The following is a 118529-nucleotide window of genomic DNA, read 5'->3' as shown; positions in this document are numbered from 1 at the left end:
TCCTACCCTTCCAGAGGCCCCAGGCTCTGCTGGACCAACGAGCTGGAAGAACTGTGGGTAGGCAAGGCTTGTAGTGTCCGCTTGGTGCAGCCAGTCCATGCCCTTGGGTGCACACACCGCATGTGTGTATCTATGAGTACGTGTCCAATACCATTTCCTGGAAGGCCACAGCTATGCCATGAAGAATGAGTGACTCACTGCCCCACGGAAGTCCTCGCCATCTCACGGGCCTGTCTGGAGCTGCCCAGGTCTCATGGTGAAGGATGCTCAGCTCACTGCGAGCCGGCGCCCCGGACCCCGCCCTCAACCATCTGTTTGGCTTTTGGCCACTGAGAAGAAAAACCTGCTAACTCTCCAGGTAATACCCTCTCTCTTTAGCTTCTTAAGTAAATATTTCAGAAGGGGAATCAGTCAGGTCTCAGACAACAGCAGAAGTCTGAGAGAAAACGGGTCCCGTATCTTCCCATCCAGATCACCAATCCACCATCTCCTCTGCATTTCCCCCACCTCTGGCTCTGCAGATAACCTCTCTGTCCTTCTCCTCCTGGCATTTCCTGACTGTTACTCATCATTCACTCAACACTTTAGGAATCTACTACCGTGTTAGATTTTATGCTTGGCCCTGAGGATACAAGGATGGATCAGGCAGCATTCCTGCCCTGAAAGTAAAAACTGAGATCAGCCAGGACAAAAAGCTTGCTCTGAGTCGAGTGTTGGCAGGTGTTGTGAAGAGGAAAAGGAGAAGCTGAGTCCTGGACCACTTCTCCTTGCAGGTGAGCAGTTCAGAGAGGAAAGTCTTCACTGCTTTGGGTCATCCTTGGAAACCGGAAGGCAGGACTGGTATGGGTATCCACATTCCCACACAGTTCTGCTGTGTTAACAGTATGTGGTGGCTCTTTTTCCTAACCACGCACCCCTGGTCCCCCGGAAGTACTCTCTTCAGCATAGAATCGAAGACATGGCCTGTGTGTGGTTGGCCCCGCAAAACCAGACCCCCTAGAGATGGTGAAACCGGACCAGGATGGGACTGGAAAGATCTGACGCCTTTGCGCAGAAGCAGAAAGAACAAGGGGAGGTCTGGAGGCATCCTGAATCCAGTCTACCTTCGTCCTGACTCCTTTTTAAATTTCATGAGCCAAACCATCTCACGGGATGACCTGTACAGTTAGGAAGCAGGGAGAAGGCCTGTGTTCACAATCCCCTTGAACCCACTGGCCAGGATAGAATTTCCTCCCAAGCAGTTCAGGTCTGGGCCGTCAGAAGGATCTGTTTGCTTGTGTGTTTTGTTTGTTCGATGGGAGGGGGAGGTGGGGCAGCCTGGAAACAATCAAGGTGACAGTTGACCTTTCACCAGTTAAGGTCCTACGGTCCCAACACCCAACGTGTGAACAGGCGCTGGAGGGCCCAGTAAGCCAGACACATGCAGACCACCTCCCCACGGCCCCACTGATCAGGGAACAAATGCAGACAAACAGGCAATCTGTGACATCCTTGAAAAACATGTCTCCAGTCCCAGCAGAGAGATGGGGGGAGGCTGGGAGAGGCTTTAATCATTCACAGGCCCCCAACCAGGAAGGTGCCTCTTCAGTGTCCGTCCCCCCTACCCCCGAGACTGAACCTGAGATCCGTCCGGTTCTGTACTCCACCTCCCTCACCCCTGCAAGCAGGACGAACAAAAGAGGCATGAACACAAGGTTGAAAGCTCTCGTCCAAGTGGTTAGGACCACAGGGTTTGCTCCATGCTAGAGCTCCAGGTGGACCCCCGGCTCTGAGAGGCTTTGTAGCTGGAGGGGATGAACCCACAGCTCCAGCCAGTCGGGACCTGGGGTGGCATCCCTGGGGATGCTGGAGAGGGATGCTGGTCCAGTCTGTGCTGGGGTCATGAGGTGCCGGGCTCACCCAGCCCAATGAGCTGCATGGGGCAGGGAAGGTGTACGGAAACCTCGGTGGTCTCTAGGGGCATCACAGGCGAATTCATCAACCTCAAAGCTGCTCCTTGTGATTATGGGGCAGAGGGCAGTGCATCATGGTTCTGGGATCACTTTGTGGAAGTTTTTCAGGAAATCAAGGTCTGCCGGGAGCCAGGAATCTGGGTGTGTTTAGCCCCGCGCCCTGCCCTTGACAGTCATGGAATAGTCCTGAAATCCACATGCCCGACCCACCCTAAGCTCCCTGTTTTGGTTGGGTTTGTTTTGCCCTGTCTCATCACTAACCCTGTGGTTTTCGAATGCCTCCTCCCTGCCCCTGTTCCATGAGGTCCCTCTGTCCCCACAGGGGTCTGCTGCCAGGAGCCAGAATAAATAGTGGGAGCTGGAAAAGAGGAGGGTTGAAAGTCAGCGGCTCCCACGAGTCTCTCTGTAGGGTCTACACCCCACCCAACCTGCGTTTCATCTGCACACCACGGCTGGCTCCGGCACCACCCTGGCCCCAGCTGCTGGGACTCCTCGAGTTTCTTTAGGTTGGCAGCAAAGGGAACCGGATGCTGCTGCCCTGGAGGACGTCGTGTTCTTACATCTGCCTCAGACCACAGCCCTGTGACCACAGAGATGGAGAAATTGATTTCTTCCCTTTCCCCCAACCGTCCCCAATGTGACTACCTCTGCCCCGCAGACACCCTGGTTGCCTTGGATATGAGTTCTGCTTTCCCTTCATCCGTAGAGGATAAATGGCTGAGGTGTCACAGCTCGCAGATTTCACAGCCACAGCTCAGATGCAATCAATACCTTCCTATAACAACCCCACGCAAGATATGGGATCTTCGTTAAGTCAACAAATATTTTTCACAACTGACACTCAGATAGGAGCCTGATTAGCAATTGGTTTTCATTCTTCTTGGTTGTGGTATTTTAGCAATTTCCTTCTATCTTTCTTTTTTCCTTTTCCCCTTCCTTCCTTCCTTTCCTTGCTTCCTTCCTTCCTTCCTTCCTTTCTTTTATTTGTTAGCTCTAATATCCTTATTCTTCAAAGTATTTAGGTAAAGAGAGTTCCAAAAAGCCTTTGGTCATTTATTCTAGTGTCTTTCAATGACCACGGTCAGCAAGTTCTAACTTCAATCGTGTTGGCAGCTAAAATAAACAGGGCTGTTTTCTCTCAAAAACGAGAATGTCTACACTAAAAAGCCTTAGTTAGGTTCCTGTATGAGCCATTCTGTGTTGACGTGGAAGACTCGCATGATTAGCCCGAAGTTTCAGGAAGACGTCGCATCAAAGGAGGGCTGAAAAAACACAATCTCAGGAGGTGAAGCCTGACTCTAAGAGGCTGTCATACACCCAGGGCTCGAGTGAAGCTCATGAAATGACAGTAATTTATTGAACAATTACTCTAGGCCAGTCCTGTGCTGAGCAAGTTTATTCGTTATATTATTTAATCCTCCCAACCGCCCTCTGAAAGAAATATTGTTATTTCCATATTCCAGTCAATGCCTTCAGAGTCCATGTTCTCCCCAAGGTCAGCCACTCACAGGCAGAGCCTGGTCCAGGCGGGGCTGTCCGGCTCTGAGGCTTGGGCTCTAACTGCCGGGACCCTGGGGGTCTGGGTCTTCTTCCCTTGTTCTTTTTTTTTTTTTAATTTCTTTATTTTTATTTATTTTTGGCTGCGTTGGGTCTTCCTTGCTGCTTGCGGGCTTTCTCTAGTTGCGGCGAGCAGGGGCTACTCTTCGTTGCGGTGCGCAAGCTTCTCATTGTGGTGGCTTCCCTTGTTGCGGAGCATGGGCTCTAGGCACACAGGCTTCAGTAGTTGTGGCATGCAGGCTCAGTAGTTGTGGCTTGCAGGCTCTAGAGTGCAGGCTCAGTAGCTGTGGCTCACGGGCTTAGTTGCTCTGCAGCATGTGGGATCTTCCCGGACCAGGGCTCGAACCCATGTCACCTGCATTGGCAGGCGGATTCTTAAACACTGCGCCACCAGGGAAGCCCATTCCCTTGTTCTCATTCTTGGCAACTAGCGACAAATTACTTTTCTTCGGTGGCTTCAGTCTCCTTACTTTGCAATGGCATTATTGGCATTATTGTCAACCATTCACTAAAGAACATCAATGGACAGCTCCTGGCACTGCTCTAAGGGCTGTGAACGGGAATTGCAGCTATACAGCCCCCAGGGTTGTTATGGAGATTATATTATGGGATGGTGTCTAGAGATCACTTAGCACAGAGCTGGCACACAGCTGGTACCTGACAGACAAGGGCTGGCTCATAATGATGGCACATCACAAAGCCTTCCCAGAGTGCCCAGGGCCACCAAACTTCTCTTCTTCTGAGCTGACTCTGCTCCCACTGCCACACGGCCACCTGCTGATAAGGTCTCGCTCTGGCTCATGTATCCTCCAGTGTCTAGCAAAGTGCTAATGGCATAGAAGAGGCTCAGAAACATCATTTAGCTGATGCCCCAAATGCTCTCTACCCAGGCACACAAGCATCTCCATCCACACCACTGGTGTGATTGCTCATTTCATGTGTCACATTGGCTGAGCTAAGCGATGCCCAGTAAACATGATTTCCAGGTGTGGCTATGAGGGTATTTCTGGAAGAGATTAGCATTTGAATTGGTGGATTGAGGAAAGACCACCTTCGCCCACACAGGTGGGCACCATCCAGTCCATCAAGGGCCCAAATAGAACAAAAAGATGGAGGAAGGGGGGAGTTTGCTCGCTCTGAGCTGAGACATCCATCCCTTGGACATCGACCATTATTCCTGGTTCTTGGGCCTTCGAACTTGGACTGAATCACCCCCCACCCCCAGCTCGCTTGGGTCTCCAGCTGGTAGATGGCAGACGGTGGGGCTTCTCAGCCTCCATAATCACATGAGCCAATTTCTATCACAAATCTCCTCTGTATGTCTATATATCCGATTGATTCTGTTCCTCTAGAGAACCCTGAGCAGAGTGGCTGGCCACTCTTACCAAAGCAAATAGACAATCAACTCCCTTGGTACAGAATGAAACAGTTCTCCTTGAATAACTGTTTTTGTTACAGTCATTTTTGTCCTGAGAGATTTCAAGTGCTTTTAAGGGCCCTTGAAGCTTGAGGAAACTTCTGTCGAATCAGCTGTGAGGGGAGTTTTCTGGTCCCTCCGCTGTCAGTGAGGGAACGCCAGGTTCAGGCCTCTTTGGGAGAGTCGGCAGGTGGAGTCTTCTTTGAACTCAGGCCGGGGCAGAGACCCCTGACCCCGGGTTCCCCCAGAGGCCCTGGGGGAGGGGCAATGAGATCATGTCTGCAGAGGTCCCCAGCCACTTGGAAGGCGATACCGCTGTAATTTCTTGGAAAATCCTTCTCCTTCCCATGGTTTCTGCTCACACCAGCTCAGTTTTCCTCACCTAACCGCCGCTCACAGCAGCCTCCTGCTCTTGCCAGATTTCCATCTGCTTGCCCTCCCGGCCTCTCCTCTGGGCTCTCCCCTCAAGGCCAGGTGCCCATCTGTCCACAGGAGCCTGAGTTTAAAATCCTGTGGTCTCCACCAGCCATTTAATCTTCTGGACCACTCTAACAAAGGGTGTTTGGGGGTTGGGGCAACACGTTTCGTTTTGTTGTTTCATTTTTATGCATTCTCTCACTCTGGGTACAGGAGTCTGGGGAAGGAGGAATCCGGGGAGTAGGTTTTCGTGGTAGGAGATGCTCACCTGTTGGAAGCACAGTCATATACGTTTGAGGGGGTGCTCTGCCAGTCCGCAGCTTGTGTGTGATGACCCCACCCCCAATGGGCTCCTTCTCAGTGCCTGGGGTAGAGTTGGGCGGGGAGGCTATGTCCCTCCATAAACAACTCCACACAGGACACCTCGGATCTGGTTTCTGGTTCCGCTTCTTGTGTTGATTTTCTTGGGGGTGGATGGAAAACCCCTCTCCATCCTGAGTTTTGACCCTCTTATCTTAGGGATGGCTGTCGCCATCCAGCATCCACAATTTTCCGTGAGATCATGGGATGCTTAAGTGGAGACAGAGACGTGAAGGAGTTTACGGGTCAGACGGATGTGTGAGCCATGAGTGTGAGGAAGGGTACAGGTGCCACTGGGGAGGGGTGTCCAGGGAGACCCTAGAGCTGATTTCTCCACATGGGATGGAGCAGGTGGCAGGTGGGCAGGGCCTTGAATAGCACTCCGAGGAGAGTGGGCCTTGCCCTGAGGACCAAGTGTTCTTAGCAGGTGTGGGCGGAGCTTAGCAAGACCAGAGCCAGAAGATTCTGCCAACTCATCCCTCGGGCTGGGGCAGCAGGGCACCTCTCGGACACACATAGTGAGTAGAAGGCCCAGTGGAACGCAGTGACTCCAAGTCCTAAAGGAGCCTTGAGATCTCTGGACAGACTCAAGCCAGAGGAAATTTTCTGAAAGCGGCAAGCGTTGTGTGCTTCAGAGCAAGCTCCCTGCCCCACCGCTGGTTAGTCACTTTGCACACATCACCTCTTCATCCAAAACCTGGAGGGTAGGGCTCCTCCAGCTCTGAAAGGAGATGCTAGGAGCTCTAAAAGCAGGGGAGGCTCTGGCTGACGCTTCCACACTGGAAGGTGGGACAGGGTGGTGATTACAAGTGTGGGTTCCCAGGTTGTACATTTCAAACTTCCACTATGTCATGTCCACTATACCATAATAAAGTCGGAAAACAAAGAGCGGGGGTTCTGGGCTACAACGCCCAGGCTGGAGTCTCACCTCCACCACCAGTAGGTGTGTGACATTGTGCACGTTCCTTAAGTCCTCTGGGCATCCGCTCTTCTTTAGCAAACTAGGGATCATGGTGATATCTACCCCACAGACGTAGTCTGAGGATGTCATGGGATAATTCGTGTGAACACTTGGACTGCACCTGACACATTAGAAGACTTCCATAAAATGAGCCTTTATGAGGACTGTTTCTCCAGCATTTTGTTTTGAAACCATCCTGGGAAGACTGAATAATAAGGAGTCTTTTGGGATTCTTGGATGTAGGAACTACGAGGCTCCCCATGTTCCTAGTGAGGAAACTGAACCTCAGAAGGTTAAATACCGTGCAGCATCGCACTGCTGAAAAAGGGGCAAAGCGCAGTTGGGAGGCTGTCCCCACCTCTCATCACCCAGCCTGGCCGGGAGGAGGGACACGCCAGCCTGAGCTTCACAGAGCGTCTAGTTCAGAGGCACAAAGCTGTCTGGCTTCCCTGGTGGCGCAGAGGTTAAGAATCCGCCTGCCAATGCAGGGGACACGGGTTCAATCCGTGGTCCGGGAAGATCCCACATGCCGCGGAGCAACTAAGCCCGTGTGCCACAACTACTGAGTCTGCGCTCTAGAGCCCGCGAGCCACAACTACTGAAGCCCATGCGCCTAGAGCCCGTGCCCTGCAACAAGGGAAGCCACCACAATGAGAAGCCCGTGCACCGCAACGAAGAGTAGCCTCTGCTCGCCGCAACTAGAGAAATCTCGAGCGCAGCAACGAAGACCCAACGCAGACAAAAAAAAAAATGTGGGCTGTCGTGTCCTGGAGGGCATCTCCCAGACAGGGCTTGGGGTTGGGGGGTAAGTGCAGGATCAGAGGAGGCGGTGGTGGAGGCAGGACCCCAGCCGGCCACATCAACCACACAGGCCTGCACTGCTCCACGGGTCGAGGGAGGCACCCTCATCTCCTCTTCCAAGCAGGAAAGACACCTGACCCGAGGCGGCCGAGCTCTCCATACCAGGTAATGGGTCCCAGCTGCAGCCGCTGGCCCGCCAGCCCAGGCTCAGGCCCCGGCTCCCTGTGGTTCTGCAGCCTGGCCGAGCTGTAACTCAGAGCCTGGGTCTCTTCAGCCCAACGTCTGGAACCGCCCGCCTGCGGGTCTACAGAGAGCAGAGTAGGTGCTCAGGACTCACTGAACGCTGAGACGACGCATGCGCGGTGCGTGGGCGCGTGCATGAGCGCCTGGCGTTGTCGGTGACGCCCGCCCCGTGGCCGGGCTCCCGCCGTTAGCCGCGCGGTGCTGAGAAGAGGGGCCTGCGGGGCGGAAGGACCTGGCCCCTGGAACCTCACGGAGCACAGCAGCAACAGCAGCAGCAGGCTGACCCCCCGGAGCCGTCTTCCGAGTGACCGCTCGCGCTTCCCTTGCGCGCCCCACGCCCGGACTCAGAGGCCCCGAGGCCCCACGCAGGGCTGGCTGCTGCCTCCGGGAAGAGGTGAGTAGAGAAGGGAGGTGAGGGGCCGGGGGCTTGGGGCTGTGCCCCCTCCCAGGGAGGGACGAAGGGGCTGAACTGCACAGGCCTGGGGCAGGAACGCTTGGAAGAGTTAACAGGAAACCCACCAGCCAGACTCTCCTCTCTGCTCCCCAAGAGGATGGGGGTCGCTGGGGGGCCGAGGAGGGGGCGCGATGAGAGAGCAGGTCTGACCACAACCCGCTTCTTCCAGACGCCCATTTCCGAGGCGGGGCGGGGGGGGGTGACCCCCCCCGAGGCAAAGCCCTCAGCCCAGATGCGGGAGCCTTGTCACTTGGCTGTTTTATGTGGTTTGGAAGTGAATCGGGTTCTGGGTTTTGAGGCCAAGATACCTTTTTTTTTTTTTAACTCCCCCCCCTTTCCTCTTTGGTGAGCTTGTTATGACTGGTTTTGGAGCCTGGCTTACGGAGCGGGGAGAGTGTGCAGGCTGTGTGGGTGTCGGGGCCCTGACAGGGGGAGGCAGCCCGGAGGGGCCCTGCGGAGGCCCGGCACCCCTGCAGGGGGCGGGGGCTGCCTCCCCAAGGGCAGGAGGAGGGGCGGTGGCGTCGTCCCACCTGGCCGGGGTTGGGGTTTAGGAGGTGGGGAGGTAGTACCCTCAGGTGCGGGTACTTTGCGTCTGTGAGTTAGATTGTTCTCTGGTGCAGACATCATTTATCCGCTCAACTGTTTCTCCTGTGCGGGGGCAATCGAGGCCCACCAGGACGAGAGACGCTTCAGGCGTGCCCTCGGCCAGCCCCAGGAGGCGGCTGGTGGTGGCCCAGCTGCCCTGGGCAGGCGCGGGGGGCTGAGCGCCAGGGGTTTCAGGGGCGCCCGGCGTGCACTGCCACCAGCATTCCACAGTGACCGCAGCCCCGGAGAGGCTGAGGACGCGGTCCCAGACTAAACATGAGATGGGAAAGCCTGACTCTGAAAAATGGCTATTTTTACATCCCTCTTCCCCAAATTCCAAGGTGCTGAGATACGATTTAAAACAAAAAAAACAAACAAAAAAAAAGGATAGGGGGGAAAAAACCCCACCCACTAATGAAAGTTATTCGTTCTTTCAACATTTCTGTGGGGTGCTTTTACCCAGCAGCCCGTTGAAAGAATGCTGATTTTGGGGGGCCCACTCAGACCTACAAAATCCATCACAGGAACAGGCCTGGAACTCTGTATTTTTAACCGGCACCCAGCTGACTCTTGTGCAGCACGTCTGCTCATTGTGGGGCCTGCTGCCAGCCACTGGGCCGGGCACTGGAGACACCGGGTATTCAAATCCCAGGGAATTCACAGCCCCGTGGAGACACTTACCACAAAAAGCAACCATTTAATATCCCTCATCCCAGTGGGACCCAGGCAGAGCCAGTGAAAGCTCTTGTTGGAGGATCTGGGGTTGGTTTTGCAGCCCCAGAACCAGGAGTTCCTCTGGGCCTTGGAGGCGGAAGACAGAAGGTTCTGATTTCCAGGTGTGGGGTTGCCCCCAGCAGCCTGCGTCCAGCCCCCTTGCTCTGCAATGGCCCAGCCCCCAGCCCTTGCTCAGCAAGAGAAGTCAAGGTCACCGGGGACACTCCAGACAGGCTGGTGGCCCACTGAAAGGCCTCTTTCTTACAGCAAGCGAGTGCGAACCAGAGAGGGAAAGTGACTTAGCCCAGGTCGCCCAGCCAGGGTAACTGCAGAGCAGAAGCGAAACCGGCCTTGGGGCCCACAGCTGCGCTTTGGCCCAGCTGTATTTCCTGCAGAATTAAATTTTGAGAGCAGAAGTGACCTCAGAGATCTTTACAGTCCACCTTGAGTGTCTCAGTAAGGAGCCTGAGGCCAGGGAGGTGACACTTCTGCCACACAACTCAGCAAACCTGGGCCAGAAAGGGGGCAGCCAGGCTGACAGGGCTGAGATCCAGGCGGGTAGGGCCAGGCCTGGGTGCCAGGCAGCAGGCCGGACCATCGGTGCCCCCTTGTGGCCAAACACCAGAATGCCAGGCTTTCCCCCATGGCACCTTTCACCCCACAGGTCATCAGCCAGTGAGGCTAAGGGGTCTGTGTGTATGGCGACTCCTCAAGTGGCTGGCCAGAATTTTGGGGTGAACCCTTAGCTCATCCATGAGAGCTGCAGACACACGGAGGACCCCAAGCTTAAGGGAGGTTCCTGCTGAGGTTAAAAAGCTTAAGTCGGGGATCTCTCCTGGCTCAGGCTTCAGTAGTTACAGAGCCCAGGTGCCACTTCCCCCAGAGCAGCCCCTCGGCAGCCCAGTGGCTAAATCCCTGGCCTGCTCGTTAGCAGGCTGACTTTTCCAGGCAGGGGTGCTGCAGTGCTTGGTCCGTGGTGCTTCTAAGAGTCCGTGAAAACATTTCAACTTGAAGTTCTTCCAAAATAAAGAAGGAAGAAAATGAATATAATAATGATGAATATATAATAATCCAGCCTGCAATATGTAATAATCCTACAAACACAATCATGAAATATAATTTGTGTGTGTGTGTGTGTGTTTTTTAATGGGGCAGGAGACCATGAACACACGACATGCGTGACTCGGGCCCACGACAGTCACAGTGCGGCCTGGAGCTCTTATGAAGGCAAAAAAATACATTTCCAGAGAAGGAACAAGATTAGGCCATCCTCGTTTGTTTACACAGAGTGGACTGGCTCATCTGTTCTCTGAGACATGCAGACAATCTTGAATAAATGGTTTAACCTCTCAGAACCTTCTCTCATCTGAAAAACAGAGAAGAAAGGAGTATGTCCCCAATACAGCTCCTGTGATATACAGTAGAGGCTCAAGAAATGGGAGCTTAATAATAATGTCACAGACTGGTAGCTTATGTCCCCCCAGATTCCTGTGTTGATGCCCTAACCCACACTGTGATGGTACGTGGAGGCGGGGCCTTGGAAGGTGATTAGGGGTAGATGAAGTCATGAGGGTTATGGGATTCGTTTTCTTACAAGAAGGGAGAGACCAGAGTTCCCTCCCTCCACCCTGTGAGGACACGTGGAGAAGACCGTTGTTTGCAAGCTGGGAAGCAGGCTCTCACCTGGGCCTGGCAGCGCCCAGGACAGTGAGAAACGAATGTGTGTTGTTTCAGCCCCTGGCCTGTGCTGTTGTGTTGCGTTGCGACAGCCCGAGATGAGAAGAATAACCTCCATCGTTATTCTTTGCAGGACTGACTGCCAGGCGGGAGGAAAAGCAGACTCATTTGCTTCGATCCCAAGGAGAGAATGAAGGCCAGTGAGTAAGAGCTTCACCGTCATCTCAGAGCAAAGCCTGAGTTGTGCAAAGAGGGGACAGACGCCGTCTAGAAGTGGCCAGTCCCGCGTGGCTGGGCGGGTGGGTGGTTAGAGCCTCCACTAAGGGTCGGGCCCAGGCCCATGCGCCGCCGTGGGAGGTATGGTGTGTGGGGGGGAAGGAGGACATCTCCCTCTGCAGGGGAGAGAGGACCAGGCTTCGGGGGAGTCACAGAGGGCCCGGAGGGTCTACTCTGTGTCCCTCTGGGTGGCAGTCTGTCGCCGACCACCAGCATGGCGGGGCTGATTGCTGAAGTGGAAGTTGCCCTGATTTATCTCTGGTTTTCGCCGACTCTCTGGCTTGAGGATAGGGTGCTGTGGCCTCTTTCACCCTCCAGGCACTGTGGACGGGTCGTGAGGCTGGGTCGCTCTGCCAGGACACCCTGATCACTGTTGGTTCAAAGGTCAGAAACCCCAAAGGGCAGCTGAACTTGTGGCAACTGTGGAGACAAGCTGGTGTGGTCTGCGAGCTTAGGAACCTTCTGCAGCACAGGACCATCTTAACCATTTCCCGACCGTTCCTCCCTGGCATCCTCTCTGTTCAGTCTTCCGTGGAGCCAGGGGTTGGCAGACTGTGGCGCATGAGCCCGTTCTGGCCCACCACCTGTTTCTGTAAATACAGTCTTACTGGAACACACCCATGCGATTCACCTGTGGTTGACTCTGCCCTGTAATGACAAAGCAGAGTAGTTGCAGCATACGTTCCAAAAACCTGAGAATGTTTACTATCCGGCTCTTTACAGAAGAAGTTGGTCAACCTCTGCTCTAAACCACAGCAGTACCTAGCTACCCCCAGACTTATTATGTAAAAATAATGAATCCTCCTTTGTGTAAGACAAGAGGTCAGCTTTCTGTTATTCACAGCCTAACTGATATAATAATACTTACACTTGAGGTACATAGAGTTTACACAGCTATGGGAGCATAGCATAGCGACTTTGGGGAAATTAAGAAAAAAGCACATCCCAAATTCTCTTCATTAGAAGAAGGGGCATGGTCATCCAACTGGACATAGTCCTACATAACTCCAGGAGGCTCTATTCACACCGTAGTCTGGGTGGAGTTGTGAAGTACACAGCCTGGGCAGCTGTACATGGCAGCCCTGTAGCCCTGCCTTCATCCATTCATTCAACCAGTATGTGTGGATTATCTCTGTGCCAGATACTGGGGAAGGTGAATATAACATGGTCCCCAAAACAGCTATACTCCAATAAAAATTAACTTGAAAAAAAATGGTCTCAGATCTTTAGAATCTTACAGTACAGAGGAAGTAAACCAAATATTGATGTTAGGGACAGAACTATATCCCCCTTACCCCCAGTTCATGTTGAATCTATAACTCCCAACGTGACTGCATTTGGAGATGGGGTCTTTAACTAAGCTTTGGGGTAAGTGTCCTTGAGATGCAAACATAATTCAGCACGTAGCTTAGCTCTGAGCCTGTGGGACAAGGACATGCTGGCCTGCCAGTCTACATTCAGACGGTGAGCCATGGCTGGCACCTTCCCTAAGTTCAGGCGGGTGCACCCAACCCTGAGATTTTCCTTGACTGATGTGCTGTTTGAGAAGCAGGAACAGACCTGGGAGATGTGAATTCAGTTGCCTGGATTTCTTTCTTTTTTTTTTTTTTTTAATATTTATTGATTTTTATTTTTGGCTGTGTCAGGTCTTACTTCATTGCAGTGCACAGGCTTCTCTCTAGTTGTGATGTGCAGGCTCTAGAGCACGTGGGCTCTGTAGCTTGCAGCACATGGGCTCTTAGTTGTGGCTCGAGGGCTCAGTAGTTGTGGCACATGGGCTTAGCTGCCCCCGCAGCATGTGGGATCTTAGTTCTCTGACCAGGGATCGAACCCGCATCCCCTGCATTGCAAGGCAGATTCTTAGCCACTGGACCACCAGGGAAGTCCCAGTTGCCCGGATTTCTTCTCTCTGGTCTAAATCAAAAGGCCCTCTTCTATCTGGGGGAGTAAAATGCTGACAGGCCCTGACGGGTCTCCGGGCTCACTTAGGCCGCGTACCTGACCTGTTCCAGGTGAAGTGTGTTGGACTTTAAGCTTCCGTCTCCTTTTGAATGCTTGATTTCCTGAGAATATGTTATTTTGGAAAATAGTGTTTTCCTTCCCTCAGCTCAGATGGGAACTCTTTCTGCTGCCCCTCCTGTCTCCCCGCTCCTTAAATGTTGGCCTGAGGCCGTGTCAGAGAAAATGTGGCCTCTGCTCTGCCCAGCGGCCGGTCCTCCTACAAGTCCAGTGTCCTGCAGGGCCAGAACTGAGTCAGGTTAGGTTGTCCCAAAGGAGGACAAGAGAGCAAGGACATGACATCTGGCTCCAAGAGGGACACAGACACGCCTCGGCCCTCATGGCAGAAAGGTCCTTCTCCTCCCTCCTGTATTACGTGCACAGCAGGTGCCCAGGGAGGCTGGTCCAAGCCTTAGATGAGGATGCATCTTCTTGGCCAGCAGAGCTGGGGCAAAGTCTAGAAAGAGGTTGCATTTTGCACACCCTATCCCCAAACCTGCACAGGGTCTTGCTGACGTTTCAGCCTGGTCTTGAGGGAATGCTACAGGTGGAACCAGGGTCCTAAGCTGAGTGAAGGGGGTGGTCAGCCAGCTCCATCTCTTGATCCCTTTACTCTGTGTGTGTGTGTGTGTGTGTGTGTGTGTGTGTGTGTGTGTGTGTGTGAGAGAGAGAGAGAGAGAGACTGCCATTTTCCCAGGAACTCAGGCTTAAAATCACGAGACCACCATCCAGACTTTATGCAGTCATTCTGTCAGTCCAGTTGCTTTTACGTCTGAGCTGGAGGGCACAACCTTCCTCACTGTTGTCCCTCACTGCCACCTCTCCTTACCTCTCCCCCACTCCTCAAAGGAACTTTAACGGGCCTCGCATCTCGTGCCTCCAGCCTCTGCATCTGTTTGTCTGTCTCCCAGCTCCTGTTATTCCCTAAAATCCCTCAGAAGGTCCCCTCCACCTCCAGAATAAATCTCCCTGCCCTCCTTCCTTTCCACTGTATTTCCTGATGCCACGTCGCACATGTCCTAGGCCACAGTAGGTGGTCTTTACTGTATTCCCTGGCGGTCCCTTTGTGGACCCCCAACACCCATTTCACCCCAGTGATTAGTCTAAGCAAATCTCCATCACTTCATTGCCAGCAACTGGTTCAGGAATGAACATTAGTCCACATCTGCCCAATGTCTGCTGAGTGGGCGGTGGGGCAGGGCTGGGGGAGCTGTGGAAAGATGAGGGATGTCTGTTAGGGAGATTTAGGGAAAGTTTCCCCCATCCTAAAAGAGAACCCCAGAAAAGAGATGATATCACTTAGGTCCTGGAGGGGAGCTAAGATCTTTGCTTTCCCCTCCCAACACCCAGCTCAGAACCATGTATTGGACATGTAATACATTTCTACTAAATAAGGCATAGACAGATAAATGATAGACATAGATTGATGGACGACAGATAGATACATAGACACACAGACGTGATGGATGGATGGATGGATGGATGGATGGATGGATGGATGGATGGCTAGGTGGAAGGAAGGGAGGGAGGGAAGAAGGAAGGGAGAAGGGGGGGAAGGAGGGAACATCAATAACATGGACAGCTGTTATCTCTGGCCTTGTGGAATGCTGTTGGAGCCATGTTAAATGTCCTGGCTAGATAAGGGACGAAGATGGTGGAGCAGAAGGACGTGCACTCACTCCCTCTTGTGAGAACGCCAGAGTCACGGCTAGCTGCTGGACAGTCGTCGACAGGAGGACACTGGAGCTCACCAGAAAGGGTACCCCACATCCAAAGACAAAGGAGAAGCCACAATGAGACAGTAGGAGGGGTGCAGTCACAGTAAAATCAAATCCCATAACTGCTGGGTGGGTGACTCACAGACTGGAGAACACTTATACCACAGAAGTCCAACTACTGGAGTGAAGGTTCTGAGCCCCACATCAGGCTTCCCAACCTGGGGTTCCGGCAACGGGAGGAGGAATTTCTAGAGAATCAGACTTTGAAGCCTAGTGGGATTTGATTGCAGGACTTTGACAGGACTGGGGGAAACAGAGACTCCACTCTTGGAGGGCACACACAAAGTCATGTGTGCATCGGGACCCAGGGGAAGGAGCAGTGACCCCAGGGGAGACTGAGTCAGACCTATCTGCTAGTATTGGAGGGTCTCTTGCAGAGGCGGGGGGTGGCTGTGGCTCACCGTGGGGACGAGGACACTGGTGGTGGAGGTTCTGGGAAGTACTCCTTGGCATGAGCCCTCCCTGAGTCTGTAATTGGCCCCACCAAAGAGTCCAGGTAGGCTCCAGTGTTGGGTCGCCTCAGGCCAAACAACCAACAGGGAGGGAACCCAGCCCCACCCATCAGCAGTCAAGCAGATTAAAGGTTTACTGAGCTCCACCCACCAGAGCAACAGTCAGCTATACCCACCACCAGTCCCTCCCATCAGGAAACTTACACAAGCCTCTTAGATAGTCTCATCCACCAGAGGGCAGACAACAGAAGCAAGAAGAACTACAGTCCTGCAGCCTGTGGAACAAAAACTACGTTCACAGAAAGATAGACAAGATGAAAAGGCAGAGGGCTATGTACTACATGAAGGAACATGATAAAACCCCAGAAAAACAACTAAATGAAGTGGAGATAGGCAACCTTCCAGAAAAAGAATTCAGAATAATGATAGTGAAGATGATCCAGGACCTCAGAAGAAGAACGGAGGCAAAGATCGAGAAGATTCAAGAAGTGTTTAACAAAGACCTAGATTTAAAGAACAAACAAACAGAAATGAACAATACAATAACTGAAATGAAAACTACACTAGAAGGAATCAATAGCAGAATAACTGAGGCAGAAGAACGGATAAGTGACCTGGAAGACAGAATGGTGGAATTCACTATTGCAGAACAGAATAAAGAAAAAAGAATGAAAAGAAATGAAGACAGCCTAAGAGACCTCTGGGACAACATTAACTGCAACAACATTCACATTATCGAGGTCCCAGAAGGAGAAGAGAGAGAGAAAGGACCTGAGAAAATAGTTGAAGAGATTATAGTCAAAAACTTCCCTAACATGGGAAAGGAAATAGCCACCCAAGTCCAGGAAGCGCAGCGAGTCCCAGACAGGATAAACCCGAGGAGAAACATGCCGAGACACATAGTAATCAAATTGGCAAAAATTAAAGACAAAGAAAAATTCTTGAAAGCAGCAAGGGAAAAATGACAAATAACATATAAGGGAACTCCCATAAGGTTAACAGCTGATTTCTCAGCAGGAACTCTACAAGCCAGAAGGGAGTGGCATGATATACTTAAAGTGATGAAAGGGAAGAATCTACAACCAAGATTACTCTACCCAGCAAGGATCTCATTCAGATTCGATGGAGAAATTAAAACCTTTACAGACAAGCAAAAGCTAAGAGAATTCAGCACCACCAAACCAGCTCTACAACAAATGCTAAAGGAACTTCTCTAAATGGGAAACACAAGAGAAGAAAAGGACCTACAAAAACAAACCCAAAACAATTAAGAAAATGGTCATAGGAACATACATAGCGATAATTACCTTAAACATGAATGGATTAAATGCTCCAACCAAAAGACACAGGCTTGCTGAATGGATACAAAAACAAGACCCATATATATGCTGTCCACAAGAGACCCACTTCAGACCTAGGGACATATACAGACTGAAAGTGAGGGGATGGAAAAAGATATTCCATGAAATGGAAATCAAAAGAAAGCTGGAGTAACAATACTCATATCAGATAAAATAGACTTTAAAATAAAGAATGTTACAAGAGACAAGGAAGGACACTACATAATATAAAGGGATCAATCCAAGAAGAAGATATAACAATTATAAATATATATGCACCCAACATAGGAGCACCTCAATACATAAGGCAACTGTTAATAGCTATAAAAGAGGAAATCGACAGTAAGACAATAATAGTGAGGGACTTTAACACCTCACACCAATGGACAGATCATCCCAAATGAAAATAAATAAGGAAACAGAAGCTTTAAATGACACAATAGACCAGATAGGCTTAATTGATATTTATAGGACATTCCATCCAAAAACAGATTACACTTTCTTCTCAAGTGTGCACGGAACATTCTCCAGGGGAGATCACATCTTAGGTCACAAATCAAGCCTCAGTAAATTTAGGAAAATTGAAATCATATCAAGCATCTTTTCTGACCACAGTGCTATGAGATTAGAAATGCATTACAGGGAAAAAATGTAAAAAAACACAAACATATGGAGGCTAAATAATACGTTACTAAATAACCAAGAGATCACTGAAGAAATCAAAGAGGAAATAAAAAAATACCTAGAGACAAATGACAATGAAAACACAACGATCCAAAACGTATGGGATGCAGCAAAAGCAGTTCTAAGAGGGAAGTTTATAGCTCTACAAGCCTACCTCAAGAAACAAGAAAAATCTCAAATAAACAATCTAACCTTACACCTAAAGGAACTAGAGAAAGAAGAACAAACAAAACCCAAAGTTAGCAGAAGGAAAGAAATCATAAAGATCAGATCAGAAATAAATGAAATAGAAACAAAGAAAACAATAACAAAGATCAATCAAACTAAAAGCTGGTTCTTTGAGAGGATAAACAAAATTGATAAACCATTAGCCAGACTCATCAAGAAAAAGAGGGAGAGGACTCAAATCAATAAAATTAGAAATGAAAAAGGAGAAGTTACAACAGACAGTGCAGAAATACAAAGCATCCTAAGAGACTACTACAAGCAACTCTATGCCAATAAAATGGACAACCTGGAAGAAATGGACAAATTCTTCGAAAGGTATAAACTTCCAAGACTGAACCAGGAAGAAATAGAAAATATGAACGGACCAATCACAAGTAATGAAATTGAAACTGTGATTAAAAATCTTCCAACAAACGGGAGTCCGGGCCCGGATGGCTTCATAGGTGAATTCTATCAAACATTTAGAGAATAGTTAACACCCATCCTTCTCAAACTCTTCCAAAAAATTTTAGAGGAAGGAACACTCCCAAACTCATTCTATGAGGCCACCATTACCCTGATACCAAAACCAGACTAAGATACTACAAAAAAAGAAAATTACAGACCAATATCACTGATGAATATAGATGCAAAAATTCTCAACAGAATACTAGCAAACAGAATCCAAGAACACATTAAAAGGATCATACACCACAATCAAGTGGGATTTATCCCAGGGATGCAAGGATTCTTCAATATACACAAATCAATCAATATGATACACCATATTAACAAATTGAAGAATAAAAGCCATATGATCATCTCAATAGATGCAGAAAAAGCTTTTGACAAAATTCAACACCCATTTATGATAAAAACTCTCCAGAAAGTGGGCATAGGGGGAACCTACCTCAACATAATAAAGGCCATATACAACAAACCCACAGCAAACATCATTCTCAATGGTGAAAGACTAAAAGCATTTCCTCTAAGATCAGGAACAAGACAAGGATGTCCACTCTCACCACTATTATTCAACATAGCTTTGGAAGTCCTAGCCATGGCAATCAGAGAAGAAAAAGAAATAAAAGGAATACAAATGGAAAAGAAGAAGTAAAACTGTCACTGTTTGCAGATGACATGATACTATACTTGGAGAATCCTAAAAATGCCACCAGAAAACTACTAGAGCTAATCAATGAATTTGGTAAAGTTGCAGGATACAAAATTAATGCACAGAAATCTCTGGCATTCCTATACACTAATGATGAAAAATCTGAAAGAGAAATTAAGGAAACACTCCCATTTACCATTGCAACAAAAAGAATAAAATACCTAGGAATAAACCTACCTAGGGAGACAAAAGACCTGTATGCAGAAAACTATAAGACACTGATGAAAGAAATTAAAGATAATACCAACAGATGGAGAGATATACCATGTTCTTGGATTGGAAGAATCAATATTGTGAAAATGACTATGCTACCGAAAACAATCTACAGGTTCAATGCAATCCCTATCAGATTACCAATGGAATTTTTTACAGAGCTAGAACAAAATATCTTAAAATTTGTATGGAGCCACAGAAGACCCCGAATAGCCAAAGCAGTCTTGAGGGAAAAAAATGGAGCTGGAGGAATCAGACTCCCTGACTTCAGACTATACTACAAAGCTACAGTAATCAAGACAATATGGTACTGGCACAAAAACAGAAACATAGATCAGTGGAACAGGATAGGAAGCCCAGAGATTAAACCCACACACCTATGGTCAACTAATCTATGACAAAGGAGGCAAGGGTATATAATGGAGAAAAGACAGTCTCTTCAATAAGTGGTGCTGGGAAAACTGGACAGCTACATGTAAAAGAAGGAAATTAGAACACTCCCTCACACCAAACACAAAAATAAACTCAAAATGGATTAGAGACCTAAATGTAAGACCGGACACTATAAAACTCTTAGAGGAAAACATAGGAAGAACACTCTGTGACGTAAATCACAGCAAGATCTTTTTTGATCCACCTCCTAGAATAATGGAAATAAAAGCAAAAATAAACAAATGGGACCTAATGAAACTTCAAAGCTTTTGCACAGCAAAGGAAACCATAAACAAGACGAAAAGACAACCCTCAGAATGGGAGAAAATATTTGCAAACAAACCATCAGACAAAGGATTAATCTCCAAAATACATAAACAGCTCATGCAGCTCAATTGTAAAGAAACAAACAACCCAATCCAAAAATGGGCAGAAGACCTAAATAGACATTTCTCCATAGAAGACATACAGATGGCCAAGAAGCACATGAAAAGCTGCTCAACATCACTAATTATTAGAGAAATGCAAATCAGAACTACAGTGTGGTATCACCTCACACCAGTTAGAATGTGCATCATCAGAAAATCTGCAAACAACAAATGCTGGAGAGGGTGTGGAGAAAAGGGAACCCTCTCGCACTGTTGGTGGGGATGTAAATTGATACAGCCACTATAGAGAGCGGTATGGAGGTTCCTTAAAAAACTAAAAATAAAATTACCATATGATCCAGCAATCCCACTACTGGGCATATGCCCAGAGAAAACCATAATTCAAAAAGAGTCATGCACCCCAGTGTTCACTGCAGCTCTATTTACAATAGCCAGGGCATGGAAGCAACCTAAATGCCCATCGACAGACGAATGAATAAAGAAGGTGTGGTACATATATACAATGGAGTATTACTCAGCCATTAAAAGGAACAAAATTGGGTCATTTGTTGAGACGTGGATGGACCTAAAGACTGTCATACAGAGTGAAGTAAGTCAGAGAGAAAAACAAATATCGTATATTAACGCATGTATGTGGAACCTAGAAAAATGGTACAGATGAACCGGTTTTCAGGGCAGAAGTTGAGACACAGATATAGAGAACAAACGTATGGACACCAAGGGAGGAAAGCTGCGGGGGAGTGGGGGTGGGGGTGTGATGAATTGGGCAATTGGGATTGACATGTATACACTGATGTGTATAAAATTGATGACTAGGTCTTCCCTGGTGGTGCAGTGGTTGAGAGTCCGCCTGCCAATGCAGTCCGGGAAGATCCCACATGCCACGGAGCGGCTGGGCCCGTGAGCCATGGCCACTGAGCCTGCGCGTCCGGAGCCTGTGTTCCGCAACGGGAGAGGCCGCCGCATTGAGAGGCCCGCGTACCGCAAAAAAAAAAAAAAAATGATGACTAATAAGAACCTACTGTATAAAAATGTAAATAAAATAAAATTTTAAAATTAAAAAGAAAACAAAACTAGTACTAAACTTTCTTTGGGTTTTTTGTATGGAAATATGTGAATATAAATGTTTCAGACATTACATGAAATTCCTAAAAATCTTATATGTTCTGGTATAATGTCATAATTCTAGTTATTACTTTAAAATGTGTATCTCAGAAATAACTAAATTTCCTTGTCAGTTGCATTATTATGAACTGTCATCAAATCTTTAACCGTGGTCATTTTTAAGTCTTCTGTCATTTACAGACAGTTCTGGGTGTACTCTGATGCTTTCGCAAAAATGTTCCTATAAAAGGGCTTCATCTTCAAGGAATTCATGGAAAAGACTCTGACAAGTACAGGTTTCTGGTAACTGACTACACTGCTGAACTGAATGAATAAGCATTTTCAGAACTCTGATGGAAAACTGATGAATTCATAAAAGTGCTAACAAAAGATCAAGATGAAAAAAATTAATTACATGGGACTGAGTGAACTGATGAGAATGATTATAATTTTTGTGACTTTCTGTTTGAATAAAAAAAAAAAAAACTATAACAGAAAAAAAAAAAAAGTCCTGCCTGCACTGGGCAAGGGCTGGGTCCCCACTCTGGCTGTAGCTTCCTGAGCACCATGAGAAATACTCCTGACCCCAGGTACCTGCCTTCCTCAGTGTCCCCCCCAGGAACCAGCCCAGGTGGGCATTCTGATCTCCTAAGGGGACCAAATGTCCCATTTTGGGCAAAAGGACCTCCTGAGGAAATAAGGTGCCAGCTGAGGGTTCAGTCTGGCAAATTCCCAGAAGGGAGAGAAGCATCCCCATCCTGCCATGCGCTCGGCTGCAGCCACTTCCCAAGTTACATTTTTATTCTGCTGTTTTCAGTGCAGAAAAATGGCAGCACGCCCTCTCCTTTGCTTTATGAAGCTGCTCAAGGGCCAGACTTTACCAGGGGCCTGGATTCACTTGGAAATATAAAAAAACACCAGAGGAAACTCAATCCATGGTGGCCTGCCCTCGTTCACTGGTAAGACAGAGATTTATGCAACATCTCTGGATCTCTTCCAGTCATCTGTCACTTCCTTCAGCCATTGGAAGGAACATCCTGAGGGAAATAATGATTCACACCGGGGCTGTGATCAGAGCCATCTGTCCGCACCAAGTCCATACACTTACAGTGTATTCCTGAGGTTCAGACGCTTGGCTGCATCTGGAAGTCGACACAGACGGCAGCAGAGAGAAAGTGTTATTCTTTGTAGCCAGGAGCTGGGAAGCAACGTTCCAAGGACTCCAGCCTCAGAAGCCTGGCTCCCTGCGATTCCTCCAGAAAGCACGGAGCAGGGTCCACGACAGCAAATGGCCTCGGCTGTGCCTGGCATCGCGAGGCTGCATACATCTCCCTAAAGTACTAGACGTCAAGGACATTTCACTAAACGGGGCCTAGAAGCTAAAATCCGAGAGCCTGGTGAAGAGGAAACCGCAGCAGGCAGAGCAGTGGTCCCCAAAGTGTGGGTCTTCCCGACACCCCTCCAGCAGCAGCCGCGTTCCCCTGGAACCTACTGGAAATGCAGATTTTTGGACCTCACCCCAGACCCACTGAATCAGGTTCTCTGGGGGTGGGGGCCCAGCAGTCTGTTTTAACAAACCTCCCAGGTGACTCAGATCCATGCAAAAGTTTGGGAACCACTGGAACAGAAGCTGAGGAAAGCCCGTGACCACCTTCATCTCCTTCCTGGCAGATCAGGGTGTGGGATTGGATAGTTTAGGTCCGTTTGACCCCAACCCTGGAAATCCCAGCCTAGCTGCTTTCAGGCATTACCCCCTGACGGAAGACAGTGCTTAGTAGGTAGCAGACTATGCTACATATTTTAATAAATGCCGATTTTTAAGCCACATTTTTGCTTGGCAAATGGTGTGTCCTAAGTTTATGTTCAATAGACTCCACCATGTTGAATCACGACCATCAGATTTGCCAAATACTCCTTTCTTGTGTTAGTCAAGGTTCTCCCCGGAAACAGAACCAATGGGATATGCATATCCATGCAGACAGAGAGCAGGGGATTTATCACACAGAGCTCACTCGATTATGGAGGCAGAAAATCCCACCATCTGTCTGCAAGCTGGAGACGCAGGGAGCTGGTGGTGTATTTCAGTCCAAACCTGGAGGCCTGGGGACCAGAGACACCAATAGTGTAAGTCCCAGTCCGAGGGCAGGAGAAAGCCCACGTCCAGCCCAGCAGTCAGGCAGAGAGTAGATGTCCCCTCCTCCTCGTCTTTGTTCTCTCCCGGCCATCGAAGGATTGGATGGTGCCCACACATTGAGGATAGTCATCTTCTTTACTCGACAGTGGTCTTCTTTACTCAGTCTACTGATTCAAATGCTCATCTCTTGCAAAGAGAACCTCACAGACACCCCAGAATAATGTTGAACCTGCTACCTGGCATCCCTTGGCCCAGTCAAGCTGACCCATAAAATTAACCATCACATTCTTCATAGAATCCCTTCCTCCCAATCCACCCCGAGGCCTCCCATCCCTGAATGTTACTCCAGGTAGTAACCAAACTCTGCTGGGACAAGTTTTCAACATCTCTTTCACCCCTAAATTGTTTCTTTCTCATCCGACTTTTGCCCAATAACTTAGAAATTTATTTTCCTCTCTCTCATTATTCGTTTTCTCTCTCCCACTCCTCTCCCATTTTGGGCACCAAACTGGACTTGCAGGTGACTCACAGGAGTCCTGGAGGCATACCTGTGACAAAAGGCACCACCTCCGTTTAAAGTCACATCGGTGGGACAACCCATGTTACAAACTTCTAAAACCAGAAGTGCCTTGGGCATCTCGGTAAAGGTTTCCTCCTCCTGCTTTCTCTCAAGTTCAATATAAACCAAATGCCTTTGAAATTCTGTTTTGTTTAGTCTCGAGTGCATTCAGTCCTCATCCTTCACCATCCAGCCTTTGGACTCCGTCATGCTTCCATTTGCGGGTGACGGCCCCTCCCCGAGCAGTGTCCCCACAGCCCTGAGCAGAGCCCTCGAGTTTGCAGTCAGCTGGCTGCCTTGCTTTGGGTTTTATTCCTCTGTGACCAGGGCAGACCCTAGCAGGATGCTCTAACCATCACAGGCAATCAGTTAAAGCGATTACATGTTTCTAAAACACAAAGGAACACGTTGTTGCAGGCTGGGCTGGGAGCCCGTCATATTTGTTTCTGTAAAGCAATGTGTTCAACTAAGAACAAAAGTCCCCTGTCTGGTTCCCTGTGATTAGTTTCCTTGTGATTAGAAATGTCATTCGGTTTTATCAGGTCTCCGCGATTGTGCGGCCCTTGTTTTAGAGGCATGTGGAGTTGATCCTGGGGCTGCCTTTCAGGTGTGGCTCCCTGGGTTACAGGTGTGGAGGTTGATGTCCTCCAGCCTTGCAGGTAATATTGCTCTAATCGGTGCCCTATATGTCAGAAACAACACCCTACTGTCAGCCTGTTCTGAGAGCTTTGGCCAGTCTTCTCTTGTGAGATGCCACCAAGGGCAGTTGGTAGAACTGGTAATCCCGACAAGCAGGACCCGGTGCCCCACCCATCTTCCACTAGCTCTCTCTTCTTTTCCCCTCGTCCGTGCCTCCACCTTCCACCCTCTCCCTGTGCTACCCTTATCCCTTTTCAGGTGGTTATTAAGTAGAACTAAATCCTATTTTTGCTGTACACTCTTTGCTTTTTTAAAAGAAGCAAGGGACCTCTCTGACTCTCCAGAATAAAAAGGGGGAAAAAAAAGTAATGATTAGATTCTTTGAAGGTAGCTTGTGATGATTTTTTTTCCTACAGCTCAATTAATTTCAGTTTTTTAATCACCTGTTCGTGTTCTGCATGGTATAGATCCCCAGAGGCTCATAGGCAAAATCTCTTGCTCCCTGCGTGGCCCAATCTGTCCCTTTGTAAAAGTCTCCTCCAGGTCTTTGGAAATAGTAAGCATAAGAAGGGATTAGAGTAAACGCTTCACACATGTAAAATTAAACTTCAGTCTCTTGTTTCTGTGTTTGGGAGAAAAGTATGAAACAAAAGAGAAACTGCATCAATGAGTCTTTTGCATCTCCACACTCACTCCGGAAAAGTCCTGCCAATAATTCAAGTCCTTATAAAGCTTTGTAAACTATACAACACCATGGATATAAAAATGAATGCAATTGTATTTATTAACCCCAGACTTGAGAAACAGAAGCAAGGTCATCTCTCTCTTTCCCTCCTAAGAGTAGAGTTGGAGCTTCCTTCCTGTTTGGGGCTCATGACCCTCACCTGCCCTGTTTCCAGTTGCAGTTCCTGTGTCTGCTCCCTGAGAAGTGATCTCAGATCCTTCAGGGCCGGGATTTGTGTTTGTTTGGGGTGTTGGTTTTGGGTTTTGGTGGGTTTTTTTGGTATCCTCAGTGCCCAGCAGAGAACTGAAAATAGAATAACTGGTTAAAACAAGAAAGAAAAAAAGGATAGATGTATGGATGTGGGAAGGAAGGATGGATAAATGGATGGAAAGTTGGATGGAAGGGAGGGAGGGAGGGGTAAGTGGACCAAGGGCTGAGAGAACGTTCTGCTTCTCATCTCATCCAGTGCCCTGCCTCTACCACAGCAGAATGAGCCTCGGGATTTGGTGAACAACGAGAAGCAGTGGGAGTGTTCTCTGCGGATCATGCAGAAAGCAGAGAGCTAAGCTACTTGCACACCCAGCTCAGAGTTCAGTTGCCAATTCTCCTCTCTGAGGTCTGTGGTTCCTGAGAACTACACACCTAGAGACCAGCTGTTGGGAAGTCAAATTCTATATGGGGAAGGAACTGTGTGTGAGAGAGAGACTTGTCACGAATCTCTCCTCCCTTTATTTGTGGTTTTGAGACATTAGGCTTTTAGGAGGCACCCTGTTTAGATGGGGCCAACTTAGGACATATTTGCATTCAAACTGCCAGAGATCAGACTTCGACTCCAACATAACATGGGCTTAGCTGTCGATGCATATGGTATCCACACTGAGGAAAGAGGAAGCAAAGTCTCCAGGATCTGGAAGTCTTTTCCAGGCCATTACAGGGAGAACAGTCAATGCTGCGGGGCTGCCGAGGGTGGGAAAGCAATCAGCCTGCTAGCACTCCCGTGGGACAGCATAGCTGTTCACAACGTGAGCTGGTGAGCTTCGTGCCGGGAGCCAGGTTTAGGCTCATTTTCCCGAATAAAGGAACTCAAATGCTTAAACGTGAGGGGTGTTACCCCCAGAAGGAAAGCAGCCCAGGAGAGGAAATGGGCTTGCAAAGGCATCCTTCGTGTCTGCAAGAACTTGTTAAAAGATAAACTGAGGAATATTAAAAATTGTAAGAGTTTATTTGAGGAAACTGAGTCAAGTCTAGCACCGTCCGTCTAGCTGTACAAAATGAGAGACTTTCATAGGCCAGGGGGAGCCAGATTAAGGAAGTTATTTTAGGCAAAAAAAGCGGGTTGGTTACTGCAAGGTCACTTTTCTTTAGGGAGTGCAGGGGTCTGTCAGGTAGATTGTGTAACTAGTGCTGGTCAGGTGGTTCCTGATTGACTGCTCTGGGTTCAGTTCTGGGAGACTGGAAACTGTAATTATGTCTCGGTTTGGTGACGTGGGGCTTAGTATAAGTGGCTTTATTGGGGTCTGTTGTCTTGCTTTTAACAAATGCCAAAGCTCATCTAGGAGTATCGATGGGTCACCCCATGTAGCATCTCTGTGCAGGCATCAGTGAGGGCAGGAGGGAGGGAGGAGACTTCACCTCCTTTGAGGGGGGGGGACACAGGCAGCCAGGAGACCCACTCTTTCCTGCCCCTCCCCTCGTTTCCACCTGCAGAGGTTGGGCAGTGCCCAGGAACCTGAGGCCAGTCTTCCTGCTGTGAAATGGTTCCTCTGGTTATAGGAACGCACTTTGATCTCTCCAATGGCTGGGATTTGAAAGCTGGGGACTTTGGAAGGTTCACAGTCATCCAGGGAGTAAGTCACACCAAAGCAGGAGAGACCAAGCAATGGAAGGGATCTTACCTGACGTTTTCCTTCCGATGAGATGCAGGCCAGCCCTGGGAGCCACACAGCGCACAGCACGCTCAGGGCCTTTAAAGCCTAGTTTATTTAAGGAAGTAGCTGCAGCCTGTTTCCTCGTCCATGAACGAGGTGGGTCAAAAAGAAGTGTTAGGGACTTCCCTGGTGGCACAGTGGTTAAGAATCTGCCTGCCAATGCAGGGGACACGGGTTTGAGCCCTGGTCCAGGAAGATCCCACGTGCCACGGAGCAACTAAGCCCATGCGCCACAACTACTGAGCCTGTGCTCTAGACCCCGCGAGGCACAACTACTGAAGCCCGCGCACCTAAAGCCCATGCTCCCCAACAAGAGAAGCCACCGTAATGAGAAGCCCGCACACCACAACGAAGAGTAGCCCCCGCTTGCCGCAACTAGAGGAAGCCTGTGCACAGCAATGAAGACCCAACACAGCCAAAAATAATTTTTTAAAAAAATGTCAGCACATATTGTGGAATGAATACAAGATCTTAGAACCCAAAACACGACCTCATCGCCAATAGGAAGCTAAGAGGGATTCTTAAACAGAATCCACTTAATAACAGTCACACAGATCTCTTTTTTTTAAGATAATTCTACCCTTTGTCCCTCCTCTGCATTAAATTTTTGTTATGAATAAAAATGCTGAAACACATGGAGAATAACACCCGTGTGTTATTACATGTGTGTTAACCCATGTGTTATTACATGTATATTAATGCCACATACATATTCACCACCCAACATGAACAAATTGCAGCATTCTGTCATATTTGCTTCATGTCTTTTTTTTAAAAACAAATGAAACCTCACAGAGTTGAAGTTCCCTTTGTCCCCATCCCCAAGTCACATGTCCCTTCCTCACACAGAGGTAACCACTGCGTGACACTGGCATGTGGGTTCCATTATGTGTGTTCACTACACACGGGTATTCTTAGATAGACTGTTTTGTATTTCAATTTATACAAATGGATTCATACTACATGTAAATAAGGTTGGCAACATTTTTTCGTTTGCCGTATAATTTTTAGATCCATTAGTGGTAAGACATGTAACTCTTAATTCATCTTAACTGTCACGGAGTGTAAGCATTATGTGAATACATGAATATCTTGTACAACTTCTCCCCTACTGATGGGGTCTTTCACTGTGACAAACACTGCGGCACTAAACATCCCCACTCATCTCCTTTTGATATATCTGAGCATTTCTTTAAGGTACATTCCTAAAGTAGAAATACCAGGGGGAATTGGATGAAAGCGGTCAAAAGGTACAAACTTCCATTTACAAGTTAAATAAGTACTAGGGATGTAACGTACAATGTGATAGAGATAATTAACTGCTGTACATTGTATGAAAGTCGTTAAGAGAGTAAATCCTGAGTTTTGATCACAAGGAAAAACATTTTTTCTCTATTTTTTTTTACACCTTTATTGGAGTATAATTGCTTTACAATGGTGTGTTAGTTTCTGCTTTATAACAAAGTGAATCAGTTATACATATACATATGTTCCCATATCTCTTCCCGCTTGCTTGCGTCTCCCTCCCTCCCACCCTCCCTATCCCAACCCTCCAGGCGGTCACAAAGCACCGAGCTGATCTCCCTGTGCTATGCGGCTGCTTCCCACTAGCTATCTACCTTACGTTTGGTAGTGTATATATGTCCATGCCACTCTCTCGCTTTGTCACAGCTCACCCTACCCCCTCCCCATATCCTCAAGTCCATTCTCTAGTAGGTCTGTGTCTTGATTCCTGTCTTACCCCTAGGTTCTTCATGACATTTTTTTTTCTTAAATTCCATATATATGTGTTAACATACGGTATTTGTCTTTCTCTTTCTGACTTACTTCACTCTGTATGACAGACTCTAGGTCCATCCACCTCATTACAAATAGCTCAATTTCATTTCTTTTTATGGCTGAGTAATATTCCATTGTATATATGTGCCACATCTTCTTTATCCATTCATCTGATGATGGACACTTAGGTTGCTTCCATCTCCGGGCTATTGTAAATAGAGCTGCAATGAACATTTTGGTACATGACTCTTTTTGAATTATGGTTTTCTCAGGGTATATGCCCAGTAGTGGGATTGTTGGGTCATATGGTAGTTCTATTTGTAGTTTTTTAAGGAACCTCCATACTGTTCTCCATAGTGGCTGTACCAATTCACATTCCCACCAGCAGTGCAGGAGTGTTCCCTTTTCTCTACACCCTCTCCAGCATTTATTGTCTCTAGATTTTTTGATGATGGCCATTCTGACTGGTGTGAGATGATATCTCATTGTAGTTTTGATTTGCATTTCTCTAATGATTAATGAAGTTGAGCATTCTTTCATGTGTTTGTTGGCAGTCTGTATATCTTCTTTGGAGAAATGTCTGTTTAGGTCTTCTGCCCATTTTTGGATTGGGTTGTTTGTTTTTTTGTTATTGAGCTGCATGAGCTGCTTATAAATTTTGGAGATTAATCCTTTGTCAGTTGCTTCATTTGCAAATATTTTCTCCCATTCTAAGGGTTCTATTTCTTTAATGTAACTGTATGAGATGATGGATATTCGCTAAATCTAAGGTGGTCATCATTTCACGATGTACACCTTAAACTTATACAGTGCCGTATGTCAACTATATCTCAACAAAACTGGAAGGGAAAAAAAAATTCCCCAACAAATAGAAATGCTGTGCACATGTGGTATAAGCACTTTTAACAGTACCATTTAATAGCTCTCCAAAACACAAGTACCAGTTTATATCCCCATTGGCAGTCTGTGAGTTCCCATTTACCCATACGATCTATCAATATTAAGTAACTGTCAGACCTTTTCATTTTCGTCAAGATATTGGTATATAACAGTATCATTTTGTTGAACTGTGTATTCACTAATTTGCATTTCTCTCATCATTAGTGACCATCCTTTCCTGTCACGGGACATCTGAGGTTTCCTCTTTTGTAAATTTCTTGTTCATCGTCTTTGCCTGTTTTTTTTACTGGGTTGTTAATCTTTTTCTGAATGATTTATAAAACATCCTTATATATTTCGATCACCATTTATATCAGTGTTGCAAATGTCTTCTCCAAATCTGTTAGCTGCGTGTTGAATTTTTTTTAGTTTTGTTGAAGTATAGTTGATTTACAGTGTTGTGTTAATTTCTGCTGTTCAGCAAAGTGACTCATTTATACACATATATATATTCTTTTTCATATTCTTTTCCATTATGGTTTATCACAGGATATTAAATATAGTTCCCTCTGTGCACATTGAGTTTTAAAATGTAAACTGCGAGGACTTCTGAACCGATTACTCCTGAAATAGGTGGTCCTATCCCAAAGTCAGAAGAGAATCATTTACATGGCTGTAAGATCTACACACATCAGCAAAGCCACAGTACAGGCATACATACAACTTTTACATTTGAGGAGCACGTCTCAGTTTTCAAGGCATCTTCTAATCACCTAATTTTGGCCTCACAAAAACATCTGAGCCTAACGGGGCCTCATTTTCTCATTGCTAAGATTCAGTGGTTGATCATCAACATCCTTTCAATGATCAAAGTCTGACCTTTGATCCCTCTCCTGCAGCTGGGAAGACCCAGGCTCAGAGGGCTGGAGAGATGTCTTCAGCCTCACCCTACGGATGGGTCTAGACTGAAGAATCTTATGTCAATTACATCTCAGTAAAGGTGGGGAGGGGTAGGTACTGGAGGCCCTAGAATCTTAGTCATCTGATCCCTTGGGCAGGGTCTCTCCGCCTGTGGGTGGCATTGAGACCAGCACCAGGGACAGAGAGGCGGGAAGATGGGAATGTGAGACAGACATCACTTGACCATCTAAAACCCAGAGGAGATGACAGTGGCCCCTCTGACTCCCATAGGATGAAGCTCACACACACACACACACCCAAGTAAGAAAAGGGCCATGTGAACACAAGGATGGACTCTCTCCAACAACCTTTATTGAGCAGTGAGTATGGGGACCGGATTCTGCCCTGAGCACTCTGCGTGTGGAAATGTTAGCAACTGTCATGGCTAGAGGCAAGTTCCTGTTACAAAGATGAAAGGGCAGAACCCAACGCTCTTTTTAATTTTATTAGTACACGCAGATACACTGATTTACCCAGAACAGGCATGTACACCTGCAGCCGAATGGGAGGGGCTCTTATCTCCACATACGATGAAGCACCATCGTAACAACAGCCAGAACCAAGGAGCTGGAAAATACCCATGGCTGCCAGCATGGAACTTTCCACCAGATCTGGGCTCCACCCAAGTAGACCTGCCAAGAGGTGCCTCTGGTTGTGAGCACAGCTGGCGTGACCTTGGCCCATCCCCGCTCACTCTACTCCCCACACTCCTGGGGGAGTCTGGTGAGGTCACATTTCTGGGGACGATGGCTTCAGGCTTGACCCTCAAGAGGGTTCACAAGCGGTACCTTCTCCATTTCCCCTGAAACCAAATAGACCTCAACTACTTATACAGAAGTCCTCTAGTTTAACTCCCGGGTTTTGGGTTCGTTTTTTAAACTATGATATAGAATCTTAAGCAGACAGATGCAGTCTAAACATACTACGTCATGTTACCTCCTGGTTTATCATGTAGAATTACTTGTTTCTATTACTAAAGAAACAGATTGTGAAACAGTTTCTTTCCCTGCCTTGATGGTGAGTCACATTCTTAGCCAGTTCAAAACACTGAGCCAGTGCCTGAAGCATAACAGATGTTCCTTAAGTATCTACAAAATGCATAAACCCACGGTTGACAGTACCCACCAGGTGCCAGCGACCTCTTCTGCCAATTGCAATTGCAACTGCAGAGCTTCAAGGAATGAGCAAAACTTAGGGTGGCAATAGGATTCATTTGGCAGCTGTAGAAAGAGATGAAAAACAATCTCTGAAGAGCTTCCTAACAGTGCTTCACATTGGATCACTACCCCTGGGAAGATGTGCTGAGATGCCTTCCTTTTACCTGTTGCTTTAGAGACTTGTTAACGAAACCTAAGTGTTACAGCATATGTGTCTAAAAGTTTTTGCTTTATACACTTTTTAAAAGAATTAAGACCTCAAAGAAAAACTTCCTAAGAAACACTGAGCTTATTGTGGGGAATAAAAAGCCTGAGGCTTCCCCCACTAAGACCCGTATAAAGCCCCCTGAGCGATGGGTACACCTGGGCGCAGGTGGGTCTCAGAAAGTGCCAACTGTGGCTTCAGAAAACAGCACCCAAGTGGCAGGCTGTCCCCAAAGTGGCGTCCAGGCTGCAGTCAGGACCGCCCCCCCCAGGGCCCCACCCCTCTTCAGCACAGGTCCTCCTCTTGAACACCCAGGGCCACCTGGTGATGAAGGAATCAGAGATGGTGCCTCCTGGTCGTGTGGAATCAGCATCAGGGCCCTGGACCCCCAGCCCCGCCGGGCTCCCTTGTGATCCTGGGAGAGTCTTTCCTGACGATCCCTCCAAGGGAGGTCTGTGAAGAGAGACAACTGCACGGCCGGGAGGATGCCAGAGTTAGACTGAAGTCCCAGGAGGGCCAGCCCAGGGCCTTCCCAGGGCCTCAGAAACACCTGCCAAGGGTCTGCAGAGAAGACAAAACAGGACGGCCCGGAGAGACTCCAGTTCTCTACAGCAACAGCATGGCTTCAGGCACCCAGGGCAGAGCGACCCTGTGGCCCAACGCTGGGCTCAGCAAGGCCAGCAGCCCGGTGTCACCGGCCCACCCTGACCCCGTGTCTGCAGCTCAGTTGTAGGAAAGGTAGTCAATGAGCCGGGGAGGGATGTTCAACCTGGCAATTTTCTCCAGCCCCCTGACGCCAGCCGCCCTCCTCAGGCTCACCCTGCAGAGCTGGGACAGGCTCAGAGGTGTCTCTGCAAAAAGGGGACAAGACACACGTGAGGTTAGCTTAACTTAAGGAAGAAGCACAGCATCCTTCAACTTAACAAGTACCAACATGGAACTGAAAACACCTCCCTTTTCCTGAAAAGAGGCTGAACCCTGAGTACCTTCTCTGGAAGGCGACCAGAAAGGACAAATAGGGACCAAGGATGGAAGATCAGGAAATGGAATTCAGGTCATGGCCACTGGGATTTCACTTTGTGAGCTTTTGGCTTTTGGGGTTTTGTGATTTTTTTTTCCCCCCATAACGTTATAACTCAGCACACAGATTTGCCAGCAAAGCACTAATCTACAGCTAGTAGGCTTGTTTGTCAAACTTCCAGACAAATGAGGGCTGGGGGAGGGTTCGGGCGGGCAGTGCTGGCTCTGCTCTGCTCCTGATCGCTGCAGGCCACAGGGACCCACGGAGAACTGACCCACAGGGGCAGACAGTCCACAAATGCACATCCTGGTGGCAGAGGGTCAGGGCCACAGGCCTGAAGATGAAGCCTGGAGCTAACTCACGAGGGATGGACACCAGGGCCAAAGAAGGAAAGTGCCTGGAGGTCCCTGGCAGCTGGGCCACGGGAATGTGTACAGAGCAGAGCCTGGCCTCGAAGGCTGCCTTTAGGACCATCTGTGTTTGATCAAAGTATAAATCAACCAAAGAAAGTATTCTCAACTTATGAAACATTATGAAAGACAAAGCTCCCTGAAAGAAAAATAAACAGAATTACTAGTGACATTTGTTTTCCCATTTACTTCCTCCCCCAAATTATTTGAATGCAGGAAAAGAAACACCTTCTAGGAAATGTTTCCCCAGTAGACGTGGATGGTATTTGCCTCTAAACTCATGATGGATTTTGGTTGGGTAAGGTCGGCAAAATGTGGAATAAATGGGCTCTTTTTCAATTGATAAGTGTTTGAAAGCCTCTTGTGACTGTAATTCTATGTAAACTCATTTAAAAATGTGTCCCAGAGAGGAGGTCTTGTCTTAGCCAGATGGTTTGTCCTTTGTTTCCTGAAGAGTGAGGGCTGCATCTATATCATCGGCCTCATAGGGACCCAGTCTGAGTCAAGAAACGACTGACTCAGAGATGAACTGATAGGTGATCAGAACAAAGCCCTCCTGCACGAGGTTCCCCTGCAGACCTTAGTGCAGGCGTCACACAAACGACACGCACTCACTCTCATAGTGCTCCAGGCACTTGGCGGGGGCACTGCTGCTCCATGTGTAGTCGGATGGCTTCCGCCCCCGGTTGTCCCGGGCATAGATGTTGCCTCCAAACTGGATGAGCATCTCGATGAGGTCCACGTTCTTCACCTTGGCTGCATGGTGCAGCGCCGTCTCGTGGAGCTTTGCCGCGTTCACGTTGGCCCCTGCAGGTCCGGAGCAGGAACAAACGTCACCAAGGAGCACAGGACACAAAAGCGGCAACCCCTCCCCAGGAACAAAATCAAGACTCTGCTGCAGCCTTTTCAAAACCTTCTTCAAAATCCAGAAGCACTGATTCCTTTTATTTTTCCTTAGGAAAAGAGAGCTAAAAAAGAAGTATAACTGGGAACAACCAAAAAGAAGAAAAACAAGACAGAAACCTTCCCTGTGAGTTCAGAGGCTGCTCTAACGCCCTATGCTGTCTGTCCCCAGGTCCTGAGGCTCTGGAAGCTCAGGTGAGTTGCTCAAGCTCTCCTGCCGTCCTCCACGTGTACACACACACACACCATGGACACACACACGCTGACACAGACACACACGCACAGGCACACACATGTGCACACAGGTACACCGTTGCACACACCTCAGATACAGACATGCACTCAGGCACACACATCACGTGCACGCACACACCACGTACACAGGACAGTGGCTCTAAAAATGTGTGTTGTATGAATGAATGAACATTAAATATAAGAAATCTTTTACAAAAGGGAAGCTCAAAGGGAAAATAGGGAATGTTCCCCCCAAATTCCCTGAAGTTCAGATAGAGAGGAAGTATAGTAACTGTGAATTCAGCTCTGCCATCCACCTCGCTCTCGGGATGACAGCAGACATTCAGAAGGATGCAAACAAGTAATAGCTAAACACAGCATTTTTAGACGCTTTTTAAAAATAAGAGATTTTGATAAAAATATGATTTGTGTAAAACACCATTCTTAGGGCACGGCCGTCACCATTCTATACAGTGGGATCCCCTGGAGCCTCAGAATTTTTTTTTAAGAAAATACCAACTTTTTTGAGGTCTGCTCCCAAGTGGATAAGGAGGTTACAAGAGAAAGGGGATGGGAGAAAAGTATTTTCAAGAAGCCAGCAAAGAGCCCAGGATCAGTGAAGATATTCCCTCCAATAACAGATTCAAATCACAATCATAAAATATTATCAAGGTGAGGCTTAAAAAATATCAGATCACCAGTATGTCACTGTGTAATAAGAAATTTTGAGGGTCAGAACAAGAGGAAATGAGGGGGTATAAGGCTATTAGATTTTCTAGTCCCACAGCTCAAAAATACTTGAAAACTTCTGCTCTCTGACTTAAAATCATTTTAATCCCCTAGCAGAATATAAGAACTGTGTTCCTAAAGTGGCCTGTGTGATGCTAAGAAAATAGCAAGCATGCAAGCACATAACACACGTGAAGAAAAGCTCCCATACTTCCCAGAGTCAAAACTCAGACGGCAGTTCAGGAAAAAAATCCGTCAGTTAGGAAGCAGGATAAATTACCTAATTATTTAACTTGGCAGATATGTATTACAAAAATAATAGTAAAAACCAACCCATGAAATAAAAGAAGCATTTTCCCCACAATCTAACCAATCTACCACATCAGGGGTTTCTTCCAGTATTGCTGATACGAATAAGTATTGTTATAGTGTTGCAGTCATAGTGCAAATATGAATTTGAACATTAAACTTGTAATGAAAAATAAGTTGCAAAGTCTGCAGAATCTAAAGTCCCTGTGGCTTCCTCTCAGGTCATTAATTCTCTCAATATTCTTGCCAATCGGGGAGGAAAGAGGCTGTCTCTATTTTAGGGATGGAGAAGGGTGGGTGGGGAAGCAGAGTCACTCTCAAGGTCAAGGAGAACCAGCACTGAACAGCTCTTCCCTCCCGCCCACTGTGGGTTCTCGGTACACAAGGCTTGGCGGGGTGACTGTTCCAAGGGACAAACGGGGTCTGTTTAAAATGTGCCTTGGTATCACTGGATTGGGCGCAGAGAGAGGGCTGGTGATTAAGAAGGGCAGCTGGCATCTCCGCAGAAGCTGGAAACAACGGACCAGAGCTTCCTGGAGCAACACGGGTGGGTCTCGAAAATTCAGGAATGGGTGAGCAAACAGGAAGGAGAGTCAAATCTATAACAACACCATTTACCGTGATGAAAAATTCATGTCTCAACCAATAACACACAGATACTCATTAGAACAGCTGGATGGGGAGGGGGACAGAGGAAAGAAGGGACAGAGAAGCCGGGGAGAAAGTGGCTTTATGGGACTAACGATGACATTGCCTGGAACTGAGGACAAAAGCCAGAGCCAGCAAAACACCTGACGCCACCTAGGCCTTAAAAATTCTCAATTCACGCGTCAGAGAGAAGGGATCAGTGTTTGCTCGTGATCAAAAGCCTGATTTCAAAGCAAAACAGGATTAGAGTGGATTCAGTAAAACCTCAGGGAACAAGGACGGGCTGTCACGCGCCCACCAAGAACCCAGCACGACACTATGGAGAACAGTATGGAGGTTCCTCAAAAAACTAAAAATAGAGCTACCATATGACCCAGCAATCCCACTCCTGGGCATATAGCCAGACAAAACTCTAATTCAAAAAGATACATGCACCCCTATGTTCATTGTAGCACTATTTACAATAGCCAAGACATGGAAGCAACCTAAATGTCCATTGACAGATGAATGGATAAAGAAGATGTGGCACATATATACAATGGAATACTACGCAGCCATGAAAAAGAATGAAATAATGCCATTTGCAGCAACATAGATGGACCTAGAGATTGTCATATTGAGTGAAGTAAGTCAGACAGACAAATATATCGCATATATGTAGAATCTAAAAAAAATGATACAAATGAACTTATTTACAAAAACAGAAATAGAGTCACAGATGTAGAAAACAAACTTACGATTACCAGGGGGAAAGGAAGTGGGGAGGGATAAATTGGAAGATTGGGACTGACACATACACAATACTATATATAAAATAGATAACTAATAAGGACCTACTGTATAGCACAGGGAACTCTACTCAATACTCTGTAATGGCCTATATGGGAAAAGAATCTAAAAAAGAGTGGATATATGTATATGTATAACTGATTCACTTTGCTGTACACCTGAAACTAACATAACATTGTAAATCAACTATACTCCAATAAAAAAAATTTTAAATATACATATATATAAAAATAGAACCCAGCACAATGCCCGGGGTGGGGTGGCAAGCACAGGGTCTTGGGATTCGCTCACTGAGACAACAGCAGAGACGTGAGGGACCAGCACTGCTGGGAAGGTGGACGCCCCTTCTGAACGCTCCCAGCACGGTTAAATATTTACTGCCGGGGACCAGATTAAAAGTTACCTCACCAGAAATAACTGGACTTTCACCCCCTTGGCCGCAATCCTCTGCAAAAATAATCCACAGCTTGGCAGCTTGACCTCGCTGCCAACAGAAAGCCTCTGAGTCCACCCCAGGGGGCACCACGTGGCCCCGACGGCTCTGCTCCTCCTGCGGGGCCAGGACCCTCTCCAAAATCGCGTGCAAAAGAACCTGCACGCATATTTTTCTAGAGATGTGGTCCATAGCTTTCATTAGATGTTCCAGCAAAAAGTGACAAATCACTACTCTAAAAATAAAGCATATGCTGTCCTCTTCTCTCTACTTTTCTGTATATTTGAGATTTTCCATAGTTAAAAAGTAGTTTTCTTTAAGAAGAAAAAAAGAATGCATGTGATCTAGGAAGGAGTGTCAAGGAGACCATGTGAGATTACAACAGAATCAGGGATGAAATCTGGAGCTGGTGGTAGACACTGACACCTCAGGATCCTGCCCCAGGGGAAATCTCCTCAGCCCTCACTCCCAGGGGATGGAAACTCCCTTTGTAACCACCAGATCCCCTGCTTAAGGCCATCATGGACATCATGGCTGCCTCCCACCCAGGAGCTGCACCCTGCGGTGTGGGGCAGGGGTCCCGGGGCAGAGGTCTTGGGGCAGGGCTGGGCCCTGATTGGGTGAATCCCTCTCCTCAACCCAGACCCCAGCCGCTCAGAATGTGGCACAATCCAGCCAAAGGGATGAGATAAGGTTTGGACACGAACCCATTTCAGGCCGATGGGACATGGAGGAGGTGTGAGGGGGGAGTTTCGCTCTTCTGAGGGGAGGAAGCCATCAGAAGCCTCAGGAGTCAAGAATCTGCATTTTAGCCAAACTCTGCTGCTGCAGCCATTTCTCCCCTACTAGGGACGCCAGGCGTGGGATAAAGGGAACGGTGAGGAAGGCAGAGATGTAAGATTCAGAGGAGGTGAGTTCTTGCTGACCTTGCTGAGCCCCCCGCGTCAGAGAGACCCTGAAATCTGCTCTAGTTCTGATCCTTTCGGTTACTGAACTGGGAAACTCCATCACCCAGGGGTCGAGGGGAGCTGCTTTCCTACTTCTTACAAAGGAGTCATCACTTACACAGGGTCCTCAGGACACGGAAAGGACAGTGGGTTATACCACTCGCTTGATCTTCTCCCCTCCAACCACGAGAAAGGAACCAGAGAGAAAACAGATGAAGGTGTGCTGCACACGTGCACGCCAGGCGCCCCGCAGAGGGTGGCTGTGCTATGAAATTTTTATTTTAATAAGCTCAACAGGGCTTCCCTGGTGGCGCAGTGGTTGAGAGTCCGCCTGCCGATGCAGGGGACATGGGTTCGTGCCCTGGTCCGGGAAGATCCCACATGCCGCGGAGCGGCTGGGCCCATGAGCCACGGCCGCTGAGCCTGCACGTCTGGAGCCTGTGCTCCGCAATGGGAGAGGCCACAACAGTGAGAGGCCCGCGTACCGAGAAAAAAAAAAAAAAAAAATCTCAACAGGAACAATAGGTAGATGCCGTTGGCAAAAACGGGATCCAACCATCCCATCATGAGCAACTCGGCTGGAAGACCCATTGTTTCTAATCTAGATATTTAATCTTTGCATAAAAAACAAAAACTACCCCAGTGACTAACCTTACACAAAATGAAGCGTGTTCACTGAAAAGACTTAAGAGTGGCATGTTAAAGTGAATAAGACTCGGTAGTAGAAAACTGTATATAACTGATGCTCAAAAGACCGTCATCCAGAAAGAATTCATCCTCTATTTCTGAACCATTTTGGTTTTTCCCTAGGTTGCCTCCAGAATGGACAAGATGGCTGAGCTAAAATGTTCCCTCAACAAAACATTTAAGTTGGGGGCTTCCCTGGTGGCACAGTGGTTAAGAATCCGCCTGACAGTGTAGGAGACACAGGTTGAAGCCCTGGTCCGGGAAGATCCCACATGCCGCAGACCAACTAAGCCCATGCGCCACAACTACTGAGCCTGTGCTCTAGAGCCCACGAGCCACAACTACTGAAGCCCACATGCCTAGAGCCCATGCTCTGCAACAAGAGAAGCCACTGCAATGAGAAGCCTGCGCAACCGCAATGAAGAGTAGACCCCGCTCACCACAAGAAAGCCCAGGCGCAGCAACGAAGACCCAATGCAGCCAAAAGTAAGTAAATTAATTGAAGAAAAATAAGAATGCATTAGATGTGACCCTACTTTATAAAGAAAATCTTGAAAAAAAAGAAATTTAAGTTGGGTTCATAATAACTCCTTGCCCATAGCCGCTTTGGCTACATTTTAAAACTTCTGTGGTCGACAGGCCCTGACTCTAGCTTCAGTTGGGCAGGTTGTTTGTTTGTTTTTAATAAATTAATTAATTTATTTTTGGCTGCGTTGAGTCTTGGTTGCTGCGCGCAGGCTTTCTCTAGTTGTGGCAAGCGGGGGCTACTCTTTGTTGTGGTGCACGGGCTTCATTGCGCGGGCTTCTTATCGCACAGCCTGGGCTCTAGGTGCACGGGCTCAGTAGTTGTGGCTTGCAGGCTCTAGAGCGCAGGCTCAGTAGTTATGGTGAACGGGCTTAGTTGCTCCGTGGCATGTGGGATCTTCCCAGAACAGGGATCGCACCCGTGTCCCCTGCATTGGCAGGTGGATTCTTAACCACTGCGCCACGAGGGAAGTCTCTTGGTGGGTTCTTTTTATTTTGTTTTTGTTTTTCACCATGGGAACCTCTCTATCCTTAGGACACCTGACAGCCTCCTGGATCCTGACGCAACTGACCCGCTTCCCCTGGACCCCATCTCCTGATTCAGACCAGGCAGGCCTTGGGGACAATCCCCTGCGGCTGCCAAAAATAATCATTCGTGTTCGTTGAGCACCTACCGTGCAGCAAGTACTGTGGAAATGTTATCACGAATCCTCCCAACAGTCCTGCAAAATAAGTTTTATTTGTCCGGTTTTATAGATGCAGAAACTGAGGCCCAAGGACTCAGCTGACAAGTGGGAGAACCAGCTGCAAACCTGGGCTACCTGACTGCACCAGTCAGCTCTCTGCCAGCTCGCAGCACAGGTGAGCACAACGCACCCGCAGTGAGCCGGGCAGGTATAAACATGACGCACCTGCGTTAAGCAGCATTTTGACGCAGTCCAGATGCTCCCGGGCGCAGGCCACGTGCAGAGGGGTCCCAAAGTGGCAGTCGTGCGCTTCCAGGTTGGCCCCAACGTCAATAAGAAGCCTCACACACTCAGAACTTCCTTGAAAGAAATGGAGACGGAGGAAAGGCATCGAATCACATATATTTGAAATAACAGGCTTGGCAGACACACGGCTGCTGGAGCAGGTGAGCCCCGAGCTTGGCGGCAGCAGGAGGGAAGGGAAGTGGGCCTGCATCCTGACCAGGAGCAGTGGGTCCTGGACACGGCGCGGGTGTCCTTCCCCCGGGAGCTCAGTGGCCCCCTGAGCTCACCAGGCAGTGGGAGAAAGGGAGGGAGGGCACGGCTGGCGCCCGTGCTGGGAGAACACAAAGTTGGGCTCACCAGCTGTGGACGCAGAGAAGGCTCCTCACTGCTCTCCAGCCCTTGGGGGAAAAGGAAGGGGCTCCCCACCTCCAGCTGCCCCCCAAGCTGTGTCAGGAAGGCCAAGCCGCCTGGATGAACTTCCCTAAACTTCCCCACTGCTCGGGTTCCCTGCCCCCTCCCAGCAGACGCCTTTCTGGCCTCTTTCCCGGCTCCTCTCCGGCGTCTTTAACTCTGGTTTGGGGTCAGGCTTCATCCCGTCCCAGACTCCATCCTCTCTCACCCCTTGATCATGCTTGGCTGTTGGCACCGACTCTCCACCTCCAGCCCTGAAACCCAGCCCCACCTCCACCACCGGGCGCTGGCCCTTCTCGGGGGGACATGCCCCCCACGACGAGGTCCTCTCCCCACTCCCCAGCCAGCCTCCTCCTCACCCTGAGTCGGTCTTGACGCCGTGCTCTCCTCTCCCTCACGTCAAATCCCATTGATTCTTCCCTCAAAGCTCGGCACATGAATCCATCCCACCTGGGCTCCAAGAGCTTTGCACTTGGGTCACTGCGATGGCCCCCAGCTCACCTCTTCATTTCCAGGATATCGCCCCCCCTTTCATATTGAAGGGCAGCAGAATATGCCACCCTAAAATGTGCCACTTTGGCATAAGGACTGTTTAGAGCTGAAGACAAGTAAGAAGCAGCAGATACAAGAAAAGCTCTCTTGTCTTCCCCCATTTGCCTAAAAGCAGGACATAAATGTATAAAGGTGTCCCCTCCCGTCTATACTAGGAAGGACAGAAGTGAACCACCAGGGACAACTCTAGACCCTGATCAGCCCAGAGCCGGCACCAGAGGAGTCCACACCGCAAATCTTACTAACTGGCCTTTGTCTCCCAGGAGTTCCCCGCTGTATTTGCCTTCATATAACTTATCATCCCTAGAAGCTCATGGTCCTTTTCCTTGGTCTTGTGTCTGCTCGACGGAATTACTCCTCTTTGTTAAGATGCTACACAAACCCCAATTCTAACCACCCTTTGCCTGAGCTCTCCCGTGTGTATGTGCAATGCACACACTAACTTCCACTTGTTTTTCTCTTGTTAATTGGTCCCTTGTCAGTCTCATCGGCGGGGCCCCGGCCAATGAGCCAAAGATAGGTGAAGGAAGAAAGATAAGCTTCCCTCCCCTACGCTGCACAGGGATGGCCACTCACGAACCTTTCAAAGACGTGTTCTTCTCATTCAGCATCCGCTCAAACACCTTCAGAGGCGCCTGTGGCAACTCCCAGCGCCTGCGGGCGGTCAGGGTGACCTAACTGTGGGGTTCGGGGTGAGGGCGGCCAAGACCAGCCCTGTGTGCAGCCGTGGAAGAGCCCACACCCCGCACCCTAACAAATGCAGCGAAGACGAACGCTGCGCCGACCAAAGCACAAGACACAAGTGTGCAAACCTTGCTCAAAACAGTCGAACCCAAACTCCCTGGTCTGTCATCTGAAACACTGCCCACCAGCTGGCCTCCCCCCAAATTTCCAGTTCTGCCTGTTGTAGCTCCTCTGCTGGGCACGTCTGACCCAGCGAGGCTGAAGCAGCCATATCCTCCCACCGTCTGAAATCCACCTATTCTCAGAGGGCAACCCTGAGCCTTGAGGACCAGCTCTCGGCTCCTCTGAGAGTTCCTGCCTGGGGGTGCGTCTGGGCCTCATCTCCCCACAAGATCAGGGGCCTGCAGGCCAGAACGACAGCAGCCACTAAGTGAGCGGCTGCCGAGGGCACCCATTTCCAGGGTTAGCATCTGAAAGGCACCGAATCAGCTAGAAATAGAACCCTACCTTCAGCCCCCAGCCCTGGGTGAGGACTGTATCTCCAGGAGGAAAAGCGTCAGATTCCACGGCTGATGCACCAAGAGCCAGACCCAGCCTGGGAGCCCCGCTTCACCAGCGGATGGCTTCCCCTCCTGGCTATCACCGCTACCTGACTCACCGCTCATGCAGGCCTCGTGCAGCGGGGATGCCGTGTACAGGGGCGGGTTGACCTTGGCCCCGTGGGAGAGCAGGAGCTTCACACACTCGATGCTGCCCGAGGCACAGGCGTCACAGAGCGGGGTGCTGCCATCGATGTTGCGGGCGTCCACCTTGAGGGGCGGAGGAAACGAGCATCAGAGGGCAAGGTGCAGGCCACTCGCCTTCTCATCCTGATGCACGTTCATCTTTGAAACACCACGTAGTTTTTCGAAGTTCTTAGGTTTTCTATTACGTGCTGAGGTGCCGTGCCAGGCAAGGGGGTTCAGAGATAGAAAGTAGGGCATGTCTACTGGCTGCCTGAGTACAGCGGGCATGCAACTGGGGGCTTTTTTTAGCTCAGCCTCACTCTGGCCACCACCCCAACACCTAATAAGCACAGGCAGGGTGTGAACACGGGCTTTAACTCCAGCCTCAGCTAGGAGGTGTGCCTGAAACTGTTTAACATGCCTCCTCTAGTTGGAAAATCATGAGGCAGGAAAAGGCAACTCCCCAAACTGGCAGATTCTGCTGAGAATTTGTCCAAATTCAGCTGTTTACTTGGGTTCACGCTGAAGCCTGTTCCATTTCCTCTGGAACCGCCTTCACAGCCGAGTTCTGGGAAGAGTGTGCAGAACACAGCCTTCCCTTCTTCCTCACCCCCCACCCCTGTCCCAGGGCAGCTCCTACCAGCTCGCCCAACCGACTGGTAAATACCCAGCAATTCTACCAGCCGGATACCAGATACCATATGCTGGGGGCTCCACATGGGCTGTGGTGTGAGTACATAAACTAGGGGAAAGCAGCGAATCAGAATCTTGTTCTTGTTCCTTTTACCTGTCCTTCCAGAGCTAGTTTGCCAGCATCCCACTTAGTCATCCTGCTCTCTGAGCCCAAAAGGCTCCTGCCGCCAAGGCCCCGCCAGCCCGGTAGGCAGCCCGCCTCTGTGTCCACAGCCTGCCTGCCCACGTGCAGAGCAGAGCGTGCCATCGCTTTGCTAACCCGGCCTTCTCTTCCACCACCAGTGACCTCCCAACAGCCAGGTCCACGAGCACCCTCACCGGTCCTCTCAGGGTGTGGTTGCCATGGAGACCAGCCCTCCCTCCTCCTTCAGCCCCCACTACAGCCCACTCTGGTTTCCTCCTTCTCAGCCTCCTGCAGTGGTTTCCTTTCTTCCCATGTGCTGCATAACACAGAACGCTCTTCCCAAGCCTCTTTTTCTCTGGAGCTGGTCCCATCAGTCTGGGGACCACGCTGCAGGTGGCTTACCTGGGCCCCGGCGGCCAGCAGCAGCTGCACGCACTGCGCCTGGCCCTGCAGGCTGGCCGCGTGCAGGGGCGTGATGGAGTCCACCATGACCTGGTTGACGCAGGCCCCGCTCTCGATCAGCTGCCGCAGCTGCCGTGTCTCCCCCCGCTGGGCTGCCTCGTGCACGGGGCTGCGCTCCACCCAGAAACCTGGGAAGAGAAACATGCAGCGCTGAGAGCACGCCACTTCTGTCCAGGTCACATGAACCCCAGGACCCTTTACGAAACCCAAGCCATTGAATACACAATGGTGTAACTGGTCCAAACACCCCTACTCAAAACCCTTGAGTGATTCCCACTGCCCAGGGGTGGAGTCCAAGTCTTTGGTGAGGCCTACAAGGTCCTTCATGATCTGGAGCTTGCTCACCTCCTTGACCCATCTGCCACCACTGCCCTACACAAGCCCACTCTCTCCAGCCACACAGCTGGCTCACTGTGGCCCCCTGTCCTTGCACACCTGCATCTCTGCATATATTCTCTCTGCCTGAGAAGCCCACCTTTGCCCCCACCCCGATCATCCATTCTGCATCTCCTGTTTAGATGTTATGTCAGCCACGTGGACCCATTTGAAATAGCTCCTTCTCCGGAAGACACGTCTCCCACAACCCTGACATCTACATGCCTATAATGCAGCACTTATACTGTCCCCACTCCTGGCCTGGGAGAGCCTTCAAAGTAGGGACTTGATTTAATTATTCAATTTTAGCAGAAATCTCAGGATTTCCTACATACAAAATCATGTCATATGCATTTAGATAGAGGTAGCTTTGCTTCTTCCTTTCTAATCTGAATGCCTTTTCTTTTTCTTGCCTAACTGCCTTGGTTTGAACGTCTAGCCCCACGTTGACCAAAAGTGCCGAGAGGCACCTCCTGCCATGTTCCTGGTCCTGGAGCTTTGTCCTTCACCACGAACCATCACGTGAGCTGTGGGTTTTCATAAATGCCCTTTATCAGGTCAAGGAAGTTCTCTTCTATTTCTAGTTTGTTGAGTCTTTTTATCATGAAAGGGTGTTGCATTTTGTCAAGTACTTTATCTGCATCTATTGCAAAGATCAGGCTGGCTTTTTTCCCTTAATTCTGTCAAAATGCTGTGTTACATTGATTGATTTTCAGATGTTAAACCAACCATGCATCCCTGGGATAAATTCCACTTGGTCATGGTGTATAATCTTTTTATACATTGCTCAGTTTGGTTGGTGCATATTTTGAGAATTTCGGGGTCTACATTCATAAGTGTCATGTTTCTTGTGATTGATGTATTTGTCTGGTTTGGGCATCAAAGTAATACTGGACTCAGAGAATGAGTTGGGAAGTACTCTCTCTTTTAATTTTTGGAAGAGTTTATGAAGAATTGGTATTAAATCTTTAAATATTTGGTCAAATTCATCTGTGAAGACATCTGGGCCTGAGCTTTCATTTATTTAAGTTTTTTTAATAATTCAATCTCTTCATTTGTTATAAATCTATTCAGACTTTTTTTTTTTGAGTCCACTTTGGTAGTTGGTAGTTTGTCTTTTTTAGGAATCTGTCCACTTAATGTACATTATCTAATTTGTTGGCATACAATTTGTTATGGACTGAACTGTGCCCCCTGTCACAAAATCCATATGTTGAAGCCCTAACCCCTAATACCTCAGAATGTGACTGTATTTGGAGATGTAACTTAATTACATAAGTAATTAAGTTAAAGTGAGGCCATTAGTGTGGGCCCTAATCCAATCTGACTGGTGCCCTTATAAGAAGAGGAGATTAGGACACACAGACACCAGAGATGAGTATGAACAGAGGAAAGACCATGTGAGGACATGCAAGAAGGCGCTGTCTGCAAGCATAGGAGAGAAGCCTCAGGAGAAATCAAGCCTGCTGTCACCTTGATCTTGGACGTCCAGCCTCCAGAACCTCAGAAATAAACGTGTTGTTTAAGCCTCCAGTCTGTGGTGTTCTGGTATGGCAGCCCAAGCAGACTAATAAACAATTGCTCATAGTATTCCCTTATAATCATTTTATGTCTGTAATGTCCATAATAACATCCCCTCTTTCATTGCTGATTTTGTAATTTGAATCTTTCCCCCACACACACCCTTGGTCAGTTTAACTAAAGACTTGTCAATTTTGTTGATCTTTTCAAAGAACCAACTTCTGTTTTGTTGATATTCTGCATTGTTTCTCTATTCTCTATTTCATTAATTTTCTCTCTAATCTTTATTATTTCTTTCCTTCTGCTTTCTTTAGGTTTAGTTTGCTTTTTTATTTCCAGTGTCTTAAGATGAAAGGTTATTAGGTTATTGATTTGAGCTCTTTCTTCTTTTTTTAATGTAAACGTTTAGAGCTATAAATCTTCTCTAAGTATGGCATGAGTTGCAGCTTATAAGTTTGGTATGTTATCTCTTCATTTTCATTCATCTCAAACTATAATTATTTATTTTTGCACTCCAACCTTGTAAAATACATATTCAACAACAATGTGTTGATTAAGAAATAAACAAAGGCACGACTCCTCTCCCCAAAAGGAGTAAAATTCTCTAACAGTCCCCCTTTCTTCCACAATGCCTTACCTCTCCCCCTCCCCTGCCCTCAGCTCTAGAGAACCAGGTGCACGAGATGCAGCACCCTGACCTCCCATGTTTTAGCCAAGGGTTCTCAAACTGGAGCTTCCATCAGCATCGCCTGGAGGGCTTGTGAAATCGAAGGCTGCTGAGCCCCACCCCCAGAGCTGAGTGGGTCTTGGTGGGTCCTGGGAGTCTAAGTTTCTAAAAAGTGCCCAGACGATGCTGACGCAGCTGGTCTGGGGACCACACTTGAGAACCGACACCACTTCTCTCTCTGAACAAAGCCGCCTTCTCTCCCCACCTCTAGCCTCTCTATCTCACCTTCCACCCCTCCCTGTTCATCCTAGATAACGCCTACTTGTTCCTTTCCTGACTGAAGTGCAGTGGTCAGGTTTGCAGGAGGCCTTGCCCAGCCTCAGCCCCATCCGTGCTGGGTGAGCCCCTTGTCTGTGCCTCCACCAGGGCTTACTGTGCTGCGGTCCCCACCTGGTTGCCTGCCGTGCAGCAGAAGTAGACTAGTAGTGCCGTGCATCCATCCCACCCAGACAAGCGGTCTAAGTTAACCACAGGATTCCCATTTCCCGTAGGACGTCTGACCCAACTCCAGTGAACGACACATGAGGGAGAGGCTGCTGAGAGCGTTCACAGTTTCGACACACCCCTCGCCCCCGATGTTGCCTAGACGCGAGCTGGGAAGTGCCGTGGCCGTCGGACCACCTGCCTAAGGTCGGCTCTGAGGATGGGAAGCACCAGGTGAGTCACTGGTCACGTGGGGCCTGCAGCCCTGACAGCCAGGCTTCCTGTGGTGTGAGGGTGATGTTTCTTTATGGTTTAAGCCAGGTGCAGACAAACGCATGCAAACTCAGAGTGTAAACTCCCCAGATGCAGAAACTACAGGATGTTTTCTCAACACCAGTCAGAGCACCTGGGGTACAGGGCAGTCTTCTAGACACTCTTTTAAAATGTCATAAATGACAACAGTGCTGGATTATGCTGACACATCCTTACTGTCAAGCCCCAACTTCGGCAGACGACCGCATTACACACCTCTTCATAATAAGCAGTTTCCTTTTATTATAACTACATTTTATTATCACATCTCCCTAGAAAACCTTCTGATCAACCACATGGTTCCCAAGTCTTATCAGAAGCACTTTCACGCACCGTATCTGGGGTGAATGTATTTCCTTGGCAGATGGGTAACCTCCTGGGTTATGTGTTGATGACTGTCCCCTCTTGGAGATCCCCTCATTTCCGCCGACCTACAGCCCTACCCCACCCCCGCAGTGGAGCCGCATGATGCGTGGCTCAGGGTTCTCCAGAGCCAAACCGCTCAGGGCTAAAACTCAGCGCGGCCATTTATTAGCTTGTGCGAGAAATAGCTTCCCTGACTGTCAGTTTTGTCACCTGTAAATTGGGATAATAATATAGTTCATTCATCGGTGGGTTATGAAAATTAAATGAATGAAAGTAAAAGCACTTAGCATTGGGCCCAGCACAGAGTAAGTGCTCCATAAATGGAGTCTATTTGTGGTATTTTAACCCCCTCATTGTACCTAACTGTGCGACCCCACAGGGGTCATGGGGGGCCAGGGGAGTGAAGGGAGGACTGGAACGCAGAGGAAGATCTGATCCCCACAAACATAAAAGCCAAGCTTGGGGAACTTCTTACTTACTGTCCCAGGAGTAAGTAAGTAAGCCAAGCTTGGGGACCCCAGTATGTCTCCCAGTCGTGATGAATGGCCGCCTGCATGCCTGTCTTGCGGGGTGGGTAGTGGAAAGCAGCTGTGGATCACTCTCAAGTCAGTCTGGAGGGAGCAGAACCCCAAGGGCAGACTGAGTAAAAAGAAGAGAGCAGGGCAAGTCCTGGGTCCTGCAGGAAGGAGGAAAGTGCAGCTCAGGAAGGCGGTGCAGGGAAGGCCTGAGCATCCCTCAGCAGCCCGTGCAGGTAGATGCAGCCTCTCCCACCGCGTTGCACAGAGACGGATGGACATGGCAATCAGCAGGTCACGGTCATGGGCTGGGGAGGGTGGGGAAACAATTCAAAACAACAGGACAGGACGACTGCGATAATGGTGGAACAGGTCACGCTACGGGAACTTAGAAGCAAGACAGCCCATCAGGAAAGCATCACCGAGGAGGCGGGGCTGCAGTGAGCCTGCTGGGCATCACTGGCTTGGCTCTATTCCCAGCACCTGGCACAGCGTGAGGCCCAAAACAGATGCTCACGACACTTGCTTGTTGAGTGCATAAGGGACGAATGAATGGAAGGAATTACTAATGTGAATGATAAAGTGTGGACATAAAATTTTTTAAAGAAAATCTAATTCTATCTCCTTCTGACCAGCCTATAGAGGAAGTGCAACTTACTGGGAAGCATATTTTCTAGTGAATAAACATCAGCTGCAGTTGTCTCAGCAGCAACTGAGGGCAGAGATCAGAGGCAGCAGGTGTGACAGCACAGGAGAGCGCTGTGTGCATCAAAGAGCACAGTCAGCAGTGAAAAGGCACCTATAGGACGGGGAGGAGTATTTGTAAGCCATGTATATCAGAGTAGACAAAGAAGGCCTACAACTCAATAACATAAATAACCCAATTAAAAAATTAACAGAGGACTTAAATAGGTATTTCCCTAAAAAAGATATACGAATGGTCAACAGGCACAAGAAAAGATATTCAACGTCACCAGTTATCAGAGAAATGCAAATTAAAACCACAGTGAGATACCACCTCACACCAATTAGGATGGCTACTATCAAAAAACAAAAAATAAATGTTGCCAAAGATGTGGAGAAATTGGAACGCTTGTGCGTTGTTGATGGGAATGTAAAGTGGTGCAAGGACTCTGGACAAGAGTATTCTGGTTCCTCAAAAATTCAAACAGAACTACCATACGATCCAGCAGTTTTTATCCTAAGAAAATGCAAACACTAACTCGATAAGATATGTGCACCCCTATTCACTGCTGTATTATTTACAATAGGCATGACATGGAAACAACCTAAGTGTCCATGGAGGGATGAATGGATAAAGAAGATGTGATATATACACACAATGGAATATTTATTACTCAGCCTTAAAAACGAAAGAGATTCTGTCACAGGCTACAACGTAAATGAACCTTGAGGACATGATGCTCAGTAAAATAAGCAAGTCACAAAAGACAAATACTGTACAATTCCACTTATATGAGGTTCCTAGAATCAAAGTCGTAGACAGAAAATGGAATAGTGGCTGCCGGGGGTGGGGAAGGGGAGAAATGGGAAGGTGAACAGGTGCAGAGTTTCCTGTGTTATAAGATGAAAAAATTCTGGAGCTCTGTTGTACCAAAATATGCATGTAGTTAATACTGCTGAACTGCACACTTAAAATTTACCATCTTAACCATTTCTTTGTTTTTGGCCACAATTAAAACTTTAAAAATTATGTTTTTTAAAGGTCACGTTTTTAATTAATTAATTAATTAATTTTTATTTTTGGCTGCGTTGGGTCTTCGATGCTACACGTGGGTTTTCTCTAGTTGTGGCGAGTGGGGGCTACTCTTCGTTGCGGTGCGCGGGCTTCTCATTGCAGTGGCTTCTCTTGTTGCAGAGCACAGGCTCTAGGCGCGTGGGCTCCTGTAGTTGTGGCACGCGGGCTCTGTAGTTGTGGCTCACAGGCTCTAGAGCACAGGCTCAGTAGTTGTGGCGCATGGGCTTAGTTGCTCTGCAGCATGTGGGATCTTCCCAGACCAGGGCTCAAACGCATGTCCCCTGCATTGGCAGGTGGATTCTTAACCACTGCACCACCAGGGAAGTCTGGAGCACGGGCTTTAGGCACGCGGGCTTCAGTAGCTGTGGCTCACAGGCTCTAGAGCACAGGCTCAGTAGTTGTGGCACACGGGCTTAGTTGCTCCACAGCATGTGGGATCTTCCCAGACCAGGGCTCGAACCCGTGTCCCCTGCGTTGGCAGGCAGATTCTTAACCACTGCGCCACCAGGGAAGCCCTAAAAATTATTTTTTAAAGAAGTAACAAAGATGGAGGAGGCCCTGGCGACGGGGGAGGTTGTCACCGACAGCCGGTACCAACCACAGGATGTCACTGGGGGGACACCTTTACAGTGGGAGGTGGGGGTCAGGGGGAGGTGGTAGCCTCAATGGCCTCTGGAGACCCCGAGAAGCACAGGGGGAGGGGAGAGCCACCCCAGAGATAAAGAACACGGGGTGCCTGGTGGCCCACGGGGCTGCAGCTGCATGAAGGAGCGCTGGTCCTCAGTGGGAAGCTCAGAGGCATCCACCCCCGACGCCCTCCCACGACCCCCCACCAGAGAGAAGACGGGGGATGGCTGACATGTACTTATCAACTTTAAAGCAAAAAGACATCTGCTAGCAGGGAAGAGAGGCAGGAAAACGCTGTACATTAGCCAACCCACTGACCTCAGGCTTTGTTTCTGGCCCTGTGCCTGGACCCCACTTGTGACCAGATGCCCCCACCCCTGTACCATCCCCCTGGGAGAGGGGCCGCCCTGGAAACCTGAGACCCTCCCTCTGGCAAGTTCCCTCGGGGATGAGCCTTCCCCTAAATCCCAGCCCTGCCACATAAGTGGTCTCCTAGCACCCCCTTCCCGTCACCCTCCCTCCCTTCATCCTGTCAACAGCCCCCTCTGGTGCTCCCCTGCCCCAGCACTCCCTCCCCTCGCCCCCTCCCTAATGCAGCTAGGTCATCAGCGGGTCATGGGGGGCCTGCTCAGGACCCTTAGATTGCTCCTGATTCCAGAAAAACATCCACACTCCTTTGCAAGCCAGGCAAACTGACCCTCCAGGAAGGAGTCCCAGCCCCATTTTCCAGTCTCCCCCCACACCCTCCCATCACCACCCTCACACACACACACCCTTGTCTCCAATTACACTGAGCTTCATGTAGCTGACATAGGGTCGGGTGGTCCAGGGCCTGTGCCTTTGGGGGTGCTGTGCCCCACTCAGCCCCCCACTCTCCATCCTCCCCACCGAGACCGAGTCTTAGCGCCTTCAGGAAGCCTTCCAGCCTGCAGCCTGCCCACCCATGCCCTCCTGTAAGCCACCTCTGTACACACAGCTGCACCTGATTTCACGCCTCTTCTGTCCTTCCATGAGCATCTTTAGGACAGGACCGCAGCTGCCGACCTCCTGTTCCAGCACAGCGCCTGACACACAGGTATCAAATAAATAGACTCTCCAGAAGCCTGTTCTACTTGCTGGAAAACTTCTACTGCAGTTGGGTCTGCCCCCGCCAGAGTACACCCCACTACCGGCCCCTTACAGGCCTGCCCAGCCCTGACACTGACCTGGGCCACACCTTGGCCTTGCCCACTCCGGCCGTGCCAGGGGCCAGGGCATCAATTAAACAGGAGTTTGTTGTAGCAGAGCCCAGGCTGCAGTCCCCAGAAGACAGAGCACCAAGGCGCTGGTGCTGCAGGGCAGACAGCAGCGCCCAGGCCCCTCCTGCCTCCTGCCCGTGCTTCGGTTCAAGGTCACGGAGATACCTGTGTCACTCCTTCTGCTGAGTGGCTGCTGGCAAGCCAAGCTCACGAAGGACTAAGTGAAAACCGTCATCTGCAAAACTAGAGTCTCACCGACACCACCTACAGGATCTTCTACCGGACAAGTGCAAGGTCACCCCGAGAAGGAATGACAGACGCTTGAGAACATTTCTGCCACTTTTCTGCACCCCTGCCTGACCTGACTGATCCAGCCTGGGCACCAGATGTGCACCTGCTGACTCCCAACCCGACACCCCTGTGTACCTTGGCCGGGCCCTGACACTCTCACATCTGAGGGCTGGCCCTGCCCAGCCCAGGCCCAGCCTTCGGGAATCAAGAAACCCCAGCTGAACACTTCAAGTGGTTCAGCGTCAGCCTTCCCTTGGGAGCGGGATACATGGTGAGGAGCCTCAGGAACCACCCAGCTCATGAGTCCAACGCCTGTCTGTCCTTTAGCCCTGTGACCTGGGGCACATCACTTATCCTCTCAAAGCCTCAGTTTTCAATTACACATCAATTTTTTTTAAGCCTCAGCTTTCTCTCATATAAAATGGCGATGTTTTTGCCTACTCCCCTGGGGTGGCTGTAATGACAGTGAAATCCTGCTGGGCATGACTGGCACGGTGCCAGGCAAGTGTACGACGACAGCACACACTATGACCATGATGGGATTGTTAGCATCATTCTATTTCTGCTGGTCCTGTTTGGGTCCCAGCCTCCAGTTCTACTGTCTGTCATGTTCCAAAGCCCCACCTGGGACTCCGGCTCCAGCATCTGGATCCCGCATGAGTCCCCTGCATGGAGTCCCAGCCCCTTGGCCCTGGCACCCGCCTTCTCTACGCATGTCCAGCAGTGGGTGTTCCAGACCAGCTCCCCTGGCCGACTGTTCAATATTCAGCAATTCCGCCAGGCGGAAACTGGGAGCTGAAATCAGCGTGGGGTGAGTATTTACACCAGGGAAAGCAGAAAATCAGATCAGGTTTCTTTTTTTTTTTTTTTCCTTTTTTTCTCCAGAGAGCCAATTTACCAGCATCCTGCTTAGTCATCCAGAGCCCAGAATCCTGCTCTTTGAGCCCAAACCGCAGCTCTCAGCCAAGGCCCCACCGGCCCTCCTGGAGAGCCTGGCCTTGCGACGTGCAGGGCCTGCCGGGCTCCCGTTCCACATGCAGAGCGGAGCACTCATCGGCCCTACTCTGTCCAGAGTCTAGAACCCGACCCCTGTGCAGACCCTGACCCTGACCACTCCTCCCCCAGCCAGGGGCCCCTCCACACAGCAGCCCCGCTCAAACAAAGAGTGTTTTCCAAACGCCACGGAGAACACCTACACCACAAGTGGATCCAACGTGCTCAGTATCCACCAGGCACCCCTCAGTGCTGCTTGGGCCAGGAATCTTGCTCCAGGTATGTCATGAAGGGGGGCCCAGGGCCCTCGCTGCAGACATGTCCTTCTCGGCCACAGCTGCAGCTCTGAAATAAGCCCTTCTCCCCAAATACCCCAGTAAATAAATATTCTTGAAATGATGATGGACAGCCTCCCCATACCCCATCCATGCCCGTGGGGCACCTGTGTGCAGATGTGGCCACCGGGAGCGGCTGCTGAAGCCACAGTGGAGCTGGTGTTTTGAGGACTGCTCTCAGCGGGCTAAACTCAGCTTTCGGGAAAGTCAGGGGTCCCGAGTGACTTGTCCCCCAAGGTCCCAGAAGGCCAAGGATTTGTGTGTACAAAGCAAAAACAAATTGAAGAGCTAAAAGGACCTAGAAATCATGGCAAAGTGCACCCATCCATCTGACAGTAAAGAGTGAAAAAACAAAATAGGGGCAAAAACCCACAAGGACAAAGAAACCAGCACCTAAGAATGACAGACCTGCTCCAGAGGATGCTGCAAGGACCAAAGACACGATACGTGCAAAGTGCCTGGCACAGGTGGTGCTTAATAAATGCTTTGTGGTGACCACCCCTCTTTAACGTGCTGTCCGAATTAAAGTTCAGCGAGCTTGATATTACCAGTCACCTTGATTCTCAGGGAAAATGGAAATCATTTTTATATGTAGAAACACTTATTTAGAAACTGGGGCTGAGAATTTTGTTACTCTTGAAGAGATTTTTCAACAAGTTCTATTTCAGTGTTTTAATTATGGATACCCCAAATACTGTTTGTCAGTAAACTTGAGGTTGGCATACGTGGTTTTAAGATCTGTTAAATGTGATAAAAATTAAAGAGAAAAGGTTTACTTTCCTACAGGGACAAGACAGTCAAAGCTCAGTTAGGAGAGGCAAAAGGAAAGTGAAAGAGAACAAGTGAAAGCAAAAGAGAAAAGTGGGAAGAGGTTACCGAAGCAGCAGACAGCCAGGGAAAAGGAAAGAAAGATCTTCCTAAACATGCTTAATGAGAAACGCCCGAATCCAACTTTCGCCCTCACTCAGCAGCCCCTGCTAACCGCTTATCCAATTCTCTGCCACCCAACCCCCTCCCCTTGCCTCCCTCCCACCCCACGGTGCTGATGACCAGGGCAGGAGGGTTATACCAAAAAAATCAAAACTCACTTGTACTGCCATAGTCGGCAGCCACTCCTGGCCGCAGTGACTACCCGGAATCCCAGCTGGCGTTAAAATCAGCCTAATTTCCTTCAAACGTTGTTATTAGCAGTGTAATATAGTGCCCAGAGGCTTCTCCACTAAAGGACACATCTAGACACTTCTAGAATGCAGCTTTCGCTAAGGCAGAAACAGAAGCACGATTTGAGAAGATTTTAAGGAAGTTGACCTCCCAGCCAGGGCACTGATTATCTAGATCTCTCAAAGTACTTTCCATACAATTCTGTGTTTAAAAAAATCAAATTCCGGAATTCCGTGGCAGTCCAGTGGATAGGACTCCTTGCTCTCACTGCCAGGGCCCCAGGTTCCATCCCTGGTCGGGGAACTAGGATCCCGCAAGCCACGCAGCGCAGCAAAAAAAAAAAAAAATCAAATTCCACAGACTCAACAAAAGGATGAACTTGGATATAGGTTCCCGGGCCCGGGGACTCAGATCAGTCTACCATCCTGATTGTGGACCCCTGGAGGCAAAGACATTTCTCAGAGCCCGAAAGGTGCTATAGTACAGAGATGATGGCTGGTAGCAGTGCTCCCCAGTCCCCTGAGAACCCACAGCGGACATGGTTCATCCATCCCAGTCACAAAACCAGCTCAGCGCTCCAGGCAGCCCTACAAATTGATTACAGATGAACCTATCTGATAGGAAGGACAAAAGCATTTTTAACATAAAACAAGCAAAACAAAAAGAAACGAAACAAAAAAGAACCACCTGGGTTAAAACCTCAGCTTTGTGACTTCCTAGCTATGCGAACTCAGTTTCACCTCTAAGTTAATCGATAATGATGACTGTCCTGCAACTGTCACAGGGCTCGTGGCCAGCGCCTGGCCCACAGCAAAGCAGCTCAGTGGCTCTCATCACGGTCCCAGGGGCTACCTCTCCTTTTCTCTCTCCATCCCATCTTCCCAACACCCCAGAGGCCAATGAACTGGTTAGACTTCTTGGCTGAGGATAACTGAAGAACACCAGCAGCTCACCTTGCTTAGAGCCCAGATCCCTAAGGCACCCTTTCATCTTCTGCCAACCTCTTGCTTCCAAGTCAGACGCCCTTGAGCACAGATGCTGAATACGAGAGTCACGTTTTCAACTTTACAAACAGACACAACCTAGGGTCAATAATGATATGAATTACATTTGCTAAGTAACAAACACTGATTCACTTTAGGGTGTGACTTGCCCTAAATTCTTGGTTCTTATTGATAAGGCCATATTATAAGACTGCAACCTTTACCTCTGTGAGGTGTTATATTAAAAATAAAGCTACAGGGCTTCCCTGGTGGCGCAGTGGTTAAGAATCCGCCTGCCAATGCAGGGGACAAGGGTTCGAGCCCTGGTCCGGGAAGATCCCACATGCCGCGGAGCACCTAAGCCCATGCACCACAACAACTGAGCCTGCGCTCTAGAGCCCACGAGCCACAACTACTGAAGCCTGTGTACCTAGAGCCCGTACTCCGCGACAAGAGAAGCCACCGCAGTGAGAAGCCCACGTACCACAACGAAGAGTAGCCCCCGCTTACTGCAACTAGAGAAAGCCTGCACGCAGCAACGAAGACCCAACGCAGCCAAAAAAAATTAAATAAAATAAATAAATTCATTAAAAAATAATAATAAAACTACGGAGAACCTACTGTATAGCACAGGGAACTCTACTCAGTGTTCTGTGGTGACCAAATTGGAAGGAAATCCAAAACAGGGGCTATATGTATACGTATAGCTGATTCACTTTTGCTGTACAGTAGAAACTAACACAACATTGTAAAGCACCTATACTCCAATAAAAAATTTTTTTAATTAAAAAAAATAAAGCTACACGGTTTGGTTAGAGTATACCACATGTATAGAATTTGAGATCAGAATGATAAAATGCGTTAAAGTTCCTATGATGGGCCTCTACTTCTGCTGGGATAGCAGTGTCGCTCTGGATTCAACACATTGAGCTTATTCATTAGTGTTGAGAATAAAACTGTCAGCAGGATGTATTTTGAGAGAAATATATGAAATTAAACAATGACAATGTCAAAAGTAGCCACGAACCCCAGAAACTGTGCGTCCATTAGTTTAGAATATGTTTTTCTTCTAAAGATACATTCCTTAAACTATACAAAAAACATACTCGGAACTTATGCTATGCTATTGAACCTTGTACATGAACAAAAATATTAAAATGTGTTTAAAAGGCTTCCATGGTGAACCAACCAAACACAGCACACACCGGCAGGGTCAAAGCCGCCTGGGGTGGAATGCCAAGTAAAAACAGAGATGCTTATTAAATGCCTTTGATCCTGTGGCAGGTGGCTGTTTTGCAAAATCAACTAAAATAGCTTTGCTAGGACTGCACTTCGTCTTAAGCTAAATTAACCCATAAGACTTCTCACTTTCATTCGCACTACATTTTTTTTATCAGTGTAAAAATACTTTATAGATTATTTTTTTCTTTGCAGGCTTTGGAAGTGTTTTCACTGCTCATTTGCCCTAGAATTACTCCGTAGGCGGGAAAGTTTGCTTCCCCAAAGAATGGCCTTTTGCCCTCGAATCCATTTTATTCTCGGGTTGCCCAAACGGTAAAGAAGGTTCAGTTAAGAACCGAGGTCGCATGTCTCACACAGTGCGACAAGGGCACATGCTCCTTCTGGATTGGATTCCTGGGTGTATCCGTTGCATGCGAACGACCCTGCGCACGACCTTACCACAGGGCGCCTGGAAGACGGTCCAGCTCCCACCCCGGGCCCGTGCCAGGGCTGCCCTACGAGTGGTCCCGCGTGGGCATTTCCTAGGTTCCCCTGGGAACCTGGCAATGACCACGCACACTCCCGCATCCTCCCCAGGGTGCGCAGCGCTCCGGTGGGTCTCCGGTTCTGAAGTCACAAGGATGACCCGGCCGGCAGGGGACCAGGAGCCGGACGCAGAAACCGCGTCTGAGCTGCATGGGACCCCCGGACCTGCTCCTTTAAAGACACGGCCCTCCGACCCGGGCCCAGCCAGACGCCCCTGACGACCCCTCGGAGCGGGTTCGTCCCTGCTCGGGGCGAATGTAAGCAGATGCACCTCTCGGTCCACGAAGGCGGCCCCGCGCTCCCGGCAACCCGCACGTACCCAAGTCGCCCAGGAAGCTGCCGTCTGCGGCACGGGTCTCCATGCCACCGGCTCCCCGCGTCCCGGCTCTGCGGCCCCGCCACTAGCACCGCCCGCTGGGCGGGGCCAATCGGCGTCGCCGCGCGTCCAAGAGACGCGGCCGCGCGCGCTGGGAGTTGTAGTTCCAGGCCCGGCCGGCGCGGTTTCCCCCAGCTCAGGGCCTGCGCCAAGCCGCAGGCACCTGCGTCTGACTCCGCGCTCGCCGCTGGTGTTTGCTAGGCAAACGTGTTCATGTGCAAAATATTTGTTCTTGGGCAAATCGTGCCGTGTGTCCATGTGCAGAGGGTGTCAGTGTGCAAAACGTGTCCATACGTCCCTCTGCAAAACACGTGTCCAGGTGCAAAATATGTCCACATGCAAAACGTGCCCGTATGTCCATGTGCACAACGCGTCCGTGTCAGTGTGCAAAACGTGTCTAAGTGCAGAACAAGTGTCCGTGTGCAAAACATTTCCACATGTCCAAGTATCCACGGGCAAAATCAGCGTCCGTGTGCAAAATATGTATGTGCATGCAAATTGCGCCCATATGTCCACGTGCAGAACATGTCCTGTGTCCGTGTGTAAAACGTGTCCACGTGTCTAAGTGTCCGTGTGCAAAAGTGTCCAGCTGCTACAACTCACTACCTTCCTTTGTATTGAATCGACCTCAGCAAAGCTCCAGAGCCTCCCCGCCCCTCCCCCCATACTTTCATTTTAACTACAGACTTCCAACCCGAGTTGGCATACCCCTGTTTCTTTCATCTTTCCAGAGAAATCATAAATTCCAAATTGTTCAGGTTCGTTAAAACGCACGCATACACCACGCCTTTTGAAGTCTCATGACAGAAATGAAGACTCTGTTTACAAATGATTCTAAGTGGGCAATTGAGTAATCGATTGCAGCCACATCACGGGACCTGTACTGAGCCTAAATGCAGAAGTTAGTTTGAGCTGAAAAGTAAAAATATCAGGAATGATCCCATCTGGAAACACATAAGGACTAGCAGAGATCAGACCCAGGAGAGGTCTCCCCTAAGACTGAGTCTTTACCACCAGTCCGGCGCTGTACCCACAAGGGTTTGAACCCCGTCTATCCGAATCCCAAGCGCGGGGAAATTCATCGCCCCAGGCCTGGAAGTGACATTTCAAGCCTATTAGCAATATGTGTTTATAAGCTTTTTGCCACTTGTCTACCAAAATTAGGCTCTTGCATTTTTCTTGCAAGTTTCTTGCATTTTTTACTAAGTGCAGTACATTTTTTAATGAATATATTTGCCCAGGGGATGTTATGTTTTTCCCTATGACAATGCCGTGTGTTTGTATGTTTGTATTTTCTTCAATATTTCTTCCTTAACAAAGGATCATCTAGATCTGAGTATAGACTATATTTTAAATTTTATATTTATATATGTATATACCATATATTTATATACTTACGTATAGATGTATTTATATCTATATCTGTATGCATATATACACACATATATGTGTGTATGCAAGTATTTACTAAATATATTAGAAAGCAAACATTTCCTTATTATTAGCTTACTATGTTATAATTTTTCTCCACTCTGTTGCTTGATTTCAACACTTTCTTGTAGAAAAGCTTTTTTAAGTTTTTATATATTCAGAAATATATTCTCTTAGAGTATTTCTTTTATCTTCAATATTCTGAATGTATTTACCCACCAAGAGCCAGAATATGTATATTATTCTGTTTTGTTCTGTTCTGTTAAGTCTTTAACCCATCTGGAATTTGTTGCTATGTGTAGAATCTAAGGTAATTTTTTTCTGAACTTTAAAAGAATTGTTCCCAAAATACTTATTATGTAGTAATTCATTTATCTATTTTTTTGTTAATCTCTAAGGCTACTATTTTTTTTGCTAACCTACTAAGGCAAGGCTTTCAGGGGTTTCTCCTGAATGCCCCAGGTGTTCAGCAAGGTCTTTCTTTCCTCTCTGGTAGGTCAGAACTCAAATGTCTTCCAAGGCTGTGTGAGCTCTGGTACTTGGTAATTCTACAACTCCCCAGGAGTCTTTTTCTGGGAGTTCTTTTCCTGACCTCTTGGAGTCTCTCGCTATACATGTGAAACTTAGTATTCAGTCAGACTTTAGTGAACCCCTATGCAAATTTCTGGAGTTCTTCACATATCTTTCTCCTCCTTGTGTACTGTCCCAAAAATTCAAACCACCTTAGTTTCTTGAAACTCAAATTTCTGTTTCCTTAGCTCAACAATACCATCATTCTATGTGGGGTTCTCCCTTCCCACCCGTGGTGCAATACATGCATCCAGTCAGAAAGCTTGTTTGTTCACTTTCTTTCAGTTCAGGGATCAAAGTGCTGGGCTATCTCTTGTTCAAAGTCTGAAAATAGTTGTTGTAAATGTTTTTCCCAGTTTGTCCAGCAGCTACAACTCACTACCTTCCTTTGTATTGAATCGACCTCAGCAGTAGCCTTAGAGATTAAATAGTAGCCTTAGAGATTAAAAAGGATTTGAGGTAGAACTGTGTGAATATATTTAAGATTCTTTAGAAAAAGTAGCAATATTGATTATATCATTCATTATGTCAAGAGGGGAGAATTAAATTGGGATTCAGGAGACCAGGATTCTAGTGCAGACCTACCACTAACTTGTTGAGACCTTATAGTGTGATAATGTTGTTGACTGCCTTCCCAGTAATCACCTCCCTTTTTCTTCCCTTCCCCCAAACCACAATTTTGTCTAGCTTTTGGGGTGATCCCATGCTTCAGGAGCAGCTTGGGCGGGTGAGAGTGGGGGGCTGTGTGACTATTAGTTACTCTAAGCTCATTATGGTAATTCCACTCTCTTTGGTTAGTGATTGTTTTAGGAATAAACGTGTGACTCAGTTCTGGCCAATGAGGTGAGAATGGGGTGCCTGCAGAGAGAATTCTGGGCAAGCTTTCTCACCAAGGACAAAGGAAAAGATGCACTCTCCCTGCCTTCATCTTATTCTAGCTCTGAAGATGTGTTTGAGCCCAGTGTACGGATGCAACAGAGCAGTTTTCAGGCTTAAGGGTTCCCTCCTCTGCTCCTGAAGCTGAGGATTGTTTTTAAAAATATGGTGCCTTTGTTGCTACTCCTTTCGTAAGTTGCAAGTGTAATCTGGTTTGGGAGGGTCTTTACTTCCAGCTCTGCTTTCCTCTTTGAGACCACTGTCACCAGGAGATACAGCCCTTGCTTTCCAAAGGTCACACACTCACTCTAGGAGTATTTTGTGAGCACATTCTAAGATCTCCAGGCCACCCGGACACTTTCATCATAGAGACTTTTTCTCGTTTGTCTTGATAAAATCCAGGGTATAGCATAGTACTAGATACATAATAGTCATCACTAATAGTCTTGTTTAATGAAGGGTGAATCAAATATTACTTATTTAGGGGTGGGGAGAGGTTTTATTTGTGTTCTATTTGATTTTATTATTTCCAGCCAGTAGAACATGGGTGTGGTTCTATAGTCTGTGCATTTTGAAAGTTTTTTTTCAATGAGGCAAAATTGATTCCTGTTTATCTCTGTGAAGAAAATTTTCTTTAGAAATTAAAGAATTGGGGGAAAACCACTTCAATTTATGTGTGTTACTACTTCTTATACAGCAAATTTAGCCTTTAGCTCTGGAGACTTGACAAAGAAGGGAAACACTACAAAATTGTACCTAATGCAAACTAGATGTTCAGTAAACATTTATTTATATAGTAGATATGCCTGAACTAGAACTATTCACTTTATGATTTAATTTTTTCTTTTTTCATTTTAGCATTTATGACATTAGCGGAGAACAGGACTATGTCAAGAATTCTGGGGGTATACTTGGTGAAAATGAATTAAGACCACCCTCCCAGCTACATTCCCTGTTAGAGGAGACCGAGACAAGGTTCATATCAGAGAAGAGTGGGTATTAAACTAAATGCTATAAGCTATTACTAATGAATCCAAAGTTGCACAGTACAGTGTTTTAGATTTTAATTTAGATCATGTAAAATGAAAGGACTTTTTAAAAAATTATAACTTCCAGTAGCTACAGATTTCTTATTATTAGTCCAAAATTGATAGGTGATTAAGTTTGCAAATTGCATCAGAAAAGGTGTGTGTGTTCAAGAGAAATTGTCACACTCCTCTATTTGTATTTCTTTGAAATTATGATTTATTTTACTTGATTTTTAAATTGAGATATTTTAAATAGTAGAAGTAATACATGCTTATGTAAGAAAAATCTAAATTGTAGTGATATATATAAGGCAAAAGTATAAGTTCTCCTTTTTGTCCACTCCCCAATCACCATTGGTGTATATACTGTTAACGGTTGGATTTCCCATCTTTCTACATCTTTTTCTGTATACTTCCAAACACATAATTTTTTATGGTTTTTTTTACCAAAATGACAGATAATACATATTATTCACTCAGTAGTATACAATAGATATCTTTGTACGTCAGTATATACAGATTTACTTTGTTTTTATTTAGTAATTGCAAGGTGTTTCCCTATTGATGGCAATTTAGGTTGTCTCCAGTGTTTTTGCTGTTATAGGTGTTGGTGCATGGAACACCCTTGGACATATAACCCCTGCACTTATGCTAATATTTCTGAGGGATAGATTCCCAGAAATGGAATGGTTATTTGGTATGCCCATTTAAGTTTTTGTTACTTTCTGTCAAATTGTGTTCTAAAAAAGTTGTATATATCTTAAACTGGCAGTCCTTTGATATCTTAAAGGTAAGGGTAGTACATTTTAGGATTAGGTGATTAAAGAATGGGCTGTTCCTTCAACAACTGTCAAATGACCTACTTAGAGGAGATAAAGTATATAGGCATGGAGAGTATTAAAAGGTGTAGGTTGCCTTCTACTAAGGGCCTTTAATGGCACATATTGTTGGTTTCTTAGTGTTTCTGTCTTTGATAAGTGCTATTGCTTAATTCACAAACAGGAGTTGTGGTCATGTAAGTCTGGGGGAGATGTAGAAGTGGCTAGATTCTGTTAGATTACTGTGACACCTAAGTTGTTGACGTTTGTTCATCTCATTATCTGCTTTCAGACCAGATGCTTATAGAATGGAAAATAGATACCTGTGGTATAGCATCAGAAACTGGTTTATAATTTTTTTATCTCTCTTATTAGAAGTTATAAAGAGAGAAAAACGTGTCCCGAAATCAGACACTCAGTATCTCTGTCATGGATTTTGAGATGGCGGAGATTGATGCAGGGCGCTTTGAGCAGAATCCAACTTGTTGTGTCAAGCTTGACCTAACTTTTTTTTTTTTTTTTTTTGGCGGTACGCAGACCTCTCACTGTTGTGGCCTCTCCCATTGCGGAGCACAGGCTCCGGACGCACAGGCTCAGCGGCCATGGCTCACGGGCCCAGCCGCTCCGCGGCATGTGGGATCTTCCCGGACCGGGGCACGAACCCGTGTCCCCTGCATCGGCAGGCCGACTCTCAACCACTGTGCCACCAGGGAAGCCCAAGCTTGACCTAACTTTTAAGATCCAATCCACAAATGGCAGAGAAACGTGCCCAAAGCCAGGTGCTACAGGAAAGAATATTAACTCAGTTTTCAGAGCCATTTTGATTCAACTTCAGTTTTTTCCATGTGCTCTTTGTTGATCACTTAAACCGTAAGGGATACTCTTTATGCTTTACAGACAGGTACTTTTCAAGTTACCTTCTTAGATGTTGCTTTAGATTTCTTTGTGGAATAGCCCCCTCTTCTTTCTCTTAATATTCTGATCATCTTGAATGTTTAACTAGAGCATGTGCATTGCTCAGCAAAAAATGAAACTATCCATTTATTTAATGCTCCTCGTTTTGTACACTTGTTTTAGGTGGTTAAATGAAAGCGCATTGTGTGGGAAGAGACAATGTCAAATGATTTATCAATAAAATTCTCATTATGTCCTTAATTATAGAGCAGGAAACTTGGGCTTTCTTGAGAGTATAATTGAGGTCATTTATTATGAAGTCATGAAAGATTCAGGGTTTACTGTGGTTTTCCATTAACTTCTCTTTTGATATGCTTTTCCTTCTGCCAACTGTAAAATTATTACTTTTCTAACATATGGCTATTTGGAGAGTGCTGACATAAAAAGGAAGCATTTTTAACCATAAATAAATAGTTTTAGAAGTTACAGTATAAAAGTACAAAATAAGTCATTTCTTACTTGTTCCTCCTTGTTTATTTTAAATCATTACCATTAGTCCTAGCTTTATTGGGAGCAGTACTCCCCACATTGTATTAGATAGGGTTTTTTAAATTGCATTATTTCTCACAGTTTTCAGTTTATTATTGTGCGTTGACGCTCAAAATTGGGGATATATGTAGTATTCAGTACTTCTGAAACTTATAATCTATTAACATCTTGCAGAATTTAGGGAAGTTGATAATCATAGATTGGTCATTTCCAAAGCTATGACAACTTTTATTTCTTTCACTTGTAAGCAACATCTTTCACAAATATTGAGCCTCATAGTCTAATTAGATTCTTTAAATATTATATTGCCTTTTAAAAAAATTAAATACTAGGTTTCCAAAATTATAATTTTTAAAGGAATCCCGATTTGCATTTGAGCTAGCTGTACAGATTATTTGTAAAAGGAGTTTGCAAGTGCATAGGCTTCCCAGTTTGTTTTGAGGAAGTAGCTAAAGAAAGCCATAATTTTTTAATTGTTATCACTGGTGTTTTGCTGTTTGAATCTCTTTAGAATATCCATATTTTTCACAGCACTGGTATACTGATATTGAAAGAGAGAAGGTGAAACTGAGGAAAACTAAAAGTAAGATACAATCGATATAGATCAGATGTGCCAACTTCAGAATATTCTTAAGTGTTTCATCCTCTTTTCTTTCTTTCCTTGCTATTTATAATCTTTTATTTTTGATACTATGAAGTATTATTATCAAAATCATTTTTAAATTACCTTGGGAATTGAAGCATTAGGACAGTTTAGTCCAAATGAATTTTACTGAAATGTTTGTTTTGATTTCTGTAATAGTCTAGGGTTTTTTAATCTGTTGTTCATAAATTAATTTTAATTAAAAAGCTTATGTTTTCTTTAACTTTTGAACTTTAGTGTAATTGGCAGAGTCCTGGTATAAGTAGGAAGCCATATTAATGTACTTATTTATACTGTAAGGCCCAAACTTCCAGTCTTACATAAATTATTCTCTCTATTATTTACAAATAATCAGTGTGTATCCTCCCCCCAACCTTGTTAAAGAGAATAGAGAGGATGTAAATAGAAAGGAGTAAACAAATCAAATAGTTAAATGTTATGAGAACTCATTAGGCTCAGTTCTTGCTAAGTGAGGACTGGTAAAATCAAAAGACACAAGGGCTCAATCAAGAGAATTACTGGCTTGAGTCAGTAGTTCTCAATTAGGAAGCATGCCTCTCATGGGAGGGGTATACCAGCATCTTTGGGATAACACATGGGGATGGTTTGAAGAAAGCACTTTCAAGAAAAGTAATAAAGTTTTATTTTTGTAAAATGATGATTTTATAATACAGCCCATAAGAAGTAAATTTTAATAGACATGTACAGGCTGGTGAGGAAGCCCCAAAGAAACATGATTTCTAATGTGTTTGCTGAGTGTGCAGTAGTAGGCTCCTTCCAAGGAACCTAACAGACTTCCTTGGGGATTTGGTGAGAAGACAGGAAGGGTAAGTTTATCAAAATGTGGCTTAGGTTTAAAAAAATTGAAGAATGAGAAGCATTGGTCTAAGCAGTTGCTGACCACCAACTTGACACTACAGTTGCATCTGCTTTTACCCAGTATGGTTACAGCACCCAGCTTGAAACCAAAAGGGGTTTATTCTTGCATTAAAAGTAATTCACCTTCAGTTATAATCCATTTAGGTTATTTTCACATGTGAGATCTTTTAAGATAGTCCAGATATGGTAGCCAAAACACATTGTAAATGTCTTAATTATACAGGAAGGAAAGAGATGATTATATCCTATTATCATAGATGATATATTTCCTGTATCAGTATTCAGTGATATTTAGTGTGCCACTTTTCCCCATCCTTTGGTTATCTTAAACAGTTGCATTATGTTTGTTTGTGTTTTACAGTTTTTGAGACAGTGTCCTTGAGTTCAGACTCTGTCTTCCGGAGGGCAGTTTCAATTCTCCATACTTCTTACTTGGACTCTGCATCTGAGCATGGTTTTCAGTACAGTCAAGTGACTTTGGTGATAAATGACATTTTCTTAAATGAGGTGAGGTGCTTGGTACACACTGTGTCTGTGTGTTTGTTTTATTTTAGTTTGAAAGAAATAGACCCATTATTTTTGATATATAAGCCTAGTTCTTTTTAGCTATCACATTTCAGCTGAAATAAAAGATCCTTGGAAATAGTCACTTGAAAGGTAATTATAATATATTCTAGGGAATAGAAAAATAATAAATTTCATTAGTCTTTTAGCAGGAGGAATTCAGATGATGCATTTTTAAAAATTAATTTTCAAGGCAAAATAACATGTTTATAACATTTGATTATTCTCTCCTTATACAGTACAAAACTTTTTACCAAGAAAAAAAAGCAAGTGACTATACTCACGAAGAACTTCAAGAAACTTACGGGTTTCTTCTGTTTGAAACTGAAAATCAGGTAAGGGAGTTCGATCGTAGAAAAGTAATTTTGTGATGTTAATGTACAAAATTAATTGTATCATTAAAGTTAAATATTGGTATTTTAGGTCTATAAAGTTTGTAAGATTACCAGTTCATCAGTCTTTTTTGTTAGTTTGGTGGCAATGTAAATGACAGTGAAAGCTTGTCATGAAAGAGATTGGATTTCTGCAACTTTCCATAGGTTTTCTTTAGTTTTATCTTGAATACATTTGTAAGCTCGTGGTGAGATTTTGATTAATACAGACTTCTTAAGTATTAATAATGACTTTTAATGGAGTGAATGGATATTTTCTATTCTCGATCATTGTTTAGATAGATATTTTCTATTTCTTGTGGAGGTTTTTCAAGTTTAAATTACATGATTTTGGGGACAAGATGAACACGTTCAGCATTCTAGTTACTTGGAATTGTTTCATGCCTTATTTTGAAAATTGAACATCCATATTGTTGGTTGTACCTAAATTGTGGAGAAGGAAACTACTGTGTGCAGGTATGTCTCCAGAGATGTGTGTGGCTTCTAGATACAGTTCAGCAATGCTAGAGATCTATAATCCAACTTAAAGTAATTCAAAGGTAGTATTTCGGTTGAGGTCATGATTTTTAAAGAACAGGGATAGATTTGCTAAAGAATAATTAACATTACCATATAACTTATGGATTATATAGTAATACTAGAGAGTTTATTTAACTTCCAAATAAGATATGTTATGGATTCATACTAAAAGAAAAAAAAAAAAAAGCATTTGCGGATAAGACATTTTCAAATTTAGTGATTCCCAAGCTGTAATTGAAAAAGAAATCTTCAAGAGAGGACTTATCTGTGAGCTTGTTTAATTTGGTTTTGCTGGTGACATTTTTGTTAACAGAAATAATAAAATTTCACGAAAAAGTTTGAACTGTTAATCTTAACTAAAACACAGTTGCCTTACATAAGCTTGCTTTGTGCCATGAATGCATACAATGTACAGATTCTGTATTGAAAGTTTGTATATAGATTATAGAGTTATTTCATTGACCCTCCCAAGAACGATATGATAAGCAAAGTACGATCTTTTGTTTAAGGCAAAGTTGGTATGTCAGCGTGGACTCTGTGTTGGCAGCAGTGCTATCAGCACTCTGGGTGACCCAGGGAAAGGTACGTCTGTAAGGAAAAGGAATCTCTTTTACAAGGTGAAGTGGGGTTTAGTTAGTTACATAAGATACCTATGTTAAATGCTAGTTTCATTGATGATAAATAGTAATCTTTGGAAGCAGACCTTTAAACATATAAATGAGCTTTGAGTCTAAGACGTAAGGTTTTCTAATAGGAGTTATCTTTTTTAAAAGGATGGTTGGACTAGAAAAGGTACTGAAGGTATCTTTCAGTGCCAAGAGTTTAGTGCAGTCATCTGGGGCTAGTGAGGATTTCTTCTGAATTATCATAATGGCAGTAGGAACACATAATAGATGGAACTGACGCACCTTGGCAACTGTGGAATGTGACGAGTAACAAAGAATCAAATGTAAGGTAACTTACACTGCACTGATATTGTCAGTAGAAGAGAGACACGGAGGAGAGGAAATTGTAGGGAAGCTGTTGAGTTAAAAGAGAAAGGTAATCTTATTGTCAAGAATGTGGATTAGCACTAATTTCTTTAAGCTTCACTTTCCTCATCTGTAAAATAGATAAAACTATCATCTAGATTTGCTGTGAGGATTACATGAGACTGTGTCAAGTGCTTAGCTTGGAGCTTACACCTAAATGAACACTACTACTTCAGTGAGCTAAATTTGAGAAATAATGAGGTGGTCATAAGTATTTCTGAAAGCTGTCCTGCTGGTGGTAAAAATAGTTGGAAAAGGGATTAGAACTGGAGGTTGGGGTTCAAGGTGGCAGCGGGTGGGTGTTAGTTGAAGCCAAAAACATTGTTACATGGGGCAGCAAAGATGGCAAGAGCAGAACTTTCAGGTGGTTATGGGAGCAAGGGATGAGGCCATGGGGCAAGGCTAGGAAGAGGGAGTTGAGAGCAGTCCAGGGGATGAAGAATCAGGAGGTGGAGTTTCACAGAGAACAGAAGGCTGTAAGGAGGGGTGTTAGCAGTGTCAGATGCTACAGAAGTTGGAGATCAGCACTGAGAAGGATTACTGGGCTTCATGGCTACATTCCTGCTGACCATTTCTTTTAAATAACAACTTTATTGAGATAACATTCACATACCATTCATTTCACCTGTTTAAAGTATACAATTTTTTTTTAGCATATTCACTAAAATGAATATGCAGCCATCAGCACAATCAATTTTAGACCATTTTCATCAGTCACTCCCCACTCCCACCAGCCTAAGCAACCAGTACTCTACTTTTTGCCCCTATGGATTGGCCTATTCCAGACATTCCATGTAGATGGAATCGTATATGACCTTTTGTGACTAACTTTTTTACTTAGCTTAGTGTTTTTGAGATTCATCCATGTTGTAGCATATAGTTCATTCCTTTTTTGACTGAATACTATTCCACTGTACCACATTTTCTTTATCCATTCAGCACTTGATGGACATTTGGTTGTTTCTACTTTTTGGCTATTCTAAAAAATGCTACTATGTACATTCTTGTACAGGTCTTTATGTGGACATGTTTTTTCATTTCTGTTGGGTTTATACCTAGGAGTGGAATTGCTGGCTCATATGGTAACTCTGTGTAAAACAAATGTTTTTTTAAACCTATATTCAGCTCTTCTAAAGGACATGAAAGGGGATAAGTTCATAACCCGAATAACAGTTTACCTAAAACCTTTTTTTCCTTCTCCCCTACTCTTTTTAACCCCCCCTTCTTTTCATTATGAAAAATGCTAACATAGAAAAAGTAGAGAGCATAGTATAATATACCTATCACCTACGTTTAACAGATAATGTTTTGCATTATTCTCTTCATTTGTTTAAAAAAGTTGTTTTTTCTGAAAATTGTGAAAGTGAATTACAAGCAAACACCTCAGCTTACATCTCTAAAAATTAAGGCCATTTTTGTGCTTTACTGCAATCACATGAGTTTATTGTTGATGTCTGAGAGGCTGGCTTCAGTAGGGTGGTGGAGTAGATAGAGGCTGGATTGCTCCTATAAATACACAATCTTCTTCATCACATGTACTGGGGGTAATAATAAAATAGCACTACTGCCTGTGTGTGTTCTATAGTTTTGGGCTCAAATAGAAATGGATAGTTCTGTGTATGAAAGTAATCCTTTATATTACTGTAGTGTATTATAGTTTTAAAAGTTTATGGATCTTTTTAAATCTTCCTGAGAACCCTGTGGTTTATGTATCTATACTCATGCCCACCCTGCCCGCTTAAGTGACATACTCCTCAGTCACATGGTTATTATTAGCAGTAAGTGAAAAACCTGGAACTGGAACCCAATCTTCTGGCCACAAGTTTATTGCTCTGTCTGCTATATCCATGTCCTCACCATTGTCTTTTATATTTCAAAAGAGATACTTCAGGAATATCTCTGAAATGTGTCCTTTCCTCCTTATTCTCACTGCTGCTGCCGTGTGGGGATCCTCTTCTCCTGTGGTAACTTAAAGGAGTCTCTCCCCTCTTGAGACTCACTTCTCTATTAAGCTGCAGTGGGCTGTGATGTGGCTACAGTGGTGAACAAAACAGATATAACCCCCGCCTCCCTGGAATTCACAGCCCAGCAGAATAAGCTGCCTGAAGGACCTCGTTGTATTTCCCTTTGTGGCACTGCTGCCTGGCACACAGCTGCAGTGTAGTAGACCTCAGCACACATTCTTAAATATGAGTACTTACTGAGATGTTTTGCAAAAAATAACTTGAGAATCAGATTACTGTAGGCCTTTTCACTGAATGATTGCATGGAGAAAACACAGACTCACGAAGACTTTTGCAAAAATGTGATACTCTTATCCCTTTTCACTTACCATACCCAAATAGAAAATTGGTTGTCGAACAGATGTATTGTATCTTAGCTCTAATGTTTCCATACCTTTAGAATATCTCAAATAGTTTTTAAAAGGTAAGCAGTTTCAAAATAGTTTTTTAATGTTAGCATTTATTTGTCTTTTGTGTTGTCTTGTTCAGTTAAAGGTAACCCATGTGTAAATAATCTTTTTAAAGTGTAAATTAATCTATTTTTATACTTTTATAGGTGTATACATTTCCAAATACTCAGACTATCTTCATGCAAGACCTTGGTATCATGGGAAGTCTGGTTATGTTGTAATTTTTAATCTAATTAAGGTAAAGACTAAATGTGCTTCTATGTAATTTTTCTTTTAAAAATGAAAGGTTATCAGTCTGTGATAATGTTCTTTGCAGATCATTTGCTATACAAGGTCCTTGCCAAAGACAGCTATCTAAAGTCAGAAAAAATAACTGCTTTTTGCTTTCCTTTATGGACAAAGCTTTTTTTAAATTCATTTTATAGATGATCTATGAATATGTTTTTTTAAAAAAAGCTTCAAAATAATACAACAGGTATTCAGTGAAAAGCATTCCTCTCACCCTGTCCCACAATGCCACTTTTTAAATAGTAAATAACAGAAAACAAGTAGCTGCTTATAAAGCAGTGTGATTTCAGTTATAAGAGATGAATTTAGAAAGCAACATTCACTGATTTAAATTGTCAAAATGAGAAACCTTTATATATATATTTTTCTAACCCCTAAAACATTGAGACCTTGTTCACAGTTTCATGGGGCACCTGCAACTGATGATCTCAGAAATTTTTAAATGCCCTTAAATAGTCCAGTATAAATGAATCACGCAATTAGAATTTTCACTCAAATAGTAGGAAAACTCTAATTTTAGAGGTTGGGGGGCTTTTTGAGGACATATTCTGTGGTCTTGTTTTGTTTTTGCTTTTGTTTTAGCTTTCGTACTATCTTAAGTTCTTTGGTTATAAACCTAACACTACTGATTTTTTTAAGAGTGTGAACTCTTCATATTCCAAAACTTGTCCCCAAGAACTGGAGGGAAAGTAACATTGCATTGGCTCATAGTCACTGCTTCCCTCCCTTACTCTTCCCTCTCCTGCTCTGTGATAAGTGCTGTAGTTCTGCCGCAGACAACGTGCCTGTCAGCTCAGGTAACAAACATTTTTTGCTTATGTCAGATTGTGCCTCGCCATTGGTTTCGTGCCCCCATATCCCACCCTGTCTGGTGGACACTGCTGTTTAGTTTTTGCCTATGTGCTCTCAGTCTTCCTTACTTTACTGCTTAGAAGCCAGCCCTGCCCAACATCATAAGCTGTTTGATGGGGAGAGAATACAGGTTTTGATTGCTCACTGAAGTACCATTTATATTATTTGTCTTCTTAGTATTGCCTTTGGTGGTCCTGTTGATGAAGAGGCGGGACCTTGACAGCAAACATGTGTATATGTTCTTTATTAGGCTACTTTTAAATAAATCCTAGAGTAAGATTATTGCTATTTGAAAACATTTGATTAGTCTTAATATTTTCATTCTAGGGAAGAGTCAAGTTTGTGTCTGAGAATTATACAACTAACTATACCAGCCCATCTTCTGGCTATGATTGCCACGTGGCTGTAAATACTAACAAGTTTTCTCACAAGACAAGTCATTTTCGCACCTTTGAACTGAATCAGGTATAGTCACCTGGGAATAAATCATTTCTAAATCTAATGAGTTAAATTTTGGGGTTGGGTAGGGTTGAAATAAACTTGATGCACGTGGAATTCTGTAGTATTACCCTGATAATACTTATTTTGCTTCTTTCAGTATTACCTCTATGAACTTTCAGGCAACACTGTTATTGAGCGACCCAGACAGATCTGTCCTTACGTGATTGTAGCTTTTCAGTACAGGGAACCTAAAAAGATGGCAGCACCAGCTCATAATCATAAAAGCGAGTAAGTAATTATGTACATACTTTGTTTTACTGGATTTCTTTCCTTTGCTCTTATAAAATATGCTTCTTTTTTTTCCCCCTAGACTTGAACTCAAAGAAGATGGTAAGAAATTATTTAATTGGTTCTTTTAGCTGTTTCTTTAAGTAAATGTTTTGTTCATAAATAAAATAATCAGTTTCTTTCTTACCCTCATTTCTTACAGTTCTCATCTATCCATGGAAAGGGAAATTAATTATTCAAGGCTGTCTGATGTGTGATATAATTCTTTGGTCCTCTTACGGTACATTGGTTCCAAAACAACTGTAAGTATTGAATAAGTGCCTTTACTGATGCTTGTATAATTTTTTGATTCTCATTTTGAGGTCTTGCTTGTTGGCACTGGTGTGAAATACAGCAACTGTACTTGGTTTTGGATTACTCTTGGGGAGATGTATAGAGCACAGGGCCATGACACAGGAGACCTAAATTCAGATATAAATCTGACCGTTGCCTTGAAATAAGTTAGTTTTATAATCTTTGACAAATCACTTTTTATGTTTTAGTATCTCAATCCATTTATGGGAAAATGATCTCTCAGGCTAAATTAATTTACTTGATGCTAGAAGTTTGACTTTCCCCAAGAAACAACTTGGACTTGCCTAGATAACAGATGCAACAGATTCTAGCCACTGAATTCTATTAGAATCTTTATAAGGTTTGCAGTATCTAGTTTTTTAATTTTCACATGATTTTCCTAGACTAGTATTAGAGTAGCCTTTACATGTATTTACATTATGATGAATTACAGTATTTGCTTCTGCAGAGAGAACTGTGAAGGGCATCTTGTGATATCTTTTTGTTTAATCTATTCTTAGTTTGCACCCAAAACTGTTGAAAGTTAGACATGCTTTAATTGAAAAATGAAATGAAAACTGGTGTGCTATCATTTACTTTCTACTGGCCTTTTTTAAGAAGAGAGAGGGAATTTATAGCCCATAGAATAAATTAAGGATTCTGTGAATAAATAAATGGGAGAGAAGGGAAAGTTCTTTCTCACTATAGAGTGCAACTAATAGGTATAGAAAGAGTGATGGAATTTGGAAATCACATTTTGGCAAAATCATAATAATCAATGGAGGCTTGATGTAGTAGGTGCAAGTTTGATGGTATTTACATATCTCGCAAAGGAAAAAATAAAGACTTTACAATGGAAGAAGCTACAGATACCATCTTAACTAAGTGGTTAAGTTAATGTCACCAGGAGAGGAATAAACATCATGTGCTTCCTGATATGATGCACAGAGAATAACACGATATCAGTCTGTGGTGCTCCTGCCAATCTAATCAGGAAGAAATGTTAGACATGCCCAGATTGAGGGACATTCTGCAAAATAAATGGTCTACATTATTCAAAAATATCAAGGTCACTAAAGATAAAGACTAAGAGATTGTTGCAGACTGAAGGAGACTAAAGAGACATACGTAAATGCAATGTGGCATCCTGGATTGGATCCTGAACCAGAAAAAAGTACCTTCTTTTGTTACAAGGGACCTTAGTGAGACAGTTGGCAACATTTGAATGAGGTCTGTAGGTTAAACAATTGTCCTGTATCATTGTTAATTTCTTGATTTTTGCTAATTGTATTGTGGTTATATAAGGAAATATTTTTCTTAAGGGTACACATTAAGAAGTATTTGGGGGGAAAGGAGGCATCTGTAAGTCTACAAGTATTTAAAAATGAGTTTTAAAGAAGGAAAAGGTAGTCAGGGGAAATGATGCAAGTCTGGCTGCGGTTCATCCCGTGGCACTGCGTGGTCGGCAGTCCCATATTATCAAAAGTTCTTACGTAGTGTAATTTCTAGAAGATTCTCATTCCAATATGCGTAATTCTTCCACGTGTCTGGATATTTTGGTTATAACAGAAATGCATGCATTCAGAAAATGTGAACACATTTGCAGACCATGGTTTATGAGGTCACATAATCAAAAATCTATAGTATTTATGAATATGTACATTATTTGATCTGGCGTTTATAGATTTAAGAATTTTTTGTGGTTATAATATTTTTGTTTGCTTTATATTAGAAAACGAAAACTTAGGAAGCTGTAGTTTCAGTGTTTATTACATTACATGATATTGTTATTTTGTTTTTTAGACCACATGAACTAGATTTTAAGTATGTAATGAAAGTGTCGTCTTTGAAAAACAGACTACCAGAAGCTGCTTTTAGAAAACAGAATTACGTGGAGCACAAAGGTCTGTTCAGATGTCATGGTACACTGCATGTCCTGAGCTCTGTTCCAGTTCTTTTCCACCCTCTCTTTCATACACACATGCACGCGTGCATGTGCACTCTCTCTCTCGCCCTCTTACTTCTGTTTTCCCTTAAGTAATTCTTAAAAGGGTCTTTTGTGAAAGGTGTAGAGTAGCTCTGTGATTCAGTTCTTGGGAGGTTCCCTCTCTCCCTACTTTCTGGAGAGTTTATATTGTAAATGGGTGCTGAATTTTCTCAAAAGCTTTTTCTGCATCCATTGAGATTATCATATGGTTTTTATCCTCCAATTTGTTAATATGGTGTATCACATTGATTGATTTGCGTATACTGAAGAATCCTTGCATTCCTGGGATAAACCCCACTTGATCATGGTGTATGATCCTTTTAATGTGTTCTTGGATTCTGTTTGCTAGTATTTTGTTGAGGATTTTTGCATCTATGTTCATTAGTGATATTGGGCTGTAGTTTTCTTTCTTTGTGACATCTTTGTCTGGTTTTGATATCAGGATGGTGGTGGCCTCGTAGAATGAGGTTGGCAGTGTTCCTCCCTCTGCTATATTTTGGAAGAGTTTGAGAAGGATAGGTGTTAGCTCTTCTCTAAATGTTTGATAGAATTTGCCTGTGAAGCCATCTGGTCCTGGCCTTCTGTTTGTTGGAAGAATTTTAATCACAGTTTCAATTTCACTGCTTGTGATTGGTCTGTTTATATTTTCTGTTTCTTCCTGGTTCAGTCTCGGAAGGTTGTGCTTTTCTGAGAACTTGTCCATTTCTTCCAGGTTGTCCATTTTATTGGCGTATAGTTGCTTGCAGTAGTCTCTTATGATCCTTTGTATTTCTGCAGTGTCAGTTGTTACTTCTCCTTTTTTCATTTCTAATTCTGTTGATTTGAGTCTTCTCCCTTTTTTTCTTGATGAGTCTGGCTAATGGTTTATCAATTTTGTTTATCTTCTCAAAGAACCAGCTTTTAGTTTGATTGATCTTTGCTATTGTTTCCTTCATTTCTTTTTCATTTATTTCTGATCTGATCTTTATGATTTCTTTCCATCTGCTAACTTTGGGGTTTTTTTGTTCTTCTTTCTCTAATTGCTTTAGGTGTAAGTTTAGGTTGTTTATTTGAGATTTGTCTTGTTTCTTGAGGTAGGATTGTATTGCTGTAAACTTCCCTCTTAGAACTTTTGCTGCATCCCATAGGTTTTGGGTCGTGTTTTCATTGTCATTTGTCTCTAGGTATTTTTTTATTTCCTCTTTGATTTCTTCAGTGATTTCTTGGTTATTTAGTAGCGTGTTGTTTAGCCTCCATGTGTTTGTATTTTTTACAGTTTTTTTTCCTGTAATTGATATCTAGTCTCATAAAGTTGTGGTCAGAAAAGATACTTCATATGATTTCAATTTTCTTAAATTTCCCAAGGCTTGATTTGTGACCCAAGATATGATGTATCCTGGGGAATGTTCCATGAGCACTTGAGAAGAAAGTGTATTCTGTTGTTGTTGGATGGAATGTCCTATAAATATCAGTGAAGTCCATCTTGTTTAAGGTGTTATTTAAAGCTTGTGTTTCCTTATTTATTTTCATTTTAGATGATTTGTCTGTTGGTGAAAGTGGAGTGTTAAAGTCCCCTACTATTATTGTGTTACTATTGATTTCCCCTTTTATGGCTGTTAGCATTTGTCTTGTGTATTGAGGTGCTCCTATGTCAGATGCATAATATTTACAGTTGTTATATCTTCTTGGATTGATCCCTTTATCATTATGTAGTGTCCTTCTTTGTCTCTTGTAATAGTCTTTATTTTAAAGTTTATTTTGTCTGATATGAGAATTGCTGCTCCAGCTTTCTTTCAATTTCCATTTGCATGGAATATCTTTTTCCATCCCCTCACTTTCAGTCTGTATGTGTCCCTGGGTCTGAAGTGGGTCTCTTGTAGACAGCATATACACAGGTCTTGTTTTTGTATCCCTTCAGCCAGTCTATGTCTTTTTGTTGGAGCATTTAATCCATTTACATTTAAGGTAATTATCACTATGTATGTTCCTAGTACCATTTTCTTAATTGTTTTGGGTTTGTTTTTATCGGTGTTTTCCTTCTCTTGTGTTTCCTGCCTAGAGAAGTTCCTTTAGCATTTGTTGTAAAGCTGGTTTGGTGGTGCTGAATTCTCTTAGCTTTTGCTTGTCTGTAAAGGTTTTAATTTCTCCATCGAACCTGAATGAGATCCTTGCTGGTAGAGTAATCTTGGTTGTAGGTTTTTCCCTTTCATCACTTTAAATATGTCCTGCCACTCCCTTCTGGCCTGCAGAGTTTCCGCTGAATGATCAGCTGTTAACCTTACGGGGATTCCCTTGTGTGTTATTTGTTGCTTTTCCCTTGCTGCTTTTAGGATTTTTTTCTTTGTATTTAATTTTTGATAGTTTGAATAATATGTGTCTTGGCATGTTTCTCCTTGGATTTATCCTGTATGGGACTCTCTGCACTTCCTGGACTTGACTGACTATTTCTTTTCCCATGTTAGGGAAGTTTTCAACTATAATCTCTTCAAATATTTTCTCAGACCCTTTCTTTTTCTCTTCTTCTTCTGGGATCCTTATAATTCAAACATTGGTGCTTTTAATGTTGTCCCAGAAGTCTCTGAGACTGTCCTCAGTTCTTTTCATTCTTTTTTCTCTATTTTGCTCTGCGGTAGTTACTTCCACTGTTTTATCTTCCCGGTCACTTATCCATTCTTCTGCCTCAGTTATTCTGCTATTGCTTCCTTCCTGAGAATTTTTATTTTCATTTATTGTGTTGTTCATCATTGTTTGTTTGCTCTTTAGTTCTTCTAGGTCCTTGTTAAAGGTTTCTTGTATTTTCTCCATCCTATTTCCAAGATTTTGGATCATCTTTCCTATCATTACTCTGAATTCTTTTTCAGGTAGACTGCCTATTTCCTCTTCGTTTGGTCTGATGGTTTTTTACCTTGCTCCTTCATCTGCTACATATTTCTCTGTTTTCCCATTGTGCTTAACTTACTGTGTTTGGGATCTCCTTTTCGCAGGCTGCAGGTTCGTAGTTCCCTTTGTTTTTGGTGTCTGCCCCCAGTGGGTAAGGTTGGTTCAGTGGCTTGTGTAGCCTTCCTGGTGGAGAGGACTGATGCCTGTGTTCTGGTGGGTGGGGCTGGATCTTGTCTTTCTGGTGGGCAGGGCTGCATCCAGTGGTGTGTTTTGGGGTGTCTCTGAATATAGTATGATTTTAGGTAGCCTCTCTGCTAATGGGTGGGGTTGTGTTCCTGTCTTGCTGGTTGTTTGGCATGGGGCGTCCAGCCCTGGAGTTTGCTGGCCATTGGGTGGAGCTGGATCTTAGCGTTGAGACAGGGGGGATCTCTGGGAGAGCTCTTGCCGGTTGATATTACATGGAGCCGGGTGGTCTCTGGTGGTCCAGTGTCCTGAACTCGGCTCTCCCACCTCAGAGGCTCAGGCCTGACACCAGGCCGGAGCACCAAGACCAACCATGTCAGCCACACGGTGGGTCTAGGGAGAAACGGAATTTTTCACAATAGCATTTTAAAATAGGAAATGTTCTGTGTTTCTGATTTTCTCCACAGTCTGTTGCCAAGATATGTGCTTCAATATGTATGAGGTGAAACTGTCCAACAAACAAGGGGAAAAAGTAGATAAACTAACAGAGTACATTAAAAGGGAGCAATTGGTAAGAATCATCAGTTTAAAATATTATTATTATGTTTTCCTTAAATTGAGAAATTGATATCTATTTATTAGTTGGCTCTGCCTAGATTGAATTGTTTTAGCTTGCTTAAAAGGATTTTTTTTTTTTTTTTGGTCACGCCACACAGCTTGTAGGATCTTAGTTCCCTGACCAGGGGTCAAACCCGGGCCCACAACAATGAAAGTGCCAAGTCCTAACCACTGGACCGCCAGGAAATTCCCTTAAGAGGATATTTATCATTTAATATTTATTGACATGATATTTATTGGCTAACATGTTCATCCCCTTTGTATCTTAGTTTACTTTTTCTGTGTCTCACTAGTCAGTTCATACTCCTGGTTTTAAGTATAGGAGGACAGTTTTTCTCAAATCCTTTTTTGTTGTTGTTTTTGTTTTATGATGGAAGAATTGAGTAGATCCCTAGTATTTCTGCATTAATCAAAGTAGATTGATTTGTGGGATATTTCTTTAAAAGTGACCCTTGTCAACACATAGGTGTATAAAGAAGAAAAAGTTGCTGCTTCTATTGTTTTCATAGCGTAGAAAAGCACGATTCTACTGAGAAATATGTAACATCCAAAGACCTCTCCACTGTGTTAACCAGGGCTCCTCGGTCTGAGGATAGGAGTAGATGCTGACCTTACAGTGAGTGATTCCCAAACATCCCAAAGGAAACAGTGTGCATGATGGAAGTGACCAAACAAGTCTGCTCAGCCCTTTAGTGGCACAACGGACTTATCCCCATAGTAGACAGTATGAAACCAGTAAATTAACAGAATAGATAGGTGAGCTGCCTTGGGGGTAGTGTCAGGTAAGATGCTTGAGTTGCATGTAACAGAAATTCAGACTGGCTTAAACAATAAAGAGTTTTGATAGGCTTACTTTTCAGTTTTAGATGGTAAAGCAAGTTCAAGTGCTGTTTGCTCAGGACTCTTTTTCTTTCAGCTTCTCCCTCCTCTGTGCAATAGTTCTGTCCTAGGCTGCCAGTCAGGGCTGCGTGCTTCCTTTTTGCATCCAGAGAGAACCCGTCCTCCAAACCATGGCTTCTGTCCTTAGACCAGCTCCATCATCTGCATGTCTCTCAGCAGGAACTAGAAAGGGAATGGCCCACACTGATTAGTTCAGGCCACTCAGAGCCCACCTTCCAGAGCTGGGTGCGAGGTCAGGGCCCCCATTCTGCAGTAAGGAGGTGCAGTGGCTGACACAGGATGCTGAGCAGGTGACCACTGAGTATCGACTGGGATTACAGGCTATGTGTTTTCGAAGTAGTGTAGTTCATTTTATATTTGGAAATTCAAAGGAAGGAAGTTCAAAGATATTTTCAGAAAATGCATTAGTGAAGGGTCTACTTGTGAGTGCTTCTGGTATTGAACTCAGGAGACTTGGTGCCCAGCTTTACTTCACAGTTTGTGTGTTAATTACTTAACAGAAATTACTTATCACATAAGGTCCTTCGCTCTCAGTGCTCCAGGCTGCTTTTCCTGCCTCATTTTATAATGAATAATCTTTACATATCGGTCTCCCTACCTAGACATCGAGCTCCTTGAGGGTAGGTATCATGTCTTAAGCATCTTTGACACCTTGGTGCCTGGTGTATAGTGGACGAGCAGTAAATGTCCCTTGTACCTACAGCACTGGACTTCAAGAACAGTACTGAGGAAGGTCTCTTCTTTAAAAGGTGGTAAAGACATGTATGGCTGGATTTTTCTGTGTGTGAATGGAAAAGGCTAGAAGTAGATATTTCAAAGATTCTATGATGTTTTTCCCCACAAAGGTTAAAATAGGAATTTTATATAGCCCTTTCAGCGCATAATTTGAGAGACTAATAAGATACACTACATATTTGTTTTACTTGCACATATTTTGGAATAAAGAAATGTACAGTTTTAAGCAGATATAGGATTTTACTTTCATCTATATTACAAAACTAAAATTCAGAATAATGTAGCTAATTATTGTCACTTTTACTCTTTACACCGATAAAAAAAATAAAACAAGAATTACATCTGTTTGCTGATAAATACCAAAGATATGGGTATATATAACTGTTGATACATTTATTCAGTAATTCTTTCTTGAGTGCTTACTGTGTGCCAGAAGCAAAAAGACAAATTGTCCCTGCCATCAAGGAACTTACAAGACTATAGGAGACAACAATGTAAACCAACCAATGCATAGGGGCTGTGATAGAAATGTTTGGAGACTCACAATAGTGATTGTTCCTGTGGGTGAAGTTTCAGTCTCATAATTAGTTCCAATAAATAATTAGAAAAGAAGTCTTTTTTTCATACTTGAGTTGTTGAATAATTTATTGATTTATCATATTTGTAGGCTTATGACCTGTCAATTTTTGAAGTATGTTTTATCACTTTATAAAGTGGTATATTTTATTCTGTTTTTTTAACTGACAAATTATTGTATGACATTGAATTTTATCTTTGTTAAGGGTATATAGGCTTTTGAAATGGTGACTAATGGGGAAGAAGAGCTGTTATCTCTGTGATTTAGAATGACAGAAGATGCCACTGAAGACTGTGGTAGAGGGAAAATAGAAGTATTTATTTTCATCTGCATTTCTTATAACCAGGGGACCTAATGATGTTATTTCCTTTTATTACTCATCTCTTAGGAAGCTGTAGAAAGGATTCTTTTAATGGATGGTATCTTCCAGTTTTTCTAGTCCCAGGATTCTGTGATATGTTTTGAATTAAAATGAGCTTAACATGTTAATCATAGGTCTGATTGACCTTGAATTTGTAGTGGCTAAATGGGAACAGAGCGGCTACTTAGCAGTGTGAAATGTCCAACATGTCAATGAAAAAAAATGAAAGACGTTGTTTCTGATTGATTTGTTATGTAATTGAACACTATCCTAAAACTAACCCATGATGTTCTAGTTATTTATTATATGTAGCCATAACAAGGCCAAGATTACTTGAATGCTAAGGAACTTGCAGTTTCTGATACTGGGGACAAAATTGTCCTGATTCCCATAAATACTGACATTTCAAGAATTTTTTTCTTTAACTTTTCATGAGCTTAAAAATCACTGAAGAATGTGGTAGAGGGAGAAGGAGAGAGGAATTGAATCTTCTTTCTTGCTATTTTATGTTTAAGGCAATCGTCAAATGCTTAGAAGATCGAGAATTTTTCATTTTACTTACGTCGTCAGCCTTAATGTCAGAAACAAGTAAGAACAACTTTTTGAATAAATGTTTTTCAGTATGTTTACTTTTATTGTATAAGATCAGCAACCTCACTTTTCTTCTGATTCTCATTCTGTGTAGGTTTTGGAGAGGAGCAGATGGGTCTTCACGGGTTGCATTTATTCCATTCATCCCCGTCAGCAGGTAAGGACCAGGACTGGCAGTTCACTGCACCTGTGGGCCATTTTTCAGTCCTCATCTTGAACTCTCAGCAGCATATGACCCTGGTAACTCTTTTCTTCTCTTAAATAACTTTCTTCCTTTACTCTCCCTGGTTAATCCTTCATCTCCTTTCTTTGTAGGCTTATCCTTTCCTGTCTGCTCCATGCTCAGATATCCACCTGCCTATGGACATTTCTTTCTACTTAAATGTCTCAGATGGTCCTCACATTCAGCATGTCCAAAACTGGATTCATTTGTTATTGAACAACAAGAGCTGGGAGTTGGTTTTATCATAGTCTCCCCGTCAGTAGGACTTAAGGTCCTCACAGAAGCACTTCCCTCTGTCTGGACTACTTGTCTCCTTCCCCCTGATCAGATGATGTTGATCACCCCCCAAGCCAGGACCAGGAATTGCCTGTTAGGGGCAAAAAATATTGCTCCTGCAGTCTGTAAATAGATATACAGTATATCTGTGGTATTAGAATTTCAGAGGGCAGTTAGGAAACGAAGTCTAGAAAGGCTCTCTTTGGTGGGGGTAGATAATGAATATAATTGGAGGAGAAGTGCTGGTCTAGCCACTTACCCATAGCTGTCAGGTGTCAGTTTAAATATCACTTTATTTATTCCCATCACCACTCTTCCTTCAATGAGGACCCCTAGGCTTTTCACCAATATAATTTAAATACTTATTTTTATAATTATTTAATGCCTGCCTTTCTTGTATTCTACTGCATCCCTACTGCTTAGCAATGTCAGGCACCTAAAAAATAATAAGTGCTTGCTGAGCAAATAAATAAATTAAAGTAAATGAGTCATTTCTTTTTGTCATATGAGGAAATTTTCCTCATTGTTTTATAATCACACTGTGTATGTTTAAACATAATTTGTACATAGTGTATAGTATTTATAAAGCTACAACCAATCCAAAAAACATTTTTTTAATTGACGTTTTTAAATTGTATTCAGCTACTCAAAGCAGAGAACTACTGGCATTACCTGTTTGGAATAAGCAAAATATTACCAGTTATAATAACATAATGGCAATAGCTGCTTGCATTTTTCAAGCATTTACTACATTGATATTCTGCTAGGCACAATTGATTTCACAGCCCTTAATAGGTATTTTTATTGTGACCATTTCAAAGATGAGGAAACTGAAACTTAAACTTGCCCAAGGTCAAACAGCTGAGTCTGAGCTGGCTTCCAGCTCTGTTCCCACACTGCCTCCCTCCGTATGCAGGAGCTCTGCCTTTATTCTTATTTTTAGGTGTACACTACCACCTGAATAAGAAACATTAGTTCCTGTACCATTTGGTGTTGAACAGCACAGGATTTCTTTTTGAGTAAACATTGGATTGTTGTGTTCAATGTTCACAGCCTCCTCTAGTTCATTAAGACACTTTTCTATTTCTGGTCACTCAGAAATGTTCAGTGCTGTGGTTATTTGTTTTAAATTGAGTGACTCTTCGCTTAGCAGACTTAAAAAGTTCTTTTTCTTAGATTTCATAATAGCCTGTTACAAATCGTTCTGACTTCTGCCTTTCCAAATTCTTGAAATGATGAAGTTGTCTAGAAAACTGCTGCTTTATTGTGAACTGTTAGCAGTACATAAGAACTTTGTCATGTTTTATTTTTCCTTTTACTATCTAAATGAACTGCAGAGAAAGGAATTTTTATTTTAATGGCTAGCCACATTTTCCTATTTATTTTTATTTGCCATTCTTTTCCTGATACCTGCTCAAGTATAAATGTATTCAGCTAGGTGTTTCTTAATTTTGCAGTTACTTTTTCGTTAAAAAGAATGGTATACTTCAGTTTAGTAGGCACCAAAGGTCTTTATTATCTGTGGGTTTTTTATTACTGATAAATTACATTTTCTAGGATTTTATTACCTATTTCTCAGTGACCTGACCTTTTCTCTTTTTTCCCTGTACTATTTTCCTTTAGGTCATTGAGTTGCTGAAAAATTAGCATTTCAGTCAGAGAGTGAACCAGGGAGAGGAAGTAAAATACAGACTAGTCAGTCTAGTTACATAATATTAAAAAATTTCATTTGATAGAGAAGGTGATGAAATATATACCAGTAGTTACCATGAGAGTTGGGGGTTACTTAGGGTTTACTTTCTTTTAGTTCAACTGGTTTGTGTTGTAACTCTAGTTTCTTCCAGTTTTATTGAGATATTATATAATTGACATACAGCACTATATAAGTTTAGGGTTTACCAGCATAAAGATTTGACTTACATACATTATGAAACAACTACCACAGTAATTCTAGTGAACATCCATCATATCATATAGATACAAAATTAAAGAAAATAGAAAAAAAAATTTTTCCCTTGTGATGAGAACTATTAGTATTTCCTTTCTTTTTCCTTCTTTGGCTGCGTTGGGTCCTCGTTGCTGCAGGCTTTCTCTAGTTGCGGCTAGCGGGGGCTACTCTTCATTGCAGTGCACGTGCTTCTCGTTGTGGTAGCTTCTGTTGTTGCAGAGCACTGGCTCTAGGCACGCGGGCTTCGGTAGTTGTGGCATGCAAGCTCAGTAGTTGTGGCTCGCAGTCTCTAGAGCGCAGGCTCAGTAGTTGTGGTGCATGGGCTTTTTTGCTCCATGGCATGTGGGATCTTCCCAGACCAGAGCTCGAACCCGTGTACCCTGCAAAGGCAGGTGGATTCTCAACCACTGCACCACCAGGGAAGTCCCAGTATTTACTTTCTTAACTTTCATATGTAACGTCAGCAGTGTTAATTATTTTTTATTATGTTGTACATTACATCTTTAGTACTTATTTATCCTATAACTGAAAGTTTGCACCTGTGAATACCTTCTTAAGAGAATTTGAAGTAGGTCATATAAGGTACAGATTAGATATATTTTAAAAGCAGAAAATGAGAATAGAAAAGTAATTCTGCCAACTTTAAATGCCGGTGCATTGAGCCCACGCTGGGCTCCTGGTCAGATGAGATGGAGCTGCAGGCGGGCCTGCCTTCTTCATTCTCACCTGATGATCGCATCTGAGTGACTCTTTTTTGGTTCTGTGTGTGCGTGTTTTCATATATATGGAGATAATATATGTTCAGTAAGTGCATCCATAAGTCTTCTATTAATTGCTATTTAGATTACCATTTGAAACACTGTATCATATTTAACCAACCTGTAATTTTGTAATCTAAAGCGTTTTTTCCTGCATGTTTTTGAAAAAACAAGAACTTTGGGTTTTTAATACATGTGTATATATTTTAGGGCTGAAAGACTTGAAAGTTGAAGATGACATCTCATTGAAGGTGGTACCTATTTTACCTGCCCTTAATTGTGCCCTGCTGGAAGCAAAGAAATCATTCCCTGAAAAAGGAATCTGTCCAAACACATTAGTAAAGCATAATCTCCAAGAACTGTACAAGGTGGACAAAAGTCCTTCATTGACTGCTGCTTCTCAGGATGGAATTAAAGAGACTGCATTCTTTGGCAAAGTGTCCAGTGGTTTTGACTTGACTCCTCCAGCTGAAAAGTGCCCTTTACAGTCTTTAACTCAGTTGAGATCTTATTTTTCAAATCCTAATGGGTACATTTTGGAAGTATCTACTGCACTAGACTTATTGGCAGAGTGTCCTCAGTCTCCTTGTATTTCAGATGGAATTTGTGATGCTGGATTTTCTTTAGTTATGACTCCAGATGCTGAATTTCACAACTCAGAGGCAGAAGTAAGAAAAGAAACAGAAACACAAAAGAATTCTGAAGAGATGTTTAAAGCAAGGCAGGGAGCTCTGGTCCCATTAAGTCCAGCATCAAATCTGAGAGTTCAGCATAAGAGAAAAGCAGGCACGCTGCCCGTGGTACGGAGTAAAAGGGTGAAGTTGTGCCGTCCCTTTCCCAGAAGAACTCCTGCTGGAGCAAACAAGCGTCCAGACTCTCGCACAACTCTCAAGTTTCGTCAGAAAAGAGAAAACGGTAAGCATGGTCTGTATGGATTTTCAGATGAGCAATTAGTAATAACTGTTGTCTGTTAACCCTGTTCCTGTGTGACCATCCTGGACTATACCTTGACAGTGTCTGTTAGCTCTCTCCAGGTGATCTGTGTGCATGCTAAAGTTGGAGAAGCACTAATCTAGATAACATGAAAATCAAGAAATTGGACAAAAGCCCACCCACCAAAAGCTTGTATTTCACTTGTAAAACTGCTCAAATCATCACTCAGTTATTTACTTACCTGTCTAAGAAATAAGGTCATTCAGTTTCTGAACTGTCCTCGGACAAATTCGAGTGGAAGAAGAGGATCTGCTAAAATCAGGCACACTAAGAACAGATGGCAAAAACTGATAAGTGATAGTCTGAACATGTTTAAAGAGGGGGGAAAGTGCCTGGACTCTCCCAGAACTAGAGCATCCTGGGGCAGAATTTCTAATCCTTTGTGTGTTTTAAAAGTGGTCGTCTGGATCCTACTACAGACCTACTGAAACAAGGTCCAGTGGCCTCGAGACATATATATTGAAACAGTTCCTCAAGTGGTTTTGTTTCCCCCTGAAAACTGAGGGAGAATCAGCGTCCAGAGCCATTTAATGTTAGTCAAATGCACTTCAGTGAACAGAGCACAACAAATAACACAGTTTTGGCTTAGAGTCATCTCAGATTACGTGTGGTGTATTTTGTTTAAAACTAGGGAACTTATGCTCTATGACCCCTTAGAGAAGAGGTGAGCAGACTTGGGCCAAAGGGCCCCTCAGGCATTACCTGTTGTCTCTGTACTTCACTGTGCTGGCACAGGTGGGCAGCTGTGACTGAGGTCTGGCCCTTCACAGAAAAAATTTGCCAACCCTATCTATAGTATTTTGAATTTTAAAATTCTGATGCCTAAAGGAGAAACACTGGAGGTGTGTGGATCCCCAGGATCCTAGATAATTAAGATTTTACCCTGTGGTTTAACAAGTAGTTATTTCTGGCCAATTATAGTTTGAGAAATTGTGCGTGTGTGTGTGTGTGTTTAGGAGGGTGGTAGAAAGAACGGCAGTATGAAGCAGCAACTCACACTCTACATTTCCTCACAAATTCCAGGCCAACCATATTGGGTTTCTCTCTATATGAACCATTTTAAAGGTATTAAATAAATTACCTATAATTCAACATATATGTTGTCACTGTTTCTCAAGTGTGCTAATTTCATCCACTATAAGAAATATGTTTTAGGGATGTCCCTGGCAGTACAGTGGTTACAACTCCACACTTCCAGTGCACAGGGGACGGGTTTGATCCCTGGTCAGGGAACTAAGACACAACATGCCACAGAGTGTGGCCAAAAAATGAACAACAACAACGATGTGATTAAACCAGCCAAGATGACTAAATATAATACCACAAAAGCTCAAAAAAAAAAAAGAAAAGAAATACGTTGTATATTGTAGTCCAGTACACACAAATTCATACATTACTGAAACAGAAATTTCAGGAAGCATTTACCCTAACTATGTGTAATACAATCTGATATCTTCTGTTTCATTTAATAAAGAATTCTGGTTGCAGCCTATTAAGTTTATTTTATAATACACCCATGGGTTATTGCATGCAGTTTGAGAAACATGTCATTGAGTGATGCAAATAAGCAGGGCAGTCCCTGCAGGATCACCTGTTTCGTGTTTCTCCTTTTCCTCGCAGGACCTAGGTTGTGAGAAATGTTCCCCTCCTGCCCGTGCAGATGTTACGCTTCGCCTAGTCTTGATCATCTCATCTTATTTTCTTTCTCTTCTTAATTTAGTCTTAACAGTTTTCCTGCTTGACTTATATTTTGCCTTTTTTTATGCTAAAAATTTTAGAAATTGTAACCAGTATAAAATCAGAAGTCTTACTCTAAAAACAAAACTGCTGCTTTATTGCCTTTGATAGTTTAGTAGGGAAGAAAATAATTAGACCCAGGGAAATGTACAACATTAAGAGAGTCTAAAAGCTTTTTTAAAAAACCATTTATTTTTCTAACCTACAAAAGAATAAAATGAAATTGGTCTCTTTTCTACATTTCACTAATAACCATCACATTCTGAAACTGTTTAATATGTTTTCTGTTCTCAATCAATTAGAAATAGCATTTTCCATATAACGTGATTTTAAAATATTTGCAAACATTCACATGTGTGATTATATAGTCAATGGGGAAAACGTTTTCACAGGGAACATTTATTAACATTTTTTTTAACTCTTAAAGGATTGAAACACTTTCTGCGTGTGATGCAAGCAGGTTGTTAATAGTTTTTTCTCCTCATGTGCCTCCACCTTTAGTTCTTTCCTTCCTTCCCTGCGAGAAGTAAAGCTGAGCATTTTGTAAGAGAAATGAGCAATTATAATAGATTTATAGGAAGTTAAATCAGAAGAGGACTTTCTTCAATGTACCTTCCTCTGTCTTCTCTTAAGAGATGATTTTTCAGGCAGTGTTAAAGCTTTGATATTTAGGTGTAGTGAAGGAAAATATGTAAGATGGCTCTTTGTGAACCTACAGTCTCTTCTCTACAGTGGGATCATGGTTTTAACCATATGGCTTTATGGGAGCTGTGTCGCTTTTGTGTAAATTGAATTATCCGTCACCCTGTGCTGTGAACTAGCATGTTCAGCCTTACCTGCCACATCAGTCAGCCAAGATTATGGAATCTTTTTAAAAAATTAAGTCATGCCTTGTTTTTATAAAGTTATTACTCTGATATTTTTCTCCTAATCCTAATTAGGGATATAGACCAACACTTAGCAAGTTCAAAAATCTTTTAATGAAATGCCCCAAATTTTATATTTTATTCCCCATTATTAAAGTTTCCCCCCCAAAACAAATCAAAGGAAAGCTATGCTGATAAATATGTGCGCCCCCTACCCCTTAAAAAACGGTGTCTTTTCTGCATAAGGTGCGGAAGTGCTGACTGCACAGTTTGTACAGACAACCAAATTGGATTGGAAAAACCAAGAAGCTCCTATTTCTAAAGATGTTCCAGTGTCAACGAATGCTAAAAGGGCAAGGAAACGAGAGACATCTCCAGTCAAAACTGTTCCAAGGGCTGAGCCACCTGTGAAGAAATCTCCACAAAAACAGAGGGAAAATATAGTAAAAGGCAATCAGAATCCCAGAATCAGAAAGCAGCCACAACCTGGTAAGAAGTCCTCTTCCTGTAAATTTCAGCACCGTAATACAGACTAATCGAGATTATAAAGTAGTGTATTGAAACAGTATAAGATCAGTTGAAATCTGTCACGTTCTTGTGGTCTTCTTTAGTTCAGACACTGACAGGACAAGTAACTTGGTTTCCCATTGTGAATAAATTAGAAAGTGCAAAGATTCATACCTTCACTAAATAGACCCTACTTTTCATTCTGCAGAAAGCCTGAACATGAACTGTTTAGCAGAGTTAAAGTATAAATGGCTTTTTTTAATGACTAAATTCACAAGCAAGTAGCATCTGGCAGTATTTTTCTGGACCATAATCAGTTATAAAAAGGATATTATAAGTTTGTCCAGAGGGAACTGTAAAGACATGGTTCAAAGCAGTCAGTAATCTCGAATCCTGTATTTCATTTGTATTTTTTCTTGTGTTTTTTTTTTTCGGTACGTGGGCCTCTCACTGCTGTGACGTCTCCCGTTGCGGAGCACAGGCTCCAGCCGCGCAGGCTCAGCAGCCATGGCTCACGGGCCCAGCCGCTCCGCGGCATGTGGGATCTTCCCGGACCGGGGCACGAACCCGTGTCCCCTGCATCGGCAGGCGGACTCTCAACCACTGCGCCACCAGGGAAGCCCCTGTATTTGGTTTTAAAAGGCATTAAATTAATTTTAAAAGCAGTTTTACTTTTCTACTTCTACTTGTGCGGAAGTGAATAACCAAGTCTCCTTCTGTGAGCCAGCAGCTGACTGCTAGCTTCGTGTTCCACCTGCTGGAACCTCCTCGTTGCTGGCACGTTCCCTCATTACCGCGGACCTCACTTTTCTCCCAGCTCCATGTCCCTCTTCACACCCGTCTCTCTGAGTAGAGTGCAGCTCCACCAAGCTGCAAAATCTATACAGTTTACAGTATCTTCGGTATTGAGTCCTACTGTGTTGTATGTGTGGTGGTGTTTTTTGTTTAGAAAAAAACCTTCATTTCCTATCTCTGTATTTCCATCAGTTTTCTGTCTAATCTCATGATTCTACTTTCTCTTATCTACCTTTAGGTTTTTTAAAAGCCTCAAATTTAGTGGAATTCAGGGAAAGAAACTCTTGTTTTGTTGGGGTGATGGTATTATGGATGAGCTTGGTTTTTTCTTTCCTCATGTTTTTAAAAATTTTTTTCGGCCACACCTTGCAGCATATGGGATCTCGGTTCCCTGACCAGGGATCGAACCCACACTGCCTGCATTGGAAGCGCAGAGTCTTAACCACTGGACCACAGGGAAGTCCCTTTCCTCAGTTTCGTTAATGTTGTTTATGGCTGAAGATTTTTCTGAAAGCTCCTCAGTCATATCACCGTACAACCTGTAGAGAGTCATACCCAACACAGACTCTCTGCTTGTCTCCCCAGGCAGTTACGAGGTGGCCTTACCCACGGGTCCACATTTCTCTCCTGCCGTTTCCCAATGCGTGCCTTCCCTGCCAGGCACATGGTGCCACCCACACGAACCACGCCTGTTGTCACTCCTGTGCAGTCCCCTCTGCTCAGCTAAGTCCACAGGGAGTCATTTCCTGATGCTCTGATCTGCACTCATTTCTCCTTTTTTTTTTCATTTCTTTTTTGGGTTTTTGAGAACATTAAAGAGTTAATTCATACTGTTTTCCAATCATCTGGTGTGTCTTGGTCCTGTCTTTCCAATTAGTGTGTGAACAGGATGAGTATAGATACATACATAATGCATTGTATTCCCAGCCTTGTCATCAGAATTCCTCGTGCTGAATTGGCTTCTATATACTTGTAGGCTAATGGATTAGTGGGAGGAGGTGTGCAACTGGGCATTGGCAGAAAAGTGAGCCCAGAAAATGAAAAGTTTCCAGAATGGGTATTCAGAAATAGGGCGATTTGTATTGCAAGTGTCTGTATATATTGTGCAGCCACATTCCAAGTTAAAATTTTAAGATTACCACCTTTTAAATAATGTGTTAATTTTTCTTTTATTTCTTAATCACCCATGCTAATCCACTTCATTTCTTTTACTTGAAATATCAGAGTTTAAGAAGGCTCAATCATTTTGTTACTGAAACTAATGGTTTTCTGTCCTTTTTAAAGTTTTCAATATAGTTTTTATTTACTGAACTCTTTAATTTTTTATAATTTATTTGGCATCATTTTATCTATATTTCTTAAAAGAGATAGATTATCAGTATTGTATTTTTAATTAATTGAAAACCTCTAACAAGTCAGTTATTAAATGATTTACCTGAAATGACACATATTAAAATGAACCCTTTTTCTTGACTCAATACAGTGTTCTCTATATTCGACCTTCCTCATAGTGATACTCAGTGTAAGAACCATAGTATTTAAGGATAGAATGAACTTAGTGTCAGTAAACACATCAGATCCTAAAATGAATGTGTTTCCAGTACACCCGGAGGGTTCACGAGACAGCCCTCTTTGGGCCACTTTCTCGTACCTCACCCCGTTGGGCTTTGATATTTTAAATAAGAACTGGGCAGTGGTTGATTAATTTTATCCTCCTCACCATACACACACTCTTGTCATTCTGTTTGATGACCTCATAGGCCAGAGTTTTCTCTGTAAATGTACTGTCATTGGGCTTTGCAGACAGGTTAGTAATTTATTTCAGACCTGCTACTGCTAATTATAAAGAGGAGCACAGTTGGCTTTTCTGTCCATCCAGCCACCTGCTACAGGGACTCACTGCCCAGTATTGTTGAGAACTTTGTCCTTCATGATAATCACATTTTAAAAGGCTGAATCAAAGTCCTGAGAAGGCAAGTAAACCACCTGAGAATGTTAGTTTTCTGACCGAATGCCAGTGGGTAGATTTGAGTACCTGCTGTAAGGAGAATTATCAGTAGATGAGGAGATTTGCTTTTTTGCAGATAGAATAGAGAGGACATGTTTTTAATGCAGAAACTGAAGTTTTAAAACTTGAAATTAATTGGCGATTCTGAATATTCTTACTTTTCTCATTTTTTATTTGTATCATAACGTATTATAATTAAACATCAGTACGGTTAAAGATCACCTCTATTTTGAACTTAGGTGATTTCTCTAATAACTTGCCAAGGGAATTGATTTCTAAGAAAGTACATTAACCTTCTATAATATACACTTTAAACTTAGAAATTCTTAGATTCTCACTAGATTGTAAGCTCTCTGAGGGCAGGAGTCTTGTTTTCTTTTCTTGTTTTTGTTTTTTTCTCTTTGTATATTTCTTTAGCTGAGCAGTATGCCTTGTGTGTAGGTCAGTACATGCAGGTTTTTTGTTTTTTTGTTTTTTTGTTTTTTTTGCAGTACGCGGGCCTCTCACTGTTGTGGCCTCTTCTGTTGCGGAGCACAGGCTCCGGACGCGCAGGTTCAGTGGCCACGGCTCACGGGCCCAGCCGCTCTGTGGCATGTGGGATCTTCCTGGACCGGGGCACGAACCCGTATCCCCTACATCGGCAGGCAGACTCTTAACCACTGTGCCACCAGGGAAGCCTGAGTACATGCAGTTTTGAAGGGTGATTTCTTTTTAAATTAATATGCACATTCCTTAAGACTTGTTCCTCTGGTAAATACATTATAATACATCAGGAAGTTGGACAAGACCTCACTCTGGTAATAAAAATTTAACATACAATTTATGCAACATATCAAGAGGTTTTTCTTGAATATGTTGACTTAACTGTTGATTTTCACTGAACCATAGTAATATGACAGAGAATTAATTCTATGGAAATCAAGTGTTATGTGTCTTTTTTTCTTTTATGCTGAAGCCAAAGGAGAAACTTCTTCACAGCTTCAATCAGAAATTTCAGATGGTCAAGAAGATGTTATTAGCATAAGTACAGCTCAACCAGAAAATATCACAGTGGCTCCAGAAGACCCACCTGAGAACTCCATTGTCAACTGTGACTCCCAGGCCCTAAATATGTTGGCTGATCTTGCATTAAGCGCTGCTACCTCTACCACACCATCCTCTGAGCCCAGAAACTTGCCCTGCTCCTCTGAATTGCCACAGAACGATGTTTTGCTTTCTAAAGAACATTCTTTGCGCGGTACATCAGACCATGAATATCATAGAGGAGTTAAAAGTCAAAAAGGTGGACCGTTATCCAAGCCCTCCTCTGATAAGAGTAATCTGACATCAGACCCCACGGTCAGCCAGGAGGAAGAAAGCTTGGTTGCTGGCATTCAGGCCCCTGCAGAAGCCCAGTCAGCACTGCCCGAGGAAACCCTAGAAAGTTCCGACGCAAGCCAAAGCTCTATCGTTGCTGTGGAGCATTCCTATGCCCTGCTCCTTGCAGAACATTCAAAGAAGCATCTACAGCAGAGAGGGGCCCCAGGCCCTGCGTTTGCCAAGAATGGCACAAAAGGCCCTGAAGCGGGAACCCCAGTGGGGAAAGTGATGCCATTTCGGCATCAGCAGGTCACCTCCCCACTGCAGCAGCTTTCCGAGGCCCCAGCGCTCAGGCGCAGGAGCAGGGTGCTGCCCTCCAGCCTGCAGGACTTCTGCCGCTCTCGTACCGTATTCAGCTGTGACGGCTCCTTTAAGGTCACTTTCATATGGGAAGCAGATTACGTGTTCAGCTTAGACAGCAAGTATACCAACAACCCCCTGGAGAAGACTGTAGTCAGAGCACTACACGGGTGAGTAGGAGTGACACTGGATGAAAATGGATGAACTTTTCCGTTGAGATAAATGTAGCGAGAAGGGATACTTGTGTTAAACTCTGGGGAGGGAGAAGGAAGTGTGTATAATCCAGTAACTTGGGAATAATACCAAGCAGATTCACTGTAATTATTTGTTAAATCAACTTCATTTTTATTTTACTCATTGTTTCATGTTCATGTAATTTTTAAAATAAAAATGAACACAAAAACTAAGGTTAATAATTAAGGCACTTACTTATAAGATAACTAAAATAGTCATTTTCAATGATTTTGGTTTCTTCTTTCTTTAAAATCTCAGGCCTTGGAATACTGATTTACCAGATAACATGGAAGAAGTGAAGCTTTTACTTCATATGTGGGTAGCTCTGTTTTATAGCAATCAAAACAAAGTCATACAATCATCCCGAAAAGTAGTAGAACACAGCAACCCAGCAAAATACGTGTGCATAAATAGCACGTTAGAATCGTTTGAATTCAGTGAAATTGAAGAGTCCTCCGGTGTGGAAAGGTGCTCCGTAGACCCTCTGTTGGAGACTAATGAGGCTCCCAGAGGTCCTACTGCCAAAGTGTCCTTCCCAGACACTGACCCCCTGCTTCCTTTCATGAAACCACCGCCTGTGAGAGGCTTGGAGCTTTGGGTGCAGAATGAACAGAAAGAAATGTTTGCAACAGCAGGTCATCCAGAGACCCGAGAAAGCCAGAATTTCATCTATTCTTGTAATAATGAGGTAGGTAAAGCTGAATACTATAAATGCTGGTGTTAATTTTGAAGAAATTTTTTTTGTACGTAAAATCACATTCATAACAAGGCATTGGTTTCTTTTAGGAAAGTGGATTCTCTAGCTATGTAAAGGATTAGAATGCCAGAAACTTAGTTTACAAAGTCTGGATTGTCTGCAGGTGGAGCTTATCTACCATCCTGATTGAAGAAACAAAAGTAGGAAAAAAATCGTAGGCCTCAGATGATCTGGGAGCCAACCATAATTATGTAACTTTTTAGTTGTATGATTTGGGGCAAATTACTTGTTCTCTGAGCTTATTATCTTTTAAAAGAGGTGAATAATACTTATTCTGTTTACCTATAATAGTGTTTATGGATCAAATGCAGTAATAATAAATATAAAAAATCTTTGATAAACCTTAAAGGAAACTAAAATTGAATATATTAAAAAATATTTTTAAAAACAAATCCTGAGGGCTTCCCTGGTGGCGCAGTGGTTGAGAGTCCGCCTGCCGATGCAGGGGACACGGGTTCGTGCTCCGGTCTGGGAAGATCCCACATGCCGCAGAGCGGCTGGGCCCGTGAGCCGTGGCCGCTGAGGCTGCGCGTCCGGAGCCTGTGCTCCACAACGGGACGGGCCACAACAGTGACAGGCCCGCGTACCACCAAAACAGAAAACAAATCCTGAGACAGTAAATAAAATGCCAGACCTCTCATAGGTCTGCAGATAACTGTTTGTAAATATGAAAAATATACTTTGTTTCATTTCACTGTTCTCAACTGATAGGACAGATAATCGAATTTTTTTTTTTTTTTTTTTTTTTTTTTTGCGGTACGCGGGCCTCTCACTGTTGTGGCCTCTTCCTTTGCAGAGCACAGGCTCCAGATGCGCAGGTTCAGCGGCCACGGTTCACGGGCCCAGCCGCTCCGTGGCATGTGGGATCTTCCCGTACTGGGGCACGAACCTGTATTCCCTGCATCGGCAGGCAGGCTCTTAACCACTGCGCCACCAGGGAAGCCTGATAATCGAATTTTAATTGGAGCAAATTAAAAAGTTGTATCAAGATTCTAAGTAAATGGATTGACAAAATACCTGCCTTGTTAAGCTTTCAGAGCAGATTTATTACAGAATAATTTTACATGGGTTTGGGCACCTTCAGTGCCTGTGCTAACATTGAGTTTCTGTACCTGGGCTTCCGTGGGGATTTGCAGGTCCAGGGGTGAGCCTCAGAGGGTCTGTGAGTGTCTGCAGATGCTCATCTTCATCAGAATGAAGACTGGTGGAACGCTGTGGGCCAGAGACTGGTCTGAGCCCTTCACTCGCATTAGCTCAGTTAATTCTCACACGGCCGGGTGAGGTAAGGACCGTGCCACCCATCTTATAGGTGAGAAGACTGAGGATGGAGAAGTACAGAATGGCCTGGAGGCACATAGTAAATTGTCCGGCCAAGACTCAGATCTGGACACTCTAGCTGTTTCTCAATGTCTAATTCTGTGGATGTATTTATGTATATATATGCACATATGTGTGTGTTTATATGTGTACACATAAAATATATGTTACGTGTGTATGCGTTTTTTTTCTGAGGATGGGGTTCATAAATTTCATCTTATTCTCAAAGAGATACATAAAATCACTACCTTAGAATAAGAAAGTATTTATGTTTAGTCAGGCAGATTTTAATTATTACATATATATTTATACACACACTAGTTTCTTATAAAGTACTTTTGGTTGTGGTAATATATATTAACTTACTTTAGTAATGTCCAATTAGGAATGATTTTCTTGCAAACATGAAAGAGTATTAAGTAGAAAGTAGAATGTTAAAATTAACGATTCCTAACACTTTCTATAGCATATACTTAGAAATATGTTTCCGTCATCTTCTTGAATACTGTACCCATACTTTAAAGGTGCACACACATCCTGTACCACTCCCTATTCTCGGGCAAACTAGGATTATCAAAGTTTTCATTTCACTAAGAGCACAGGCATGGTGAGATTCACGACTATGGCCCAACATTATCAGCCACAGTGTGATTGGGAGGGTCATAGAACTGTTCTCAGAATGAGTGTGCCATCAAGAGTTTTCTGTGCTTTGTATCTGGCCAGTCGTGTGCTCTTAAAACCAAGTCTCAGCTCCTCCCTGCCAATTGCTCAGGTCAGTGTCTTTCTTTGACTAAGGCAGAACTGTTTTTAACAAGAGATTTGAAACACAGGTCCTGACTTACAACACGATTGCTTCAAAATCTGGCAGGAAATCTGTGGCCGTAGCGTTCCAGAGCTACAGGTGTAGGTCAACTGTATGGTCAATCCACTTTACCATATTCTGAACAAGACCATTCTTCAGCCTTTACAAAAAAAAAGAAAAGAAACAGCCTTTTTATGAGGTTATCAAAATTGTCCAGAGGTATTTCTGTTACTGTTTATGCTAAATCCTTTCTGGTACTGTTTAACTCAGTCCTTTTAGTTGAGTTTATTAATGCAAGCTGCACTGTGTTTTCTACTGCTTTGTTGAATAGGGAGGTATTAAAATGAGAGAGAGATTATGTCCAGTTATAAGCTAAGAAGACAGCTAAGGGGTAAGGGACTTTTATTTAACAGGATAGAGATTGATACCTTGGGAAAGCTGCTTATCAGTGTATTCTGAGTACAAGAGATAATAATTAGTGTTTCCTCATGGGAACATTCCAGATGACAGTGCATTTATAGTCTAATTGAAAGCTGGTGTTTAAAATAAGTTATTCTTTGCTTTAAAGATTATCTTTTAATCTTACTAAAAATAATTTAAATTAATTGAGCACTTTTTCCTCTACTGCTGCATTTCTGAATTAAGTGATGCTATTTAGCAAACAGTCTGCATTTTCAAGTCTTTAAATTGCCAGTGGTCTAGCCACTTTTCTTCCCAAAAGTCCATTAAAAAAAAAGGCTGTGCAACTAAGAAAGTTTTGGAGTTCTCGTGTGTGTGTATTTAGATAAAACAAATACCTATTTGGGGGGTATTTTAAGCCTAAGAAGAGAGGGATTTGCTTGATCTCTACCCTATGAAGATTCAAAAGAACAGAGCAAACTAAAATTGATCTTTGTTCTGTTCTTCACATATGTAAATGCTTGAAAAAAAGATCTATTTGGCTCTTGATTTTTTTAATTAATTTATTTCTTTTGCTTTTATCGTTTAGATAATTGGGGGGAAAGCCGAACAAGAGTCATCAGATAAACTAGAGACCTCTAATCTGGTGCTTTCTAGCATTGGAAGTACCCAAACTAATGGATCTTCTATTCCTGCTGAAGATAAAACCTTTGAGCCACTTGATGGCACACAGCTGACATCTTATAATGATACTGTCACACAGTCCACATTCGCCAGGACTTACGATGGGATCAGCAATCCGTCAATGATTTTTCAAAAGTCTGTGTACAGCACCCTTGAAAGCAAAGTTGATGTTTTTCGTGCAAAAATGCAAACAAAAACAGGTGCTTTGCAGGGCCTTATCCAGCATAGTAGCTCTGTAAACAAAGAATGTCAGTCATTGTTGGAAGGGGAGGATGATACGGAGTATGTAGTGATTAATCTGGAACCAGTTACATTCACTTTTGAAAAAAATGCCTATGCACCAGTACAGACAGAAGTTGTAAACAGAGCTGATAAACCTACACCCTTTAATGTGGAGTTGATTAAACAAGTATCACCTGCTACAAGCCTTAGACATCCTGTGTCCGCATTTGAAAAGACACAGGGTCTTAGGGACGTTCCCTCTCTGGCAATGTCAGGACAACAAGGCGCTAAGCACCTTTGTGCCTCCTCAGTGAGTAGAGAGATACTTGCTAAAGAAATGTGTTCATTACAGAAAGGGCAGGCTGTTGCAGGCTCACCATCGCCGTCTGATAATTCCCTTGTAACAGAGGCATTATCACTAGTTAAAAGTTCTAGTTATTTGTTACCCAGAGAAGAAATGAAGCTCTCTCAAGAATGTCTTCTGTCGACTCAGAGTCTCTTCAGCATCTCTTCGGAAGAGACTGTAGAGTCGTCCCAGCTTGAAGAAGTAGTCTCATCGTCAGCCTCTGATCCCTTGGAAGAAAAAGATTCACTTGACTGCATCCCATCAATGAGGAATGCTTCGGATGGCTCTTCAGAACTACAGAATGACAAGAGTGGTCTGAACAGTGAACATATGAGTTTTGAAACATGTAATTCTGCATTTACCAAACAAACCAGCCTATCTGTGAATAGAGAGGAAGTCAGCCTCGAGTTATCAGAGGAGGATTCTGACCTTGACCTCACTCTCACCATATCACCGCCCACGAGTCCCTGGGAAGAAGCATCCGCTGGTGAAATGGAGCAGCAGCAGGAGGCCCCGTTACCCTGCTTAGAGCTTCAGGAGACAGCGGAAGAAATAATTGAGCCTGAAGAGGTGCCTGATGTGAACTCTGCTGATCACATGTCAATGAAACCACGAGAAAGTGAGAGAAAAGGTGATAACTTACAGACAGTGGCTTTCACACTTTCGAAAGAAACCTGTGCCCTTGAGGTTGCAGAGGAAGTTCATGTTGGTTCAGACTTCTCCTTCAGTTCTTTAATTGAAGAAGTGTCACCAGCTTCTAGCCCTGACTGCCAGGTACCAGGTGAAGAAGCACAGCCAGCTTGGGCTGTATCTCCAAGTAGTTTTAAACTCTGTGATGCACACTGTGAGAAAACTGACAGATCCTCCCAGGTTGAAACAGTAGATTTGGCCATAACAGAAAAAGAAAATTCTTTTGTTGGTCCCACCCATCCAGTGGGACAAGATAACTTAACTCAGATACAGCAAATGCAGCTTTCTGCTGAAATGCCTCTAATACTAAAAAATCACCCAGGAAGAAAAGATAGATTTTTAACCCTTCCTGGTGAAGTCACTGAGGAAATTGTCCCAAGTGAGTGTGGTGAGGGTTACTCTTTCTCAGAAAAGGTGCCACACCATGATGCAGAGTTAAACCAGCCTGCCTCAGCTGCCACATGCAGAGATTCTCTAGAAAACCTGGTAACATCAAGAAATCCACTGCAACCAATGAGCGTAGAGAACAGAAATCCCCACCTAAGTCATCTTGTCGTGGAGACCAGTGAGCCTCCGTTTAGCCCTCAGAAGATCCTTGAAAATAAGTCTTTTGCTGACACGTTTGTTTCTACAACCACACCAAGTGGTGTGAATGTGTCATTAAAACAGCAGACCAGCTCTAAGAGCCTTAAGGAAAATGACTCGAGCATTGATTTGCAAACAAACGAACTCTGTTACATCCTGGTTAAGTCCTTGCGCCTTGACCCAGTTGCCGGAGCTGAGGCTGTGCAGGCCCGCGGGTACCTGGAGCTCCCCAAGCCCACCCTCTTCTCGGGAGAGGCCACCCTAACCCACAGGGCAGGACCCAGCGATGCAGGGATGGAGTTTGAAACACAGGAAATGATCATCAGAATGGCCAGTCTGCTCAAGAATAATGAAACTGGAGCTGAGTTATGTGAAACAGCTATAGATCTAGGAGGTGTCGGCTCTCAGCTGCACATCACCTCTTCAGAAGGCAGACACAAACCGGCCCACATGCTGCAAGATGGGTCACCGTGTGCAGCAAGAACTCTGCTGAATGGTGGGCTTTTCCCCGTCTATTTACATGCTGATTCTTACCAGAAGACAGCAGCAACAGGTGAAACTATCGATACAGAGCCTTCTTCCTTTGTTCCGAAATCTTGTGCCCCTCTTGTTTGTGGGGTCTTTGAAGAGCAGGTGGAAGATAAGAGTGCTGATGAGGGGCAGAGGGCTGAGTGGGGCTCTGTGACCCGAGGTGGAGGCCTGGATATCAGTGTGAACTCTGACATCCATTATGAACCACCTTCTGGAGACTCGGATCAAGACTCTTTTGGTGAGTGTGGAAACCCCAGATTAGATACGGAAGAGTCCTGTACTTTGCGATATAGTCACACCGAGAAGAAACAACGTACTTCCAAAGATGGTTTTGACTCTTTCCTGAACCTAAACAATAGTGATTATGATGACTGGGGCTACTCGAGCCAGGTTCCAGGGCTGGAGACGGGCATTCCTCCCAGAAGCTGGCCCGTGGGATTAAAGAAGGAAGATAAGTGTGTGCCCTCTTATGTCCAAATCCGAGATCTCCGTGGGATCCCCAGGACCTACGCTAACTTCACTGTCACTAAAGAGCTGAGAGACACCACGAGAACCCTGCATAGCCTGTGCAGGCACCCCGGCGTCACGGCCAAGGGCGGCTTGCTCAGCTCCTGGACAGACACTTGGCAGGTGGCAGACGACCTCACCCAGAACACTTTAGATCTGGAGTATCTGCGTTTTGCACATAAACTAAAACAACTTGTGAAGACGGGAGTTGCTCCGTGTTCCGCCCCTTCCACCGCCGTCTTTCCTAAGGAGCCCCCTCTCCAGGGCGCCATGGGGGCTTTCCCTGCGACAAAAGTGCCCGAGTCCCCAGGGCTGCCTCCTTCCTCCCATAGCAGGAGTCCCCTCATGGTGACAGTAGTGCACTCAGGCCCCAGACACCAGGGTCAGCAGGCGAGAAGGCAGACACCCAGCTGTGTGGGCCGTTCCTCCTCCTCCTGGAAGGAGAGGTGTGGCCACGATAGAAATCATCTCCCAAACTCTGAACGAAATTCAACTGTTTCATACCACCTCAACAAGTTGAAATATAACAGTACATTGAAAGAGTCCCGGAATGACATTTCCCTTATTCTCAACGAATACGCCGAATTCAACAAGGTGATGAACAGCCACCCGGTCATCTTCCAGGAGAAAGAGCCACATGCTGCTTCTGGAGAAGCCGAACCCCGAGAGCTGTGTCCCTCCATCCCTCGGCCAGCCTCCTACGATGACATGGTTGCAGACCTGTGCACCAGTCTGCACGTCAAACTGGAGAGGGTTGTGAAGGAGGCTTGTACCAGGACCTTCCTCTTCCACCTCGTGGAGACAGAGGACAAGTCATTCTTTGTAAGAACAAAGGTAAAGTGCCAGATTTTCCTTAACAGTTTATATTATTTTGATTGCTGTCTGAGTTTTTTGTAAGTAATACAGGATTCTCAGCTTCAGAAAGAAGCCATTGATATGAAGTGGTGTTTCGGCTTCTCAGCGCAGTCTTTCCCTGCAGACTGAAGGTCTGGCCACAGGGACCTGCCGTTTGTGCTATATTTGAAGATTTGTATGATGACCCAGCATTAGTGCGGTGAGTTCTTTTCATAACACAGCACCAGTGGAGGCATATTCAACTGTACACACAAACACAGGCCAAAGGTTAAGATTCAGCTTTAACAAAAGCTTACCTGTGTACCTCCACTAGTGTGGAGAGTGAGGGGGATCCAGCGTCCTTCTCAGGTGTGCGTGTTGGAGCCCCACGTGCGCAGGTGAGGGGAATGTTGCCTCACCTGATCCTCTCGGTCTAATGGGACGTGAGAAACATGGTAAAGATAACTGTGCAACTGTGGCAGGTGTGTCGGGGCAGGTGCCAAGATGTCATTCTGAGGGTGGCAGACCTGGTCAGGGGCCCAGGGACGTTCTCCTTCAGGAGAGGACGCCGGCCTCTCACCAGGTGTGGACGGGTAGACCAGTAAGGGTTCGGGTCCCGATGCCCGATGAGATTTGTTTCAGGTCCACGCGTGTCAGCCCTCGTGCTGAGTCCTGGGTTAAGTCAGGGTGGCTGCCCCGGGATGACGTGTCCCAGGAGACCCCTGCCAGCGCCCAGCTGCTGAGGAGCACAGAGCGCCTGCAGATGTTTGCAACATCTGGGCTGAGTGACGAGCGTGACGGTCGCCATGATGGGTGCGCGGCGTGTAGATGCCAGGGCCGCTGCGGAGGAGCGAAAGGCCCCAGACTGCGCCTTGCGCCTCCTGGCAAGTCCTGCCCCGCATCGGTCAGTGTGGACGTCGCAATCATCAGGCACCTGCGGGCCGAGGCTCAGCGCTGCCCCGGGGGGAAGCACGGGGCCTAAGGAGGCTTCCTGAAGGGTGGGGGGCGGTCGGGGGCACGGCGATCACCGTCAGGGGTAAAAGGGCCACGTGCACATCACGCGGGGGCACTTGGACTGTCCTGAGGTCCCTGCAGGGCACCGAGAAATGTTTCTGAAAGATGAGGGGCAGCACGTTTGCACTTGACAGAGTGGTCCCTCCACCACAGCACAGAGAGTGGATTAGAAAAGCGAGGCAACCGGCCTCAACGCGAGGCTTCCCCGTGTCGTCCGAGTCAGCAGTACGTTCTCCTGTGAGGCGGCTGATGGCTCCTGTTTTGTATCATTTAATATGATTTTTAGTGTTTTCCAAATTTGTGGAATCAAGGATCCTCTTGTTGTCCAACGTTCTTCACAAATGGCTGCCATATCTGGTCTGCCCTCCTCCCGCCCCCCTCCCCATTGTTTTTGTTGCAATTTCTGTGCCATTTTGGTAAGATTTTAGTTGAAAAAATAAAGCATTAAGTGGCCTTCAGTCTTTGGAAGGTGATTAGCCTCCAAAGGTAACCTGGAAATTATTTATTCATTTTAACCTTGAATTAAAGTTGATTTTCTCTGGCTGAGTAGATACGCCACACCCTGACCTGTGCTGAAATAAGTTAGAGATCAACTGAGCACCATGGCCATGTCCTTGTTTTACCACATTGAGCAAAATACTTGATTTCTTTTTGCTTCCATCTCAAAAGCAACGATGCACTATCTTAGTTCTCATGTCTTTTACAGAGTACAGGTGACACTGGTTTTCATACGGGAGCAGTCACAGTGATGTTTATCGAAGTAACACTTGTAGATAACGTGCTTGTTTCACTAGTGACTGTATCATTTCATGGTACTTCTAGATAACATGCTTGTTTCGGTAGTGACTGTATCATTTCATGGTAATATTTTATCACGTGGCCACTATTTACAACAGAAAATAACATCGGGTGCACCTTTAAAACAACTTCAAGTGAGAAAGTGGACATAGTATAAAGTACATTTGAGAATAAAGTGTGATCAAGAGCAAAGTGTTTTTAAAAAGCTCAGAAAGCTATGGTGGAGAATCCGTCTGTCCTGGAGCATTCACCAGTGATGGGGTGTCAGGTCCTGTTTACTCATAAGGTGATTCAGGGTGTGACAGGATGGCCCAGAATTCCACAGGAGCTGATGAAAATGTTGAACCTATCAGAAAGCGTATTAGTTCAAATCGTTCATTAGTAAAATAGGTGAGGATTTATAAGGATTTATATTTAGATATTTTAAGGAGCTCTTTGTTCAAAGATATCTTGTCTGTAGGAATGTCTTTTGAAAATACATCACCATACTTTTTTTCTCATTTTATTTTAAAATTTGTATTGGAGTATAGTTGATTCACTGTGTTGTGTTAGCATTGCCATACATTTTGAGTGAAAACTTGAAGTCAAAATTTGAGTTGTCTTGAGATCTGGCGGGGAGACTGACCAAAGTAACACCTTATTTTAGAAAGGAAATAACAAGTGATGGTGTTTTTGGTAAACCTCCAGAATCCTTCAGACAGAAACAATGTCAAAATCACAAAGGAGGACAAGGTTAAGGAACTTCTTTAACTACACGAACTTATCCTCCCAGTGAGGCTTATTGCAGAACTGCTCTGTGGAACACAGCCACACCCCATAACCAGGCACAGTGTAACACCCGGCTCCCGCTACTCTTCAAAGCCTGGGTCCAAGCCACTGCCAGCTTCCAGAATCCGTCCTTGTTATCGATACTCAAAGTAATGCATAGGCATCATGGGTATCGTCAAAAGTCGTAGAAACATTTTGACTGGAGGTGGCATTTTTCAAGTAAATATCTGCCTTCCCAAGGTAACTCCCTTGAATAGGGTGAGGTTCATGTGTGTATATTAGTCTGAGGCTTCAGAAGAATCCACCTTTGATACTTTATGAACATGAAAGATTCATTATAAAGTGTTTTGCCTTTGAAATAAACTTCTAAATCCAGTTGTCAGTGATACCCAGGAGTCATTTTATATGTGAAAGCTGACGTCTAGTAATAAGATAAACTGCCATTTATGTTGCCTTATTAGAACGTAATTTAGTAAACAGGATGTGGTCTTTGATATTTTTAGTAAACTGTAAAAGTAGTTCTGTGCAAGTATCCTTTTTTAAATCATGTCTATTTGTAAATCTTTCAGCATATTCTAAGGAAAGGAGGCTACACAGAAATTGAACCTCAGCATTTCTGTCAGGCATTTTACAGGGAGAAGGATATGCTCATAGTCATCATCAGAAATGAAGATATATCATCACATTTGCATCAGGTAGGTTTGGAAGTAACTTTCTTACAGAGAAATGTATTCTGGGCATTTTATGTTATTCTATAATTATCAGGCTCATCACTGCCTTTTTATTTAGGGAAGGAGTTAAAGCACAATACCATTGAATCTAAGTGGGAAGATAATGGGGTTGAGATACTGTACTACGGATACTAACGTTGTAATTTACCAAGGTATTTATAAGGCAAATTATGTCTCAGAGTTAAGAACATTTTCATAGTAACTAAGGGAGAACTTCGATGAAGAGAGACTGGTAAAATTTTCTCACCTGAAATATAAATCTACATTTGTTGATGTCTAACAGTAATAAATCTTGCTTTAAAAGGACTTTTGAAAATTTTCTTAACTCTTTGTTTGTTACCATATTTACCTATCAGTTAAATAAAAGTAATTGCTTGTCCCAAAAAGCTCTGACATCGAGGCTTAGCCTGGGCTTATGGTCCTGCGTCAGGAGGCAGGAACTGAACCCACAGCACGGACGCCACGTGAAGCGGGAGACTACGGTGGTGGTGAGCTTGCCACCTGCCTGATTACAGGTCCCAAACCTCAGGTGTTCTCCCCTCGTTCCGTCTTCCACCTTTGGAGTTGAGAGACCACTTTGTAACTAATCTTAATGAGTTTGCAGCATTGCTGATGGAGTTAAAATTCCTTATTAACTGACAGAATTACCAGTCAGTCATCAAGGTTAAAGGTATTTCCAGCTGTTCCTGAGTTTGGACACCCTTGGATAGAAGTGACAAAAGTGACCCAATGAACCTGTCTTCACCGGGGTACCTTTTTATGTTTCAGATTCCTTCTCTGCTGAAGCTGAAGCACTTGCCCAGTGTCATCTTTGCCGGAATCGACAGCCCTGAAGACGTCCTCAGTTACACCTACCAAGAGCTGTTCCAGACAGGAGGCTTTGTGGTGTCAGATGACAGAATACTAGAAACTTTAACATTAGGTTTGTCTCTCATTTTCCTTTCATATCTAGTCAAATCAATTTCTTCTTGCCCAGTGATTCAAATATTATTTCATCAAAAAGAAATCAGTATTAACTCAATATGTCACCATCTGTTGAGGGCTTAATTTCTGTCATATGCTGTGCTAAATAAGCACTTTGCTCTTGACCTCTTTTGTATTAAAACCTCTCGGTAATGTGGCTAAACTGCTCATACACATTTGAGAGTTTGTTATATTCAATTCTTCCCTTTGCCAAATCAAATCAGCTACATATTTGTTTAGAATCAGCCCTCTTTCCTCCATTTCTGTTGCCATCACCCCTACCATTTTGTCGGTATCATGGAAATCTAAAAAATGGCTACTGGAAGTCTTCTCAGTTATCTGCTTAAACACTCATATATAAATAGTTTCTCTCGGGGCAATGAATTTGACGTCAAAGAATGTTAGAGCACAGGGCAGACACTTTATGTACAATCAAAACCTGCCCAGCTCTGATAGCACATTAGAAGTAAACATGGATACCACTTCTCCATTGAAGAGGAGGAGGACGTACCTTAACAAGCATGAATGTTGCATAGAAAGTGGAGTTGAAAATATTTGTAGATTCTGTATTTAGAAGCCTAGACCTATCTTATCTCTGTTGCAACAGGACCCCACTTTCGTTCCATCCATAGATTTATATACACTCAGAGCTTTTAACTGGTAATGACTGCAGTGCTCTTCTCTCCTGCTAGTATGAGAAGGTGGGGCTGGGTTGAGGGACCACGGGTTAAAGCGCGGCACAGCATCCTTCCTGCCCAGCTACAGGAGTGGCAGTGATGGTCAACACTCAAACATGGGGCCTTATTCTCACAAATAATCATCCCTGGGCTTTGACTAGACAAGCCAAAAATCCTAAAATACATCTTCTCTTGTCAAATTTGTTCATTCTGTAGTACAACTGAAGGAAATTATCAAAATCCTGGAGAAACTAAATGAAAATGGAAGATGGAAGTGGTTGCTTCACTACAGGGAAACTAAAAAGCTAAAAGAAGATGTGAGGTGAGACCTTTATGGAATTTGAGGCCTGGGTGTGGGGGAGGGTGGAGACACCCGGGTTCACCCAGAAAGGCTCCCTGAGCTCTGGACCAGTGTCATCCACGTGTTGCCACAAGGTCACTTTGCAAGAACATAAATCGTCTATGTCACTGAAGGCAGTGTTTAGGTCTGTGGACTGTTTTTCGGGTTTTGTTTTTATAGCAAGGCTTTCAGTGCAGGAAGCTGTGTTGTGACCATAATCCAGGGTCTGAGTTGCCTTCTCCAGACCAACAGTGACCAAGTCAGACACACACAGGAATCCTAAAATGTAAAAAAAATAAATTCACCTATGGGTTTTTGGACTTTTATTCATAAATTAGGTTGCTCCAGTTATAAGGACAGAAAAATTGAGACCGGCATGTAGCCTTAATTTAACTCTTAAATAATAGACTAGAAACAGGCAGACTCCCTTAAATGAAGAGACTTGGGGCCTGCGGGAGGCCCTTCCGTATCAAAGATGGGCCTGCAGGTTGTAATGAGACGGGAAAAGGAGTGTGGGAATGCAGAGGTGGACTGGGGGAGTCTATAGATGGGACAGGTCATCTGTCACAGGACTGTCCTAATAAGCTCACACATAGGAAGTAGACAGTACAAACCCACTTTAATGATGTGGAAGTTGAGGCACAGAGGATGCCAGACCTGACCCAGGCAGACAAGGAGGAAGTCAGGAAACTGGGCTTTGACCCGGAATGTTCGTCTCCAACCTGACAGTTACCTTCTGTTTGACCGCACTGCTTTCTCCGAGGAAGACAACTGAAATCGTGGATACGCACGGGATCTCGAAAGATGGCCGAGAATAGCAGTTGGGGAAAGGCTTGCACTTAGGAGAGGAACTTGTACAGGAGGAAAAGAGGGAGCGGAACTGAGAGCTGAGACTGTCAGGGAGGAAGGGGCTCCAAGGGGCCCTCACAGGGCTTAGTTAACACAGCCCTTCAGAGGGAAGGTTCAACTTCAGGAGTAAGTACAGAAGCAGATGAAAGCTGAGGTGGCAGAGCACACCTGTTAAGATCGGTCAGTGTAAATTAATTCAGCATGCCTAGGACTTTGCGTAAACAGAGACACTTATGTCACTGGAATCTCTTCACATCGGGCCAGTCTCGAATAGTGAGAACTTTTCAGAAAACTTATCATACCCTTTTGCCCTTGGAGGTGGGGAGAATTTGTCCAAAACTAAAACAAAACAGAACAAAAACCATGCGTGGTAATCAGTAGCTACAAAACCATCCTCTAATTCATCTCTAGGCAGATACAGGACTAAACAGATACATAATTTTTTAAATATGCAAAATAATGCCACATATAGCATAAAAGAGTAACTAGAAGCATATAAAAAATTTCTGTTCACAGTGATAAACTATGTACAGTATGATGCCAGGCATATAAATTTACACATACAAAGGATAAAACCTGGAAGGAAATTCATCGTGATGCAGTTCATGGTGTGACTAGAGCTTTGGGAATACGCAGGCTTTGGGTTTTCTCCAGCAAGCAGGAGCGAGGGTGTGAGTACTGGAGGGGCTGCAGGATGGAACACTTTCCTCTAAAAGGAAGAATAAAAGGTAGAAACAAGATTTAAAGTGAGGTGAGAAAATTCTAGCTGTTAGATGATCTTAATGAAGTTGGTGACTATCTAACCAAAAAGAAGTAGAGTGGTTTTGGAGAGCCAAAGCACGGGAAGCACTGCTGTATGAGACAGGATGCAGGAAGGGGCCCGCTGGGAATGAGTGGGAGGCTTGCCAGCCACATGGCTGGAAGCAGTGTTCGAGGGCCATGTGCTGTCCTTCCTGACGGGACGAGGAGTAAGTACACTCGGAATGTTTTGAGGGAATTCGACAGGATGGTGACGTCTGGGAAGCCAAGTGTGTCATACAAAAGAACACAGAAGGGAAAAGGAGTTTGACTAAGTATAGTGAAGGCCAGAAAAAGTCTAGGAATAAAGCAACTGAAAATTAAGATACAGAAAATCTTTCACAAACTTAGACTTATCTAAATTTAACATTTTTGCGTATTTTTCAGAGTGGATTCAATTGCATATAAAAAGAACTTAATATTGAAATCGTATCAGAGTGCAAATATCTTTGAGCTGCTTCATTATCACCAGTGTGACTCCCGATCATCAACAAAAGCTGAGCACCTGAAATGTCTGCTAAACCTGCAAATTCAGCATGTCCACGCGAGGTTTGCTGTCTTCCTTACAGGTAAATTCATAGCCTTAGTTCTAATTTTCATCAACCAGTTAACGCCCAGTAGGTCCACTCTAGAAACGTCCTTCCATCCAAGTGGAGTCATTGGCGGCCAGGAATAAACACACACGAGGCTGGGGCAGCAGGTATTGTGGGTTTTGTCCTGTTAATAGAAAAAAAAAAAACCTGTACTAGATCTGTTAAGTGTAACCATCTAAGCTTTTAAAAAAGTGCCCATCAGTGGTTTCAGCTTCCTCCCTCCCACCACCGCCCATGGAGGCGGCTGCTCCCAGAGCTCCAACCTCATTCCTCACGTGAAACAGGCTCGCTTTTTCCTTCACGTGTATGAGTCTTTTTTTTTCAATAAAAGGGATTTTGCTGCTTTTTAAATTAATGAATTTTTTCACCAAAAAAGCTTATTTTTCTTTTTACAGAAAAGCCTGTTGTCTCCAGAGATGTCTCTGAAAACAGTGGCATCCTTGTTACAGATGTAAATGACTTTATTGAAAATATACAGAAAGTAGCAGCTCCATTCAGGAGTAGCTACTGGTGAGAACACTTGTGACTCTCTCCCACGTGAGCTGGAACTGACAGCAGATGCTGACATCTGTGTCTGCGGGAAACCAGTTGCTCAAAAACTTTTGTACCTTATACGTCATGCTGTAAATTTAAAGTTTTGTTTATTTAGGGGTGCTGCTAGTTTGGCATAAATGGGACTTTCTCAAGTATCACTAATGAAATAACTAACCTCCACTCTATGAGTGTTTTCACCTGCAGTCCATCTGCTGCCAGGACGGAAGACAGTGTAGCCTACATGCATAGACATTTTCCCCAGTAGGTAGCATCCTATTTATGGAATAGTTCTTGGTTATTTTATTTTAAAGACGGAATTATCAATTTTGTATTTGTCCAGGTGATTTAACTACAGCTTACCTAGACATCGGTGATGCCAACAACAAATGAGTATTTTCCCTTTTCTTTGAAAACCTTTGATTTATATGAGAAGACTGTTCTGTGTATCTCAGTGTTCTACAACTTGGGGGAACATTTTTCTTCGTGTTTTACACATTGCCAGAATGTCTGACTTTGTTGTCTGGCTTTGTTCACAGCAGCACTGTAGTTTTCCATTAGTTTTGGGTTACAGTGTTCAATATTATTGTTTTAAATTATTCTCATTTTAAGCAGAATAGCTTCAAAGCTATTCATTGAAATTAATGATAAAAATAAGAATTTTACAAGTGTACTCAATTGTAGCAAAAATAAGTCTATTTTAACCAGTAGCTTTGTTTTTGCACGTTAAGGTCAGAAATGCACATGTAATGCATGTTGTAGTCTGTTTTAAAGGTTTTACCACCTGTGTAAAAACTAACATCTTCAATGGTTTTATCTGCTGTTATTCATGCTACACTACATAAACATTTTTTTCCTAAATGGTACAAATTTATAAACTGTCATTTTCACTTACTCAGTTTTTGTAAACAGCATACTACAAAAATCAACCCTCTGAGGAAGAAATAATCATTTATTTATATTAGAAATAATTTCTACACCAATCTTTAAAACTCAAAACCAAGCAAAAACATTGGTAAGATACATAGTATCTGTTTGGAACAAAGGTTTTTGTACCTAATTTGTTTCATTTTAATAAAGACAACTAAAAATCGTTCAACTGCTTCTGCAATGATTTTATAGCAAATATTAAATTTGTAAGAGAATGTTTTACAGCACTTTAAATTTTTTAGGCCATTTAGCAGAATAAGTAGCTTCCAAAAGAATCCTACCACTTACCTCACTTTGGCCGCCATCTGTCAAGCCTCATCCCCGCAGGCCTGCCCGGTACTTTCCCCTCCCTCGTGCGGTGCCGAGCAGCAGGCTCCAGCAAGAGGACACCTCACAACTCTCCAATTGGCCCTTCCAGGGGGTCATGTCAGCCTGCACAGGAACTTCCCTCAAAAGCCATTTATCTGCTTTTAAACTCCCCCCACAGAACCGAAAGTGTTCCTTTCCCCTCGGTATGTTCTTAGGAGGAGGAAGAATGACTGAGTTTTAATTCTTACCCTAGCTCTTGCTTAGAGACCCACTCAGCCCAGGGATAAGAATCTAATAGGACCATAACTGTATTTGGTACACTGAATTAATCTGAAATTACTACGGAAAAGGAAAGTACAGCACACCTGCCAGCCGTGCTCCTCCCCTGAAGGACCTTCCAGCACCCACGAGGCCGCCCGTTCTGTAACTGAAGGCTTAGCCAGGCCACAGAGGAGCAGGCGCCTCCAGACTGAGCTTCTGCAGAGACTCTGCCCTCATCACCTTTGTGCCCCGTTGGCCTGGCACAGAAATGTTAGTTGTTCCAATAAATATGCCGAATGCAGAATATGAAGGCATCCTGGTACTTCCTTCGTACTACTAACCCAGCTTGTGCCTCCACCTGCGTTAACGGTTCACAATGTGAAATGTTGCAGGAAAAGAGGGGAAAGGCCTGCTGGAATTTTAGATAATCTTATGAAAAGGAAGCAGTTGTTTTCAACCGGGGTGATCTGGGGTTGTCACGCCAGGGAGGTGCATACAGTGTGCAGGACAGCCCACCTACAACAAAAAATTCTTCGGCCAAAAATGGATAGTATGAGATTGAGAAAGCTAAAGTAATCACTTGGATAATCGAAGTTATTATTACCCTAAATCCTTTAACAGATTGCCTACCTTAGTCTATGTCCTTCAGACTCAACTTTAAAAGAGAATACAGTTACAATGTCCTCATTCCTCCGACATAAATGACAGACTCAACTATAAAAGAGAATACAATGTCCTCGATGTAAATGACAGCACATACAGTGAGGCTTGTAACAATCAAGGGGAAAGGAGGTACCACTAAAAACTGTCTGTCTACAATCTGAATTAAATGAAAATACTGGGACTTCCCTCGTGGCACAGTGGTTAAGAATCCACCTGCCAATGCAGGGGACACGGGTTCGATCCCTGGTCCGGGAAGATCCCACATGCCACAGAGCAACTAAGCCCGTGTGCCACAACTACTGAGCCCACGTGCCACAACTACTGAAGACCACGTGCCTAGAGTCCATGCTCCGCAACAAGAAGCCCAGACACCACAACGAAGAGTAGCCCCCACTCACCACAACGAGAGAAAGCCCGTGAACAGCAAGGAAGACCCAACACAGCCAAAAATAAAATTAATTAACTTATTAAATAAATAAATATATTAACGCACCCATTCCACCGGATGTCACTTACTCTCTGATGGGAACGAATCCTTGTTCTACACCACTACTAAGGATATCTAAGAGAGTCTAATAATTACATTGTACCAAGAAGTAATTCGGGGTCTACTCACAGTGAAGCCAGATGGCAGCACTCCACCAACCACTAGGGTCTTCAGCACTCTTCCCCAGCATCCGTTTTCAGCTCTAGTGAAGGAAATGAGCAGCTGTGTCAAGGCCAGTACAATACTTACTAGCTCTGAATTGTCAGGACACAAAAGACCAACAAGAGGGAGCTGGTTTCCAGAGTTTGGCTTTATTTTGCAGTACAGAAATCATTTGGAGCCATTGTGAGACAGACATCATTGAAGCAGAGGCTCTGTCAAATCAATACTGCGTTGCAGCAGCTTGGTCCATAGAAGAAGCCACACCTGGGATACAAAAGAAGCTTCTACGTTTACCTGCTTTATGATAGTTTCTTTCCCCTCTGCTCTCATCAAATTTATTAGATTAAAACACCGCACACAGGCTTCCTCCAAAATGACTCTCAAAGTCTGGAGTTTGGTTAGAATTGGAGGCCCACATAAACCCAGCTTGTGGCTATGCTGCCTGGGCACTCTTCTAACACTTGATGTAAATGTAAAGGGGTGGGGAGGAGTGAGGGATACTGTCCCCAACGATGGAACATTCGATTCCGTATCTCCTTAATGTCAAGAGGACAGATGGCACGCAAACTGTACTGACACAGCTCTTGAGCAGCAGAAGCTCATAACTGCAAAGGCTACACTGATTAAAAGATACAAATACTGTATCAAGTTCTCTGTATCAGTATCACAATGTTTTAAAACTGATCCTTCACTAGAAAAAACAAGCCAGTATTGGTTAAATTGAACAGAATGTGGGAACCTGCCAATTCTGAAGAGCCACTCCATGAAAACAAGTTAATACATGATATTAGAAAGGGGAAGAATGTTTACGGGTACAGTGCTCTGCAATCTCTCAGCTTTGATTACAAAAGCAGGCCTTACAATATTGATTTCATACAATATGCATCATTTGCCAAATTTTAAGTTTGTCCTAATTAGATGATAACATGTACTGCTGTTAGTCTTCCCCATAGATGTCATTTTTCTTGCGCTTCATTTCCTCAAAGTCAAACTCGGATCCCATCATCCTCTTATAGATGTCCTTAATGTCATCACAGGTTGTCTCAAAGTGAGTTGTCGCATCATATGTACGGGATATAAAGATCTGGAAATGAAAGTCACAAAGACTTCAGACTATTTAGTGATGTCTCCCAATAAAGCCTGGTAATTACCCTTTTCAGATTGCCACTCACCTGGCTTTCTGTTCCCAAATCTTTTGGTACAAGGAGGTCACTGATGCTTACGAATCTGGAGGGGAAAAAGAATTAAGTAAGCAGGGAAGTTGACACGCCCACTCACCGCTTTGCCTGAAATTCAAAACCCAGGCTGGTAAGAGATGATGGCTGCTCTCATTGTTCTCATGGGGTTCTGTTCACCATGGAGCCAAAGGCAATCCTGGGTTTGAGCTGCTATAAATGAACACATCACTTACTTCTGCTCAATTGGTTCCAAGAGTTCCAGAGCTGGTCTGATTTCTTTCTCGGGCTCCTTGGTCTCCACGGTTGTGCTGGCGATGGCAATGTACTTGCCCTGTGCAGCCACGTTGTGTGCGGAGGAGATCATGCAGACATAGATATCTGCAAGCAAGCAAAGCCACCTCACTGCCAGGGTCTTTCAACCTTGGGCCTGTGTGTGCACTCAGTTTCACCCATACTTCATTGAGGTGTGAGTTAAAATTACTTGGAACAGACTGGATATTCTAAGATTAAGTTCTATACGGAGACAAACAAGGTCATACATAAAATATACAAATATTCATCAACTCTTGGCCTACTGGAGATGAAGGATTTATGTGGCAGTGAATGGTGGACGGGGAGATGACATTCTCTACCCAGATGTCACAGCTCACTGTGAAAACCTGTCTTCCTCTCTGAACCCTGCATTTAGAAAGGTTTTGAATAGCTAAGATAGGATTTATTTAACTACTGATTTCTCATTTTTTAAGCAATATAAAATTGCAAGCACAATAAGCTATTCTTGAGTTGGCATAAGCTCATAATAATTCCATAGATTCTACTTGTCTGTATACCACTAGTTAACTACATAATTTCCAATATAAGAGATAATTACTGGGTTCCCTTTACTCTTTTTACACTCTCCCTGACCCTGAGATCTACTTGGGAACCCTTGAAAGATTACTTTCGTCTGTCTCTGTTAGTTCTCATAATAATCTTCTGTGATTTCGTCTCTTACATGGAAAAAAAAATTAAAAGCTTTAGGGCTTCTAACTGAAAGGAAAATGGGAAAAGCTAGTGAATGAAAGAAAACTGGTTAAAGCAAACAGATTAGGAATTACGATTTCAGAGCTAAGTCCTGATCTTTTTCTTTAAATTTATTTATTATTTATTTTTGTCTGCATTGGGTCTTCATTGCTGCATGCGGGTTTTCTCTATTTGTAGCGAGCAGGGGCTACTCTTCGTTGCATTTCACAGGCTTCTCATTGTGGTGGCTTCTCTTGTTGCAGAGCACAGGCTCTAGGTGCGTGGGCTTCAGTAGTTGCGGAGCGTACGCTCAGCAGTTGCGGCTCACGGGCTGTAGCGTGCAGACTCGGTAATTGTGGCGCACGGGCTTAGTTGCTCCGTGACATGTGGGATCTTCCCAGACCAGGGATCAAACCCGTGTCCCCCACATTGGCAGGCGGATTCTTAACCACTGCGCCACCAGGGAAGTCCTGCTAAGTCCTGATCTCAATCAGAGAAATCAAAGTTGTTTTCTAGCACACTGCTAAAATCAAATACAAGTATTAAGTTGACAAATCATGACACAAAAGCAGTGCTGTCATCAGCTCAAAGTAACAGTGAAATCAGGTCAACTAATAAGCATAAACCTCCACAAGGCACACAATGTTCAAACCAGGCAAGGCTGCCTGCTCATCCAGTCCAGCCTCTCAGTTCTACAGAAGAAATGGAGGCCCAAAGAGGGGGGTACAAGTCCAAGGCAGGGCTCCTAAGCAAACGTTTCCATTTCAAAGTGATGACTTAGGATCTCTATGAGCTAAAAGGGATACATCACATTTTATTTTCCATATGTAAACTAAAGTCTCTTCACTGTAATAGAGCAGATAAAATTCGTAATTTCTACACACATCTGCTTATCTTCAAAACTGACCTGACTTCCGATTGACTTGGTTCTGTGGAATAATGATCTGGCAGGAGTTGGCATCGTTGGTGTTCTTGATGGGGTGGCTGAGGATACAGATGACTCTGATCACCTGGCCCACTTTTTCGACTCGATCTTTCACGTAGCTGGGATCACAGATGAGCTGCTTACAGCGAGCAATCTGTAATAAAACATTAATGGGTATAATGATGCCATCGTTCTTGAACATCGCCTGTTATCTTCAAGTTAACTGTAGATAATTAGTGAATTATAGATACCTATTAAAACTAGCTTTGCCGACAATCCCTATAAATTCTCCTGGAGCAAATCTATAAATTCTAAATCTTATTGAAATATTAGGGAAAGTGTGTTGCATGGTTTTCAGACACATAAGTTTTAAAACTGGAAAGAAGAGGGTTAAAATCCTGGCTCTACCCAACCTCAAAGAGGTTGTTGTTAGGATTAAATGAAACAGTGTATTTAAGGAATGTCATTATATGTAAATGGACCCAGTGAAAAGTAAATGGTCTATAAATAGCTCTTTCTAATATTAGAAACAGACCATAATCTCTCCTTTTAAGACTATACTTACTAAGTAAAACTTAAGTTGCAAGATAAATTATGTATTATTATATTATCGTCTTCCTCTTTATATCAAAGCCCTGAAATGTCCTAAGAGGAAGCAGTTGCCTAAAGCAAAGAAAAATGGAATGAATAAAAAGAACTGAGATATCACATTAAGACGTTTATCCCTATTCCTAAACATCTATTATGTGTATGCTGGAAGCACAATTTAGTTACAAAAGACCTACAACAATAAAGGGTCAGATGGCCAGCTAGTGAGTATAGATTATATGGTCTGAACCCATAGAATACCATCAGGAATCCCCAAATATATATATATATATATATATATATATATTTTTTTTTTTTTTTTGTGGTACGCAGGGCGGAGCACAGGCTCCGGATGCTCAGGCCCAGCGGCCACGGCTCACGGGCCCAACCACTCCACGGCATGTGGGATTTCCCGGACCGGGACATGAACCCGTGTCCCCTGCATTGGCAGGTGGACCCTCAACCACTACACCACCAGGGAAGCCCCCAAAATACTTTTTTAAACATAGTTTTTCAGTTTCTTTTTTGAACGGTTCCATTTGTAAAAGTTGATGGTTCATGAAATATGGTCTGGCTTGCAGACCAACAGCACTGGCACCATCTGAGAGCTTGCAAGAAAATGCAGACCCACCACAGACCTACTGAATGAGAAACGTGTACTCTGACAAAATTAACAATTTACATTCAATTCAAATTTGAGAAACACTGCTCAAAACTCCACCCGGCCAGTTCCTTGGCTAAACCCAAAATAAAATCATGTTAACAGTAATGATTAACATTACTAATATTTAGTAATTTAATAATAATAAATTAAATAATAAAATAGTATTGGCCAAGCCCCAATTCAACCAATAAGTTATAAGTGGTACATATAAAGCTAAATTTAAATGAAAATTTGGGAGACAGACACCAACCCACACTACATATGTAATACCATTTAGAGCTCATTCATAATTTGTTTTAGTCTTAAGCAACAATCAACACAACAGAAAATATTAAACATTATAAGTTTTCAGTCATTATGAATACCAAGTTACCATAAAGAAAACATACATAGTGTGAAATCTAGGATCGATGTCCATACCAAATTTAGTACTTATTAAACAAAGTTTTCTTTACAAGAATATAATATTTCTTAAATTGTAAAAGCTACTTACCTCTCCTTCAGATTTTACACCAATCACTTTTCCATTTTGCATAATGATTTCTTCAATTGGTTTATTCAGCATGTAGGTACCTCCATAAATAGCACTTAGCCTAGCAAAGTATTTAAACTATAATTAGTAATTATAATTGTAATTATAATCAATCAGTAATTTATAATTATTTCAACTACTAAAGTCTCCTTTCTTAGATTTTAATGAGTTACAGGAAACATGTATTTGTTCAGTTTCCTTCCAGAAGGCATTAGTTTAAGTCATAAAAGCATCAATTCTAAAACAGTCAAAACCATGTAATGCTGTCTCACATTCGTAGTTATCAAGTGCAAACAAACCACACTGACCAGTAATGGAATAACAGCTTGTAAGTCTAATCCTCCTGCATATTAAAAATTAAGACTCTGAACAAGCAAAAATCTATCAGAAAGCACACTGGACAGTGAGCAAAAGCAGGCAGAAACTAGACAAGGGACTTGAAGGAAGCAATTGGATGAGATCTTCATGTGGTTTGTATGGCTCTTCCCCTGACAGAATGACCTACCCAGTCCTTGTAACATGGGACAGCTAGAACAGAAGCAAAAAACCTGCAGTCTTACTGATTTAACATGCCATAAGATAGAGTTTGGGGCTGTATGAGGAGATAAAAATTGTGGGAGAAAGTCTTCCAAAACGGGGAGCAACCAAATTATAAAATCTCTTCAAATCCTTAACTAACTCCAGAAATGCTTGTACACAGGAGAGAGACTCCAAGGAACCCAGGAAAAAGCAAAAGCTAAAAGGCAAAAAGACTTGAGGAGAAACTACAGCTACAGGCCTTAAGGACAAATAAGTTTGAAGTTTGAAACTGCCATATTAGAGGAACTTGGTACATACCTTGGGCTTTCCAATGAAACCCCAGAGGACCACACCTCATGAAGGATTCAGCCAAAGACAAAAGACCCCCCACCTACAAAGTATAAAATCAAGTCTCCAAAAGTTCAAGGTGAACGGCCAATAGTTTAACTGCCAAATCAAAACTAAAATCAACACTCATCACAGAAAGAATCCACCATCTCTACAATATACCAATCAGTTATGTCCAACATACAATCAAAAATTACTGGACACATGGAAAAAAAGAAAATGGAAAAAAGTAAAGAGGAAGAGTGATCAAAACAAACAGATGCCCAGATTACTGATGCTAAAATACACAGGGAGTCAAATGCAGCTACTACGAATATGTACAAGGACAAACATCCTTGTTCAAAGATCTATGTTCAAGAACGTTATAGGAGAGAAGTAAAGAGGGCAATGTAGGAAGACACAGAGTTAGCGTCTCCCCAGAACTAG

The 118529-nt window shown here is 44.1% G+C and overlaps 3 protein-coding genes across 6 annotated transcripts; 1 reads left to right on the top strand and 2 right to left on the bottom strand.

The window, feature by feature from the left end:
- Nucleotides 1-6299: 6299 nt before the first annotated feature.
- LOC111177927 (transcription activation suppressor family member 2) lies at nucleotides 6300-111091 on the top strand. Its single transcript, XM_089906567.1, has 29 exons — nucleotides 6300-8102; nucleotides 11272-11338; nucleotides 34539-34678; nucleotides 39383-39745; nucleotides 40320-40916; nucleotides 47521-47686; nucleotides 61911-62044; nucleotides 66225-66370; nucleotides 66667-66762; nucleotides 67848-67920; nucleotides 70929-71020; nucleotides 72250-72387; nucleotides 72521-72651; nucleotides 72734-72753; nucleotides 72854-72953; nucleotides 74788-74888; nucleotides 78481-78584; nucleotides 81720-81792; nucleotides 81890-81952; nucleotides 85211-85915; nucleotides 88843-89085; nucleotides 92862-93735; nucleotides 94058-94487; nucleotides 97664-101473; nucleotides 104623-104748; nucleotides 105553-105706; nucleotides 106641-106746; nucleotides 108799-108980; nucleotides 109400-111091. Exons 6-29 carry the CDS (start codon nucleotides 47673-47675, stop codon nucleotides 109516-109518), a joined length of 8034 nt encoding a protein of 2677 aa, XP_089762693.1. The 5' UTR covers nucleotides 6300-8102; nucleotides 11272-11338; nucleotides 34539-34678; nucleotides 39383-39745; nucleotides 40320-40916; nucleotides 47521-47672; the 3' UTR covers nucleotides 109519-111091.
- Nucleotides 29431-58210, bottom strand: ASB13 (ankyrin repeat and SOCS box containing 13). 4 transcript variants are annotated; one of them, XM_089906581.1, is made up of 7 exons: nucleotides 58119-58210; nucleotides 44347-44534; nucleotides 43061-43211; nucleotides 40696-40830; nucleotides 40459-40506; nucleotides 34192-34387; nucleotides 29431-33000 (listed from the first exon to the last, which is right to left on the bottom strand). In XM_089906581.1, exons 1-7 carry the CDS (start codon nucleotides 58159-58161, stop codon nucleotides 32892-32894), a joined length of 870 nt encoding a protein of 289 aa, XP_089762707.1. In that variant the 5' UTR covers nucleotides 58162-58210; the 3' UTR covers nucleotides 29431-32891. The 4 variants fall into 4 exon arrangements, with proteins under 4 accessions (XP_089762707.1, XP_089762706.1, XP_089762709.1 ...); XM_089906580.1 differs by having other exon boundaries at nucleotides 29436-33000; nucleotides 34196-34387; XM_089906583.1 differs by lacking the exon at nucleotides 58119-58210 and adding an exon at nucleotides 54977-58096 and having other exon boundaries at nucleotides 29438-33000; nucleotides 34196-34387.
- Nucleotides 111092-112477: 1386 nt separating the features above from the next.
- On the bottom strand, nucleotides 112478-117329 carry LOC149749969 (rab GDP dissociation inhibitor beta-like). Its single transcript, XM_089906589.1, has 5 exons — nucleotides 117198-117329; nucleotides 115435-115606; nucleotides 113759-113903; nucleotides 113520-113574; nucleotides 112478-113431 (listed from the first exon to the last, which is right to left on the bottom strand). Exons 1-5 carry the CDS (start codon nucleotides 117267-117269, stop codon nucleotides 113285-113287), a joined length of 591 nt encoding a protein of 196 aa, XP_089762715.1. The 5' UTR covers nucleotides 117270-117329; the 3' UTR covers nucleotides 112478-113284.
- Between the last annotated feature and the right edge of the window lie 1200 nt (nucleotides 117330-118529).

This window comes from Delphinapterus leucas, chromosome 2, assembly GCF_059928025.1.
Source record: "Delphinapterus leucas isolate spDelLeu-1000000601 "Yukka" chromosome 2, BTC_Dleu_Yukka2, whole genome shotgun sequence".
Classification (NCBI taxonomy): Eukaryota; Metazoa; Chordata; class Mammalia; order Artiodactyla; family Monodontidae; genus Delphinapterus; species Delphinapterus leucas.
The sequence above is the reverse complement of the archived record's forward strand: the minus strand, read 5'-3'. Positions and strand labels throughout refer to the sequence as shown.

Excerpts from the sequence above, each read along its gene's own strand:
- LOC111177927 (XM_089906567.1), top strand. Across the intron at positions 72,652-72,733 it reads GCTCATAATCATAAAAGCGA|ACTTGAACTCAAAGAAGATG; the intron begins GTAAGTAATTAT and ends TTTTCCCCCTAG. Across the intron at positions 94,488-97,663 it reads TCTATTCTTGTAATAATGAG|ATAATTGGGGGGAAAGCCGA; the intron begins GTAGGTAAAGCT and ends TTTATCGTTTAG.
- ASB13 (XM_089906580.1), bottom strand. The coding sequence starts at position 58,161 with ATGGAGACCCGTGCCGCAGACGGCAGCTTCCTGGGCGACTTGG. Across the intron at positions 44,535-58,118 it reads CAGCTTCCTGGGCGACTTGG|GTTTCTGGGTGGAGCGCAGC; the intron begins GTACGTGCGGGT and ends TTCTCTTCCCAG. Across the intron at positions 33,001-34,195 it reads GTGCCTGGAGCACTATGAGA|AGACACCTCTGAGCCTGTCC; the intron begins GTGAGTGCGTGT and ends CCCTTTTTGCAG.
- LOC149749969 (XM_089906589.1), bottom strand. The coding sequence starts at position 117,269 with ATGCTGAATAAACCAATTGAAGAAATCATTATGCAAAATGGAAAAGTG. Across the intron at positions 115,607-117,197 it reads GTGTAAAATCTGAAGGAGAG|ATTGCTCGCTGTAAGCAGCT; the intron begins GTAAGTAGCTTT and ends GTTTTATTACAG. Across the intron at positions 113,904-115,434 it reads CCAAGTCAATCGGAAGTCAG|ATATCTATGTCTGCATGATC; the intron begins GTCAGTTTTGAA and ends GCTTGCTTGCAG.